At 34.3% G+C, this 144,179-nt stretch overlaps 1 protein-coding gene and 1 long non-coding RNA gene across 2 annotated transcripts; both read right to left on the minus strand.

The window, feature by feature from the left end:
- Nucleotides 1-30,392: 30,392 nt before the first annotated feature.
- LOC309652829 lies at nucleotides 30,393-93,455 on the minus strand. Its single transcript, XR_014258902.1, has 3 exons — nucleotides 88,827-93,455; nucleotides 58,338-58,377; nucleotides 30,393-32,729 (listed from the first exon to the last, which is right to left on the minus strand). It is a non-coding gene; the product is annotated as an uncharacterized lncRNA (long non-coding RNA).
- Nucleotides 93,456-97,715: 4,260 nt separating this feature from the next.
- Nucleotides 97,716-119,385, minus strand: ACTRT1 (actin related protein T1). The gene is given in 2 exon segments (XM_082446838.1): nucleotides 97,716-110,651; nucleotides 110,654-119,385. Coding segments are annotated over 2 exon segments (1,116 nt in total). The 5' UTR covers nucleotides 111,093-119,385; the 3' UTR covers nucleotides 97,716-109,974.
- Between the last annotated feature and the right edge of the window lie 24,794 nt (nucleotides 119,386-144,179).

A 144,179-nucleotide genomic window follows, 5' to 3' on the forward strand; every position in this document is an offset into this window, starting at 1 on the left:
GATTGGGTGGGAGTGGGAGGGGATATATGTATAAATATAGTTGATTAACTTTGTTGTACAGCAGAAACTAACATAACATTGTAAAACAGCTATACTCTAAAAAAATTTAAAAATTAGATACACTATAAAAGATATATGAATTAATTTATATTTTTCAGTACCTATTTGAGATATTTTTACAGAAAAAAAGTGAAAATAATAGGAAATTATAGTTTATTCCATAGCCATGGATATGAATAATAAAATGCATTAATAAATTTTTCTATGCTTAAAATATTTATTTTAAACTTACTGAGAACTTATTCTTCATAAAGCATGCACTAACCACAAAGTGTAAACTTTAAAAATAAATTTGTTAGAAATCTCTACTCAAATCTAAGTTTATTGAAAATACTCTTAATTTTTATGGTTTAGCCAACATGTGACATATTATTTCATTAAACAAAATCCAACCTTAGAGTCATGACCAAATATAGTTATGAAACTTATAAACTGAACATATATTTTCAAATAGTTCTCAACAAATGAAAAGAAGCTATAGTTCATAACAGAATTGCTCACACACAAGGACTGAAAGCCTAGATTCTTAATCAAGCAAAATTGCTGCCTTGAAGACTATTCTGAGAAATACTTGACATTTAACCACCTTCCTGTATTGAAAGTGCAATGCATTTTCTATATTAATCTTTAGTAATAAACATTGTATTTCAGAACATAGACAGAGATCATAGATAGAAAAAGAAAGCTTGAACAAATCAGTTTTGAATAGATATTATGGCAAAAGAATACTCAAAACAGACTATTCTTATCCTTTCTGGACAAATGTAAAGAATGAAATGGGGGCTCCCCTGGTGACACAGTGGTTAAGAATGCAGGGGACACGGGCTCGAGCCCTGGTCCAGGAAGATCCCACATGCCGCGGAGCAGCTAAGCCCATGCACCACAACTACTGAGCCTGTGCTCTAGAGCCCGTGAGCCACAACTACTGAAGCCCATGTGCCACAACTACTGAAGCCCACGCACCTAGAGCCTGTGCTCTGCAACAAGAGAAGCCACTACAATAAGAAGCCCACGAGCCGCAATGAAGAGTAGTCCCCGCTTGCTGCAACTAGAGAGAGCCTGCGCACAGCAATGAAGACCCAATGCAGCCAAAAATAAATAAATTAATTAATTTTTTAAAAAAACAATGAAATGGGAAAGCCTAGCTTTATTGTTAACTTGTTAGAATGAAAGAATGAATGATTAGAACAAAAGTTGCTCCTATGATGTTGAGCAAGATGACATACAGGAAATGAATAAAAGGAAATGTCCAGAAGAAAATTCCCAAATTCCACAGAGGCCCCTCCAGCTATGAAGAGGTGAACACGACTTTATTAGAGTTCTGAAAGAATAAAAAAGCAATTGCTTTAAGTAACGTATTTCCCTTTTCTTTTCTATAATCTATTTTGATATCTCTCTTGTGTTAGGGTTCTTTGGAATGATTTGGATATGGGATACAGGTGCAGAATAGGGAGAACCAGAGTTACTGCATGCAGGATTTGTTCTAACTTAAAATTGTAGGATGCTTCAGAATAATTGAGCTATAAATCAACACAGTTTTTAGTGTATTTGGAGAGGGAAAATACCCAATTTCCCTGAGCTGTATTTTAAATATATTTGTTTCACAGTACTATGCATGGGAAGTATGTTGAGTGGATGAGGATTAGTTAACATCAAAATCAAACTCCAAGAGAAGTTTGGTTTCCTTTTTTTGCTATTGCTCAGGAATTAGTATTACCCATCCACACCTACACCCACCCGCCATGCTCCTAACATTGACTTCTTTGAGATTTTGACTATTTTTACAAAGTACCAACTAGGGGACTGTTGATTAAATTAGTTCCTTTTCAATCAGTCACTCTCTGAGATTCACTACACACAATTAATTTTAAAGTATCCTTCAGAAAGTCCCCCAAGAAAGAAATTACATATTATTTCCTATCTAAATACAGAATGGCCTTTGGTGTACTTAACCTCAAAGTAAATTTAGAAAGAGAATCACAGATATGAGCCAGTTCTCTAAATGCACTTTCTAATGTCAGAGGGCTAATAAAATTCTGGAGTTCTGAATTTACACTAGACAAGAAACAGTCTTTCATCATACACTTAAGGGGTAACTAATTGTCTTGGTTTTCCTAGAACTGCCCCAGTTTTAGAACAGAAAGTTCTGCATCCCATGAAACTTCTAAGTTTTGAGCAAACCAGGATAGTTGATCAGCCTTTTGGTGCGGCCAAAATGGAGAGATAAGGGCTAAATGACAATATAGATGCATGGATTCATAGTTGGTTAAGCAACACACTCAATGATGATCAACCTTGGATATTTTTTAACAGCATGCTGCAGCACTTTATTCTTTACTTTATATCAGTTACTTGGATGCAGTTACTGTACCCATGCTGTGCTAATCAGAGATGCATGCCATATATATTTTGATGGGAAAATGAGGTAAAGATAAAAACAACAGGTAAAATGTTAGATCAAGATTCCAGTAGAATAACCCTACTGATGATACTTTGTAATGGAACTTCAGTATAAAATTTAAAAAGGAAAAAAAAACCCCTAAAGTTCCACAATTAAATTTTTAATGTGTGTCACAGATTAAGAATGAGCAGAGTTCACCACCTACATTCAGAAATGATTTCTGATCTTTTGCTGCTAGTGTACAGAAAGGCAACAGATTTCTGTGTATTAATTTTGTATGCTGCAATGTTACTGAATTCACTGATGAGCTCTAGTAGTTTTCTGGTAGCATCTTTAGGATTCTCTATGTATAGTATCATGTCATCTGCAAACAGTGACAGTTTTACTTCTTTTCCCACTTTTATTTATTTTTCTTCACTGATTGCCATGTCTAGGACTTCTAAAACTATGTTGCATAAAAATGGTGAGAGTGGGCATCCTTGTCTTTTTCCTGATCTTAGAGGAAATGGTTTCAGCTCTTCCCCATTGAGTATGATGCTAGTTGTAGGTTTGTCATATATGGTCTCTATTATGTTGAGGTATGTTCCCTCTCTGCCCACTTTTGGAGAGTTTTTATCATCAATGGGTGTTGAATTTTGTCAAAAGCTTTCTCTGCATCTATTGAGATGATGATATGGATTTTATTCTTCAATTTGTTGATGTGGTGTATCACACTGATTAATTTGTGGATATTTAAAAATCCTTGGATCCCTGGGATAAATCCCACTTGATCACGGTGTATGATCCTTTTAATGTATTGTTGGATTCGGCTTGCTAGTATTTTGTTGAGGATTTTTGCGTCTATGTTCATCAGTGATACTGGCATGTAATTTTCTTTTTTTGTGGTATCTTTTTCTGGTTTTGGTATCCGAGTGATGGTGACCTCATTGAGAATGAATCTGGGAGCGTTCCTTCTTCTGCAATTTTTTGGAAGAGTTTCAGAAGGACAGATGTTAACTCTTTTCTAAATGTTTGATAGAATCCGCCCATGAAGCCGTCTGGTCCTGGACTTTTGTTTGTTGGAAGATTTTTAATCAGTTTCAACTTCAGTACTTGTGATTGGTCTGTTCATATTTTCTATCTTCCTGGTTCAGTCTTGGGAGATAGTACCTTTCTAAGAATTTGTCCATTTCTTCTAGGTTGTCTGTCTATTTCATTGCCATATAATTGCTTGTAGTAGTCTTTACGATCCTTTGTATTCCTGTGGTGTCCTTTGTAACTTCTTTTTTCATTTCTAATTTTATTGATTTGAGCCCTATCTCTTATTTTCTTGATGAGTCTGGCTAAAGGTTTATCAATTTTGTTTATCTTTTCAAATAACCAGCTTTTAGTATCATTGATCTTTTCTATTGTTTTCTTCATCTCTGTTTCATTTATTTCTGCTCTGATCTTTATGATTTCTTTCCTTCTACTAACTTTGGGTTTTGTTTGTTCTTCCTTCTCTAGTTGTTTTAGGTATAAGCTTAGGTTGTTTTAGGTATAAGCTTCGGTTGTTTGTTGAGATTTTTCTTGTTTCCTGAGGTAGGACTGTATTGCTATAAACTTCCCTCTTAGAACTGCTTTTGCTGTATCTCATAGGTTTGGATCATCATGCATGTTTTCATTTGTCTCTAGGTATTTTTTTGATTTTCTCTTTGATTTCTTCAGTGATCCATTGGTTGTTTAGTAGCATATTGTTTAGCCTCCACGTGTTTGTGTTTTTTGCAGTTTTTCTCTTGTAGTTGATTTCTAATTTCATAGCATTGTGGTCAGAAAAGATGTTTGATATGGTTATGGGGGGGAGGGTAGAGGAGAGGGATAGATTGGAAGGTTGGGATTAACATGTACACACTACTATATTTAAAATATATAACCAACAAGGACCTACTGTATAGCACAGGGAACTCTGCTCAATACTCAGTAATAACCTAAATGGGAAAAGAACTTGAAAAACAATAAATACATGTATATGTATAACTGAATCACTTTGCTGTACACGTGAAACTAACACAACACTGTTAATCAACTATACTCCAATATAAAATAAAAATTTTTTAAAAAAGCAATCCTAAAAAAAAAGAATAAAATACCTAGGAATAAATCTACCTAAGGAGCCAAAAGACTTGTACTCAGAAAACTATAAGACACTGATGAAATAAATCAAAGATGACACAGAGAAATGGAAAGTGTATCTTGTTCTTGGATTGGAATAATCAATATTGTCAAAATGATGATATTACCCAAGGCAATCTACAGACTCAATGAAATCCCTATCAAATTACCAATGGTATTTTTCACAAAACTAGACCAAAAAAATTTTTTTTTAATTTTTTAAATTTTTATTAGGAGTGTTAATTTCTCTTCATTTTTGAAAGAGTTTAGTTGGGTATAGAATTCTTGACTAACAATCTTTTCCTTCAAACACTTTGAATGTCATCCCACTGCCTTCTGGCCTCCATGTTTTCTCATGAGAATTCACCTGCTAATCTTAATAAAGAATCACTTTTATATGATAATTCTTTTCTCTTGCTACTTTCAAGATTTTCTTTGTCTATGACTTTCACTAATTTGTGATGTGTCTAGATGTGGATCTATGTGTTTTTCTTCCTTGGAGATCTTTAAGCTTCTGAAATGTGTAACTTAATATTTTACTTAAAATTTATGAAGTTTTCATACATTATTTCTTCAAGTATTTTTTTTTGTCCTGTTCAATTTATCTTTTCCTTCTGTGACTCACCTGTACTTTAATATGCTTGATGATATCCCACAGCTTTCTGAGGCTCCCTTCTTTCTTGTAATTCTTTTATTATATATTTTTCTCTTTGCTCTTCAGACTGCATAATCTCTATTAGCAAATTTTCAAGTTTGATGATTCTTTATCTGCCAGCTCATATCTGTTTTTAAACCCCTCTAGTATATTTTTATTTCAATTCCAGAATTTATCTTTTATTCTTTTATTTATAATATCTATCCTTTTATTGATATTCTTTATTTGGTAACACTTTGTTCCTATTCTTTTCTTACATTCTTTAGACATGGTTTCCTTTAGTTCTTTGTAAATATTTATAATAGCCAATATAGTCTTATTTACTCAGTCCAAAATCTGGGTCCCTCAGGGACTTTTTCTGTTGATTACTTTTTTCCTTTTGTATGTGACATACTTTCCTGTTTCTTTAAGTGTTTTTTACTTATTGACTGAAAACTAGATATTTTAGATAATATATTGTTACAAGCCTGCTATCAGGTTCTTCCACCCCCAAAGAATTTGTTGCTGTTGCTGGTTTGTTCTTGTTTTTTACTTTCTTTTTGCTGCTTATTAGCGTAGCAACAATATTGGGCTAATAAAATAGATTATGTATTCCTGGAAGTGTATAGCCAGTGAATGTTCTGCCAGTTTTTTTCTGTTAAATTCTTGTTTTATTTTTAAGTGTGGGCTTCTTAAGGACCACACTAGTGTCAGTTTAATTTAGCAGTCAGGCAAGAATTAATCATATTTCCTTAAATGCCTTTCCTTTTTATCTTCTACTTTTTTTTCCAAGGGGACATATGTGAGAAAGAGCATTCTTAAACTTCAAGAAGTTTACAAGGCCGCCTTAGATTTCACTTCCTGCTTGCACAGATTCTCAAGATCACCTAGAGGTGAGTGACTGGGAAATTTTTCCTTCATGGATTTTTACTAGGTATGTGCAGAGCTTTCTGCATAAGTGAATTCTTTAGCTTGCCAGAAATGGGTCAGAGCTTTCCAACGTTCTCTATTATTATCTAATTTTCCAGTATATCCTTTTAAACTCTTGGCCAGGCTCTACTTTGCCCCATTAGAAATCACAGTCAGGCAGTTGAGGTGTTCCCAGATTTTGCTATTGTTTAGATAACTGAATCAAATCAAATAGTAACCAGAATTTGAGAATGTTGACTTTCCAGGGACCAATAATTTTGTATAAAATATTTATTGTGCTCTAGGGATGGTGCTTTTAAGAGAAATCCAAAAGAGGTCCAATCTCTCCATTTGTCTGCAGCTTTTGGCTACTGCACCAGTTAGCCTGGGAAGGATGGGTGAAAGAAATAGACATAAATTAAAATGCCAGATGTTGCTGTCTTACTCAGATTCAATAATTTATATTGGACAGACCATGTTCTGTTTGTTCTGTGCTTTGTAATCATCAGAGTTAAGAAATAGTCTGTTTCATTTGTTTTACCCATATTTTCATTTTTTAGAGGGAGAGCAAGTACATCAAGGTTTTTACTCAACTATTTTGAAAGTTGATCCATAAAGGGAATTTTTTAACTGGGTAAAATATTTGAGTAGAGAACCACTCTGCTGTCTTTGAACTCTGAGATTCCATGCTTCTGTGACTTTAAATATGCTCCTGTGAAAATAAATTTTGTAATCTACAGAAAACCTCCTTCCACATACATAAGGCTGGGGAATTATTAGTATTAACTTATAAAAGAATGAATATAAATGTTTTCCATTTTTGGGCAAAGTTATTTTGGGGATTTGAAGCAAAATAATCTTCATTTCAATAAATTTACCTTTTTTATTACCATTATGATTGTGCCAATGTGATGCTTAAGACTTTGAAGAGAATAATCATTGCTGCATATGATACTAGATTTAGAATCATATAAATAAAACAATTGTACCATATCAGTGTGTGTAGACAGATAGAAGAGAAACTAACATACAGTAGCCTACTTAGGGATTAACAGGAGGCCACATCCAGTGAAATTTCCTCAGTTTCAGTATGGAGAAGATATTTAGTTCCACATACAATATGGAGAAAAGCATATTTTCCACCTAGTGATAAGATATGGTTTGAATTTAATGGAAGTATACTAGGTTTATCTGACCAAAAACAGAAAAGTAAAAGTAAAAAAAAGGTTGTAAAGTTAGTCTTTTTTTGATGTCTTTTTTGATTATTATTTTTTATTGGAGTTGTTATACAATATTATATAAGTTACAGGTGTACAATACAGTGATTCACAATTTTTAAAGGTTATACTCCATTTATAGTTATTATAAAATATTGGCTAATATTCCGCATGTTGTACAAAATATCCCTGTAGCTTACTTTATACCTAATAGTTTATACCCCTACCCCTATACTGCCCTTCCTCCTTTCCCTCTCCCCATTGGTAACCACTAGTTTGTTCTCTGTATATATGAATCTGCTTCTTTTTTGTTATATTCACTAGTTTGTTGTATTTTTTAGAGTCCACATGTAAGTGATATCATACAGTATTTGTCTTTCTCAGTTTGACTTATTTCACTTAGCGTGATGCTCTCTGAGTCTATCCATGTTGCTATAAATGGCAGGATTTTGTTCTTTTTTATGGCTTAGTAGTATTCCATGGTGTATGTATATAAGTATATATACATACCACATCTTTTTTAATCCATTCATCTGTTTATGACACTTAGGTTGCTTCCATATCTTGGAAGTCATAAATATTGCTGCTATAAATATAGCATGGAGTGCGTGAATGTTTTCAAATTCATGTTATTGTTTTTTTTGGATGTATACCCAGGAGTGGAATTGCTGGGTCATATGGTAGTTCTCTTTTTAGTTTTTTGAAAAACCTCCATACTATTTTCCACAGTGGCTGCACTGATTTACATTTAGTGAAGGAGGGTTCCTGTTTCTCCACATCCTTGCCAACATTTGTTATTTTTATTCTTTTTGATGAGAGTCATTCTGACAGGTGTGAAGTGATACCTCATTGTGGTTTTGATTTGCATTTCCCTGATGATTAGCAATTCTGAACATCTTTTCATGTGCCTATTGGCCATCTGCATTTCCTCTTTGGAAAAATGCCTATTCAGTTTTTCTGCCTATTTTTTTAATCGGGTTGTTTGCTTTTTTGATATTGAGTTATATGGGCTGTTTATATATTTTGTAAATTAACTCCTTGCTGGTCACATTATTTGAAAATATTTTCTCACATTCCGTAGGTTGTCTTCTCATTTTATTTATATCTCTATTCTTTATAAAGCCAAAAGAACCCTGTATAAAGTTAAAAGCCAGAGTAATGAGGCATATGATTTAGCTGAATGGAATTCTTGCATGTGTTGATCAAAAGAACCCCAAAAAGCCAAAACATAGATCAATCAAATTACCATAAGAATATCGTCATGAACAGACAGCCTTCTGAATATTGAACAAATTCAGTACACAGAGTGAAATTTTTACATTGATGAAGTTGATAACCTATTCTCCAAAAAGGATTAAATATGTTCAAGTCCGCTACAATCAACCTCCCTCAACACAATTTCAAACATCATACAGTCTATTCAGAGTCTTGATGCCTCATGTACATTTTGTTGGAAAAGTAGTGTGTGCATTTATGCATATACATGTGAGTATGTATAATGGTCCTTGTAATATAGTGACTTTACTCCAGTCATCTAATAATCCACTCAGGAGTTTATGTGATTCCACTCCACTGAACTATATTACCCACTTTAGAGCTTGACTAGCAACTCAGCTTTTCTAGAGATACAGAGAATTTATACAGCACTGCATTCAATCAAGAAAGCTTCTTTCCCTTCGGATCTTTATAAAGTAAATCTTTAGTAGTTCTATACCTACCTTTTCCCCCACTAATGAATCCAAAATGGAAGAGAAAAGAGTACTCTATAGCTTCTCATAGTCCAAAACCAGATGTTATGTAGAGTTATAGAATTATGACCACGTGTCATCACCAGAACAAATTATGTTTTTCTCCATTTAACCTTTTACATTACAGAGATAGTTATTTGGTTCACATGTTGAATATGTTTTATCTTTTCAATTCACCTATATTATTAGCATATCCAATATCAAATTATCAGTATAATAAGCCACATTTGTAATAGGTGGGACAGAAAAGAAATGGCTTTCTTTGGCAAATCAGTAGTTTATTTCTGCAAAATTATGTAAGAATGATCTCACTTAACCAGTGTAACTTATAATCAAACAAATTTTAAAAAGGACCTCACAACAGTCCAGGGTTTATTAAATTAAAACCATTGCCTATATCCTCTGGCACAAAGAGAGGCCCTTCATGTATCTTAGGAAGTAAATGAAAAGATATCCTATGCTCATGAATTGGAAAACTTAATATTGTTAAGATATTAGCACCACCCAAAGCTATCTATATATTCAATATAATCCTTATTAAAATCCCAGAAACATTTTTGCAGAAATAAAAAATTCATCCTCAAATTTACATGGGATTGCAAGGGACCCAAAATAGCCAAAACCATCTTGAAAAAAATAACCAACTCAGAGGTCTCACGTTCCTGACTTCAAATCTTATTGCAAAGCTACAATAATCAAAATATTGTAGTACTGGCATAAACAGAGACATAGACCAATAAAATAGAATAGAGAGTCCCCAAATAAACTCTTGCAAATATGGTCAAATGATTTTTGACAGGGGTTCCAAGAACATTCCATGGGGATAGGACAGTCTTTTCAACAAAGGATGTTGGGAAAACTGGATACCCACATGAAAAAGAATAAAGTTAGACCCTTTCCTTGCATGATATACAAAAATGTAATCAAAATAGATCACAGGACTTAAGGTAAGAACTAAAACTATAAACCTCTTAGAAGAAAACATAGGGGAAAGCTTCAGAACTTTGGATTTGGCAATGATTTCTTGGATACGACAGCTAAAGCACAGACAGCAAAAGAAAAATTAGATAAATTATAATTCATCACAATGAAAAACTTTTCTTCATCAAAGAACACTTATCAATAGAGTGAAAAGGCCACCTACAGAATGGGAAAAAACGTTTACCAGTAATATCTGATAAGTAATATCCAGACTATGTAAAGAACTCCTACAATTTAACACAAAGAAAAAATAATCTTATTTTAAAATGGGCAAAGGACTTAAATAGACATTTCTCCAAAGAAGATACACAGATGCAAAATACGCATATGAAAAGATGTTCAACATCAGTTATCATTAGGAACATGCAAGTCAAAACCTTAATGAGATGCCACTTTACACCCATTAGGATTTCTATTATCAAAAGGAAACAAAGAGACAAATAAACAAACAAATTTTAAAAACCCCAGAAAATAACAGGTTTTGGCAAGGATGTAGAGAAATTGGAATCCTCATGTTTTGCTTGTGGGAATATAAAATGGTGCAAACACTGTGGAGAACCGTGTGATGTTCCCAAATCAGTAAACATAAATTTATCATATGATCTAGCTATTCCATTTCTGGGTATGTACTCAAAAGAACTGAAAGCAAGGACTCAACATATATCTGTACATCAATGTTAATAGCAGCATTATTTAGCCAAAAAGTGAAAATGATGTACATGTCCTTTGACAGATGAATAGATAAACTAAATGTGATACACATACAATGGAATATTATTCAGTCTTAAATAAAGGAATGAAATTCTGACATAACGCTACAACTTAGATAAACCTTGAAAGTAAAATAAGCCAGGCGCAACAGGATAGGTGTCATACAATTCCTCTTATATAAGGTACCTAGAGTAGTCAAATTCATAAAGACAGTTAGTAGAATGGTTTACCAGTGCCTGGGTAGAGGAAGTTATGAGGAGTTAATGCTTAATGGGCACAGAGTTTCAGTGTGGAAAGATGATAAAGTTTGAGAATGATGGTGAAATGAAAGCACTTAATGCCACTGAACCATACACTTAAAATGGTTAAAATGGTAAATTCTGTTATATATCTTTTTATCAGAATAAAAAGCGAGTAAAAATGTGTTTGTCATTATTATATTAATATCAAACAGTTTGAAGTCCATAATAAGAATGTTTTTTAAATTATCGTTGTCAGTACTGCTGTTGCTACTACTATTACCACTGCTACTACTCTGTACTATTAGAACAATTTTTGGATATTTCTTTGTTTAGCACATAATTCAGCTTCTCTAGAATCTCTTCTCCCATCCACACAGTTTGAGAGTCTGACTCCCTGTAACCATGTGTCTCCCCAGGCCCTCAACCATGATTGATTGGACTGGGAGTAAACAGATGATCCAGTTTGGGCCAATTACATTCTCAGTCCCAGGAATGAACAAGAGTATTAGACAGAAAATCAGCCGGAGTTACAAGATGACCAGAATCAAACCATGGGAACTGTGAAACATCTATATTCTTTGTTGCAGACGAGAAGCAGAGAAAACTGACCTACAGCAAGAATTTTTTTCTTGAAATATTATTATATCCCTAATCTTAGGTGTATAAGACAGCTTCATATTTACATCTCTATAGATATAAAGATATATCTATATCTTTAGATTTAGAACCCTCCCCCTGTCTGGCACCTAAAAACTAAACCTCCAAGTTAATATGAAAAAAGAAAACCTTTTAGAGTAATAGTGTGACTGCGTGTAAATGTAATATCCTATGAGCATACCCCTGCTGATGATATTTGACTAATTCTTCATACAATTTCTTTATCACTATTTTGCCAACACCATACATGCAGAGCTACAGAGAATTCAAAACATTAGTTAATCTGAAGTGCTATATGGTCAAACTTTCACCAGTACGAAGAGGTAAGACAGAAAATATGCTCCATGAGGACAGGGTTTATGTCTATCGTGTTCAACCAGCAGTACTCGGCATGAGAGGCAGTTGAGTAAATATTCAGTAAACAAATGAATGACCAAAATTATACTTTTTCTGAGTGCCCTGGAGGTTTTGGTGCCTAGCTTCAGTCTCCTATTGTCTGACTTCCTTGTTAAATTCTAAGGTTATTAGAGAGCAGGAACTGTATGTGTCTTGCACAGTGCTGTATTCTCAGCACAGTATATAACTGGTGCTCAGTACATATTTGTTGAGTCAGTGAATGTGTGACTTTTAAAGAACAAAGTGCACAGTGTAAATGTCATAGTGCAACCTACCAATGGATTCAAACTTTTCAGGTTATCAGAATTTGAACTGAAAATGTTGCTAATTTAGAAAAAAATAACAACAAAAAACAAGCTGGGGATGAAAGGCTTTAGTACTTTATGGGTGCAGAGATAGTTATTCTTTCCAGAAAGTTGAATCAACAGCATTTTGTGATCAATACAATTTGGAATGACACAGCAGAGAGGTGATTCAAACACCAAGTCCAAGATTATTCAATTAGATGTTTCTTTTAATTCCTCCTGCCTTAAATCAGGTTTGGTCTAGAAAATAGCAAAATAAGTTAAATTTACAAGTGACTTAGAGTTAGTTCCACCTGACAGGAGGATGGGACCTGACATTTATGCAAGGTCCACCCTGTGAACCCTGGTGAATTTATTAGTTCCTGGACTAGGTTAGAACACAGCTAGAGAAGAAGTCAAGAAAGGAAAAAGGAAAATATAGTAAAACAGTGGTTATAGAAAATTATGAAAAAGAAAGAAAATAGTATGTAATAGAGTTATATATTTTTTACTTCTGAATGAAAATTATTTAAATTTGATTAGATATGAATTGTTGATGTGTTATATGGGTGTTTAAAACACATTTATTATATAGAGAAAAGAGGTCTGCTTTGCTGAAGCATGAATAAATCCAAAACAAAAGGCTTTTGGCTGATTGGAAAACTGAAGGGTCTTCAAAAATAACAACCAAATTAAATGTTCAAAAAATAACTACAGAACTCAAAAATGGAAACATATCTTAGAAATATATATAAAGTATTCAACTGCCACTTTACTATGCATTCTTAAGCTCTTGTTTTTCCAGATCTTCCCATTGATATTAGGTAGCTGAGTGTATAAAAGTTTACTAGTTTTGTAAACACTGAAGCCAAATAAAAAAGATAGACTTTCATACTCACCTTAAGGAACTTCTCAAAAGATATCAGCTCCAAAATAAATAAAAGTTCAACTTCAACAAAATATTTACAAACAATGAAGATCTTGAGCCTAGTTTTGTTGTTTTTTTGAGGGGGTAGCAAAATAATTAACATTAATTATCATCATAGGATGATAGTTATTAATATTACAGTGTATCCATTTCTTCCCCGAAGTCCCACATTTAAGGCAAGTCCCCCTCAAGGCAGCTGCGTTTTCCTATATTCTTTCTCTCTCTCCCTTTCTCCCACCTCCCTTCCCCTTTCCCCTACTTCTCTCTTCTTCTTCTACCCCATCTCCATCAATTATGGAAACAAAATTTGACACATCTCAACTACCTTCATTCTCTGTCATTCTCTTTTCCACTCATCATCCCTTTGAACCTAACAGTGGATCTTGGTAATTATCAGAGCAAGTAAAGTTTCATTTCTTTAGAAGACAAGGGGGGGAGAACAACTCTAAAAACTTATAATGCATTCTTTTCTTTCATTCACATCTTGATGAGGTACTACTGAATATTTTATCGAAGTTCCAATGCTTAGAATTAACAGAATGTATATATCTACATGGGTGATGCCTATGGAGAACATAGGGTCTAATATAGCCACTGTAAACAAAGATAAGTTTTGTAACACTACTAAAATTGGAAAATAAAGTTAAACTTTGAATTCTTATTTGTAACTCTTTAGCATGGGAAAGAGGTCTATGAATCTATGCAGAAGTGGTCATGGCACAAATATTTAAAAATGAATAAATATACAAAAGGAAATGGCTCTGACTCTCCTCGTACTCTATTAGTTGCTGCTAAGAAAGATATATGGATCTCTGAAATTCTACCACAGGGAAGGCCAAACTAAGCAAAAATGAAGATAATAACATGATAATAAACTGTATTTTTCCCATTAAGAGTTAAAGATAAGTGCTCTCATTTTAATATCACTGATTCCATCTTTGCATATACAAAGTGGAATATCAACTGGGAATTTAAGTCACTATTTTATATAATTTTCTTAAAATGGAATTTTGTCATCTAAAGTATGTAATTAACTGTAATGAGAGAGAATTCACTCCAAAGGACACAATCGTTTTCTCCAAAGGTAAAGTGGAGAGGACAAAATCAAGTGATTCTTTTAAGGTTTGTTTTATCTGATTTCTGCATATGAAAATAAATCATTCTATTCCACTCACTTTACTAATGACCTAATTTTCAGGCACTTTTAAAGATGAAATCACAAATACTTATTAATGAGTTAAACACTGGCAAGAAAAGCAGATTAAAATCCCTTAATTATCTGCTTTTTCAGAGTATAAATGCATTAATTCTTTGGGAAGAAAGGTATTTTGCTAATGTGGAAACTATCCAAATCACATATATTCAAAATTCTAATATAAATATTTGACTCTTGACTATAATTTAATGAATATCATATGGCAAATTGACCAAATGTGAAACCCACAACATCAGAAGTATCTGAGAGAGAAAATAGCATTGACAGAAAGCATGAGTAAGTAACAATCAAAACGACATAGAAATATATATTCTAATGTGTATAATAAAATATAATATAAATTTCCTAGAATAGTTTTAGGGAAAAGGAGCTCATATTTTCCACACATCATATTCAATTTTACCTCCACAGCTTTGACCATGTTATTTTCCTCCATGAGACTGGGATTTCTATTCCTCTGTCTGATGCAAAGCATATTTATCCTTCTTGAAGCAACTCATGGTCAATCTTGTTCTTTACTATTTCCTTTTATTGTGCACTCATAGCACATAAAAGAATAAAAAGTCAATGAAATAGCAGTTATTTTGGATAATAAATTTATGACAGTCCTTTAAATCATTTTTTGTGCATATTTTAAAGTTATTTTAAATGTATCACTTTTTTTTTAAATCCTTTAATAGCAGCTCTATGAGGTAGATTGGGTAGATATAATTACCCCAACTTTACAAATGGAGAAAGTGAGACCCAGGCTAAAGGACTTGCCGAAAGTAAGGGAGTTGGGTCAAATGTATCACTTTAAATGCTGGATAATCTTAATGAAGAAATAGGTGTTAATAGAACGAGTTGTAACCATTATACAAAATTTAAAGATGTTATTTTTGTTTTCTAACAGAGTTTTCTAGCCTAAATGGGATTGCCCATTAAAATTTACATAGTTTTTAAACAGAATTGCCAAGTGGTGTTTAAAAATTATAAGTGAAGAAAGAGAAGGGAAATATTGGTAACTGGTATTGATAATAAACCTTTGCATTTAGAGGAAGTTTGAGAGCAGAGTAAGCCTCAGGAGTTAGAATAACTTGACCAACTTCTTTCTGCTAGTATATGTCTCCCTAGAAATAATTCCGCAGTTTTAAAGTAAAATAAGTCAATATGCTAGGAAATTGTTTAATAAAATTAAAGGAGGCATTAGTTGATACTCCTTAGAGCATAATACCTAGGGAATCAGTTGTATCTATTAGAAAAATATATGTAGCAAAAACTTGAAACCTAAATGCTACTGATATTCCAAGTCTGGCTCTGTCCATATGTACTAGGGCTCTTTCAACTTTGACTAATAAACTTGGAATGAACTGGGGCATAATAGGATGCATTAATTAATTAATTTTAAAATAAATTTATTTATTTTATTAATTTTGGCTGCATTGGGTCTTCGTTGTTGCACGCAGGCTTTTCTCTAGTTGTGGGGAATGGGGGCTACTCTGTTGCGGTGAGCGGGCTTCTCATTGCGGTGGCTTCTCTTGTTGCAGAGCACAGGCTCTAGGCATGCGGGCTTCAGTAGTTGTGGCTCGTGGGCTCTAGAGCCCAGGCTCAGTAGTTGTGGCGCACGGGCTTAGTTGCTCTGCGGCATGTGGGATCCGGACCAGGGCTCGAACCTGCGTCCCCTGCATTGGCAGGCAGATTCTTAACCAGAGAAGCCCAGATGCGTTAATTTAAATCTTAAATAAACCTAAATGGAAAGGTAGTCATTTATAAGGACAGCAGGTAACAATCATTTGGTTACTTTAAAATAAAATATATTTACTCTCTCCAGTTAAGACCCCCACACAAGTTTTAAAGAAATAAGATACATTTCAGATATCCAAATTATCAAATTATTACTATTATAAAATAGCTACTTATATAATTATGTACTGTTTTAAGAGTAAGTAATTTTTTAAGGTAATATTAAGTTCAATTTATTTCTGAGACTCAGAGGATACAAGTCCTTGATGGGAAAATCAATGTGAGGTTACTTCCATGAAAAGCTGAAGAATGAAGAACAAGACACAAAAATTTTTAAAAACAACTATTGCTTCAAATTCACATACAACACTCTTGAGAGCAGGGAAAAATCTTTATATAACCCAACAACCAGGCTACTGCAAATGAGTTATTTGAATTCTTTGAAAATGCAAAAGAGAAATTTGCAAATAATTCTTTTAAAAAATTTTTTATTTTTATTTATTTATTTTTTAACATCTTTATTGGAGTATAATTGCTTTACAATGGTGTGCTAGTTCTGCTGTATAACAAAGTGAATCAGCTATATGTATACATATATCCCCATATCCTCTCCCTCTTGCGTCTCCCTCCCACCCTTCTTTCCCACCCCTCTATGTGGTCACAAAGCAACGAGGTGATCTCCCTGTGGTATGCGGCTGCTTCCCACTAGCTATCTATTTTACATTTGGTAGCATATATAAGTCAATGCTAGTCTCTCACTTTGTCCCAGCTTACCCTTCCCCCTCCCCGTGTCCTCAAGTCCATTCTCTACGTCTGTGTCTTTATTCCTACCCTGCCCATAGGTTCATCAGAACATTTTTTTTTTAGATTCCATGTGTATGTGTTAGAATACACTATTTGTTTTTCACTTTCTGACTTACTTCACTCTGTATGACAGACTCTAGGTCCATCCACCTCACCACAAATAACTCAATTTCATTTCTTTTTATGGCTGAGTAATATTCTATTGTATATATGTGCCACATCTTCTTTATCCCTTCATCTGTTGGTGTACACTTGGGTTGCTTCCATGTCCTGGCTATTGTAAACAGTGCTGCAATCAACATTGTGGTACATGACTATTTTTGAATTATGGTTTTCTCAGGGTATATGCCCAGTAGCGGGATTGCTGGGTCGTATGGTAGTTCTATTTTTAGGTTTTTGAGGAACCTCCATACTATTCTCCATAGTGGCTGCATCAATTTACATTCCCAGCAACAGTGTAAGAGGGTTCCCTTTTCTCCACACCCTCTCCAGCATTTATCATTTGTAGACTTTTTCTTAATGGCCATTCTGACCCGTGTGAAGTGATACCTCATTGTAGTTTTGATTTGCATTTCTCTAATGATTAGTGATATTGAACATCCTTTCATGTGTTTGTTGGAAACCTGTATATCTTCCTTGGAGAAATGTCTATTTAGGTCTTCTGCCCATTTTTGGATTGGGTTCTTTGTTTTTTTTGATATTGAGCTGCATGAGCTGCTTGTATATTTTGGAGATTAATCACTTGTCACTTGCTTCGTTTGCAAATATTTTCTCCCATTATGAGGGTTGTCTTTTCATCTTGTTTATGGTTTCCTTTGCTGTGCAAAAGATTTTAAGTTTCATTAGGTCCCAATTGTTTATTTTTGTTTTTATTTCCATTTCTCTAGGAGGTGGGTCAAAAAGGATCTTGCTGTGACTTATGTCATAGAGTGTTCTGCCTATGTTTTCCTCTAAGAGTTTTACAGTGTCTGACATTATATTTAGGTCTTTAATCCATTTTGAGTTTATTTTTGTGTATAGTGTTAGGGAGTGTTCTAATTTCATTCTTTTACATGTAGCTGCCCAGTTTTCCCAGCACCACTTACTGAAGAGACTGTCTTTTCTCCATTGTATATTCTTGCCCCCTTTATCAAAGATAAGGTGACCATATGTATGTGGGTTTATATCTGGGCTTTCTATCCTGTTCCATTGATCTATATTTCTGTTTTCATCCCCATACCATATTGTTTTGATTACTGTAACTTTGTAGTATAGTCTGAAGTCAGGGAGGCTGAATCCTCCAGCTCCGTTTTTCCTTCTCAAGATTGCTTTGGCTTTTGGGGTCTTTTGTGTTTCCATACAAATTGTGAAATTTTTTGTTCTAGTTCTGTGAAAAATGCCATTGGTAGTTTGATTGGGATTGCATCAACTCTGTAGATTGCTTTGGGTAGTAGAGTCATTTTCACAATGTTGATTCTTCCAATCCAAGAACATGGTATATCTCTCCATCTGTTAGTATCATCTTTAATTTCTTTCATCAGTGTTATAGTTTTCTGCATACAGGTCTTTTGTCTCCTTAGGTAGGTTTATTCCTAGGTATTCTATTCTTTTTGTTGCAGTGGTAAATGGGACTGTTTCCTTTCATTTCTCTTTCAGATTTTTCATCATTAGTGTATAGGAATGCTAGAGATTTTTGTGCATTAATTTTGTATCCTGCTACCTTACCAAATTCGTTGATTAGCTCTAGTAGTTTTCTGGTAGCATTTTTAGGATTCTCTATGTATAGTATCATGTCATCTGCAAACAGTGACAGTTTTATTCTTCTTTTCTGATTTGGATTCCTTTTATTTCTTTTCCTTCACTGATTGCTGTAGCTAAAACTTCCAAAACTATGTTGAATGATAGTGGTGAGAGTGGGCAACCTTGTCTTTTTCCTGATCTTAGTGGAAATGGTTTCCATTTTTCACCATTGAGAATGATGTTGGCTGTGGGTTTGTCATATATGGCCTTTATTATGTTGAGGAAAGTTCCCTCTATGCCTACTTTCTGGAGGGTTTTCATCATAAGTGGGTATTGAATTTTGTCAAAAGCTTTTTCTGCATCCATTGAGATGATTATATGGTTTTTATCCTTCAATTTGTTAAGATGGTTTATCACCTTGATTGATTTGCATATATTGAAGAATCCTTGAATTCCTGGGATAAACCCCACTTGATCATGGTGTATGATCCTTTTAATGTGCTCTTGGGTTCTGTTTGCTAGTATTTTGTTGAGGATTTCTGCATCTATGTTCATCAGTGATATTAGCCGGTAGTTTTCTTTCTTTGTGACATCTTTGTCTGGTTTGGTATCGGGGTGATGGTGGCCTCGTAGAATGAGTTTGGGAGTGTTCTTCCCTCTGCTATATTTTGGAAGAGTTTGAGAAGGATAGGTGTTAGCTCTTCTCTACATGTTTGATAGAATTCGCCTGTGAAGCCATCTGGTCCTGGGCTTTTGTTTGTTGGAAGATTTTTAATCACAGTCTCAATTTCTGTGCTTGTGATTGGTCTATTTATATTTTCTATTTCTTCCTGGTTCAGTCTCGGACGGTTGTGCTTTCCTAAGGATTTGTCCATTTCTTCCAGGTTGCCCATTTTATTGGCATGTAGTTGCTTGTAGTAATCTCTCATGATCCTTTGTATTTCTGCACTGTCAGCTTTTATTTCTCCTTTTTCATTTCTAATTCTATTGATTTGAGTCGTCTTCTTTTTTTTCTTGATGAGTCTGGCTAACGGGTTATCAATATTGTTTATCTTCTCAAAGAACCATCTTTTAGTTTTATTGATCTTTGCTATTGTTTCCTTCATTTATTTCTCATTTATTTCTGACCTGATCTTTATGATTTCTTTCCTTCTGCCAAGTTTTGGGTTTTTTGTTCTTCTTTCTCTAATTGCTTTAGGTGTAAATTTAGGTTGTTTATTTGAGATGTTTCTTGTTTCTTGCGGAAGGATTGTAGTGCTATAAACTTCCCTCTTAGAACCTCTTTTGCTGCATTCCATAGGTTTTGGGTCATCGTGTTTTCATTGTCATTTGTTTCTAGGTATTTTTTGATTTCCTCTTTGATTTCTTCAGTGATCTCTTGGTTATTTAGTAGTGTATTGTTTAGCCTCCATGTGTTTGTATTTTTTATATTTTTTTTTCTGTAATTGATATCTAGTCTTACAGCATTGTTGTCGGAAAAGATACTTGATACAATTTCAATTTTCTTAAATTTAACAAGGCTTGATTTGTGACCCAAGATATGATATATCCTGGAGAATGTTCCATGAGCACTTGAGAAGAAACTGTATTCCGTTGTTTTTGGATGGAATGTCCTATAAATATCAATTAGGTCCATCTTGTTTAATGTGTCATTTAAAGCTTGTGTTTCCTTATTTATTTTCATTTTGGATGATCTATCCATTGGTGAAAGTGGGGTGTTAAAGCCCCCTACTATGATTGTGTTACTGTCGATTTCCCCTTTTATGGCTGTTAGCATTTGCCTTATGTATTGAGGTGCTCCTATGTTGGGTGCATAAATATTTACAATTGTTATATCTTCTTCTTGGATTGATCCCTTGATCATTATGTAGTGTCCTTCTTTGTCTCTTCTAATACTGTTTATTTTAAAGTCTATTTTGTCTGATACGAGAATTGCTACTCCAGCTTTCTTTTGATTTCCATTTGCATGGAATATCTTTTTCCATCCCCTCCCTTTCAGTCTGTATGTGTCCCTAGGTCTGAAGTGGGTCTCTTGTAGAGAGCATATATATGGGTGTTGTTTTTGTATCCATTCAGCCAGTCTATGACTTTTGGTTGGAGAATTTAATCCATTTACATTTAAGGTAATTATCAATATGTGTGTTCCTATTACCATTGTCTTAATTGTTTTGGGTTTGTTATTGTAGCTCTTTTCCTTCTCTCGTGTCTCCTGCCTAGAGAAGTTCCTTTAGCATTTGTTGTAAAGCTGGTTCAGTGGTGTTGAATTCTTTTAGCTTTTGCTTGTCTGTAAAGGTTTTAATTTCTCTGTCAAGTCTGAATTAGATCCTTGCTGGGTAGAGTAATCTTGGTTGTAGGTTTTTCCCTTTCATCCCTTTAAATATGTCCTGCCACTCCCTTCTGGCTTGCAGAGCTTCTGCTGAAAGATCAGCTGTTAACCTTATGGGGATTCCCTTGTATGTTATTTGTTGCTTTTCCCTTGCTGCTTTTAATATTTTTTTTTGTATCTAATTTTTGATAGTTTGATTAATATGTGTCTTGGCGTGCTTCTCCTTGGATTTATCCTATATGGCACTTTCTGCGCTTTCTGGACTTGATTGACTATTCCCTTTCCCATATTAGGGAAGTTTTCAACTCTAATCTCTTCCAATATTTTCTCAGTCCCTTTCTTTTTCTCTTCTTCTGGGACCCCTATAATTCGAATGTTGGTGCATTTAATGTTGTCCCAGAGGTCTCTGAGACTGTCCTCAATTCTTTTCATTCTTTTTTCTTTATTCTGCTCTGCTGTTGTTATTTCCACTATTTTATCTTTCAGGTCACTTATCCGTTCTTCTGCCTCAGTTATTCTGCCATTGATTCCTTCTAGAGAAGTTTTAATTTCATTTATTGTGTTGTTCATCATTGTTTGTTTGCTCTTTAGTTCTTCTAGGTCCTTGTTAAACGTTTCTTGCGTTTTCTCCATTTTGTTTCTAAGATTTTGGATCATCTTTGCTATCACTACTCTGAATTCTTTTTCAGGTAGACTGCCTATTTCCTCTTCATTTGTTTGGTTTGGTGGGTTTTTACCTTGCTCCTTCATCTGCTGCATATTTCCCTGTCTTCCAATTTTGCTTAACTTACTGTGTTTGGGGTCTCCTTTTCACTGGCTGAAGGTTTGTAGTTCCCGTTGTTTTTCGTGTCTGCACCCAGTGGCTAAGGTTGGTTCAGTGGGTTTGTAGGCTACCTGGTGGAGGGGACTGGTGCCTGTGTTCTGGTGGATGAGGCTGGATCTTGTCTTTCTGGTGGGCAGGACCATGTCCGGTGGTGTGTTTTGGGGTGTCTGTGACCTTATTATGATTTTAGGCAGCCTCTCTGCTAATGGGTGGGGTTGTGTTCCTTTCTTGCTAGTTGTTTGGCACAGGGTGTCCAGCACTGTAGCTTGCTGGTCATTGAGTGGAGCTGGGTCTTAGCGTTGAGATGGAGATCTCTGAGAGAGCTTTCGTTGTTTGATATTATGTGGGGCCTGGAGGTGTCTGGTGGACCAATGTCCTGAACTCGGCTCTTCCACCTCAGAGGCACAGGCCTGACACTTGGCTGTAGCACCAAGACCCTGTCAGCCACATGGCATGAAACTGATATGAAATCATGGTACTGCAAAACTGGCAAACGTTCTTTCCTGCTCTTGACTGAAAGACTCTCCACTGAGGATCCTGGGTATCTTTTCTTTTAGACTTCACTGGATTCATCCACAGTAAATAATAATAACCATGATGATGATGACGATGATGATGATGATGATGTAATGTGTGGTATCTCTTGAAAATCCAAAGATTTTCTCATATGAAATCCCTGTACTTCTTCCCAGTTCTCAGTTTTGCCTCCAATGGTGCTAACTGGCAGAAGCACCTCTGCGCTGCCATCTCCAAGGACTGCTGCCCACCTTGGCCCAAGCCCAGCAGCCCCTTGGCACCAAGGAAGTGGATCACGAAGTCCCAGTGGTAGCCCAGGTCTGCTCCAGCCACTCACGGGTGCCTCAGAGGTCCCAGCGCTGAGCTGCAAATAATTCTTGACTGAATATTTCAGGCAGTTGTTTTGATAATATGTAATTCAATTATTTTTCTCTGAATAGTTTACAGTGGAATTCTTTAAAGTAGTAAGAAAAGTTACCCACTATTGCAGAGGATTATACCAAAAGTTTATCCATAATCATGTTTTCCCTGAGTGGTTTAAAATGGGTGAAACTCTTTTTTATTACTGTATCAGTAGCTCACATATAATGTGTAAATTATAATTGGCATTTATTTCTCATTTAGCTTCCAAAAGCACTTTCCAATGATCACCTCACTAATCCAACTGTGAGGTAAATAGATGGCAAATATGATTAACCTTATCCCTAGTGGGATATTGGCAGTGGAGAGGGGTAAATTACTTGCTTAACATCATCTAGGGGGTCAGCAACAGAGCCAAAATTTTTTTAAACTCCTACTCTAAATTTGATAGTGACATGCAGATGAGCTTTCATGAAACCAATTTAATTGTTGTAATGATTCTGGAAAATTAAAAATGATTACATTCCATAAGAAATAAATACAATAAATGAAATGTACCATAAGCATAATTTTTTCTTATTTTCTCTTTAGCCAAACTGTTTCAAAGAATGCAAAATTACCTTGAACTCGATATTACATTAAAAGATGTTTTCTTGTATGCTCCTTGTCTCCTGAACTGTGTCATTAAATGTAAAATTGTCAACTATATAATGCACACATATACAACACACAAAAGTATAAAAGTGACATTTAATAAAATAGTCACTAATACAGAAAAATAATAATTAGTGAAAATTTAGAATTATAGATTTCTATAAAATTCATTTTATTTCTTCCCAATACATATAATCTATAATAAATCTATCTATTTTAATATTATAAACTCTAGGATAGAGTCTCAATTTCAGTAAAAATATAAGCAGTTTATATTTATCATAATTAGTTCAAATTTTGATGAACTTCTGTCCAAATTATATTAAATTATCAAGTATGAAAGTTCCTACTAATGAGTTTTTGGTGTATTAAATGCCAAGAGAAAATGTTTCTAAAAGAAGTCAAAATCTATAAACTTAATCACTTTGGGGTCTGTTTTTTATTTTTAGTCTTGATGTTTAGTGATTTTTCCCTAGAGTTATTAAACTGGACTAGAAAGTAATCTGTTGAAATGTGGTGTTAACTCTATTGTGCAATATTCAGGCTTTTCAAGTAGAAAAATGGCTTTCCCTCTGTATGTTCAACATTCAGGTATGCATTCAACCAGAAAATGTCTCAGATCAACGGAATGGATGATAGAATATTAGGGAATATTTAAGCCTCTCTAATTAGCAAGGCATTCTTCCATGCTTGTCACAGAAATTCAAAGCTTGGCAGAAACACATGCTCATCTCACATAGGAGGAATGAGGCTTAAAAAAGCAAATGTAAATGGTGACCTTTAAAAAGTAATTCAAGTTGTTCTATAAAGTGTTTTAAAACCTGAAAAATAGGCATTAGTTCAGGGAAATAGATGTGACAGAAGCAAGACTCCCTGTATTAGCTTATATTACTATTATTCACAGAAATTTCCCATTGATTTGGTTAAAAGAATCAGTTTCCTATCCTGTATTGGTTTACTTGTCAGAAAGGTAATGCATGCTTTCTAATAGTATCACGTTAAAAATTAGTCCACATTCTCTTCTGTTTTATCTTGTGGAATTACTGATGTTTTGATTACATTATATCACAAATCATGATTGCACAGAAAGAGAGGAAGAAAAATCCAACATTGATTAATAGACAAACATTTTATATTCAGTACAATGAGGGCACAATCAGAGAACTGGAGTAAATAAAATGTCAGCATGGGGTGGGAGGGAGGCTCATCAATGAATATGCGGTCCTTTAGGAGGAACACCAAAAAACTTTACAGAGCGGAATAAAAAAATTTTTAAAAGGCTTTAATAGTCAGAGAAATATACTATGGACAAATTGGTCATTTAAAAATTGCATATATATTTGCCCCATAATTATATATCTATTCCAAGAAAAATAATAAAATACTAAAGAATATTGAGAAAGACATAATATGACTTCCGTTTGAACATGGCGGTATAAAGTAAGAAGTTTCTACTTCTCTCAGAATGATTTCTAAGAAATAGCAAAAAGAACAAGGAAACATATGAGAACACAAAAGCAAAAGGTCTAAAAATGCTGCTGAGAGCAGTGGAGATCCAGCAGAGGTACAGGAAAAGTCAGGTAGAAAAACTTCTGATATATTTTATAAATTATATACAAATTAAATAATGTATTATATAGGCTATATTATATATGTGTGTATATATTATATATATGTATGGTACATTATAGTTTGTATATAATATATGATATTATATATCAAATACATGATAAATAGTATATATTCCTAAAAATATTGAACTTTAAGTAATAAAGAAAAATTCTTTGTGCCACCAGACAAAGAAAAACCAAGTCTTATATAATGATTTTTTTAAAAAATCAGACCTGACTTCATAATTCTTCATGTACTGGTCAATAACCAGAAGAAAGCATACACACACACACACACAACCCCCAAACTAGAAAATCCTTTAGGTAATGTTTCACACATTTATGATATTTATTTACATAAACTTTCAATTAAGTATAAAATCAAGATGGTAAAAAAGCATAAGAGATAGCCATCTTATTGAGTCAAACTACAGAACTAAACTTTGTAATGGGGTGAAAATTGCCCGGCTGGAGAGAGGAAGGAACTGGGAATGACTGCTAATGGGTATGGGGTTCTTTTCTGCTGTGATAAAAATGTTCTCAAATTGATTGTGGTGATGGTTGTATAACTCTGTTAATATACTAAACATCACTGAACATTTTAAAAGGATGAATTTTTTTAAAATATTTATTTATTTGGCTGCGCCAGTCTTAGTTGTGGCACATGGGATCTTAGTTGCGGCATGCGGGATCTAGTTCCCTGACCAGGGAGCGAACCCAGGCCCACTGTACTGGGAGTCGTACCCACTGCACCACCAAGGAAGTCCTAAATAGATGAATTTTATTGTATATGAATTAGGTATCACTAAAGCAGTATAAACATATTCTATGTCTCACAAATTTTTATATGTATTTTTTTTGATATGTAGTATTTTTTTTGATATGTAGTATTTTAATTTACATTCAAAGTATTTTCTAGATGGGAGGGTGATGTGAGCAAGATGTCCAGCCCTCGTACCCATCCCCACAGAAACACCAATTTAACGACCATCTATGGGCAAAAATACATTTATGTGCATTTCAGAGTTCAGTTAAGAAGTCCTAGCACACTGGTGGAGCACAAAACCTGACGTCAGCTGCACGGAAAAGGGTAAGAACAGTTCCATTTTATCCATGTCATTTCTCCTCCAAGCTAGCACGGTTCAATACTAAAAGAGAGTTCCCAACCTGAGACTTTTCCCACAGGGGAAAGAGAGAGTGAAGTGAGAGTCTGGCTTCCCCAGCCTTTGGGGGAACTTCCTGAAAGTTCCACTTCTATCTCTCTATACCAAAGGTGTTTAAAATATTGACACAGATGGATCATCTGGGGAATTGAGCGCAAAGAAAAGGAGCAAGGGCTCATAGCAGATGACATGTAGATCTTGACAACTTCCCAGTGCATCCTTGCAAATGGCACCCCATACACTCCGACAGCCAGTGACTTATGCACCCCTGAAGCTGGTGCTCCCTATACCCTGCAGACAACATGTAGGTCTCAGCAGCAAGTACAGATCTCAGCAGCCAGTTCTACTCTACAGGATGAGGTGAAGGTGAACAATACTCAGACTGCCTCTTTAGGAGAGAGGAAGAAAAGTAGAGCTTGCACTTATCATCCTGGCATCTCAATACACTACCCTAGGGAAAAAGGATGGGTGACTTACAGCACATGGCATGGCATTGTGGGGTAGGGAGAGGTGCACAATCCTAAGACATTTCCTTCAGGAGTGAGGGAGAGAAGTGGTGCTTGTGCCCAATAACTTGACATATCAGTCCAAGGGGTGGGAAAAGGAGCGGATGGCTCTCGGCACCCAGCTTGGCTCTGTGGGGTTAAGAGAAGACACACAATCTTAAGACTTCCCCCCAGCCCAGAAAGAAGTGAGAGAAAAGGAGCAGGCATATCTATAAAAAAAGTTGGAGAGATCACCAAAATCTCTAGCCTGGCTATCTGGTGGACGTCTTTCCTTCCTAAAACCAGCCCCAAAAGACTGGAAGAGGTGATTGCTTCTTCAAATGTACAGACACCAAAACAAGGTTACAAGGGTGACAAAAAGATAGGGAGATACGACACTACTTAAAGAGTAAAACAAGCTCCAGTAACCAATTCCAAAGAACTGAAGATCTATGAGTTATCTGATGAAAAATTTTTAAAAATCTTCTTTTCATTTGCCTGTTAGCCATCTGTATGTCTGCTTTGGAAAAATGTCTATTCAGGTCTTCTGCCCATTTTTTGACTAACTTGTTTGTTTTTTGATATTGAGTTGTACAATCTGTTTATATATTTTGAATATTAACCCCTTGTCATTCATACCACTTGCAAATATTTTCTTCCATTCCATAGGCTGTCTTTTTATGTCATTTTATTTTTTTTGCTAATTATTGGAGAAATGCAAATCAAAACAACAATGAGCTATCACTTCACACCTGTCAGAATGGCTATCATCAAAAAGTCTTCTAATAACAAATGTTGGCGAGGATGTGGAGAAAAGGGAACCCCTCTACACTGTTGGTGGGAATGTAAATTGGCCCAACTACTATGGAAAACAGTATGGAGGGTCCTAAGAAAACTAAAAATAAAACTACCATTTGATCCAGCAATTGTACTCCTGAGTATATATCCAGAAAAAAAATGAAAATACTAATTTGAAAAGATAAATGCACCCTAATGTTCACAGCAGCACTATTTTCAATAGCCAAGATATGGAAGCAACCCAAGTGCCCATTAACAGACGATTGGTTTAAGAAAATGCAGTGTATATATATATATATAATGGAATATTACTCAGTCAGAAAAAGAATGAAATTCTTTCATTTGCAGCAATGTGGATGTACTTAAAGAATATTATGCTTAGTTAAATGTCAGACAGAGAAAGACAAATACTGTATGATATCACTTATATGTAGAATCTTTAAAATAATACAAATGAATGTATATAACAAAACAGAAACAGACTCACAGATATAGAAACAAAACTAGTGGTTACCAGTGGAGAGAAGGAAGGGGGGAAGGTAACTTTAGGTGTATGGGATTAAGAGATACAAACTACTATGTATAAAAGAGATAAGCAACAAGGATATATTGTATAGCATAGGGAATTATAACTATTATCTTGTAAACTTTTCATGGAATATAATCTGTAAAAATACTTCACCACTATGCTAACACCTGAAACTAATGTAATATTGTAAATCAACTATACTTCAAGAAATTTTTTTAATTAAAAAAATTAAATTATTAAGAGGGAAGTTTATAGCAATATAGGCCTACCTCAAGAAACAAGAAAAATCTCAAATTAACAATGTAACCTTACATTTAAAGGAACTAGAAAAAGTACAAACGAAGCTCAAAGTCAGTAGAAGGAAGAAAATAATAAAGATGAGAGAAGAAATAAATTAAACAGAGACTAAAAAGACAAGAGAAAAGAGCAATCAAACTAAGAGCTGGTTCTTTGAAAGATAAACAAATTTGACAAACCTTTAGCTAGATTCACTAAGAAAAAAAGAGAGAAGGATCTGCTAAATAAAATCAGAAACAAAAGAGGAGAAATTAAAACATACCATAGAAATACAAATAATTATAAGAGAATATTATAAATAGATATATACCAACAACTTGGACAAACTAGAAGAAATGGACAAATTTGTAGAATCATACAACATTACAAGACTGAATCAGGAAGAAATAGAAAACCTGAATAGACTGATCACTAATAAGGAGATTGAAACAGCAATCAAAAATCTCCCCAAAAAACAAAAGTCCAGGACCAGACAGCTTCACTGGTAAATTATACCAAATATTCAGAGAATATTTAATACCTATCCACCTCAAACTCTTCCAAAAAAAATGAAGAGGAAGGAACTCTTCCTAACTCATTTTACAAGGACAAAATTACCCTAATACCAAAACCAAAGACAACACACACAAAAATAAAATTACAAGCCAATATCTGATAAACATAGATGCAAAAGTTCTCAATAAAATATTAGCAAACCAAATTCAAGAACACATTAAAAGGATCATACACCATGATCAAGTAGGATTTATTCCAGGGATGTAAGGATGGTTCAACATGCACAAATCAATCAAAGTGATATACCATATGAACAAAATTAAGGATAAAAAACCATATGGGGGGAGGGATAAATTAGGAGTTTAGGATTAACACATACACACTACTGTATATAAAATAGATAACCAACAAGGACCTATTCTATAGCACAGCAAACTATACTCAATATTTTGTAATAACCTATAAGAGAAAAGAATCTGAAAAAGAATATATATATATATATATATAACTGAATCACTTTGCTGTACACCTGAAACTAACACATTGTAAATCAACTATACTTCAATTAAAAATAAAATAAAAATAAAGTTAAACTAAAAAAACAAAAATATAAAAACCATATGATCATCTCAGTAGATGCAGAAAAAGCATTTGACTGTATTAAACACCCATTTATGATAAAAACGTACCAATAAAGTGGGTATAGAAGGTATATACTTCAACATAATAAAGGCCATACATGACAAACCCACAGCTAACATCATACTCAATGGTGAAAAGCTGAAAGCCTTCCCACTAAATTCAGGAACAAGACAAGGATGCCCACTCTTGCCACTCTTATTCAACATTGTATTGGAAGTCCTACCAGAGCAATTATGCAAGTAAAAGAAATAAAAGTTATCCAAATTGGAAAGGAAGAAGTAAAACTGTCTATTGGAGGATCACATAATTTTATATATAAAAAGTCCTAAAGACTCCACCAAAAAAACTATTAGAAATAATAAATGAATACAGTAAATTTGCAAGATAAAAACCAATACACAAAAATCTGTTGCTTTTCTATATGCTAACAATGAGCTATCAGAAAAAGCAATTAAGAAAACAATCCCATTTACAATTTCAGTAAGAATAAAATACCTAGGAATGAATTTAATCAAGGGGGTGAAATACCAGTCACTAAAACTATAAGACACTGTTGAAAGAAACTGAAGGAGACACAAAAAAATGGAAGCATATTCTGTGGTCATGGATTGGAAGAATTAACATTGTTAAAATGTCTATATACTGAATCTACAGATTCAATGCAATCTCTATCAAAATCCCAAGGACATTTTTCACAGAAATAGAACAAAAAATCCTAAAATTTATATGGAACCATGGAAGAACCCAAATATCCAAAGCAATCTAGAGAAAGAAGAACAAAGCTGGAGCTATCACACTGTTTCCAAACTATGTTACAAAGTCATAGTAATCAATAGAGCAGGGTATTAGAAGAAAAAAAAGATATACAGATCAATGGAACAGAAATGAGACCTCAGAAGAAAACCCATTTATATATGGACAATTAATTTAAAACAAAGGGTCAAAGAACATAAAATGGAGAAGCATAGTCTCTTCAATAAATGGTGTTAGAAAAACTGGACAGCCACACGCAAAAAAATGAAACTAGACCAGTATCTCACACCATACACAAAAATCAACTCAACATGGATTAAAGACTTGAGTGTAATATATAAAACCATAAAACTCCTAGAAGATAGGCAGTACACTCTTTGACATCGGTCTTAGCAATATCTTTCTGGACATGTCTCCTCAGGCAAGAGAAACAAAAACAAAAATAAACAAATGGAAATAAACTAAAAGCTTTTGCACAGCAAAGGAAACAATCTACAAAGTAAACAACCTACAGAATGGGAGAATATATTTGCAAATCATATATACAATAAGGGGTTAATATACAAAATATATAAAGAACGCATACAACTCAACAACAAAAAAGCAAACAACCCAGTTAAAAAATGAGCAGAGGGGCTGAATAGACATTTTTCCAAAGAAGACATAGAGATGGCCAACAGGCAGATGAAGAGATTTTCTATATCAGTAATTATTAGGGAAATGCAAATCAAAACCACAATGAGATATCACCTCACACCTGTTAGAATGGCTATTATCAAAAAGGCTAGAAATAACAAGTGTTGGCAAGAATGTGGAGAAATGGAACCATCATACACTGTCGAGGGGAATGGAAATTGGTATAGTCATTATAGAAAACAGTATGGAGATTCCTCAAAAAATTAAGAATAAAACTACCATATGATTCAGCTATCCCACTTCTGTATATGTACAACATTATATTTCTACTTCTGTATTCACTGTAGCATGCTTACCACAAAAAATTTAATTTCTATCCATCACAATACAGTTGATCCCCTTTACCCATTTCACCCTCCTTCCAACCTTTCCCCTTTGGCTGATAATGCTCATGAGACCTTCTATGTATCCTTGCTAGTTTTCTGTTTCCTTGTTTTATGTATTAAGGACAGTGTAATGTTTAATGGACAATTTTGAATTGGTCTATCTCTCCTTTCAATCCTACAAATTTGTTCTTAATGATTCCTGAAGCACTATTGTTTGGTTCAAACATACTTAGAATTCTTATGTCTTTTTAATGTATTCCCCATTTTATTATTACATAATGGCCCTCTTTATCCCTAGAAATTTTCCTTGCGTTAAGTGCACTTAGTATGATATTAGTATAGTTACTGTAGCTTTCTTTTAATTATGATTTGTATCTTATATTTCCATCCTTTTATATTTTATTGTGGTGTAATATACCTAACATGAAATTTACCATTTTAACCATTTTTTAAGTGTATAATTTGATGACCTTAAGGACATTAACAATGTTGTATAAACATAGCCAGTAGACATTTCCAGGACTTTTCATCATTCCAAATAAAAGATCCATATCAAATAAACAATAATTCCCCATTCCCCTATCCCCAAGTCCCAAGACCCTGGTAAACTCTATTCTACTTTCTGTCTGTATGAATTTGCTCATTTCAGATCCTCACATAAGTGGAATCATAAAGTATTTTGCATTAAATGAATATTTTGTACTGTAATATTTTAATTCCTTTACTAATTTTGCTATATTTATTTTAGTTATTTTCTTAGTATTCTGCTTTAGGACTTAGCATATGCACCTTAACAGGATCAAGTTCAGGTTTATAAAACTTACTTCCAATGAGATAGAGAAACATTACACCTATGTTGCTTTATTCCATCAGCACATTTTTGTGCTATTATTTGATACATATCACACTTATATATGTTACAAGCTAAACAATACTTTTTTATAATTACTAATATATATAATTTTATGTCTCTTAAAGAGCTGCAAAAATAAACTACAGTAAGTAAATGTCACAATCTGAATGTACATTACAATAAATATAGACCAATATCTTTCAAGAGTATAAACACAAATATACATGACAACATATATGCAACTTGAATATATGTATATGTATATATTTATATGCATCATTATCACATATGATTCATCTCAAGTATGCAAGAATGATTTAGCGCTTGAGACTCATTCAGAGTAATTCAATTCACCTTATTAACAGAACACAGTAGAAAAGTGATATGATAAATTTTTAAAATCTGCATTTGAAAAAAAATCAAAACCCATGTACTATAAATAAAACAGACAAGACAAACAAATTTATCAAACAAGAAATAGAATGGAACTTCCTTAATCTGATAAAGAATCTTTATAAAAATCTACAGTGTTCATCATACTCAACATGATATAATGAAAGTTTTCCCTGATATAGAAAACAAAACAAGGCTACTCACCTGCTATCATATCTTCCACTCTACATTTTATTGGATGTTTCATTCCCCTGAAATAAGGCAATACAAATAGTAAAAGGCAGGTGGATTAGAGAGGAAGAATGAAAACTCTCAGAATTTCAAAAAACATGACTATGTATATAAAATTCCAAATTAATCTATGAAAATTTAGCAAGGATACTGGATATACGGTCAACATATAAACTTTTATACATAGCACAAACTTCTCTGTATAAAATAAGCTGCAAGGATATATTATACAGCACAGAGAATACAGCCAATAATTTATAACAACTTTAAATGGAGTATAATGTATAAAAATATTTAATATGTTGTACACCTGAAACTAATATAATATTGTAAATAACCATACTTCAATAAAAAGAATTTGTTTTATAAATATCAACAGGAAATTATAATAGCAACAAAATTAATCTATTAAGTGATGTATAAGGAAGCTAAATAGAAAAGTATAAATATAAGAGAAATTTAGAAATCTCAAAATGAATGGAGGAATCTAATATGTTTGAGTATTGAGAGTTAATATTATTAAGCTGTCAAATTTCCATAAAATAATCAATAGATTCATTGCAATACAATCAAAATCCAAGAGTAGTGGGTCAATTGGTTATTCTCATGGAATAAAAAAGAAACTTGGTTTCTATATTTCATCACATATACAAATACAGTCCCAATTTATTTCATCTAAAGGTTAAATGTACCACAATAAAAATGTTAGAGAAAATAATAGGGAAACATTTTTGTGACTTAGAGTAAGCAAATATTTCTTAAACAGAGCAAAAACGTGGTAATCATAAAGGAAAATAAACATAAATTTAAATATATTTAAGTGAAGACCTTCTGTTTATCAAAAGACATGACTCAGAAAGAAAAAGAGTTTCAGGATGGGAAAAGTTAGTTTCAATACAACATCCAACAAAGAATGACTATCCAAAATATAACCTAAAAAATGAATCAAAAAGGAAGAACCTGAAAGAACGGAACAGAAAATAGGGCAAAATAATTAAACAGACACTTCCCAAGAAGATATGCAAATAGGTATTAAACATGTGAAAAAGTGTTCAAGTTCATTAATTATCAGGGAATTGCAAATTGAAATCACAAGAAGATACCACTAACCACCCATCTGAATTGCTAAAATGCAAAAAAAAAAGAGGATTAAACACATGTTCCAGGGGATGTAGGACAAGGGGTGGTATAGCCTTTTTAAAAATATTTGAGAGAACCTACCAATGCTGAACATGTTTATAACAAATTTTCTGTCAATTCCACTGCACAAAAGATACGTAGGTTTCAAAAGACATGTACTAGAACAACTGTGGCAGTACTACCCATAATTGTCAAAAACTAGAAATAATCAATAAGAGTGGGTAAATACATTTTTTTCATACAATCAAAATACATTACAGCAAAGATAATGGATCACTGAAGGGTATTCTATAATCTGAATGAATTTAATAAACGTAACATTGAGTAACATAAACCATACCTGTCTTAGCCTGCTTGGGATATCCTAACAAAATACCATAGACTGAGTGGCTTAAACAGGAGACTTTAATTTCTCATAGTTCTGGATGCTGGAAAGTCTAAGATCAAGGCACCAGCCAATTTGATTCCTGGTGAGAGCTGTCTTCCGGGCTTACCTTCTCATTATGTCACCATATAGAAAAGAAAGAGTGATCTCTTGCTCTGTTCTTTTTCTTACAAAGCCACCATAAGCTACCAACCATCTCACTGTAAGGTCCCCACTCTCATGATCTCATCTAACTTTAATTACCTCCCAAAGGCACCATCTCTAAATACCATCACATCAAAGGTTAGCACTTCAACATATAAATTTTGGGGAGACACAATTCAATCTATAGCAATACTAAAATCAGTTCATGTTTTAGAGGAAGAAAGACTTTTACCTCTACCCTCATAGGCTTGATAGCTGGGTCTATGAAATAAACTGATAACAGGCAGATTAATAGGAGAAAAGATATACAAATTTATTATTTTTTATATTACATTCACAGGGGCATCACAGGAAAAAAAGTGAATACCCAAAAAAAAGCGGTGAGATTTGAAAGCTTATGTATTGTATTAAAAAGGGGAAGTGGGAGGCGAAGGAGGATATGAGCCACTTAAAGGGAGAGTAAGTTATTTTTATGAAAGATGAATAGGCCCTTAGAAGAATGATAGTTTGTCTGGGTGTGGTGTCAATGTCTGGTCTCCTCTCTTGTGATAAGAGTCAATCTTCCCTGGTTAGTGAAACTCCTAGGGAGGGGATTTATGAAAATTTAGTTCCTTTAGGATCTGTCTTTAGGCATATAAAGGGAGTTGAGAGAAATCCTCTCCCTACATTTGCTATTTTTCAAGGGACTTCAACTCAAAATAATCAATATACAAAAGCTGCATATTTTGCAGTACCATGTGCCTAACTCCTTCAATGTCATATGACCACATTTGTATAAAGTACAAAACAGCTAAAATTCATCAACACTGTTACAAGTCAGGATGGTGGTTACCTTTGTGGGAGGTTAGTGATTTGTAGGGAGCATAAGGCTTCTGGACTACTGCTGATGTTTGTTGATCTGGGATTTGGTTACACAGGTATGTTCCATTTTTGAAAATTCTGCATGGTATACTTATAACATGCACTTTTCTATATGTATGTATCAATATATTGTATTTAAATAAAAGTATTAACCCATACACAATCATGATATTTTTAAAAATTATTTTTTATTTATTATTTTTGGCTGTGTTGGGTCTTCGTTGCTGCACATGGGCTTTCTCCAGTTGCAGTGTGCAGGCTTCTCATTGCGGTGGCTTCTCTTCTTGCGGAGCACGGGTTCTAGGCGTGCGGGCTTCAGTAGTTGTGGTGCGCGGGCTCAGTAATTGTGGCTCACGGGCTATAGAGTGTAGGCTCAGTAGTTGTGGCGCACCAGCTTAGTTGCTCCGCGGCATGTGGGATCTTCCCAGACCAGGGCTCGAACCCATGTCCCCTGCATTGGCAGGTGGATTCTTAACTACTGCACCACCAGGGAAGCCCAGCATGATATTTATTAGATGTGCTACCAGCAAGTTCCTGTACTATGAAGTTTTCTTAAGTTGTTGATGCCCTGTCTCATTTCCAATACAGTGTGTTCTATCTATTCAGTGATACTTTTTAAAAAAATTATTGCTTTGAGCTTATATAAATAGTAAAATTAATTTATTCATTTCCATTCATGTCTTTGCTAATGGTTTTCATCAATACAATCAGTAGACTTTTCTGTACACACAAAGTAAGTCCAATATCACTGAAAGAGTCTCTTTGGATTGAAAAATAAAGATTACTTTATACATTTTCAACACCCATCTTGAATTATTTTCTACTAATAAAACACAGACAGGTGAAATTCATTCTATTGTCAGTTATAATGTCATTTATCTGTATCAATGCCACTCCTTTGAGTTGAAAACTCCTTTGTTTTCATGTGTTAATTCACTTTTAAGATGCTTGAAACATGGTTTTGAACTTATATGAAGCATCATTTTTCTAGAACTGTTCAAGACATTTCCATGTTTGTCTTTATATTTGTGTCTTTCGAATAATTTTATTTATCTCAAGTTAGAGATGCAAACAATGCAAACACCATCGTTCATTTCCAATTTGACTGAAATTTGTACAAACCCTTGAAAGCACTCGCTTTCATTAGTTGTTCCATAGTTGCAAGAACCTAATTTCTTGATCTTATTATTTGTTTAATGACTACTCAATTTGCCAGTAACTACATTTTTGCCACAGAATAAGAAATCAATCTTATAACATCTATTTTCTAGTAAAAATTGTCATCTTGCTATCAGACTCTGGAAGATTCAAGTTGGTCACATTCATAACTGTTATAATTGTTTCTTCTGGCTGTTTTCAATATAGGAAATACTTATTAATTCCTCTAAATATCAATTTCATTGCCTGTAACATCTCTATTTTAACAAAACTTCCATATGGCAAGTTGACAGCATGGCCTATGCTGATTTGCTTGGAAAGTTTTATAATATATTTTGCTTTCATTTTTATACATAATAAGCACGGCAATCTGAAAAACCGGTAGAAGCAGATTCTGCTCCATGGAGAAATTTTTCTCCTTGTTACCCTAGTAGAAGTATAAGATGATGGACTGGAAATTGGGATGGCTTTTTTGTTGCCACTGCCCCAGCAATTTGGAGAGGTGGTCATGATTCTTATTCAGCTTCTGTAGCCGGTGCAGGCAGACAAATAAATAAATAAATAAATAAATAAATAAATAAATAAATAAATAAATAAATAAATAAATTTTAAAAATAGAAAGTGAAGCTAATTTTCTGCATCATTTTGTCTCTATTTCATCATGCTCCTACTTGCCTGATGCCTCTGCCAATTTCACCCTGTGTCCATTTATCTTGCCAAGTTCTTCCCATGATGGAACTTCACTTAATCTGCCAAGACCAACCAAATCAAAATATACCGACCTCTTCTTTTTTCATTTCTGAGTCATTGTTCCTCAAATCATCATCATCATAATCATCATGATCATCATTGTCATGGTCGTCATCATCATTATCACCCAAGAAAAGGTTTAAAAGACATAACTTTTTTAGAGCCCTCCAAGGTAATATTTTAGTCTGCTTTTGGAAGCTCTATCTGGTATACTTGAATCTATTCTCTGTTGGAGATCACTCACTTTACTTAACATAATCCTATCCTTGCACATAGCACTAAGTCCTGGTTGGATAAATGAAATATAGCAGTTTAGCATAAGCTAGCATTTATAATATGAAATAGACAGAGATTTGTGTAATTTCTCCTTCCATAGTTAAGAGTTAATGGTCTATTGGTAATTTATACATTATATTCTTTGTACATATCTATTTTACTAGTTGAAACTGATAAAAATTATACAGCGAAACAAGTTTTTTGTTTTATCATGATGAAAGTCTAAAGCTAAATCTGGGTAGTTTTCAGTATTTTTAAATCCCCAAACATGTTTTTAAATAGCAATATGATTATTCATAGAACAGTATTTAAGTAATTAGAATTAAATATGGGTGGACTAATTATCACATCAAGTGAACACACCAATATTTATCAAAACATTTGAATGCTTCTGTTTTTAATGATTCAAAGAATTATCCCACTAGTGATTATACAATGTTAGAATAGCTTCATTTGCCAACAATAATACCTTGATCAGAGCATAGTCCTACATACAAAGAGAAAAGAAATTTTGAAAAATTAAAACTTCTCACATAAATAAATCCATCATGCTAATTCTCTTTAGAAACACACCCCTCAGTCCTATCGAAGGCTATTCTTCAAAAGGGAATGTCTCAGTTGTATATTATTGCATAACAAAGTCTTTTAAAACTTAATGGTTTAAAGAAACACTATTTTTTCTCACAGCTTTCTGGGTTGGCTAGAATCAACTAGGCTGTTATATGCTGTATGTTTTCAGCTGGAGTTGCATTTATCTGTGAGTTGAGTTGGGTTTGGGATGCCGAAGATAATTTTACTCACCTATCTGGCAAGTCAGCTAGGGTAGCTGGAATGGATATTAGCCAGTTGTCCTCTTTCTCTTTGTGTTCTCTCACCATCCAGTTGTTTTACTTGAGCTCTGTGACATGGCGCTGGATCTCAATGGGCAGAAAATGGAAGCTACTTTCTAGGGTCTGGGTTTGGAAATCTCAGAGCTTAATTTTCATCTCATTTTATTGGTCAAAGCAAGTCACAAGAGCAGCCCACATTTTAAGGAAAAGCAAAGAGAACCTACCTCTTGAGAGAGGGGGAGCAGAAACGTCAAAGTCTGGTAAAAATTGTTGGTGGCATCTTTGCAAACAATCTATCACAATACACCCTCTGGCCACAATAATCCACATACCTCCCAGATGCAAAATACATTAATTCCCATTCCCCACCCCCTCCAAAGTTGTTCTTCACTATGGTATCAGTACAAAATCAAGGATCTCATTATCTGCATTACGTTCAGAAGTGGATAAGACTCTTCAAGTATGGATAGTCTTGTTCTGAAAGCCTATGAACTAAAAGAAGTATCTGCCCCCAGACACCCAACATACCATGGTAACACACAGCTAAAATAATAATCATCACAGTTTACGTCATTAGAAAAAAGGCACACTAGTACACTGGTCTGTTAAAAAGATATGAAGTTGTGCCAGGGACTTTTTTTTTTAATGATTGATTGATTGATTGATTGATTGAGTTATGGCTGCGTTGGGTCTTCGTTGCTGTGCGTGGGCTTTCTCTAGTTGCTGCAAGTGGGGGCTACTCTTCCTTGTGGTGTGTGGGCTTCTCATTGCGGTGGCTTCTCTTTGTTGCAGAGCATGGGCTCTAGGTGCACAGGCTTCAATAGTTGTGGCACACAGGCTCAGTAGTTGTGGCTCGTGGGCTCTAGAGCGCAGGCTCAGTAGTTGTGGCGCATGGGTTTAGTTGCTCCGCGGCATGTGGGATCTTCCCGGACCAGGGATCAAACCCGTGTCTCCTGCATTGGCAGGCGGATTCTTAACCACTGCACCACCAGGGAAGTCCTGTGCCAGGGACTTTTAATGAGTTTCCCCTTCTCGTTAAGAAGAAGATGTTCCTTAATTAAGGTCCAATTGCACTTTTATGGAAATAGTTCCCTAAACCATTGTTCTTGGTGGTTCTTGGCTTTACCCTTTAAGTCTTCCATATTTTTCCATAAAATATGACCTATGTTTGCAATTGAATGATTCCCTCAGTCTTTTTATGGTCAATAGAAAATTGGTAGGCAGGGTCTTCTTTTTATTTTGAACTATTTCTATAACTTTTAGTCCAGGATGCTGTTGCAAGTGTAATTCTCTTAAAACTTCTGTGGGCTTTCTGTGAAACTTATTTGGAATCATCTTATGCCACATTCATAATTCTTTTTTAGATTTACCTCTCTCTACTGTGAAAGTGGCAGGCTGCTGTGGGACAATATTTAGAAAATTAATAGTTATTTTATCTAGTGAAGGGGAACAAACAAATATTGTCGAGGTCTTTACAAAGATTTTTTACAGCTATACAATTTGATTTTATTTTAATTCTTAGGCTACGTTTTACTGTGATCTGTGCCAGTTGGCATTTCTTACTTCAAAAAAATTTTACCAGCTGGAGAGACTGTCCTGGGTCCAAATTAACTTTCCTTATTTAGTTTACCTTTCTCTTGCAAGACTTTATCATATTCTACTAAAGTAAGCTATTTGACACTTCCAACTTTATGATCAGAAATCTAGTCAGCCAGATCCACAAATTCATTAGGTTCGTTTTCTTTCTTCCATATTACCTCAGGTGAGTGTTAATGAACTTTTTGCCAATATGTAATATGTATTACTTCTTTTTCAGCTTTCAACGATAATGATTTCCTGTTCTTCTAGTCTCTATTAACAGTCTCCTCATCACTCTTCTTCCTCTAACCCACATTTGGGCTCAAAGCCAGTGCACATGTTTTAGCTTTTTGTTCAAGCAGCATTTTACCTTCAGATATTAATTTCTGTATCAGGAATCTATTGCAGCATAACAAAACACTTAACACATGATGGCTTAAAAATTTATTGAATATTATTTCCAATGATTCTGTAAGTTGTCTTGGCTTTGTTGTGCACTTCTTAACAACATGTGTGCTGATGTCATTCTGGAAATTGCATTGATCTAGGGTCTTGGATGAGGCTGAAACAACCAAGATGAATTCACTCAAAGTTTCGGCAAATTTGCTGGGATGGCTGGAACAGCTAAAGACTGGATAGGCCTCTTTCTCCCATATGTTTCCACTGGTAGGTTATCTAGACTTCTTTACATGGTGACTAGTTTTTAACAGAGCAAATGCGAATGTCTATCATCTCTTAAGGCCTAGGCCCAGACATAGCACAGCATAGATTCTATCATACTCAATTCTTCACAGCAAGTCACAAGGCCATTCCAGATCCATGTGAAAAGGAAACAGACTACCTTTTCATGAGAGAAGTGGCATGCATTCAGAGGAGTGGGAAGAATTAGGCCACTTTTGCATATGATCCACCAGAGGTATTGCATTATTCTATGTAACACAAAAGAACAACTGATGGGTCAGGATTTTGATACTGTGATTAGGGCTACCCTTCATATATCTTGGATATGTTTAGCTGTAAAATATAAATTAACTAGAATCCAATTCACTATAACTCTCAGATAATCAACATTTGTGACATTGCAACCTATCTGGGAGATACAAATGATAAATAACACATTAATGCAAGAAAAATACAATTCATAGGCAACTTTCAAGAGATGCTCCAGATTTTGTATACTGATAGCTTAGCCTCCTGCAGCTTTAACATATAAACTCATGTACACTATGAATTGCTATACTGACAGATGACCCTGAAGCACTGTAGGGTTTTAAAAGAGGAATTCCATTAAAATCACTTTAATACAGTAGGTACAAACAAAGTAGACACAGGCAATTAAGAAAACGTTTAAATAAGAAAATGTAAAACAATGGGCTTTTTGCTTAATTGTCACTTAAGCAGAGCATTTAAACAATAAGACTACCTATTTCTTAGGCATCTTGCTAATCAGGGTTTTAATATATTTTGTGAACTCAGTTTTAAAATTAGTTCTATTCAAAGTGCTTTATGTATTCTGGAATCTCAAATATGAATTAGAGATACAATAAACTGAAGGATTTCAAAAGCATATTTTTAAAACTTAGAAGGACGAGTTAGATACAATCATAATTGAATCCAATTAAAGGCAAATTAAATTGATCAGAGTAGATGAACAATTCTCATACACTGAAAAGAAGTCTTTATTCAGGATAGAGAGTTAAATGAAAAAATTCTATTCAAAATCCTTGAAATAAGCAATATTTCTTCATCAAATTTAAACTAATTTATAATAACTTCTATCTTTCTCTTGATACTTATTCAAAGATTTAAAAAATGTTATAAAATGGGAGATGGATTTCTTCATTTCACCTTCAGAGTTTTAAAGAAGTTAATCTCTTGTAATTCTTCGTCCTGATATTTAAACATTGATAGAAGAAATAGGTAAATCATGGGATTCATATTTTTATTTTAGAACAGCACAAAGTAATGGTTGAAATGAGGAAACATACATGGCATCACAACAAAGAATGTCTTTATATTTGGTATTCCATTTACAAATTATAGTTGTTACAATACTGTGGGTGAAAGTGTGATTAGGAAACAAAAGAATACTAACAGAAATAATAAATGAATGTACAGATACAGCAAGTATGTGTCATGACTTAAAATAAGATTTTATGTTCCAAAATTTCAATGCATTTCAGCTATTCGTAACTTGGAATACGTTTCTCCCATAGAACCAATGCTATAATTAAAGGCACTTTCCTCAGATAATGCAATGCTAAAAACAAATCCTCTACCAAATTTGCTGTCCTACTCCTAGACTCTGAGGAAGTTTTCACTTTCTCCACGATATTAGGATCAGACTAAAAATACTGAGATTGAGAAAGGAATCTGTGTCTTACTTCTCAGAAGTCACTCAATACTATATCCTAACATCTCATATTTTCCAGGTATAATTTCTCTGTTCTACTTTTTATTAAATAACTTCAAATCTTTCAGTCTATTAATTTTTCTTCTGCTTTGTCTACTCTATTATTTAATCCATGCATTATATTTTGTTGTGAGATAGATAGATATTGATTTATAGATATTTATATATTTTCATATCATTTTTATATATATATATATTTAATTACTTATAGAAGTTCTATTTGCCTTTTTTTAATTTTAGTTTTTGATGGTCACATCCACCTGTCTTTTTTATAGAAGTTCTGGTTGGGGAACTAGTCAGGAGGGGTGATGGAAAAATTCTGTATCATGGTTGTGGCAATGGTTACAGTGGTTACACACTGCATTGTACACTTATAATCAGTGAATTTTATTATATGCAAAATATTCCTTAATAAATTTGAATCTAAATTATAACTAGAATTAATTTCACCATTCAAAGTTTTATTTTGAAAATTATATCTAACATTGATAGTCTTTATTAACTGAACAGAAATCTAATAATAGTTATTTCTTTGGTACTACTAAGAGAGTCGTGAATATTTTCCATCAGATAATCCAGGATTGTTCTCTTATAATGTTAATCCAATTATTCTGTATACTTGTTATTATTTTCTGCACCATATTTTAGTTATTCACAGCATTGGTGAGAAGGAATTCAAACAGTTGGTTTCAAAAAAGGTGAAAATGCTTCCTTAATTTAGCTGATATTTTCAACCATTCAAGCATTTTTCAGATATTTCCTCTGTGTCTCTAAAATATATACAAATCTTCTCTGGTTCCACTACATTGAATAAGGAATAGTTGGTTAAATAGTTATAAGAAACTAAGGCATACTTTCTTTACTGAAAGAATATACTAACAACCATGGTTAAAAGAGGAAACATCAGGATATGTTGAGTTTCTTGTAATTAGGGTACTCAAGTACAGATTGGTTGAATAACAATGTAGAGATCTATCAAGCTGAACTGAATAGTATTGTAGGGGAGGCAAACTTCTACCTTTACTTTCTTAGGGTTCTGTTTGTCTGGGTCTGAGAATTAAATTGATGTAAGACAGATCAATAGGAGAAAAGCATACAAATTTATTTAATACAAATTCTATATGATATGGGAGCCTTCATAAAGGATGAAGACCCAAAGAAATAGTGAAATCTGCTTGCTTTTATATTAGGTTGAACAAAGAAAGGCAGTTGTGCAAAAGTGACTAAACCATGTGTGAAGGCTAAAGGAAGATAAGAATTATTTTAACAAGATCTGTAAAGAATTCTCCCAGGTTCAACTCCTCATCCTTGATGATAATAATGTTACTTTCCTTCTGGTATAGGGAGAACATCTTTTTTTAATGGAATGTTACCACCTACTTTTAAGAAAAAGAAGCAAAGTCAGAGTATTTTTCTTGTATTTGCTGATTTTCAAGTGCCTTTAACTCAAAATATGTCAATATGCCAGAGTGGCATATTTTGGGGTGGCATGTTCTCAATTCCTTCAGTATTTAAAATCCCTGTTTCAAACATTGATATTCTATTAATATAATTGGCCTAGATTTGTGCCATCTGCCAATTTGATTAGCATGCTCTATAACTGGATTTGCATCATCAATAAAATATAGAACAGAATAAAGCATCCAGTTGTCTCACTAACTACTTCCTTTATTCAAGGCTTAAATCGATATATTCATCATTACAATTTGGAAAAATTTAAGTATTTCTTCATCTGTCAGTATGATGTTATTGTGTTATTATTAGTGGTTCTAATGACCACTATTCTCATACATAATTATACATTCAATAATCCAGTCTAGAATTTTGGCTGGATATTTATCACAAACTGTATGTAGCAATAGTTAATTGTGAAAGCTCTGGAATCAGACAGGCATGTGCTGAATCCTGTCTGCCATTTATAAGCTCTGTAATGTAGGGAAAGGTACTTAACTTTTTTGAATCTTTTACCTGAAAAAAGCTGGAACCTATTTTTGTCATCTCTGGTAACCTGAATGAATTTCCTATCTGTGGTTAGTGTTTTTTGGTTGGAGTTAAGTGAGAGCTTTGCTATTATATTCTTAGCAATTTATAATTGTAGGAATGACCTCATTTTTAATTTAAAAATTCAAGTTCTTTTTCTGATCTGATTTTTTATAGAATCACTCGCCTTATCTATTGACTCTTCAAATATTGTCAACAGTGTTTCTCTCTGATTTCTGAAATATCAATATCCTGGCATATAATATCTGTTAACAAGGAGATGAATTCATTTGGAACACACAATTTCTCACTTAGAGTCTCTTATATAAATAGTCTCCTACTCTAATTTTTTACTCAATGTATATTCCATCTTCACCATAGTTAAGTTGATCCTCCTTGATAGAGAAAATAGATGCAAAGTAAGAGGTGAGTAAATTTGCTTTATTTTTGTTTTCAGTTACCAATAAATGTGTCCCAAACAGTGGACTTATATTTTCTTGGATATACTAGCTTCTTAGTATATTTTATTTTACTGCCCCCAAACAAAACATTGCTTACATTTTCCTTGGCACAGGTATATCACCAGTAGAACTATTTTACTTGTCAACCATGCTATGTGTCTTTTTTGATGTTTTCAAGATAGGGAGCAGGAGGTAAAATCTTGGCGGGTAAGTGGAAGTTACTTGTAGTGGTTAAGCAATATATGTAAGTGACATTAAATATTTAAGATTAATATGACATTTTCTCAAGTAGAATGGCTTTTAAAAAGGAACCAGAATACGTCACCACAAAATATGCCTTTTTGTCATAAAAATTATTTTGGCTGAAGGCAATTAAGAAGCAGTAAGTGCAGAAAAAGCTCCTCATTTTACACCTAAAGGCAGGAAATAAATTCACCCTTTACTGGTGATGGACTCTTAGCCCAGAGATGGCATCAAAGGAATCTGGAAACAAATATTTTTAATCTCTCCCTTATCGTCCTAGTTATTTCTTTACCATTTACTAACCCTAGCCCAAATCACAAAGGCTGAGAGTTGAGGAAAACACACACATTTTTATTCTATTATTGTCACAAAAGTGGAAAATCAATACAGAAACCCCTGTGTCTTCTGAGAAAGCTTTAATCCCAGCAAACACTGCATGATCAAAGAATTTGAATAAATGAAAAATGTCTGGTACATTAGTAATATAAATTGTTATCATAAAGAGGAAGGAAAAAAATTAAGCATCTATTTTACAGCCTGAAACAGAAGGTGGGCTATGTTGCAGGCATGCCAAATAAGTCTGAAATCCAGTTACAAGACAATGTCACTTGATGACAGCTTTCAGCAGATGGATGCCAGCATATGTGCACTGTTAAGTCTGATTAATTGAATGACCACAGATTAGGTTTCTTAGAATTTCTTTTTAAAGGGGGAGAAAGAAAGAGATCTGTGAAGCCACATCCTACCAAATTTAAGGCTTGTAAACTTTCTTTAAACACTATTCATTGTATACAGATCATGCTTCAAAAAAAAGAGTCATTATGATTAGTTTTAAAGAGTACAGTAAATATTTAAATTCATTTCTTTGGCAAATTAAAGTTTTTATTCTTTTTAATTTAAAAATTGTGTCTATATTTTTCTAATTAATATACGTGCTAAAGAATGTCACATCAAGAACCAATAATATGGGCAAAATTATCATTGACCGCTCAGAGGAACTATGCTATAACTATCAGAGTTATCTTTACATCTGCTTGTAAAGAAGAGGATCACTAGTCTCCTTTCCATCCTCAGATTCACATCAGTGTCATATGATAATGTATAACCATGTTAATGGATAATGAAAATCCTGATAAGAATGGCTAAGAGAAGTAACTGGTAGATTTTTGATTGAACCATAGGTGCCCAGGGAAACTGTTCTGCTGACTATGAAAATGGGAAGAAAATCATTCACATTTCCAATTTTTTCTTTAAATAGAGTGAAAATCATTAATCAGAAGAAAAGCTCATTTGTACTCATTTTCTAAACCTAAATAAATGTCATTGCTTATGTAATGCTATTTTTGCCTAGTTCTAAGCAAAAATACTGGAAATATCAAATATACAATCATAACATTATGTGTACATATTATGCATTTACTTTTTTACATATAACACAATATTTATACATTTCCTAAATTATACCTTTACACAAAAACTTAATAGTTATGAAAATTTACTGTTAAAGTCTACAGTAGTGGGAGACAACAATACCACTGTATCTGTTTTTATACCGTTATCATACAAAGCACAGTATCAAAAGCTTCACTAGCATCACTAGCAGTCTCTGCATCAAAGGAGGCAAAATACATATTTATCGGATGTGTCAAAGTAAACACAAGTACTGCTATGGAAATTAAGTTTTTTTTATTGCTCTATGTGTCTTTAGACATTAATATATGATCAAGAGAAGTTTACAAGCTCATTTTTAACAATGGTTACAGAAGTGTTGGTATAACTTTATTCAAAGACAGATTTGGAATATCTGAAATGTAACCTAGGCAGATGTAAATAAAGAATAGAGTATTATGCTCTGTTTGCTGCCCCTCTTCCATAAAATACCCAAGTGTGGTAGGAAACTATCAAACACCAACTGTAGGCTAAACACTCTATGGGATACCTTTACTAGATGCTTATCATAGTAGTTTGAAAAGGAGTTTTTCAACTTAGCAACAAAACACTTATTTTTCAGGTTCGTCTCAGGTGCACCTATTTAGCACACATTCATGTCATAGAATAGTCAATTGCATGATGACAGCTGACAGTAATAAAGTATTTTAATTAGTTTTAGTGTTTGAGGACAATGGGTACTTTTATTGAGCACAGCATATGTGCTGCACAAATGTAGTTGCTTGTACAATTTTGCATGGGTGGACATGAAAATTTTTGAATGATAAAAATTCATGCGTAATTTTAAGTGTCTATTGACAAGAACTTAAAGTCTATACAGAGATATTAGGGAAAGTTTTTGTGTTCTTAAATCTGCACAAAAATAAGCCAATGTTTATACATTTAAGTATGTGAATTTTTGTGAAGGATTTTCAATAAATACATATTTTTAAAAGTTTAAAGTTAAACTTTGTCAAATCCCCTAAAGTTCTTCTAAAGAACACAGTTTGAAAACCAGAGTCCTTGAAGAAGACAGATTGGAGTAAGCAATTCACTCTAAGGTGAAATGTGACCTCTGAGATCACAACTTGATAGCCTGAATAATGTAAACAGCATATTCTATTATATCATCTCTAAAATGGTTCCATGGAACTTACAAATATCTGTAATACTTCATCTATCATCCTAACTACTGCAATTACTGTAAGTGAGGTCAGGAAAGTACAAAGTAAGGAATATAGATGTTCTGATGTTGGTGGCATAGTGAGGAGATAAATAAACAAAGGAATAGCGGGGATATGACTTTGAACAGCCATCCTGCTGTAATACTATAATGATTAATCTGTGATTGTATATATGTCATATACTTTAAGAACAGATACTATTATATCAGAGGAAAATTAGCTCATTTGATAAGAGATTGCAGCCACCAACAAAGGTCATGAATTTGATTTTCCACATAGCCCACTGATTGTCAGTATGAGAGAATATGTTCTGAACAGCAGTAATGTAATCTTACCACATCACAAAAATTCAAAAGTTATTTCAATATAGTGAGGTTAGTTGAGTACCTATTAGGTTTAGGACATTGGTGTTAAGTGATAATACTATTGAAGTAAAAACAGATCATTTCAATGAATCTGATAAATGCTTTCATAAAGGCATATACAGAATGACAAGTGAGTATATAAAGGAAATATCTAACCCAGCACTGTGGTTCCAGGGAAGAGAAATACAGAATATGACATACTAAGTTTATTCATGAAGTAGGTTCAGCTGGGTTGTAAAGATGGAGGATGGATTGCTATGACTGTAATTTCAGTATGTGAAGATAGTGGATATAGGAGGTAAGAGCTTTATATGTAAAAATGGTTTAGAGACTGGTTATAAGTTTTTACCATCACACATTTTACATTACAAATATTTGTGCATGAGTCTTGATTACAGCCCTAGACAAATATCAGAAATTGGTAGGATCATTTAACCAGCTTAAAAAGTAAACTTGAATTTTTAATCTATCCCTAGTTTCACAAATGTTTATATATGTACTCCTGATAATTGTTCTACTTAGAGCAGGGGCAAATAAAATGAGAGAAGAAATATTATTTTCATTGTTGTAGGCATGGTGATCATAACTCTAGTGATATAGTTTTAAAATAAAGTGTGAAGAGTCACCATGACCTTGATGAAAATAAAAAGATGGGGTTATAAAAATTGTCTACATGAAAAGAGCTCTCTTTAAGAATCTTTGCCAATAAAGTATATATATTTTATAAATTCATCAAACATTTAAGTGACACCCAAATCAATCTACAATAGAATTGTCTCTAAGTAATATTGTCTAGAAGTTGCCCACATTTGTCAAATGACCTTGTTTCTTTAAAATATTTTATTTGCCCTGATACTTATGTAAACATTGAGGTATTATTTGTCTTCTCTAAAAAAAGAGTAAGTCCGTTGAAAAAATAATTATATGGACCTATTATGTGCCAGACAATGTTATAGATGTTTTGGATACATAAAGGTACTAGAAAGATATAACACTCACCCTAAAGGATCTTACATCCTAGTAGGCAGAGATCATAATACAAAGAAACGAATAGGATAGTATATAGTACTGGTAACTTTTATGCTGTCAATAAAACAGAGCAGTGCAATAGAAGGTAACCATCGTTCTGAAGGAGGATCATTTTAGTTTGAGTGATTGAGTAAGCACATATCTGGATGATCCAACCTTTGATCTTAGATAGGAATTACAAGGAGAGGCATACATGAAAAGATCTGAAGAAATGGTGCTACAAGCAGGAGGAACAGCACTAGTAAGTCCTTGAGACAGAAATAAGCTAGAGCAATTGAGTAACAATGACAACGACAACGACAAAAAAGAGACCAGCATCCTAGAGTTCAATTAGGCAGATGTTAAATTGGAGATACCTATCAGACATCCATGGGGAGATGTCCATTAGGCAACTGTATATACAACGATGAAGACCCTTAGTATGCCTAGCTTTCAGCCTATCTCAGTTTTCAACGTGCCTTCCTCACTAAGCTTAATCATTTCTAGCTTTTGATTTAAAGTGAGAGATGTGCGACTCTTCCTTTCACTTGGTTACTTAGAAGCCATTGTGGTGTTATTAATTGGCTTAATTGTAATATTATTGTGTCTCAAGGAATAAGGAGGAGAGGGACAGAGATGGGGAAATGGCCAGTCGGTGGGGCAGTCAGAACACACACAATGTTTATCAATTAGGTTCCCGGTCTTATACGGGTGTGGTTTGCGGCGCCCCAAAACAATTACAATAGTAACATTAAAGATCACTGATTACAGATTACATAACAAATATAATAATAATGGAAACATTTGAAATATTGTAAAAATTCCCAAAATGTGACACAGAGACACAAAGTGAACAAATGATGTTGGAACAATGGCGCTGATAGACTTGCTCAACGCACATGTTAAACTATCCTTGGGATAAATATCACTTGGCTGTGGTGTATAATCCTTTTAATGATTTCTTAAATTTGGTTTGATAATATTTTTTAAGAATGTTTGCATCTATATTCATCAGGAATATTGGTCTATTGTTTCCTTTTCTTATAGTATCCTTGTATGGATTTGGTATCAGGGTAATACTGGCTTCATAAAATAAATCTGGGAGTATTCCCTCCTCCTCGAAATTTTTTGAAGTGTTTGGGAAGAATTGTAGTTAATTCTTTTATGTTTGGTAGAATTCACCAGTGAAACCATGCAGTCCTAGAATTTTCCTTGTTGGGAGATTTTTAGTAGTGATTCAATCTCCTTACTTAATATTGGTCTGTTCAGATTATCTATTTCTTCATTATTCAGCCTTGGTTGCTTATACATTTCTAGGAATTTATTCATTTTTTTCTAGGTTGTCCAATTTATTGGTGTATTATTCATATTAGTCTCTTATAATCCTTTGTATCTTTTGTATCAGCTGTAATGAAACAATATTGAGAGCTCAGAAATACATATATGTATGCATATATGGTCAACTAATATTTGACAAGGGCATGAACAATACTCAGTGGAGAAGTGTTAGTCTCTTTAATAAATTGTGCTGAGGAAACTGGATATTCACATGCAAAAAAATGAACTAGACCCCTATCTTGCATCACTCACAAATATCAACTTGAAATGGAGTAATAACTTAAACATAAGACTTGAACCATAAAACTCCTCGAAGAAAACATAGGGAAAACACTCCTTGACGTGGGTCCTGGCCATAATTTTCTAGATATGACACCCAAAGCACGAGCACCAAGAGCAAAAATAAACAAGCGGGACTACATCAAGCTAAAAAGCTTCTACATAGCAAAAGAAACAGTCAACAAAATCAAAAGGCAATCTATGGAATGGGAGAAAATATTTGCAAACTACATATCTGATAAGAGGTTAATATCCAAAATATATGAGGAACTCATACAACTCAGTAACAAAAAACCCCACAAATAATCCAGTTTAAAAATGGGCAAAACATTTGAATAGATATTTTCCCAAAGAATATATTTAAATGGCGAACAGGTACATGAAAATATACTCAATCACTAATCATCAGGGAAATGCAAATAAAAATGATAAGATCACCTTATATCTGTTAGAATGGCTATTATCAAAAAGATAAGACATAACAAGTGCTGGCTAGGATACGGAGAAAAGGGACTCCTTGTACACTGCTGATGGAAATGCAAATTGATAAAGCCACTCTGGAAAACAGTATGGAGGTTCCTCAACTAATTACAAGTAGAACTGCCATATGATCCAGCAATTCCACATCTGGGTATATATATCTGAAGGAAATGAAATCACTATCCTGAAGAGATATATGCACCCTCATATTCACTGCAGCATTATTTACAATAGCCAAGACATGAAAATAACCTAAGTGTCCATTCACATATAATGGATAAAGAAAATGTAGACTAATGGATATTAATTATTAATAATGAAATATTCATGCATAAAAAAGAACAAAATCCACTGCAAGCCATCTGCAACAACATGCATGAACATTGAGGGCATTATGCTAAGTGAAACAAGTCAGAAAGAGAATGACAAATACTGTATTATCTCACTTATATGTAGAACCTAAAAGGTTGAACTCATAGAAACAGGGGACAGATTGTTGGTTGTCCAGGGAGGGGGTTGGGTAGTGGGAGAAATGGGTACATTTTGTCAATGGGTTGAAACTTCCTAGTCATAAGATGAATAAGTTCTGGGTATGTAATGTGACTATAGTTAACAATACTGTATTGTATATTTGAAAATTGCTAAGAGTAGATTATGAAAGTTCTCACCACAAAAATAATTCTAAGAATGTGAGGTGATGTAGGTGTTAACTAACCTTTTCATGGTAACTGTTCTGCAACATATACATGTATAAAATTACTACATTATACACCTTAAACTTATAGAATGTTTAATGTCAATTATATCTCAATAAGGCTGGAAAAAAAAAACTAATGTGCAGGCATTCACCAATATGGTATTAAGACTCTTCTAATGGATCACAGCATCAGAACTTCTTTCTCTCTATCTTTCTGCTTGTCTCCCTAAACTCATTCCCATTTCCCAGTCTATGTCCCTCTTTTTTTCTCTCCTTTCTGACATAGCTATTTTGAATCTCCCGGCACAGAGCCTTCCACATGTAAACAACCAAGGCATCCTTGGTGCTAGGTTCTCTGGATATATACACTCCTTCTTTTCATAATAATAAAAAAAAAACCCCACAAAAAAACCTTGTATATTTCTTGCCAGTCAAATCATACATGATGTCTTTGCTGACCACATTTTCACAATGGATAAAGATCAAAATCACCACTGTTATCATAATCACACACCAGGTAAATTAGACATTTATTCACATGCATGGAGAGAAATTTTAATGGACTGCACTGAACAGTACAACAGCATAGACTGTTTTCAACACTAAAAGTGAATACACCAGATGGTGGAAGAAAATTAGTTCTTAATCCACCTCAGCCCACATGGCTTTCCAACTATTATACAATCCATCCAAACCTATCTATCTAAATATTATGCCCAATAGCTCAAAAGATGATACATTTTCTAACTTAAACTCTTGGTGGATTAATGTTCAAAAGCTCCTTATTTGGACTCTATTATCCACTAATCTTTCTAAGCCTTACACATGCATGAGAATGAATTTTAACTGTGCATTTTATTGCTCTGGTGAGAATGGAGAAGAAAAGTAAGAAGGGCTAATTTAGCCTACTTTACTTAAAATATTGCCTTTTAGAAAAGATAAAGAGTAATTGAAAAATGAAAGTTTTGAAAAGCTTCACTAAATTCAAAGGATATTTCCAATGGAAAAAGTTTGTACTGTCAATATCATACTGAATAGATTAGCCATCTGGGGTGAGAAGCAGAGGGGTATATATTATTTATAGCTCAGAGGTACATTAATTGATATCGGACCCTTATAGTGGTAAGTACCCCTGAGTTTGTGCCACTACTGGAATTAGTTTGAGAGTCAATAACGTAGACACGGTTATGCTACTTCAACAACTTCTACATCTCAGTAGGTTAACGCAATGAAGGCTTATTTCTCACTTACAAAAATCAGCTATAGATCCCGGCACCTCTCTCAGGCACCTGTCCTCTATCTAGGGATTCATTAATTTAGGATGTTGAGAGCCTTTAACACCTTGTAGTTGCACTATATGAAATATATAGCCTCCTTGGCTGGAGAGGTATTTAAAAAAAGGTAACCAGGGAGTAGAGCACTAGATTTCAAATTCTTCCAGGAAAAAGTGATGTACATCAACCCTGCTCATGTTTATTGAACCAAGCAAGATGCATGGTCATGCCTAAATTTAAAGGGGAGGATGGTGGGCACAATTCCTCTTATGTGCCTGGATGGAGAGGAGAACTAAAAATGAAGTTTATGATAATATTCTTGGAGGGTATTGCATTACAAAATGTGGCAGTTACTAGGCAGATTTTTATGGGAAGTGAGTGTCATGTTGCATACTTGTCAAATGTGCAGGGTAGACAGTCAAGATAGCTCTACCTTTATTCAGAGTTGGTGGCAACTTACATATATGATACAAAAACTACTGAAGAACTCTCTTACTACCAATATCTCATCTTCTTACTCAATGGAAGAATATTCTGTACAGAAACTTCTTTGGTTATTCATTTTTCCTATTATTATCTCTATTATTACTAAAATTTTATTGATCATGTTTTACCTTACAGAAAATATGTCACAACTTTACATATATGCATCCTCATAGTAACCATACTAGTCATATATTATCCCCATTTGTAAATAAGAAATTGAAGTTTAGAGAAGTTAACTTGTTCAAGTTCTCTCAGCTAGCAAGTGGTTGAGCTATAATTTGAGGAGAATTCCCTCTGGCTCCAAACAGAGCATCAAACTTAATCACAGATAAAATTCAAATGACTTTCTTGGGTAAAGCAAAATAGTAAATCATTAGCACACAAACAAAAGAACTGAATTCTGGTGTTGTTCCTTAATAAAACTGCCATTATTATTAGCCTGCCAATGTAATCCAAATGCTAAAATTTCTATGTCTTTTAAAATTGTTTAAGTTAGCAGTTCTTAAACATTTTGGTTCCAGTACTTACTAAAATTATTGGGGATGCAAAACCCTCTTGCTTATATGAGTCATATTAGTGATATTTGTAATACACATTAAACAAATCACATTAAATGTTTATTTAATGAATTTATTATATGTAGGCATAAAAAACATTTTATGAAAAATAGTTATATTTACAGAAAATGGTATAGTGTGGAATTCTTTTTTTTACATTTTTATAAATATTCTTAATGTGTTGTTTAATAGAAGACAATTGGATCCTCTTATCTGTATCTGCATTTAGTCTTTCATGATATGCTGATTTTGTTGAGTTATATAAAGGTAATTTGGCCTCTCAAAGATATGTAGTTGGAGAAAAGAAGACCTCATGAACCTCCTGAAGGGAGTCAGACCACATATTAAGAGCTATCAGTCTTGGGAACTCGCTGAAGGAAGCATATCAGTTAATGAAACAAACACTGAATTAAACATCAAGATACTGGTGTTTATAGAATAATTCCATATAATTTTTTCCCATGGAAGGACCATAAGATTTACCTTGGCTAATAAAATATGAGTAGAAAAATTGTGTACCAGTACTGGGCAAAAATTTAAAGTCATTGCTTGCTTTGCCTTATTCTCTTTTTCTTATATTACAGTGAACAACACTATTCCACATGGTTGCTGATTCATCCTACTAGATTCGCTAACGTGCATGATGGTGATGTGAAACAGAGCCCTCAACTGTCTCATGATGGAAGAATGTTTTAAGCTTTAAGGCCACTGGGATTGATCATTGTTTGTTACTGCAGCCTATAGTATCCTACCTTAAAATGAAACAGAGATATAGGGTTTCCACTCCTGATTCTGATGCTAACTTGTGTTGTGAACTTGGGTAAAGCACTATGGTGTTCAATGTTTCACCCATTAATAGCAAAATAAGGTTAAACACACCTATTACACATGATTACTATCAAAGTAATGTAAGATTGAAAACAAGGTTACTTTGAAGAACATAAACACAAGACCGAAGCAACTGAATACCACAAAATTATCATTTAATAATAAACAAGATCTTCAATAAAAATTAGAAATTTTAATTTTTTGAGCTCATATTTTCATTCTAAACCCTTCATAATATTTTATACTATTATATTATATTTCTGCTTGAAAATATTTTGACTGTTCTATCATATTTCTCCATAAAAATGAAATATATATGTGTATATATATATATATACACATATATCAATGGAAATTATTATTAATTAGTTATTCTTTTACTTTTAACACATTTTAATGGCCAATTGCCAGTTTTTTCAGCATGAATGTTTCTGAAACTGTTTGAATGTCAAATGTTTGGAAAGAGGCAGGATCAATATCTACCTCAATATCACTTAGACATCAAAGTAGTCTTAGGTGGTAAAAAATATATATTTTTTTGTTAATCATCAAGAAGTTTTAAAAACTAATTATGAAAATAAAATTGTAAAATTGAGGGTTACTAGTGGAGCCATAATAATTCAAGATTCACCTGTACTTTCATTTACCTTCCTCATCTGTACAGTTTTGAAAAATGTGTATGTGATTATCATTATACATCATCTAACATGATTGATTTATGTTATAGAATATAACCAAAGGTCTGAAATATATAACGTAAATTTCTTAAAGTTATACTTTGTGTCTGTCTTTAATGCAGAAAATATTTGGGCTTGTGACAAAGAGAATATTAGAGAAAGTTTATGCATTACATAAAGTGAAGATCTCATCAGTAGGCCCATTTTATCCCAGGATAGAAAGAAAACTGTCTGGTTCATTCTTATCATCCTGAGCAATTAAAATCATGTGTTATTTTATGTAGATGATCTGTCTTCAAGACTTCTCTTCTGTGCTGTCATAAAGCCCCTGCTTGCCTCTGTCAATATGTTTAGCTAGTTGTGTTACAATCATCTCTGTTTATAAATATATCTCCTCCTAAGAAATTATACACCTCTTTGAAAAGAGGGATGATATCTTTTCCCATATCAGATCAAAGAAGAAATCACAAGGTAATTATAAAATACTTTGAGACAAATGAAAACAAAACTTAACATAATAAAACTTAAGGGATGCAATGAAAGCACGGCTAAGGGTTATATTTATAGCTATAAACTCTCAAATCAATAACTTAACACTTTCATGAACTAGAAAAAGAACAAACTAAACCCAAAGATAGTAGAAGAAAAAAATAATAAAGATTAGAGCAGAGATAAATAAAAATGAGAATAGAAAAAACAATAGAGAAAATCAATAAAACCAAAAGTTGGCTCTTCAAAAAGATCAACAAAATTGGCAAACCTTCATCTATATAAACTAAGAAAAAAAAGATTCAAATTACTAAAATAAAAAATGAAAGAAGGGATATTACTACTGATTTTACAGAAAAAAAAATATGAGAGACTATTATGAACAAAAGTATGCCAAAAAGTGGATAACCTGATAGAAATGGGTAAATTAAAACTTTTATTCAATTTTTGACATACAAAAACTTAAAACTTATTCATGATCAAATAGAGAATCTGAATAGACCTATAACTAGTAAGAAAATGAAATTAATAACCAAAACCTCCCACCAGAGATAAGCTCAGGACTAGATGCTTCACTGGTGAATTCTACCAAATATTAAAAGAGAATTAACCAATTCTCCTCAAACTCTTCCAAAAAAATTAAAGAGGAGGGAAAACTCCCAAACTCATTTTATGAGGCCAGCAATATCCTGATACCAAAGCTAGAAAAAGATATTATAAGAAAACTACAGTCCAGTATCCCTAATGAATATTGATACAAAGATCTTCAACAAAATATTAGCAAGCCGAAGTCAGCAGTGCATTAAAAGGATTATACACAATGATGATGTGAGATTTATTTCCAAATGCAAAAATGATTCAACATATGAAAATCAATCAATGTAATATATCACATTAGTAGAATGAGAAAAAACACAGGATTATCTTAATTTATAAAAAATATCATTAGACAAAATTCAACACACTTTCATGGTAAAAACACTCAATAAACTAAGAATAGAAGGAAACTTAATCTGCTAAAGGCCATGTATATAAAACTGGTAGCTAACAACATACTCAATGATGAAAGACTGAAAGCTTTTACCCTAAGATCGGGTAAAGACAAGGATGTTCACTTTTGCCACTCCCATTTAACATAGTATTAGAAGTTATAGTCAGAGTAATTAGGCAAGAGAAAGAAATAGAAAGCATCCAATTTGGAAATAAAGAGATAAAATTACCTCTCTGCACACTGACATGAACGTACATTTATAAAAGCCTAAAGATTCCACACACAAAAAAATATTAGAACTAATAAAAAATTTCAACAAAGTTGCAGGATACAAAATCAACACTCAAACATCAGCTGCATTTCTGTACATTAGCAATGAACAATTTAAAAAGGAAATTAAGAAAACAATTTCATTTATAAATTACAATAGCACCAAACAGAACAAAATACTTAGGATCAAATTACCCAAGGAGACAAAAGACGTGTGCACTGACAAACTACAAAACATTGTTGAAAGTTGAAGAATGCATAAATAAATGGCAAGACATTTGTATTGGATTGGAAGACTTAATATTGCAAAGATGACAACACTGCTCAAAGTGATTACTATAGACTGAATAGTGTCCTCACCCAAATTCATATGTTGAAGCCCAAACCGTCAATGTGACTGTATTTGGAGATAAGGCCTATAAGGAGGTAATTACGATTAAATGAGTTCATAATGGTGGGATTCTGAAACGATAGGATTAGTATCTTTATAAGAAGAGATGCAAGAGAGCTCCCTTACTTTCTCCCTTACTTTTTTCTCTCCCTTAATTTTCCCCTCTTACTTTCTCTCCCCTTGCCCCCTATAACTGAGAGAAGAGGTTATGTGAGCACACAGCAAGATAGCAATCACCTGAAGGCAAGAGAGAAGGCCTCAGAATAAAACCTACCTTGTGGGCTTCCCTGGTGGCACAGTGGTTAAGAATCCGCCTGCCAATGCAGGGGACACGGGTTCGAGCCCTGGTCTGGGAAGATCCCACATGACAGGGAGCAACTAAGCCCGTGTGCTACAACTACTGAGCCTGTGCTCTAGAGCCCATGAGCCACAACTATTGAGCCCACATGCCACAACTACTGAAGCCCACGCACCTAGAGCCCATGCTCTGCAACAAGAGAAACCATCGCAATGAGAAGCCTACACACCGCAACAAAGAGTAGCCCCCACTTGCCGCAATTAGAGAAAGCCCACACGCAGCAATGAAGACCCAACGCAGCCAAAAATAAATAAATTAACTAATTAAAATAAAACAAAACAAAACAAACAAACAAACAAAAAAACCTACCTTGCTGGCATCTTGATCTTGGACTTCACAGCATCCAGAACTGTGAGAAATAAATTTTTGTTGTTTAAGTCACCAGTCTGTGGTATTTTGTTATGGCTGCCTGAGCAGATTAAGATAGTGATTTACAGATTCAATACAATCCCTATCAAATTTCCAGTGCATTTTGGGAAGAAATAGAAAAGCCCATCATAAAACTCATATGAAATTACAATAGACACTGAATAGACAAAAAAATCTTTCAAAGGAAAATCAAAGTTAAAGGTCTCACACTTCCTGATTTCAATACTCAGTACAAAGGTATAGCAGTCAAAACAGTGGGATACCTGCATATGAATGGACATAGAGCAATGAAATAGAATAGATAACCCCCAAATCTACACTCACATATATGGTCAATGGATTTTTTTTAACATCTATATTGGAGTATAATTGCTTTACAATGGTGTGTTAGTTTCTGCTTTATAACAAAGTGAATCAGTTATACATATACATATGTTCCCATATCTCTTCCCTCTTGCATCTCCCTCCCTCCCACCCTCCCTATCCCACCCCTCTAGGTAATCACAAAGCACCGAGCTGATCTCCCTGTGCTATGCGGCTGCTTCCCAGTAGCTATCTATTTTACATTTGGTAGTGTATATATGTCCACGCCACTCTCTCACTTTGTCACAGCTTACCCTTCCCCCTCCCCATATCCTCAAGTCCATTCTCTAGTAGGTCTGTGTCTTTATTCCCGTCTTACCACTAGGTTCTTCATGACCTTTTTTTTTTCCCCTTAGATTCCATATATATGTGTTAGCATACTGTATTTGTTTTTCTCTTTCTGACTTACTTCACTCTGTATGACCATTATTTTATATGTGGATATCCAGTTTTCCTACCAGTATTTGTTGGAAAAACTTGGCATCTTTATCAAAAATCCATTGACCACACTACAAAATGGAGTTATTTGTAGTGTGGTCAATGGATTTTTGATAAAGATGCCAAGTTTTTCCAACAAATACTGGTGGGAAAACTGGATATCCACATATAAAATAATGAATTGAACCCTTACCTTACACCATATACAAAAATTAACTCAAAATTGATCAAAGACCTAAATTTAAGAGATAAAATTATAAAATCTTAGAAGAAAATATAGGAGAAAAACTTGATAACATTGGATTTTGCTGTGACACCAAAATAATAGGCATATAATAGATGAATTGGACTTCATTAAAATTAACAACTGTGCAACAAAGGATACTATCAAGAGAATGAAAAGAAAACCTACAGAATAGGAGAAAATATACGGCAAGCATATATCTGATACAGGATTAATATCCAGAATATATAAGTAACTACAACTCAGTAATAAAAAACTCAATTCAAAAATGGGCAAAGGAGTTAAACAGACATTTCTCAAAAGAAGATAAATAAATTGCCAATAAGCACATGAAAACATGCTCAACATTTGTAGCCATTAGGGAGATGCAAGTCAAAAGTACAATGAGATTGCATGTCACACCCACTAGGATGGGTATCAAAAAACTTAATAAATAAAACAGAAACTAAGTTTGGGCAAGTATGTGAAGAAACTGCAGCACCTGTGCTTTGTGAGTGAGAATGTAAAATGGTGCAGGTGTTGTGGAAAGCAGTTTAATGGTTCCTTAAAAACTTAAATACAGAATTACCATTTCTAGATATATACCCAAAATAATTGAAAGCAGGAACTTAACATATACTTGTATCTCAGTGTTCATAGAATAACAAGAGTGAAAATATGGAAACAATACAAATGTCCATCAACAGATGAATGGATAAACAAAATGTGGTATATACATACATACAATGGAATATTATCCAGCCTTAAAAACCTGTAAAACTCTGACATGTGTTGCAGCATGGAAAAACCTTGAAAACATTATGGTAAAGTGAAATAAGCCAGACACAAAATGACAAATATTTTATAATTCCACTTATATGAAGTACCTAGGACAGGCAAACTTGTAGAGACAGAAAACAGAATACAAGTTGCCAGGGACTGAGGGGAGGAGAATATGGCAGTTATTTAATGGATACAGAGTTGCTGTTTAGGATGATGAAAAATTTCTGGAAATAGATACTGTTAATGTTTGTATAGCATTGTGAATGTGCTTGAGGTTACTGAATAGCATATTTAAAAATGGTTAAAACAGTAAATTTTATGTTATGTCTATGTTCACCTGATAAAATAAAACAAGATTTATGCACATTCAGGTTTTTGAATTACTGACATTTAAAAGTAAAGCATAGGGAGACCTTCAAGATGGCAGAGGAGTAAGACGTGGAGATCACCTTCCTCCCCACAAATACATCAGAAATACATCTACATGTGGGACAACTCCTACAGAACACCTACTGAACGCTGGCAGAAGACCTCAGACTTCCCAAAAGATATATATATTTTTTCCTTTTTCTCTTTTTGTGAGTGTGTATGTGTGTGTTTCTTTGTGTGATTTTGTCTGTATAGCTTTGCTTTTACCATTTGTCCCAAGGTTCTGTCAGTCCTTTTCTTTTCTTTTTTCTTATTACTCTTTAATGTTTTTTTATTTTTAAAAATTTTTTTAATTTTAATAACTTTCTTTTCTTTTCTTTTCTTTCTTTCCTTCTTTTTTTTCTCCCTTTTATTCTGAGCCGTGTGGATGACAGGATCTTGGTGCTCTGGCTGGGTGTCAGGCCTGTGCCTCTGAGGTGGGAGAGCTGAGTTCAGGACACTGCGCCAGCAGAGACCTCCCAGCTCCATGTAATATCAAACAGTGAAAGCTCTCCCAGAGACCTCCATCTCAACACCAAGACCCAGCTTCACTCAACAACCAGCAAGCTACAGTGCTGGACACCCCATGACAAACAACTAGCAAGACAGGAACACAACCCCACCCATTAGCAGACAGGCTGCCTAAAATCATAATAAGCCACAGACACCCCAAAACACACCACCAGACATGAACCTGCCCACCAGAAAAACAAGATCCAGCCTCATCCACCAGAACACAGGCACCAGTCCCCTCCACCAGGAAGCCTACAAAACCCACTGAACCAACCTTAGCCACCAAAAACAATGGGAACTACGAACCTGCAGCCTGTGAAAAGGAGACCCCAAACACAGTAAGTTAAGCAAAATGAGAAGACAGAGAAACACACAGCAGATGAAGAAGCAAGGTAAAAACCCACCAGACCAAACAAATGAAGAGGAAATAGGCAGTCTACCTGAAAAAGAATTCAGAGTAATGATAGTAAAGATGATCCAAAATATTGGAAATAGAATGGAGAAAATACAAGAAACGTTTAACAAGGACCTAGAAGAACTAAAGAGCAAACAAACAATGATGAACAATACAATAAATGAAATTAAAAATTCTCTAGAAGGAATCAATAGCAGAATAACTGAGGCAGAAGAACGGATAAGTGACCTGGAAGATAAAATAGTGGAAATAACTACTGCAGAGCGGAATAAAGAAAAAAGAATGAAAAGAATTGAGGACAGTCTCAGAGACCTCTGGGACAACATTAAACGCACCAACATTCGAATTATAGGGGACCTAGAAGAAGAAGAGTAAAAGAAAGGGACTGAGAAAATATTTGAAGACATTATAGTTGAAAACTTCCCTCATATGGGAAAGGAAATAGTCAATCAAGTCCAGGAAGCACAGAGAGTCCCATACAGGAAAAATTCAAGGAGAAACACATCAAGACACATATTAATCAAACTATCAAAAATTAAATACAAAGAAAAAATATTAAAAGCAGCAAGGGAAAAGCAACAAATAACATACAAGGGAATCCCCATAAGGTTAACAGCTGATCTTTCAGCAGAAACTCTGCAAGCCAGAAGGGAGTGGCAGGACATATTTAAAGGGATGAAAGGGTAAAACCTACAACCAACATTACTCTATCCAGCAAGGATCTCGTTCAGATTCAACAGAGAAATTAAAACCTTTACAGAGACGCAAAAGCTAAGAGAATTCAGCACCACCAAACCAGCTTTACAACAAATGCTAAAGGAACTTCTCTAGGCAGGAAACACAAGAGAAGGAAAAGACCTACAATAACAAACCCAAAACAATTAAGAAAATGGGAATAAGAACATACATATTGATAATTACCTTAAATGTAAGTGGATTAAATGCTCCAACCAAAAGACATAGACTGGCTGAATGGATACAAAAACAAGACCCATATATATGCTGTCTACAAGAGACCCACTTCAGACCTAGGGAAACATATAGGCTGAAAGTGAGGGGATGGAAAAAGATATTCCATGCAAACGGAAATCAAAAGAAAGCTGGAGTAGCAATTCTCATATCAGACAAAATAGACTTTAAAATAAAGACTATTACAAGAGACAAAAAAGGACACTACATAATGATCAAGGGATCAATCCAAGAAGATATAACAATTGTAAATATATATGCACCCAACATAGGAGCACCTCAATATATAAGGTAAATACCAACAGCCATAAAAGGAGAAATCACCAGTAACACAGTAATAGTGGGGGACTTTAACACCCCATTTACATCAATGGACAGATCATCCATAGAGAAAAATCAATAAGGAAACACAGGCCTTAAATGATGCATTAGACCAGATAGACTTAATTGGTATTTATAGAGCATTCATTTGGAAAGCAGCAGAATACACATTCTTTTCAAGTGCTCATGGAAGACTCTCCAGGATAGATCACTTGCTGGGCCACAAAACAAACCTCAGTAAATTTAATGAAATTGTATTTGTTTTTCTCTTTCTGACTTACTTCACTCTGTATGACAGACTCTAGGTCCATCCACCTCACTACAAATAACTCAATTTCATTTCTTTTTATGGCTGAGTAATATTCCATTGTATATGTGTGCCACATCTTCTTTATCCATTCATCTGTTGATGGATACTATACTGTATGCTAACACATATATATGGAATGTAAAAATATATATATATATATGGTTCTGAAGAACCTAGGGGCAGGACAGGAATAAAGACGCAGACGTAGAGAATGGGCTTCAGGACATGGGGAGGGGGAAGGGTAAGCCGGGATGAAGTGAGAGAGTGGCATGCACTTATATATACTACTAAATGTAAAATAGAGAGCTAGTGGGAAGCAGCCACATAGCACGGGGAGATCAGCTTGGTGTTTTGTGACCACCTAGCGGGGTGGGATAGGGAGGGTGGGAGGGAGACACAAGAGGGAAGAGATATGGGGATATATGTATATGTATAGCTGATTCACTTTGTTATAAAGCAGAAACTAACGCACCATTGTAAGGCAATTATACTCCAATAAAGACATTTAAAAAAAAAGAGACCTATAGAATGTATAAGACAAAGAGTGAATACTAATATAAATTTTAGTTATTAATAATGTATCAGTATTGGCTTATCAATTGTAACTAATGTATCACACAAATGCATGATGTGAATGATAAGAGAAACTAGAAGAAGATGAGAGAGTGTATATGAAAAATCTGTACTTTCTGATCAATTTCACAATTGCCCTCTATAATTAATTCTATTAATGAAAATAATAAAAATAGTAGTGAAAAATGTGCTTTATCAAATATCAAAAATTACAGTAAAGCTACTCTAACCAGAAAAAAACACCTTATATATTCAGTACAATAATGAAAAAATAAAGGAGGAAAATGTAGAATCCAGAAACAGGTTCATTTATGGAAATATTATATATGGCAAATATATTTTAATTCATTAGGAAAAAATGATTTATTTAGTAAATTGTAATAGCCTAATTGATATTTCCCTTGAGGAAACCTCACAGCGTATAAAAATGAATGTCATCAAGATTAAATGTTGTAAAATAGAAAATAATGCATAATATTAAATTTAGTTATTGATAAATACTTTTCTTTCAGTCCTTTGTCATAATAAAAACTAACAGTGCAACACAAAATTTAAATGGATTGTATGAACATATTTTGTAACTGAAGGATCATGCAACCTTGTTGATATCAGAAAACAAACAAAAACAAATGAAAAGGACATATTTGAATATTTTTTTAAAAATCCACTTTAAAAATAATAACATAGAGAACAAGGGAACATGAAAACAGTTGTAAAATTCTGATAGACTGGAAAAAAATTTGTAATGTATACGACAGTCATAGTGTTATTATCATCATTAAACACAAAGCTAGTACAATTGACACATGAAAAAATAGTAAGTTAACAGAAAAGAAAAGGCTAATTGCCATAACATATGAAAAGGTATTTAAACTAATTAGAAGCCAGGAAATTTGAAGTAATTTCAGTTCCACATTTTAGATTTGCAAAATTACAGTTACATCATCCAATGCTGGCAAGGATATGGGACAAGAGGGCATTTTTCTTGATAGCTTTATTGAGATATAATTCACATGGCATACAATTCACCCATCAAAATATTTTTCTGCATTTACTGAGGTGATCATGTGATTTTTATTCTTCAATTTGTTAACATGGTGTATCACATTGATGGATTTGTGGATACTGAAAAATCCTTGCATCCCTGGGATAAATCCCACTTGATCACGGTCTATGATCCTTTTACTGTATTGCTGGATTTAGTTTGCTAATATTTTGCTGATGATTTTTGCATCTATGTTCATCATGGATATTGACCTATAATTTTTTTTGTGATATCTTTGTCTGGTTTTGGTATCAGGGTGATGCTGGCCTCATAGAATGAGTTCAGAAGTGTTCCTTTCTCTGCAATATTTTTGGAATAGTTTGAGAAGGATAGGTGTTAACTATTCTCTGTTTGGTAGAATTCACTTGTGAAGCCACCAGAAAACTACCAGATCTCATTGATAAATATGGTAAAGTTGCAGGATACAAAATTAATATAGAGAAATCTGTTGTATTTCTATACACTAACAATGAACTATCAGAAAGAGAAATTAAGTAACAATCCCATTTACCATCACATCAAAAAGAATAAAATACTTAGGAATAAACCTACCTAAGGAGGTAAAAGACCTGTAGTCAGATAACTATAAGACACTGATGAAAAAAATCAAAATCAACACAAACAGATGGAAAGATATACTGTGTTCTTGAATTGGAAAAATTAATATTGTTAAAATGACCATACTACCCAAGGCAATCTACAGATTCAATGCAATCCCTATCAAAATACCAACAGCATTTTTCACAGAACTAGAACAAATAATTTTAAAATTTGAATGGGAACATAAAAGACCCTGAATAGCCAAAAATATCATGAGAAAGAACAGAGCTGGAGAAATCAGGCTCCATGACCTCAGACTTTACCACAAAGCTATAGTAATCAAAATAGTGTGGTACTGGCACAAAAACAGACATACGGATCAATGGAACAGAACAGAAAGCCCAGAAATAAACCCACACACTTATGGTCAATTAATCAATAACAAAGGAGGCAAGAATATACAATGGAGAAAAGACAGTCTCTTCAACAAGTGGTGCTGGGAAAACTGGACAGCCACATGTAAAAGAATGAAATTAGAAATATTCTCTAACACCATATACAAAAATAAACTCAAAATGGATTAAAGACCTAAATTTAAGACCAGACAGTACTATAAAACTCCTAGAGGAGAATGTAGGCAAAACACTTTTTGACATAAATCACAGCAATATTTTAAAAATCCTTCTCTTAAAGCAAGGGAAGCAAAAGCAAAAATAAACAAATGGGACCTAATTAAACTTAAAAGCTTTTGCACAGCAAAGGAAAGCATCAACAAAATGAAAAGTCAACCAACTGAATGAGAGAAAATATTTGCAAATGATATGACTGATGAGGGGTAATATCCAACATATATAAAACAGCTCATACAGCTCAACATCAAAAAGAACAGGCAACCCAATTTAAAAATGAGCAGAAGAACTGAACAGACATTCTTCCAAAGAGGAAGTGCAGATGGTCAACAAGCACTTGAAAAGATGCTCAACATCACTAATTATCAGAGAAATGCAAATCAAAACTACAATGAGGTATCACCTCACACCAGACAGAGTGGACATCAGTAAAACGTCTACAAACAATAAATGCTGGAGAGGAAGTGGAGAAAAAGGAACCCTCATACACCGTTGGTGGGAGTGTAAATTGATGCAGCCACTGTGGAAAACAGTATGGAGGTTTCTCAAAAAACTAAAAATAGAACTACATATGACCCAGAAATTCCACTCCTAGATATATATCCCCCACAAAATCCAAAAACCCTAATTCAAAAAGATACGTGCAGCATTATTTACAATTGCTAAGACATGGAAGGAACACCAGTGTCCATCAGCAGATGACTGGAATACGTAGAAGTCATACACACACACACACACAAACACACACACACACACACACACAGGAATATTACTAAGCCATAAAAAGGATGAAATACTGCCATTTGCAGCATTGTGGATGAATTTAGAGGTTATTAATGCTTACTGATGTCCGTCAGACAAAGAAAAATACTGTATAATATTACTTATATGTGGAATCCAAAAATAATACAAATGAATGTATATGCAAAACAGAAACAGATTCACAGATATAGAAAACAATTTTGTGGTTACCAAAGGGGTGGGGGGAAGGGATAAATTAGAGGTACGGGATTAGGAGAAACAAACTACTATGCATAAAATAGATAAGTAACAAGGATATACTGTCTAGCCCAGGGAATTACACCTGTTATCTTGTAATAACTGCATTATATGGAGTATAATCTGCAAAAATATGGAATCTCTATGCTGTACACCTGAAACTAACACAATATTGTAAATCAACTATACTTCAATTTAAAAAAAAGAAGATCCTGCAAAGCTATAAAAAAATTCAAGAAATATATGCAGGCAATTAAGAAATAAGTCAGTATAATAAGTGACATAGCTAGACTAGGAATTTTTGGTAATTATTGATCTATGCAGAACTGAAACTATAGCTGCATTTCAAATGCTGATTTAGTTCTCATGAACTTTACCTTTGAATTTACAGGTGTATTAAGGGTGTGTGGGAAGGTTTGCACTGCAGAAAAAAGCTATGACAAACTAAATGTTTAACAGTCAATGAATGTTTAAGTAAACTATGGTGTATCAATGTAATGGAAAACAGTATGACCATTAAATATGAAAGGAAATTATGTTGTGCAGGTTCATGAAAAATCTATAATGGTTTAAGATCAAACAAAGGAAACAGCAATGTAATTGTACCTCTTACAATATGTAATTTTTATTTCTAAGGGAAAATCACTCACAAATGATTGTTAGAATAGCATGGCTGTGAGAGATAAGAGAATAGGCTTAATACTATGATTAGATAAGAACGCTGTATAAAATTTTATTAGAAATACAGTTTTAGGTTGTAGATAAACATAGCTGATACAGATACAGATAGAAAAACAAACAAAAAAACCTCACTCATTTTATGTATATATATATTTCGTGTGTATATATATATATATATATACACACACACGAAATATATATATATATGTATGAAATTATTCTATGTTTGGAACATACAAATATGATGAAAGGGCTTATTGAGAAAAACTAAACTCACAGTTTGTAAAGACATATATAGTTTACTGGACCTATTTTATGCCAGACCCACCAAAAGATATAAATTAGATTCTAATATCAGTACACAACTTCTCCTTCCTAATGCATCAGTTATCTTTGGTACAATAATCCATATAAAAACAAATTTACAAAACCTTAGTGACAAAAAACAATAAATATTTATTTTTACTCTTAAATCTATGAGCCATCTGGGCGATTCTGCTGATTTAGAATGAACTCAACTGGTACCATTCATGCCCCCTCCATGTGTCTCTCACATACTACCAGCAGGCTAGCCAGGTCCTGTTACTATGATGGTGACAGATTTTTGAAAGAGAATGGCAGTTTGTAAGGCATCATGAAATCCAGGATTGGAATTGGCACACGTTTATTTCTGCTGATTTTGGTCAAATCACATGTAAAAGAAACGTTAGTTATGGCACTGTAAAATGCTAAGGCTGACTTTATTCAGGATCATCTTGACAGGTATAACTAATGCAGTGTGGTTTTACAGCAGGGGAGAGATATTGAGCTCAACTTTAAATACAGCAAGCAAAAATGGAGATTTATAGCCAAGGAGCATATCTGTGGGAGGGGAGTTCGTGGCTGGAAAATTACTAAGAGGGTAGGGCAGTTCTTACTAAACTGACCTAATAGGATTCTTGCTAAAGTTAGGCCAAGGTGATTGCATATCTCATGGGGGAGGATGTAGGATGAAGACAGTGATTAAACATTGAGGTTGGGGGATTCTGGCTAAATCAGCTTGACAGGATTCTTGCTAAAACTGGGCTCTTGTGGACATGCACAATGATTGGGCCTAGAGTTTGGTCAAGAGAGAGTTGAGTCCTTGTCACAAGTAACAAGGATGGCTTGGATTCAAAGGGTGGGAAAACAGACATCACACTGTAAAAGGAGCAATTTAAAAGTCACAATGGAGGGGGAATTCCTTGGCTGTCCAGTGATTAGGACTCTGGGCTTCCACTGCAGGACTTCAGGGGACATGGGTTTGATCCCGTGTTAGGGAACTAAGATATTGCATGCCACGTAGCAGGAACAAAAAAAAAGAGTCACAATGGAAAGGGTCTGAATACAGAGATGGTTGAAGAATTGGGGGAATTTTTACAATTAGTCTACATTTTTTTACAATTAGTTTACTACACTGAAGAAGAGTAGTCACTTCTAACCAGTGTTGTCCAAGAAACTAATTTTGCAAGTCCAACTTGGATTATCTTCTGGGTCTATCACACCACCATGTGATGGTGCTTTGTAAAGGCATGGGTTCTGGACTTTGTTTCAAGCATTTTGTTTTAAAATTGTTGGATTTTTTCTTACAAAAGTCAAGTGAACCTGAATACTCAGGCCTTTGAAGTCAATAAGAGTTAATAAGAGTTAACCCCCTGGAAGCAGAATGCCTAGCTTTGAGTTTGTTAAGTGTCATTAACAAACTGCATGGCCATAGACAAGCACTGTCATCTAGAAAATAAAAATAATAAAAACAACTAACTTGTAGTATTGCTTAATTAAATGTCATATTGCAAGAAAAGAATTTAGCAAAATGCAATGTGAGCACTAAATGAAGGTTATCTAATATCTAACATCACAATAGTTTAGAAGACTTCACTGTCACTAAAGGTCTAGACTTTTAACAATTTCCCCCTCCCACTTATTTCTGGGAATGCTTATATATCCACAAATCTGTCTAGGTGTTTCTCACCCTCTGAAATAGCATCATTTTCAAGGCCTGTGTTCATTCCTTTGCAAGTCATCTTTTGACATCTTCGGACCAGCTACTTTCGACTGATGAATCCCCCTTGAGAATCTCTAAATCCCCTTGGGAATTCATCCCTAAATTCCCCACAGTGATAGCTGACAGCAAGCTGTAAAAATTAAGTTCCAGTGATAGATCAGAGATAATACAACAGAATATCAATATAAGACCTTAAAAATTCAATACCCATCAGATACTGTATTATAAAGGTTTAATTTGCATTTTTACATTTTGTTTAGCATTTTGTCTTTTTAATTTTATTGTTAAACTTGAAAAATATTAAAAATAAATTTGGAGTAAATAGCCACCATTACTGAGCTTTCTTTTGCATAAGTAAGTTAATATTCCTGTTTTGCAAATAACAACAAATAATATTTTATCTCTACTTATATATTCTTCCTTTTTTCTACTCTTTCAATTTACCCTTGTCCCCATGCTTTATATTATATTTGCTTCTCTTATTTTCCTTTGTTTTTCTTTTTCTTTCATATGACACAGATTTTTTGTGTTTTTAACTTATTTCAATCAGTCTTCCAGTCTTCTCTTTATTTTTTTAATTTTTCAGATATTATCCTGTTTTAAATTGTTCTCCTTTACTTCAAATGTTTGATTTTAGGAGCTTGAACAAGACCTGCCAATTCTTACAAGGAAAGAGGTAACAGGCAAGATTTTGATTGTGGGGAAAGGCTGCCAGAACTAAGAGTGCTTCCAATGAAGAAAAAATGAGAAAAAAACAGTATTTTTCATATAATTATAATGTATGCACTCAAGAATGACAACATCTTTCTCTCTGTGGACAAATTTAAGTAAAAAATTGAAGCAATTATTCACATAATTCTGACAAGTATAACAACAGTCTTGCTTATGAAAAGTTTTCTAATTTTCTGGCTCAAACAAAGATGCACAATACTTTGAAAGAAAGTAAGTTTAGAATTTTTTTTCTATTTAATTGTTGAAATCTTTAGTAGGCCAAATAACCTGTTTCTCTTTCCTTATCAACACACAGATAAAGGAAATTATTTGTATGAAAGTAAACTACCTATATCATAGTTCAAACTTTTAAAAATAGCTTTTATAGAAAGCTTACTAAATGTCAGGTGCTATGATAAATATTTAAATGGCTTAAATATTTTAATTCTCATGATAACTCGTTGAGACAACTGCTATCACTACAGCCATTGTGCAAATGAGGATCCTGAGGCATTACCTTAGGCTGTTCAGCCTGCTATCACAAAATTAACATAGAATGGGTGGCTTAAGCAACAGAAATTTCTCACAGTACTGGAGGCTGGGAAGTCCAAGTTCAAGGCACCAGCAGATTTGATGCCTGGTGGGGGCCCATTTCTTAGTTGATAGATGGATGTGTTCTTGCTGTGTCCTCACATAGTGGAAGGGTTCTCTGGGATGTCTTTTTCATGAGCACTCCACCCTCATGACCTAATTACTTCCCAAAGGCCACATATTCAAATACCATCACATTGGAGGTTATGTTTAAACATATGAGTTTAGGGAGGACATAAAGCTTGAGTTAATAGCAGGCACTGAAGGTTAAGTAATTTTGTCAAGTTTGCATAGACTGGGACCCAGAGACCTGATCTCTTTGGCACCAATACTCATGCTATTATTTTCATTAAGTGCATATATATACTAACTATGGTGAACCCTGTCAATGCCAAAGAGCAGAACATAATTATGCCAGTGATAAACTTCCAGAGCTAGCATGTGGTCTTTGCCTTTGTTCAGTTTTCAGCTTTACCATTTTCTAGCTATGTGATCTTTGGAAAATCATGGAAACTAACCTAATATCTAGACTCTTTTCTGTAAAATAGGAAAAATTAGAGCACCTGCCAGATATAATCATTAAAATGAATTAAATAATTTAACATATATAAAACACCTTTAATAATATGTGGCACATAGTGAAGCACTGTATAAGTATTTCTCTTCGTTTTCCTAGTTGCAAAATTTGTATTTACCCCTCTTCAAGTTCACTGATTCTTTTCTGGATTATCTCAAGTCTACTAATGAGTCTGTTGAAGACAATCTTTATCTCCTTTACTTTGTTCTTTATTTATAGCTATTCCATGATTTTTTATTACAAATTTCATCTCTCAATGACTTTAGTTATATTGGATCTTGCATGTTTTCTGTTTTCCATTAGAATATTAATCACATTAATCATAATTATTTTCAATTCTCTGTCAGATAGTTTCAACATTCTGTGTTGTATCTCAGACTGGTTCTGACGATTGCTTCTGATGATTGCTTTGTCTTTGGGGAGTGTGCTTTTCTTACTTTTTCATATACTTTAAAATTTTTTGTTATTGCAGAAAGTTGTACACCTTGTTTAGGAGAATAGAGACTGAGGTAAATAGTTTTTAATGCCTGAATGTAAACAGGTATTTCCTTCTCCTAGGCCTATAATCTATGTGGATGAGTTAATCTAGTTGGGAGTTCGGCTGTAATTGAGGTTTGCTGTTTCTATGATTGCCCTCAGTGCATAACAAGTTTCAAAGTATTGCTGAGATACCTTGTGTTAGGGTGTAGAGTACTTCGCAAGACTATGAAGAATGCCTTCAACAGGCTCATCAGTTCACTTGAAACAACCAAGGAAAGAATATACTATGTTTATTTTATATCTTTACATATAATAATATATTTTTTTATATAACAATATATCTATGGGTATTTTTAGTAATTATATTTTTTCATGTTTTTATTGTGGTAGGAACAGATAACATGAGACCTACCCTCTTAAATTTGTAAGTGTATGATACAGTATTGTTAACTATAAGCACAATGTGTACAGACTATTATATCATTTTAATATATGTGTAATATATAAAATTTCTTTCGAAGTTTTTTGACAAACTAAAGCAAAGATAACCATAATTGATTGTAACCTTTACAGCATACATACAATAAAATATATGAAAACAAGAGCACAAAAAGTGTGAGGGTGAGTAAAAGAAATTACACAGTTCTAATAATATTTTGTTGGTCATCTAATATTGTAACATTTTTGAACGTCCACCTTAGTGAGTTAAGATTCCAATGCAATCTCTAGAGAAACTACTATAAAGTTTTAATTTAAAAAAAAAGACTCGGGTTGATTAAAACAGTGGAAAAATCCTACCATGTAAGCATGAGCCATAAGAAAGCTATTATGGCTATATTAATATCACACAAAGTAGAAGTCAACAGGGAGTATGTCCAGGGACATAGAAGGAAATTTTATGATACTAGAAAGAGTCAATTATGACAACATAAAAAAATGTCAATTGTTTTTTATATTCATCTTTCACATTCTTTTAAGAGGCACACACAACATATGTCAGATAGAATATATGTTGCTATAGTAGAAATTAATAAACAGAAACCTCAATTAAATGGAGTCAGGAGGCTAGAAGGGGAAGGTCTCATGCCCTGCGATGATAACAGAGCCCAACAGGAAGAAGACAGCCTCCTCTTCTTTCCTGGCAAGGACTCAGTCAATGAAAAGCCATGGACTCTACTCCTCCCAACTTCCTTGTCATCTCTATAAAAGAGTTCACCTTCCCTTGCTGTTCAGGGGGACTTGTACTTGGCTCACCGTGTTTGCAGACCCTGAATTGCAATTTTTCACTGATCCCGAATAAACCCATTTTTTTTGCTGGAGAAATAACTGGCAGTCTATTTATTTTAGATCAACAGTATATATCAATACTACGTCTCAATCAGTTTAAAGACAGAAATCATACAGATAATATTATTTAACCAAAATGAGATTAAATTAGAAATTCATTGCAATAAAATACTTAGAAACCTTGAAATTATTTTGAGTGAGGGAGTATATGGGCACTTTGTATTTTTCTCTCAATTTTTTGATAAACCTAAAACTACTGTAAAAATTAAATGCTGCTAATTAAAAATAATTGAAAAAGTCATAGTCATTCTTGTCACAAACATCAATAATTTTCTTCATAATGAAATCAATTCTCCTTTAAACCAACATTCAAAACCAATAGCATTTCAGTAGAATTATGTGGTTTATTTGTTTTATACATTGGTTTGAGGAAGCATGCATAAGAAATAAAAATAAATTAAACTTATAGGGATTTTATCATCTACTCACATTTATAATCTTTTTTCCAAAAAATTACCAGAAAGTTCCAATATGTTTTGCTTGAAAAAATTTCAATATTCATTATTGTAAACCTCACATTTATGCCATAAAACTTTGTAAATAGTCATTATTTTTACAAATATATTCATAAACAGATGTTTTAAGGAATGAAGTGACTCTTCAATTCAGGAAATATGCAATTTGACTGTCACAGGGCATGGACTCTTAAGAATAAAAAAAATACATTAGATTCTGCCTGCAGGACAGCAAAAAATACAACTGCTGGCTCTATCTAATTTCTTCCCATTAATTTGTTAAATATGTTAATTGAGAGGAGATACACTATTTATTTTAAAAGTTCCATATCTGTATAGTCAGATAATAATTTTTATAAGAAATCAGGTCATGTGTGTCTTATAAATTTAATTATGCTGTTAGAGTCTGGAAACAAATTGTAAGTGGAAACAGTGTTTTTGGTAGCAGGGAACCGCGGCAAAAACAGATGCAGTGGGACTTCCCTGGTGGCACAGTGGTTAAGAATCCGCCTGCCAACGCAGGGGACATGGGTTCAAGCCCTGGTCCGGGAAGATCCGACATGCCGCAGAGCAACTAAGCCTGTGCACCACAATTACTGAGCCTGCACTCTAGAGCCCGCGAGCCACAACTACTGAGCCCATGTGCCACAGCTACTGAAGCCCGCCTGCCTAGAGCACATGCTCCACAATAAGAGAAGCCACTGCAATGAAAAGCCTGTGCACCTCAACGAAGAATAGCCCCCACTCGCTGCAACTAGAGAAAGCCCATGTACAGCACCAAAGACCCAACACAGACCAAAAAAAAAAAAAAAAACAACAAACTGATGCAGTAACAAATCAGAGTAGCAAAAGAATGTTTATTTCCCAACTTTTATGAGTGTTATTTAAAAAGAAAAGCACATATTCGTGGCAAGAGCTTCTCTAGATGCTAATTGTAGTGGGATATTAGAAATTAATGATGAAACACATACACATTCATCAACATTGCAGAAAGCAGTCTGTCAATGGTGCATTATGGGGAACTGAGACTCTCAGTCTGGGGAGCCAGAAAGCTACCATTGTTCAAAGTTAAAGAGAAATTAAGGCTAAAACAACTCAAAAATCAACCATTACAAAATCCTATAGTGTATTTTTTTTTCTGTAAATAAGGTAGAATTCCAGTTAGTTAGGAACACATTTGTTACACCTCCCAAAACTACACCAAAGGCCCACAAATAGCTACCAGAGAAATAACACACTTCATATAAAGTAGCAATAGCAATGAAAAGAGATATTCTGCCTTGCAATAATTTTAGAGTAGGCAATTTGAATAACACTCCTGATGGAAACAGATACAAGATTTGGATAAACTATTGCTATATGTTTATATATTTATCTATATCTACTTACACATACATTTATATATCACTGTATCCACTGATTTGAAGGCATTTAAAAACTAACAAGGCAGAAAAATATTTTGACACCAAGATCGAGGGAAAAAATTCTGAGATGTCAGACTGGAATTTGGTTCACATTTCCCTAGGGACATCTCTACATCCATCTGAATGGCCATAAGAATGGACAGCAGTTTGGAAAGACTTAGAGCAATGAGAGACAAATGGAAGTGAAGGTATAGAGGAAAGATGAATAATAAAAAATAGCCCTTCTAGGGTCTAGAAACCTTATTAAAATAATCTCAAATTCTAATTCCGTTAAAGTGTTTTTTTAAAAATTTATTTGCCTGGCATAGCAAACATAATTCCTTCTTAGATAATTATAACATCATCTAGAGTATCAAAGTATTTCTGAAATTTTTATATACAACACCCAATTCACAATAAAAAAATTTCAAGCATTTGAGAAAAGAAGATGATGTGATTAAAAAAACTAAGAGATTATAGAAGAAAATGAAAACAGATCCACAGGTTATTATAAATGTATTAAGACTTTGCAGGATAATAGGGACAGAATTAGTACAAAGATAGGAGAATTAAAGAGATAAATTGAACCTTCTTAAAAGAACCAGTTAGAAATTATAGAACTAAAAATAAAATATATGCAATAAACTAGCATTGCATAGTCTTAACAGCAGACAGAATACCACAGAAGAAGGGATTCTTGATCTTAATTGCTCTAGTGTCTACTGGACTGCACTTTATTCTTCAAGAAGTTAACTGCAATTCTTGTGTTTATTCTTCTGTATATAATATGACTTTTTCCCCTCTATTTGCTTTTGAGATTTTTCTCTTTATTATTACCTATTTTGGTGTGGCCCAGCAATTGTTTTTTTTTTTTTTAATTTCAGCTCTCTTTGCTTCTGCCTTAGTGACAAGAATCATATGAGCAAATGGCTGGTCCATCAGTCAGAGCCCTAGAGCATGTGTTATACAAAACAGTGCCCTCCATAACCAATGACAGTGTTTTAAGCTACTGGTATTTGGGGAGATTATTTGTTACCACAATATAATCGATCCCATTCTGACTGATATACCAAGAGAGAGAATTCAAATGTCCTATGTAATTACTACATACAATACAAAGGGTAAGATACAGTGATGATGTGTAGTCCTCTGATGACACCTAGACATGGCTCATCATTATGCAGTAACCTATGTACTAAAAAACAAATTATCTTTTCCTCAATAAATGATGGTGGATTATAAATAAATTAAAGCTAAAAAAAATCACATTTAGAAAGTGGAAGTAGAGGAAAGACACAAAATTCACTCTTCTTTATTTGCTATTAAATTCTCTTGGAGACAAAGTGTAAAGATCATCAGGCTTAGAAAGGATTTATTTTCTAAGTTTTATTTATTTTATTTTTTTCAATTGAAGTAAAGTTGATTTACAATGTTGTGTTAGTTTCTGGTGTACAGGAAAGTGATTCAGTTATACATATATATACATATTCTTTTTCATTGTCTTTTCCATTATGGTTTATTACAGGATATTGAATATAGTTCCCTGTGCTATACAGTAGGACCTTGTTGGTTATCTATTTTATATATAGTAGTTTGTATCTGCTAATCCCAAACTCCTAATTTATCCCACCCCCACCCCCTGCCCCCTTTGGTAACCATAAGTTTGTTTTCTACGTCTGTGAGTCCATTTCTGTTTCATAAATAAGTTCATTTGTGTCATATTTTCGATTCCACATATGAGTGATATCATATAATATTTGTCTTTCTCTTTCTGCCTTACCTCACTTAGTGCGATAATCTCTAGGTCCATCCATGTTGCTGCAAATGGCATTATTTCATTCTTTTTTATGGCTGAGTAGTATGCTATTGTGTATGTATACGGCATCTTAATCCATTCATCTGTTGATGGACATCTAGGTTGCTTCCATGTCTTAGCTATTGTAAATAGTGCTGCTATGAACATTGGTGTGCATGTATGTTTTTTAATTATAGTTTTCTCTGGATATATGCCCAGGAGTAGGATTTCTGGATCATACGGCAACTCTATTTTTAGTTTTTTAAGGAATCTCCATACTGTTCTCCATAGTGGCTGCACCAATTTACATTCCCACCAACAGTATAGGAAGGTTCCCTTTTCTCCACACCCTCTCCACCATTTGTAATTTGTAGACTTTTTAATGATGTACATCCTGACTGGTGTGAGGGGGTACCTCACTGTAGTTTTGATTTGCACTTCTCTAATAATTAGTGATGTTGAGCATCTTTTCATGTGCCTATTGGCCATCTGTATGTCCTAGAAAGGATTTAAACGTTTTGTTATTCCACCTTGAAATTTATGGTTCCTCTTTCTAGAGATATTTCCTTTGTTCCATGTTTTTCTTGGCCTTGGTTTTGCCTTCTGGGAGATAAGTGCTCATCCACTATCCTCCAAGACCAAATCTGAAGTAGGCATAATACAGGATGTTATCTTTGAAAGCTGTGAAGATTTCTTTATCAATTTTGTATTTATATGGTTTAGGAAACCTGGGAAATTTTAGGGCTCATTTTTCACAGGCTCTTCTAGGCTAGGTTTAGGGTTATTTTAAAGAAGATGTATGTTCTGTTTGTTTCTAGTAAGTTCCATGTGCAAATAACCACCAACAAAGATGTTTAGATATTGTTTTCAATCCTGAAAGCATTTACTGGCCAATTCATTTCATTATTTTCTCTGTTCTCTATATCTCCTTATTTCTCAAATTAATGGCAGCCTTCTAAAGGCCATATGAAACTGTCGGTTTGCATGGGAAGGAAACTCTATTAATCCCATCTCTGATAACAGGTTCTAGGCCTACACGTGGCATGCCACAAGTTTACCCGCTTCTAAGGATTTTGCTTTAGAACCTCTGCTTATAATTCAGTCTGGAGTTCAGTGTCCAGTTGGCTTTTTCATTCCTGCAAGTCTCCATATTATAGTAACGTCACATTATAGGAATGTTACATTTCCTTCCTTGTAGGAATTTTGTTTTTCCTTGTGTTTATAGCTGCCAAAGATTTTATTTAAATAACTTTCTATATACTTATTATTAATTTATCAGCAAAATTTTCAAAATAAGTATGACTATAATCTCAATAGCTTCAAAGCAGTCAGGTAGAATTTTAATTTTTCCTTTGAAGTAATTCATCACGTAATAGTGTTGCTTCCTGTTCTTATTTAGATGTTTTACTTACTCTATATACAAATATATCATTTTCCTTCATCACTGTTCTGAAATTTCCCTTCAACTCTATTCTGTGTTGGATTATATTCCTTCTCTATTCAATACTGTCATCCATCTTGGTTTATACCTTAGTTTTTATGGAGCAGTTTTTCCAGGAAAAGATGGTGAATAGAAGGCAATTTTTGAGACACAACATTTACAAATGACTTTATTTTTCTTCCACACTTGATTACTTGAATATGGAATTATACATTGTTAAATCATTTTTCTTCAGAATTGTGAAGGCACTGCTCCATTTTCCTTTTTGTTGTAAAGCTGCTGTAAAATAGTCTGCTTCTTTTATCATCACCAATAATTGTATGTAGACTATTATTTTTTACTCTCTCTAGTTCTTATGATCTTTGGTCTCAGTTATTTAAATTTTTTTAATTATGTATCTCAGTCTGGTTTTCTTTTTTATTGCTTATTCTAGCACTCGAAGGACCTGTGTGACATGAAATTCATGTCCTTCAATTATCAGAATTGAAGATTAACATGGTTTCTTTATTATTTACCTTCTCTCATTGTCTTTTTTCTCTCTTTCTTGAACCTCTTTTAATCCGACATTGAATCTCCTTGTGCTATAAACTGACTTGTGTCCCTCCAAAATTTATGTTAAAACCCTAAGCCCCATGTGACTGTATTTGGAGATAGGGCCTTTGGGAGGTAATTGACATAAATAGGTCACAAGGGTGTGTCCTTATCCAATAGGATTGGTGGCCTCAGAAGAGGAGAAAGAGAGAGAGAGAGAGAGATCTGTGCATGCACGAAGAAGAGGTCATGTGAACATGAAGCAAGAAGGTAGATGCATACAAGTCAGGAGAAAAGGCCTAAGAATGAAACCTACCTTGCCAACACCTTTATCTTGGTTTCTCAGACTCTAGAACTGTGAGAAAGACATTTCTGTGATTTAAGACACCTACTCTATGGTATTTTGTTATGGCAGCCCAAGCAGACTAATACACCTTGACCATTAATTTTTATTTTCTCTTCCAATGGCCATTTATTTATTTTTTGTTTGTCTTTCCAAGTGTTTTAGTCAGGAATCTCCAGAGAAACAGAATCAACAGGCTGAGAAGTCTCAAGATGTTCAGTTGTCAAGCTGAATACCCAGGAGATCCAATAGTGTAAGTTCCAGGCTGAAATCTGGCAGGCTTGAGACCCAAGAAGAGCCAATTTTTCAGTTTGAGACCAAATGTAGAAAAAGACTAATGTAGCAGTTCAAACAGTCAGGTAAGAGGACTAACTTGTTACTCATCTTTTTTTTCTACTCACATCTTTAAATGACTGAATGAGATGCACCCACATTAAGGAGGGCTATCTGCTTAATTCAATCTATTGATTCAAATGCTAATCTCATCCAGAAGCACCCTCACAGATACTTCCAAAATAATATTTCACCAAATGTCTGGGCCTCTTGTGGCCTAGTTAAGTTAACACATAAAATTAAACATCACACCAAGTTATTGTCTCAACTTCATCTTCTACACTTTGTATTTATTTCTTTTTGCAATCACTTTTTTCTTCTGAGTGTCCTTTATAGAGATAGAATCATGCCATTCTTTCATCAATGCAGTGTATTCTCTTAACTCTGCGAGAATATTTATGTTATTTTAAATTTTTTATCTGTTCTCTGTGTTATTTTTATTTCCACTGAGGGCTTCTGTTCTGATTTTAAGTCTATTTTTTATTATGTCATACATTTTTATCAAATGACTGCTAATTCATGCTTCCTATTAAATATTTTGACAGAGGAACTAAGAAACTGAAAGAAAGCTCTCTGTGAATATGTGGTAATTTCAATGGACAGAATCCACTCAAGGGATGGTAATGTTTCATTGGAAAATCTAAATCTGCCAGACATTGTAGGGCTTTCTTTTCCTTTTGCAAGACATTCTGCATTGTATGTTGTAAGATATAAACACAGTTTTCAAGGTTATTGGAGTTGACTGTAGGATCTAGGGGTACTGGGTTCATATTCAGTTATTCTGCTAGTTTTTGCATGGCAGCCCTTACCTGTGACTCGGTGTGATGTTTCTTTTTTCTTCCTCCCTCCCTTCCTCCTGCCTTTCCTTTCTTCATTCTTTCTTTAGTAATTTTCAAGTATACAATACAGTATTCTTAATTATACTGACCATGCTGTATCAGCCTGATGGTTCTGAGTCCAGAGAATAAACCTCTTGTCTTCTGGTGTGTAAAAAGAGTAGTTATGTGGTTGCATAGTGAGGAGAATGAAATCCAGTTTGACACCTAGCTGTTTCTTTTACAGACTGATAAAAAATCATTCTTTCTTCAATGCCATTTTACTCTTATCCTGGTTTATTTTTATCCACAGCAAACCTAAGTATATGAATTTATATTATATTTATCTATTTTCTATTTTTTTATTGTTTCATTTGTCTGTCTTCTTCTGTTAAATAATGTCAGTAGTCCTCACTTCTATATCTCCAGCATTTATAATAGTGGCTAGAATCTAGTAGGTATTTAATAAATTGTTGTTAAATAAATAAATGTTCTAGATATACTGTTTTATATTTTCCAGGTGACAGTTTTCAGATGTTGGATGTATTTCTGATAATTTTTTATTCATAACTAGCTTGGGTTTTTTGGGGGGGTGGTGGAAATGTGTATGGTTATCTCCTTTTTCTCAAAATTGAGGAATTTCACCACAATATGTTTACTTGTGTATTTTTTCAATTAATGCTACTTGGGACTTAGTGAGTTTGTATGTTTGCCTACTTCAACTCAGTGAAGCTGTTTATTCTTCCATACTCACGCTCCATTTGTCCCCATTCTTCTTAGTGCCCTAGAAAACTAACCTCCACTGACTGTATCTGCCCTTGCCCACTGGCTTTTGGTTGAGTTCAGGCTATAGAAGTCACAAGAGAGAAGAGAAAGAATTTGGAGTATTTATTCTTCTGGCTCCCTAATGGTCTACAATTTTGCAGTGGCTACATTCCATTTTGGAAGACCGTATTTCCAACTAGACAGCATACAGGTTTAAGCTAATGTATGCAATATGCATACAATATGCAATCTGTAATATACAATGTACAACATATAGTAAAAATAAATTTACAACAAAATGGAAATACATAGCCTTTATGGGCACAGATGATTCACCAAATAATTGTCATATGTTAGGTTAAAAAAAAAAAGCCTCAATATCACACAGATTATACATCTGGACATAATACAGTAGAACTACACCTGAATAATAAATGAAAGCTTTTCAAAGTTTTTATTGCTAAACACTAAAATAATTATCACTAAATAATAGTTTTATTAAAGAATAGACTATACTTAAAATTATAAAATACCTAAAACCGAACAATGATTTAAGAATTTTATAACAAAATCTGTTGGATACAAAGTAGTGCTCACAGGAAATTCAGAGCTGTATATACACTTACCAACAAACAAGAAATAATAGAAACAAATGAGATAAGTAGTTTAATGAATAAGAGACACCCAAAGAAACAAGAAAGAAAGGAATACTAAATATAAGGCAGACATAAATAAAAGAGAGAGCCACAAAAATGACAACAAAACAACAGAGAAGATTTCTAAATCTGGTTCTTTAAATTCTTTAGAAGAGAGTAAAACCTCTGATAATACTGATCAAGAATCAAAAAATAAGTTGCCAGTGAATATAAAAGAAAATGAAAAATACAGTACCACAGTATTTTAGCTATATATCATAAACAACACAAAGCTAATAATTTTGAAAAAGAAAATGAAACTAATACACTTTTGTAAAAATATAAATTGTCATAATTGGTTAAAAAAAGTAAATATAAAACTGGAATGGTCCCCAAACTACCTTTTTAAATGCATGGCAATAAAAAGCTGCCCCACCAAATGATAAATAAAAGCAAAAACAACACAAGTCTCAGCCCATATGGTTTTACAGGCGGGTTAACAAGCTGCTCAGAAAGAGCAAGGTAATATGAAGATTCCCAACTCATGCCATGAGGCATATTTAAACTGATTTTATAAATATAAAATGATATTTTTTTAAAAAAAGAGAAACAAAAACAAAGACCAAAAAAAAACCCCAACAAAACCATTATAGGCTCATTATACTGATGGACACAAATGTGAATATAATAAATAACACATGACTGAATTTAACATTGAACTATAACATGTATCTTGATCAAGTAGGAGTTACACCAAATAAGTTAACCTGACTTAAAATCATAAAAACGAATCAATTCACGTATTATTGAACCAAACAGCTCGTGCTCCCCTCTCCACACACACACACACACACACACACACACACACACACACACACATTTTCTAGAAGAAATCTTAACAAAGAATACACAATATTTTAGTGAGTTAATATTAAAACACTATTAAGGAAAATAAAAAGCTGAATAAAATAAAGTACAATCAATGCCCATGGATGGGGTAATTTAACATTATATAGATAATATTTTCCCTATAATCTATAAATTTCACTTATCTATAAATTTCATTTGATTTCAATTGAACTTTTAGGAAGAAATTTTAGGAACTTGACAATTTCATCATAAAATGGAATGAAAAAGCAATAGTCCATAAATAGCTAAGGGAATTTTGGAAAGGGGAGCAAATAATGCTATCTTACCCAACTATCTATTAAGGTATACGTCAATGCCACAGAGTTTAAAAACTGTATGAAACTGGCAGAGAAATACACAAATGAACAGAACAGAGAATTTTATGTACACATGTACATAAGGGAACTTGATATATGCAAAAAGTGGTGGCACAAATCAACTTGTATTGCAGAAATTGACTTATTCAATAGTGAAAAATTTAGCTGGATCCTTACTTTCCCTCTGTTTCTATATCTCCTTCTCTCTATTATTGCTGTCTCTTTGTCTCACTCTTTCTGAAGTTGAGCCAGACCACCTAATAAGGTTGTAATTCACAGATTCATGACTCAAACTATTTGAGATGAAAAATATTATTTTAAGCCACTAAATTTTAGAGTAGTGTCTTACATGCTACAGCCTTTTCTACATGAACCAAAGATAATACTGTGCAATGAAATGAATATGACTAACTCAACTCTGCACCTGTTGTTCAAAGAAATAAAAAGGAACACATGAAGTAAAATCATTCCCCCTCCTCCTCATTTCTCACAGGATAGATGGGAAGCAGGGGAACAAAATTGTTAAGAGTGAGGCTTTCTTCCCCATCTATATTGTGGTGTAGTTGTTACATAAAAACCTGTACAGAATTAACGTATACAATTGGTGAGTGTGGACACATACGTCCACATGTGTTACCATCACTATAATCCAGGTAGTAAATATACCCATCACCTCCAAAAGTTGCCCTGTATCCTATTTTGTTTGCTTGTTTCTTTGTTTATGGTAAGAAAGAACACTTAAGATTTACCTTCTTAAAAAACTTTTAAGTACTCAATTCCTATTAACTATAGGCACTAAGTTGTACAGCAGTTCTCTGGAACATACTCCTTTTGTATAATTAACTTTATATTTGAACAACATATTCCCATATTCCTCCCCCCATTTCCTGGTAACCACCATTTTATTGTCTACTTCTATACGTTTGACTATTTTAGATGCCTTATATAAAAGGAATCTTGGTATTTGTCCTGTTAATGACTTATTTCACTTTGAATAATGTTTTCTAGATCCATCCATTTTGTTGCAGATGGTAGGATTCCCATCTTTATGAAGACTGAATAGTATTTTATTTTGTGTATATACCACATTTTCTTTATCTATTCATCTGTTGATGAACAGTTGGATTGTCTGCATATGTTGGCTATTGTGAATAATCTTCCCATGAACATGGGAGTGCAGATACCCCTTCAATTGGAATGATTAATATTGTTAAAATGTCCATATTATCCAAAGTGATCTACAGATTCAATGCAATTCACATCAAAATTCCAGACATTTTACAGAAATAGAAAAACAAATTTTTAAATTCATACAGAATCACAAACAACCCTGAATAGCCCAAGCAATAATAAACAAGAAGAACAAAGTTGAAGGCATTATACCTTCTTATTTCAAATCATATTTCCAAGCTACAGTAATCAAAACAGTATGGTACTGGCATAAAAGCAGACATATAGACCAACGTAACAGAATAGAGAGCACATAAATAAACTCAGGCGTGTATAATCAATTGATCTTTGACAAGGGTGCCAAGAATACACAATGATGGAAAGAATAGTCTCTCCAATAAATGGTGTTGGGGAAACTGGATATCCACATGCAAAAGAATGAAATTGTACCCTTATCTTTCACCAAATGAAAACAAACTCAAAATTGATTAAAGATTTCAGTGTAAGATCTGAAACTTCTAGAAATAAACAGGAGAAAACCTTCCTGACATTTGTCTCAGCAATGATTTCTTGAATATGAGACCAAAAGCACAGGCAATAAAAGCAAAAATAGGTAAGTGGAATTACACGAAATTTAAGCCTCTGTAAAGCAAAGGAAACAATCAACACAGTGAAAAGGCAACCTAGGGAATGGGAGAAAATATTTACAAACCATGTATATGACAAAAGGTTAATTTCAAAAATACATAAGGAACTCCTACAACTCAGTAGCAAAAAAAAAAAAAAAAACCACACACACACAAACCAATTTTAAAAAAGAGCAAAGGACTTAAATAGACATTTCTCCAAAGGAGACATACAAGTGGTCAACAGGTATATGAGAAGATGCTCAACATGTCTAACCATAAGGGAAATGCAAATAAAAACCACAATGAGATATATTCTCACATCTGTTAGAATGGCTATAATTTAAAAAATTAAAAACGAGTGTTGTTAAGGTTGTGGAGAAATCGGAACCCTTATACATTATTAGCGGGAATATAAAACGGTGCACCTGCCATGGAAAACAGCATAAAGTTTCCACAAAAATTAAAAATAGAACTACCAGATGATCCAGAAATCCCACTTCTGGGTATATATTCAAAATAGTTGAAATCAAGAGTGAGGCTCTTAGAGTTCATTTTTGAATCCTGTCCCCACCCATGACTAGCTGTGTAATATTGGGCAAGTAACAGCCTCTCTGTCTCAGTAAAATGAGGATACTAATAGTACCTAACGTTTTAAAAACATTTAGAAGAAAAATAGCACATGGTAAGTACAATATAGTTGTTTGTTATCTAAAATTAAGTTGGTAACTGAGATCAAAATGTGTTTCTTTTAACATCAGATATCAGGTTTCAAAGAATGATAAAGCATTAACAGCTTAAATCAATTAAAGATGTGGGTTTTCTATGATTTTTAATTTAAAAAAATGTAAAAATTTAATGTTTAAATTTTTAATTTCCATATTAAGTTATAGTCTATTTAACTGATACGTTTGATATAAATATATACCTTAAATATTGGTGGCTATAAATCAGAATGAATTTGAGCCCAAAGCTGAATTTCAGGGAAAGAAACCTGCGATTACTAACTGAATCAAAAGGGTAATTACTATACACGATTTAGCCATGAAAAGCTAAAATAGTAGTCATAAAAATGATAGGTTTGTGACATTTTGCACTTGATTATTTCCATTTCTGTTTGTAGACGTGAGAGATAAATTTTATAAAATCAAAGAACAAATCCATTAATTAATGAGGCATACCACCATTAGGTAAAGGTGAGAATTAAAGATGAAGTGTTCTCTTTCTTTGAAAATAGAAATAATATTGATTTTATCTGATACTAAAAGTAATATATACTCTTCCTTTAAAAAAAAAACAACAGATAACTCAGGAAAATATAAAAGATGGTAAAATCACCAATCATCTTACAGCACAGTGCTAGCCACAATGGACATCCTCATGTATATTCATCCACAGAGTCATCTACATAAATAGATGTTTTATGTTACTTTTCAAGAATAGATCTTATATTGCATGGCCTCTTTTCCAATACTATAGCTCAGATACTTTCTATATCAGTACATATAGCTCTACAGTATAATTTTAGTGATGCTAATGTATTACTTAATTATATAATGATGGGTATTTAGCATTTTATTTCTAATCATTTTATATTATAAAATTTTAAGAAAGAAAGTCTGTATGCACATTATTTGTGAAACTGTATTATCATTTTCCTAGGAACATTCATAGGATTGAAATTGTTAGTGTCTATGTACATTTTTAAAGCTTTAATGCACAGAGAAAAATTCCCAGAAAAATACTTTGCAGTATTACAATTAATGTTTGTATCCATTTTCTTGTAACTTACCCTTTAAAATATCAACCATTTGTCATCTTTATGAACGTGATAGGGAAAGTACATAACATCATTGCTTTAATTTCTATCTCATTAACTAATAAAGTTAAATAGTTATGTCTATTGGTATTTTGGTTTCTTTATTTTAAAATTACTTTTCAAGCACTTTACATATATTTTCTAGTGAATTATTTTTAAATTACTTTACAAGCACTTTGCATATATTTTCTAATGAACTATTTTAAAATTTTGATGGTATTGTATTTATTGATTTTATAATATAAATATATTCATTAAAAATCCCAGTGACAGAAAAACAGAAAGATAAAAGTATGGTAAAATACACCAATTTCAGCATGTAGAAATAGTTATTTCTATCATTTACTGAACATCAATTATGATATATTTCTTCATACATACAGATGAGTGACTAACTAGTATTTAGTTAGAAGTAATGAGAAATTGTTGCACACATGCTAAATTTAAATATAATTATTCCATTTAATTTTATTTGAGGTAACCTAGCACACAAAATTGCTGCAGAAGTAAATCTGAAGTTATTGCTAAACTTCAAATAAATGTTCCCTTACAATAAGAGATACTCATTTCTAAAGAATCCATCTGAATTATTTTTAAAAACTATGAAAAAATTTTTAAAACTGTAGTTTCTTTTTGCTCATTTATAGAAATATAATTATTTTTTACATTGATCTGTATCCAACAATCTGTCTAAACCCTCTAGTTAATTATAAATTTGCTTACAGTTCTTCTGAGTTTTCTATATTAACTGATGAACCTAGGGACTGGACAGGAATAAAGACAAAGACGTAGAGAATGGACTTGAGGACACAGGGAGCAGGAAGGGTAAGCTGGGATGAAGTGAGAGAGTGGCATGGACATATATACACTACCAAATGTAAACTAGATAGCTAGTGGGAAGCAGCCGCATAGCACAGGGAGATCAGCTCGGTGCTTTGTGACCATCTAGAGGGATGGGATGGGGAGGGTGGGAGGGAGGGAGATGCAAGAGGGAAGAGAAATGGGAACATATTGTATATGTATAACTGATTCACTTTGTTATAAAGCAGAAGCTAACACACCATTGTAAGGCAATTATACTTCAATAAAGATGTTAAAAAAAAAAAAAAAAACAAACATGAATTCCTTAAATAGTTGTTAGAATTTACTGGATGAACAACTGGGTCTTAATGTTTTCTTTATGAAAAAAATTTAACTTATTTATTCAGTCTAATTGTCAAAGAGTATTCAAATTTCCAGGGGAAGGGCAAGATAGCAGCATAGGAAAAACCCTGTGCTCACCTTCTCCCACAGATACACCAAATCTACATCTACATATAGAGTAATTCCTCCTGAAGAAGATCTGAGGGCTTATTGAAGAGCTACTGCACATAGAAGGAACAGGTAGGAAAGATGGAGACAAGGTAGCCACAGGAACCCCACCCCCATTATGGCGATTTGTAATAGGGAGGGACATAGCTGAGGGGCCCAAGCACATAGTTGCCCATCCAGGGACACAGCAAAAAACCCCAGCAGTTTAAAGGGCACCTAGACTATATGGGAACAAAATCCATTTACTAAACCTAGAACTTCTGCCAAATGAGCACGGAACTGCTGAAGCCCTCCCTGAGGTTGGAGGTGCTGGAGAGCACAACTGTTTGAGTCTCCCCAGGATTCCCCCCAACCCTCGCCAACTCCAGCTTCAGCCCCAGCCATCCCTCCAAGAAAGCCTTGGGTGCAGCACTACCCAGGGACTGCCACCAGTCCAGACCCAATCCAGCTTCAGCCACTGTGCCAAGGGGCCATGGGCACAGTGCTCCCCAGGGATTGCCCCTGGCCTGGGCCTGATCCAGCCCCAGTCACCCTACCAATGCAACCTCAGGCACAGTGCCCCCCCTAGGGACTGCCTCCAGCCCAGAACATTCCAGCTCTAGCAGGCCTGCCAAAGCCACCAGGCACAAGCAATCTACACAGGGGACACTCCCACACAAAGCTAATCCTTCAAGACCAGGGGAAGATGTTTTGCCTAATTCATAGAATCAAAAACTGAATGTCAAACAGAATGAGAGGACAGAAGAATAGGTTCCAAATGAAAGAACAAAATAAAATCCCAGAAAAAAAAAAACCCTAATGAAATGGAGATAATTAACTTACATGATAAAATGTTCAGGGAAAGGGTCATAAGCATGTTCACCGAACTTGAGACAAGAATGGAGAACTCAGTGACAGCATCAACAAAAACCTAGAAAATATAAGAAAGAATAAATCAGAACTGAAGAATACAATAACTGAAATTTTTTTTTAAAAAAATACACTAGGGGGATCAGTAGCAGATTATATGACATAGAATGGACAAGCAACCTGGAAGATAGAATAGTGGCAATCACTCAATCAGAACAGCAGAAGAATTTTAAAAAATGAGGAGAGTTTAAGGGACAGCTCGGACAATAGCAAGTGTTATAGCATTTGCATTATAGGGGCACCAGAAGGAGAAGAGAGAGAGAAAGGGATAGAAAATTTATTTGAAGAAAACTTCAAATAAATTAGGCTTAAAATTTCCCTAACCTGGGGAAGGAAACAGACATCAAGGCAAAGGAAAAACAGTGAGTCCCAAACAAGATGAACTCAAAGAGATACACACCAAGACACATTATAATTAAAATGGCAAAAGTTAAAGATAAAGAGAGAATCTTAAAGGCAGCAAAAGAAAAACAACTAATCGCATACAAGGGAAACCTCATAAGACTATCAGCCGATTTTTCAGCAGAGAATTTACAGGCAAGAGGGGAGTGGCAGGATATAGTTAAAGTGTTGAAAGGAAAAAAATTAAAACCCAGATTATTCTGTCTAGGAAGGCTTTCATTCAGTATTGAGGGAAAGATACTTTCCCAGACAAACAAAACTAAAGGAGTTCATCAGCACTAAACTAGCCTTACAAGAAATTTTAAAGGATCTTCTTCAAGTGGAAAAGAAAAGGTCACATCTGAGACTAAGAAAATATATGAAAAGAAAAATCTCAGTAGTAAAAGCAAATATATAGTAAAGGCAGTGGATCAGCCACTTAAAAAGTTAGTATGAAGGTTAAAAGACAAAAGTAGCACAATCAACTATGAATACCGTAAGTAGTTAAAAGATACACAAAATAAAAGATGTAAAATATGACATCAAAAACATAAAACATGGGGGGACTAAAAATGTAGTGCTTTTAGAATGCCTTAGAAGTTAAGCGACTATCAGAATAAAAGATGGCTATAAAACCAGATCGGTATATATGAACCTCAAGGTAAGCACAAACCAAAAACCTACAATGGATACATGAAAAATTGAGAGGAATCCAAGCATAACGCTAAGGGAATCCATCAAACCACAAAGGAAGAAACCAAGAGAAGAAGACATAAAGAAAAGAAGAACTACGAAAACAACCAGAAAACAACTAATAAAATGGCAATAATGTATCAATAATTATTTTATCCACTTATCTGTTGATGGGCACTTAGGTCGTTTACACATCTTGGCTATTATAAATAATGCTGTGATGAACACAGGGGTGCATGTCTTTTTGTATTAGTGCTTTCATATTCTTCAAATAAATATCCTGAAGTGCAAGAGTTAGATCATATGGTAGATCTATTCATAATTTTTTGAAAAATCTCCATTTTGTCTACCCCAATTTACATTCCCACCAACAGTGAAGGAGGATTCCCTTTTATCCAACATGTTATTTCTTGGCTTTTTGATACTAGCCATTCTAACAAGCATAAGGTGATATCCCATTGTGATTTTGACTTGCATTTTCCTAGTGACTAATGATGTTGAGCACCTTTTCACTTATCTTTTGGACATTTAAATATTTTCTTTGGAAAAATGTCTATTCAGGTCCTTTGCCCATTTTTAATTAGATTGTTATTTTTTTTTCTATTGAGTTGTATGAGTTATGTATATAACCCTTATTGGATATTAGCCCCTATTGATACCATTTGCAAATATCTCCTCCCATATGGTAGGTTGTCTTTTTGTATTTTGCTAAGTGAAATTAGACAGAGAATGACAAATTCTGTATGATTTCATTCATATGACAAATATAAAAACAAAAAAACAAAAAAAAGTGAACAAACCAAACAAAACTAACTTATAGATACAGAGAACAGAGCAGTGGTTGCCAGAGGGAAGAGGTGGGGGAAAGGGTGAAATGGGTAAGGGGAATCAACTATACTGTGATGAATGGAAACTAAATTTTTGGTGGTGAGGATGCTATAGGGTATACAGAAGTAGAAATATAATGTACACATGAAACTTAAACCCGTGTTACCTCAATAAAAATAAACCTAAAAGAAAGAGAAGACAAGCCCCAAAATTTACTTTAAATATAAATGAACTGAATGCTCCTTTCAAAAGACATAGGGCAGCTGAAAAGATTAAAAAATAATAATGAGAAGAAAACAAGACCCATCTATATTCTGTCCCCAAGAGACTGATCTTAGATCTAAAAACATATATAGAATGAAAGTGAAGGCATAGAAAAAGATATTTTTTCCAGAAAACTGGAAAAAACACAAGCACATTGAGACTAATGCTAATAAACAATCAATGGGTCAATAAAGAAGTCAAAGTAGAAATTAAAATAAAAGAAACAAGCCTTGAGAAAATGAAAATGGAAACACAAATTTCCAAAACCCATGGGACATAGAAAAAGCTGTTCTAAAAGGGAAGTCCATAGCAATACAGACCTACCTCAAGAAATAAGAAAAATCTCAAATAACCTAAATGTATGTTTAAATAAGCTAAAAAATGAAAAGCAAGTAAAGCTCAAAGTTAGTAGAAGGAAGGAAATAATAAAGATCAGAGAAGAAATAATGAAATAAAGACAAAAAAATGGAAAAGAACAATAAAACTAGAGTTGGTTCTTTAAAAGATACATAAAAGTGACAAGCCTTTAGCCAGATTCAAAAAGAAAAAAGGTAGAGGGCCTATATAAATAAAATCAGAAATGAAAGAGGAGAAATTACAACTGACACCACAGAAATACAAAGGATCATAGTATGCCAACAAATCAGAAAACATAGAAGAAATGGATAAATCCTAGAAACATACAATCCTCCAAGACTAAATCATGAAGAAATATAAAAACTGAAGAATAATTAAGTAGTGAAACTGAATCAGTAATCAAAAAACCCTTCCCCTCAAAAAAGTCCAGGTCCTGGAGGCTTCACTGGTGAATTCTATGAAACATTTAAAGAAGAGTTAATACTTATCCTTATCAAATTATTCCGAAAATTGAAGAGGAAAGAACACTTCCAAAATCCTTTTATGAGGTCAGCATTACCCTGATACTAAATCCAGCCAAAGACACCATAAATAAACAAACAAACAAACAGGCCAATTTCCCTGATGAACAAAATGTAAAAATACTCAACAAAATATTAGCAAACTGAATTCAACAATAGATTGAAAGGATCATACACCATGATCAAGTGGAATTCATTCCAGTGATACAAGAATGGCTTAACTTCCATTAATCAATCACTGTGATACACCATATGAACAAAACAAAGGATACAAATTGTGTGATCATATCAATAGATGCAGAAAAACATTTGACGAAACATTCATTTATGATTAAAACTCTCAAAGAGTGTGTATAGAGAAAACATATTTCAACATAATAAAGGCCATATATGACAAACCCACAGGCAACATCATATTCAATGGTGAAAAGCTAAAAGCATTCCCTCTAAGATCAGGAATAATACAAGGATGCTCACTTTGCCACTTTTATTCAATATTATCTTGGAAATTCTAGGCACAGCAATTAGGCAAGAAAAAGAAATAAAAGGCATCCAAATTGGAAAGGAAAAAGTAAAACTGTCACTATTTGCAGATGATATTGTGTATAGAAAACCCCCAAGACTCTATCAAAACAACTATTACAACTAATAAATGAATTTAGTAATGTTGCAGGATACAAAATTAATATACATCAACCTGTCACATTTCTATACACTAATAACAAACTCTCAGAAAGGGAAATAAAGAAAACAATCCCATTTACAATTGCCTCAAAAAGAATAATATAGCCAGAAATAAATTTAACCAAGGAGGTGAAAGGCCTATACTCCGAAAAACTACAGGATGTTGAGGGAAGAAATTGAAGGTGACACAAAACAATGGAAAGATATACCAAGCTCATGTATTGGCAGAATCAATATAATTAAAATGTTCGTACTGCCCAAAGCAATCTACATATTCAAGCAATCCTTATCAAAATACCAATGGAATTTTTTACAGAATTAGAACTAATCATTCTAAAATATGTATGGAACCACAAAAGACCCCAAATAGCCCAAGCAATCTTGAGAAAGGACAAAGCTGAAAGCATCATACTCCCAGACTTGAAATAATACTACAAAGCAATAGTAACAAAAAATGTATGGGGCTTCCCTGGTGGCGCAGTGGTTGAGAATCTGCCTGCTAATGCAGGGGACACGGGTTCGAGCCCTGGTCTGGGAAGATCCCACATGCTGCGGAGCAACTAGGCCCGTGAGCCACAACTACTGAACCTGCGCGTCTGGAGCCTGTGCTCCGCAACAAGAGAGGCCGCGATAGTGAAGAGGTCCGCGCACCGCGATGAAGAGTGGCCCCCGCTTGCCGCAACTAGAGGAAGCCCTCGCACAGAAACGAAGACCCAACACAGCCAAAAAGAAATATAAAAATAAATAAATAAATAAAAGAGCCTTCCCTAAATTAAAAAAAAAAGAAAGAAAGAAAAGCAGCTTCATTATAAAAAAAAAATGTATGGTACTGTCACAAAAACAGACACATAGATCAAAGGATCAAAATAGAGAACCTAGAAAGAAGCCCATGAACTTATGGTCAATTAATCTATGACAAAGAAGGAAAGAATATACAATGGAGAAGAGACAGTCTTTTCAATAAGGGGTGCTGGGAAAACTGGATAGCTACATGTAAAAGAATGAAACTAGAAAATTTTCTCACACCATATACAAAAATAAACTCAAAATGCATTAAAGACTGGAAACCATAAAACTCCTAGAAGGAAACACAGGCAGACACTCTGACATAAATTGTAGCAGTATTTTTTTGGATCTTTCTCCTCAGGCAAAGGAAACAAAAGAAAACATAAAAAAGCTTGGCCTAATTAAACTTCAAACCTTTTGCACAGCAAAGGAAACCATCGACAAAATGAAAAGACAACCTACTGAATGGGAGAAAATATTTGCAAATAGTATATCTGATAAGGAGGTGATAAACAAAGTGTATAAAGAACTCATACATTCAATATTAAAAAAAGAAAAAGAAAAGCAACCCAATTAAAAAATGGGCGGAAGACCCTGAATAGACATTTTTCCAAAGAAGACATACAGATGGTCATGAAGCACACGAAAAGGTGTTCAACATCACTAATCATCAGGGAAATGCAAATCAAAACCACAATGAAATATCACCTCACTCCTGTCAGAATGTCTATTATCAAAAAGACAAGAAATAACAAGTATCAGAGAGGATGTGGAGAAAAAAGAACCCTCAACGCATTGTTGGTGGAAATGTGAGTTGGTGCATCCACTATGGAAAACAATATGGAGGTTCCTCAAAAAACTAAAAAGGAACTACCATATGATCCAGTAAGTTCACTTCTGGGTATTTATCCAAAGAAAAATAAAATACTAATTTGAAAAGATATATGTACTTTTATGTTCTTTGCAGCACAATTCATAACAACCAAGATATGGAAGCTCCTAAGTATCCTTCAATAGATTAAGAATATATATATATATATATATATATATATATATATATATATATATATAGCCATAAAAATTACTACTCAGCCATAAAAAAAGAATTAAATCTTGCCATTTGCGACAACATGGATGGACCTGAAGGGTATTATACTAAGTGAAATAAGTCAACAGAGAAAAGCAAATATCATATAATTTTACTCATAAGTAGGATCTAAAAATCAAAACAAATGAACAAACAAAAGAAGGAAAGAGACCCATAGATACAAAAACAAATTGGTAGTTGCCATAGGGAAGGGGATGGTGGGATGGACAAACAGGTGAAGAGGATTAAGAGGTACAAACTTCCAGCTATAAAATAAATGTCAGGGGATTCCCTGGTGGCGCAGTGGTTGAGAATCTGCCTGCCAATGCAGGGGACACGGGTTCGAGCCCTGGTCTTGGAAGATCCCACATGCCGCGGAGCAGCTGGGCCCGTGAGCCACAATTACTGAGCCTGCGCGTCTGGAGCCTGTGCTCTGCAACAAGAGAGGCCACGATAGTGAGAGGCCCGCACACCGCGATGAAGAGTGGCCCCCGCTTGCCACAACTAGAGAAAAGCCCTTGCACAGAAACGAAGACCCAACACAGCCATAAATTAAAATAAAATAAATAAATTAAAAATAAATAAATAAATAAATAAATAAATGTCAGTGTATGTAATGTACACATAGGGAATACAGTCAATAATATTTTAACAAGCTTGCCTTTTGAGTAATGGTAAGTGGACTTCTTGTGGTGATTATTTTATAATGTATAAAAATATTGAATCACTATGTTTTATACCTGAAACTAATATAATATTTTATGTCAAGTATAACTTAATAAAAACAAAAAAAGGAATATTTAAATTTCCTGTTTTAGTCATTTCTGAGTTGATTTTCTAAGAATCTGTCAATTTCATTATTCTTATTTTTAAAATTCATATTATTATCTCTCTCTCATTTAAATCATTTCTAGAAAAATAATTGGCACTTTTCATGCAGAATATGTTTTTTTGTCATTATCTCCTTTTTCCTTAATATTTCAAAAGTTTTTCAGTTTTATTAATTTTTCTAAAGAAATTTCAACGTTGCTACTCCTTTCTAACTAATCTTTGTTTTTTGCTTATGTTTTTATTATTTGTATCCTATTTTTTCCAATTTTATTCTATTTTTCTAATTTATTTAAATGGATGCTTAGTTAATTTTATGCCTCTTCATTCCACAATATAATATTTGAAGGTTATACATACCACTGTGATCAATTTTAGCTGAAATTTACAGGTTCTGTAAATGCTGTAAGTATAGCATTTAAGGATTTGTGGCTTTAGGCAAAAGTGCCCAATCTTAACTTCATGATATGTGCTAGACATTATACCATGTCACTCAAGAAGTCATCAAAACAGTAAAATACATACATGAGGATTTTCAGATGTCTTTAAGAAAACTCTGTAATTATGCTCTTGCTTCTCTTCATGTTACCATTCTTATTTAATTCGTCCTATGAGGATTTCCTCTATCTATTTGACAATTCAATTATATATATATATATTTATACACTTTATGCAGAATTTTTGAAGCCCTATAGCCAATGGGTATGTTAAGCTAATCTGTTTAATATTTTGCAGTGTATCACTTTATCAATATTTTATTTAAAAATAATGCATGTATGCATAATCTAGTTCCACCATGTCAGGGTAACTGGTACCTGAAATAGATTCCCACCATAAAACCTAGGAAATTAGAAAAAATATACAGGAAAAGAAACGGTCTCAGATATTGGAAATAGGCAACTAAAGACTGTGATCACTGAGTGAAGGGGAACAAAAAAGGTGATTCCCCCTTGCTTTCTGCCTTGAGGCATTTTACACACTTTGAGGCAGTGAGAGGGAATCCAAGTAGAACATGACAGGCTCACTGATTGAGGAGAAATTTATTGCTGTACAAGGAGCCTGATGCAGCTGGGATTTCTGTAACAAGGTATTGGAGAGGAGGGAAATAGGCATATTTTGAGCTCTAGAAATCTGTGTTAAATTCCCCTTGAGTTTTCGTAAACAAATACCTAGTTCTGCAAACATAAGATAAAATTCCATGATGTTTGGAAAAAAGATAACAGGGAGCCATAAACTCAACAAAGAACATAGAAAAATAATTGGCACTTATCTCAAGCAGCATTAGGAGATGTTCGATTTTGGTGATCTATAGAAAAGATCTATTGTTGAATATCTAGCACATGCAGTAGAAATATCAGAAGAGTTATGGCTTAATAGTAGAAGAAAACTACCCCTAGGATAACTTTAACTTGATATCCATTTGACAAAAGCTTTAAAAGAAGCCTTGAGAGGATCAAGCTTATTTGTAAGTAACAACGGCTAGCCAAAACAAATGCCAATCCTCCTTAAATAAATTCAGAATCACAAACATTCAACAATATGTCATTTAAAATATTCATGATCCAATAATAAGTTACTAGACACAAGAATAAGCAGAAAAATATAACTCATACCAAGGAGAAAATACAGTCAATACAGACATACTCGGAAATGACAGATAAAGACATTCACAGGAAAAAAGATTTTTAAACATTTATTATGAATACACTCAAGGATTTAAAGGATAATATGAACATAATGAGGAAAAAGGAAGATATAAAAATAACCAAGTAGAATTTCAGGGTTGAAGAATGCAATATTTGTAATATTTCAAAGGAAAGAACCACTGGAAGTTGTTTATGAGCTTATTAGACACGATAGAGGAAATTATTAGTGAATTTGGGGAAAAAATAGCATTAGAAACAATCAAGTTGGAGACCAGAGGAGGGAAAAAGATTGTGAAAAAATGAACAGAAACTCAAGGAACTGTGGGATAATATCAAACATTCTGATATATGTGTAACTAGATTTTGAGAAGAGAAGAAGGAAATATCAGTGCCAAAATATTACATAAAGAACCAGTGGCCGGGTTTCCCTGGTGGCGCAGTGGTTGGGAGTCCGCCTGCCAGTGCAGGGGACGCGGGTTCGAGCCCTGGTCTGGGAGGATCCCACATGCCGCGGAGCAACTGGGCCCGTGAGCCACAACTACTGAGCCTGCGCGTCTGGAGCCTGTGCTCCGCAACAAGAGAGGCCGCGATAGTGAGAGGCCCGCGCACCGCGATGAAGAGTGGCCCCCGCTTGCCGCAACTAGAGAAAGCCCTTGCACAGAAACGAAGACCCAACACAGCTAAAAAAAATAATAAAATAAATAAATAAAAAAATTAAAAAAAAAAAAAAAAAAAAGAACCAGTGGCCAAAGTATTTCATATTTTATGAAAACTAATAAGCCAACAAACTGAATTACAGTAAACACAAAGAAAAATATACCAATACATCATAAAAATTTTTACAAAATCAATATCAAAAGGAAACCTTAAAAAAATCTGGATTGAGGAGGAACATATATACAGTGGAACAAAGATATAAATAACTGCAAATTTCCATCAGAAACGCTGAAATTCAGTAAACAATGGAGTAACAACTTCAAAGTACTTAATATAGAGGGATTATCTATTTTAGCTGTATTCAAACTGTTTATGTTCAGAATGTGTGTTCTGCTTCAGACTTAAGGTTGTGGTTCAAATGTCAATTTAGTTTATAAAATCTATGCAGTGGTATTCTATTCTATCCCACAAGTGTATTGCCCAGAACTAGAACTCCACCCCATAGTTTCCTCAGCACAAGCTTGGGAGTAAGATGGTCACCATCTCATAACTTCAAGTGAGGGATGGAATTCAGCATTTCACCCCTGGGCTTCTAGGATGAGGAGCAACAACTGATTACTTCATGGTAGGGATGAATGTCAGAGTTCAACCTACAGGCTCTATGTGGCAAGGGTGTCTCCTCATTACTGCAGAGAGGAGGTTGGAAATTAAAGTTCTGTTCACAGGCTCCAAGGAGGAAGGACACCATATTGTAACTGCATAAGAGGAGTTGGAAGACATGGACCTGCCCACTGACTCCAATTGATGCAGTGTTTTCTGTGGTGTCAGGGGTACAAAATTTTTGTGTTATTTGTCTCAAGAACAAGCAGGTTTGTTAAAAGCTTTTTTTTTTCTTGCTGTGCTACTCTTTTCTTGTCATTCAGCTAAAGATATCAAGCTTTACTTGGAGCTAGATTTTTAAAAATCTGTATCCACTGACATTTCCAAGCTACAGGTTTCTCGAGCACCAAAGCTGGGATATGTAGAAGGTGAGAAAAATTTAATTCACTCTCAAGGAATGTTTAGGTTTTTTTGGTAAGCAACTATATTTATAGCCACAATTCCACAGATGTGGTGAGGCATGTCATGGATTATAATTGAGCATGTTGGAGGGGGTAGGGAGGTATATAAATAACTTGTCTTTTAGTCTGTATAAGGCCAAGACCATGAAAAGTTACACAGGGATTTGATGGAGAATTGAGTATATAACTTATCTTTTAGTTGATATTTCTATACAATGAGAAGACATAGTGAGATCTGATGTAGAAGTCTTTGCATCACCAAGAGATGCTGGAATTTGAGATAGAAGCAGTAATTGGATGAAAATCTGGAGCTGCTTCCCTTAGAAAACATATTTTTTCTATGTTATATGAGTAAAAAAAAAAAGTGAAGGTGTTTCAGTGGCCATATTGGTGAACCATGGAAGATTGCTAGTTGTCCTCACTATCCTCTCTCTTATTCTTCCATAGGTATAGAATTCTCACTGGTAATATGGTCTCACACACACACACAAATTCTCCAGCTTCCCTTGCTGCTAACTGTAGCCATGTGACCAAATTCTGGACAGAATGAGCAAAATAGATGTGTTGAACCTATCACTCGAATCTTTAAAAGAAAGAAGAAAATATTATATTCCTTCTATTATGTTTTCTCACTTTCAGGAATGGGGATGATATATTGGGCACAAAAGCAGCCATTTTGATTCACAAGGTTCCAGGAAACCAATCTACAGCTTTGGTACCAGAGTGGTTTGGTTATAAGAATCCAATAGTAAAAACTGGATTCTGTAGTTGTATAACTCACTGACTGGAAAGCAATGGAAAAGGAAGGGACTACTGATTCCTACACCAACATGGATGGATTGCAAAAACATTATGCTGAGTCAATATCAGCCACTAAATAGTGCATAAAGTATGATTCCACTATTATGAAATTCGAGAATAGACAAATTATTCTACAGTGACAGAAACATATCAGTGCCTGGGACTAGGGATGTGGGAAAATAACTGTAACAGTCATGAAGGAATGCTCGGGGTAGGGGGGTGGAAATGCTCTACATCTTGATTGTGTTGGTGGCTACATGGATATATACATTTGTTATGTCATGGCAAACATTCGGTAAAACTGTGGTAGTACATTAAAAGCACACTGAGTATCAACCAAGTCTGTAGCTCTTGAACAAGGGTCAGCAAAATCTTTCTTGAAGGGCACACAGTAAATATTTTGGATTTATGGGACATACAGTCTTTCTCACAACTGCCCAACTTTGGCCATTTTAGAGCAAAATCGGTCATAGAAAATGTATAACTAATGGGCAAGGCAGTATTCCAATACAACTTTATTTATAAAAAGAGGCAGCTGGACTGCGTGCAGTAGTTGTCAACTCTTGCTTCAAAGGAAAATACTGAAAAAATACAGAATTCTGTTATATCTTGACTGCTGCTTATTTTTAGTGAATTTCTACAAAAGAGAAATCAATTCAATCTGGATTTTGTCTGCAAGCAGATATAAAAAATGAATACAGCTTTCCTAAGAAGACCCTCTGAGCCTACTGCCTATAATCTATATTTACTGAGACTCTCATACTTTGGGGCTTTGCACACTGAAAAATTTCAATGACTTATGTATCCTAATTTGAAGTGCTTGTAAAATGTGACTTCAAAGTGGCAGCTCTATTAGGAGTCAAGACTGTTGACACTTTCTCAAGTACCTCCCACTAAGTACTCTCCCAGTCAGTAAGAGCCAGAGCCTGCCAGTAACAGAACCAATGTTGAGCCACCAGTATGACATCATCCCTTAAGGAGTCCAAAAATCCACTTGATTACTAATTATTTTGAGTTCCACCCACCCGAGAAAATACAACATTTCATGGTGGCTGAGACTGACATGCATTCTGGAAATAGGTTTGCTTTTCTTACCAATAGTGTCTCATCTAGTACTACCATTTGAGGACACAGATATTAAGTGGTAACTAGCATGAGATTCTGTACAATATAACCATAGACCAAGGGAACCTTACAGAAAAGGAGATGTGATGGTGAGTACACACCCTTGGGATACACTAATCATATTGGGTTGGCCAAAACGTTCGTTCGGTTTTTTCTGTAAGATGCCTCTAGTAGCACTTAGTTGTCTTTAACTTCATTCGAGACAATTTTGTTAGATTATATTGTGACAGCTGTTATATCAGCGTGCATTTAAAAAAAATTATCAAAATTGATGAATTTTTGTGTAGCCATTTTAATATTGAAGATGGAAGGAAAAAAAGCAACATTTTTGGCACATTATGCTTTATTATTTCAAGAAAGGTAAAAACACAACTGAAACGCAAAAAAAGATTTGTGCAGTGTATGAAGAAGTTGCTGTGATTGATCAAATGTGTCAAAAGTGGTTTGTGAAGTTTCATGCTGGAGATTTCTCGCTGGACAATGCTCCACGGATGGGTAGACCAGTTGAAGTTGGTAGCGATCAAACCGAGACATTAATTGACAACAATCAATATTATACGATGTGGGAGATAGCCAACATACTCAAAATATCCAAATCAAGTGTTGAAAATCATGTGCACCAGCTTGGTTATGTTAATTGTTTTGATATTTGGGTTCCACATAAGTTAAGCAAAAAAAAAAACCTTCTTGACTGTATTTCTGCGTGTGATTCTCTGCCAAAACGTAATGAAAAAGTTTCGTTTTTAAAACAAATTGTGGGAACTTCCCTGGTGGCGCAGTGGTTAAGAGTCCACCTGCCAGTGCAGGGGACACGGTTTCGAGCCCTGGTCCGGGAATGTCCCACATGCCACAGAGCAACTAAGCCCGTGTGCCACAATTACTGAGCCCATGCACCACAACTACAGAAGCTCGTGTGCCTAGACCCCATGCTCCGCAACAAGAGAAGCCACCACAATGAGAAGCCTGCACACCACAACGAAGAGTAGCTCCCGCTCGCCACAACTAGAGAAAGCCCACGCTCAGCAACGAAGACCCAATGCAGCCAAAAAATAAATAATTAAAAAAAATTGTGACAGGAGATGAAAAGTGGATACTGTACAATAATGTGGAATAGAAGAGATCGTGGGGCAAGTGAAATGAACCACCACCAACCACACCAAAGGCCGGTCTTCATCCAAAGAAGGTGATGTTGTGTATATGGTGGGATTGGAAGGGAGTCCTCTATTATGAGCTCCTTCCAGAAAACCAAACAATTAATTCCAACAAGTCCTACTCCCAATTAGACCAACTGAAAGCAGCACTCGACGAAAAGCATCCAGAATTAGTCAACAGAAAATGCATAATCTTCCATCAGGATAACGCAAGACCACATGTTTCTTTGGTGACCAGGCAAAAACCGTTACAGCTTGGCTGGGAAGTTCTGACTCTTCTGCCGTATTCACCAGACATTGCACCTTCGGATTTCCACTGATTTCAGTCTTCACAAAATTCTTTTAATGGAAAAAATGTCAATTCCCTGGAAGACTGTAAAAGGAACCTTGAACAGTTCTCTGCTCAAAAAGATAAAAAGTTTTGGGAAGATGGAATTATGAAGTTGTCTGAAAAATGGCAGAAGGTAGTAAAACAAAAGGGTGAATACGTTGTTCAATAAAGTTCTTGGTGAAAATGAAAAATGTTGTCTTTTATTTTTACTTGAAAACCTAAGGCACATTTTGGCCAACCCAATATTACATACCATACCATGTAGAAGCAACCACCTTAATGGAGCATCAGAAAAACCTGTAGATGGCACAAATGAATTGCTGGTATGAAGATAATATCTAGTTAGGACAGGGCACTATCCTTTATTCGTCTTAATCCAATGGCCATTTTATAGGGCTGTATCACCAAGAGCTAGACCACTTGGTCCAGGGACCAAGGAGTGAAAGTAGGAGTGACCCCACTCATAAACATTCCCAGTAACTCACTTAGGGAATTTGAGCTTTCGGCAACATGCATACCCTATTGTGTCTAGAGATCTTGGTCCCCAGAATGGGGACACTTACACTAGGGTACAAATTAAGAAGGCCATTAAACTTAAATCTATGGCTTCTACCAGGTCACTTTGGAGTTCTAGTGCCAGATGGGCAAATACAAAACAGAGTTATTATGCTGGCAAGGGTAAATGGCCTTGATCATTATGAGTAGGTAGTGCTGCTGCTACAAAAATGTTTAACACTCAGGTCTTTTTTTTTAAACTCACATACCATGTTTTTTTCTCTAAATGAGCAAGAAACAGCAACCATGACCTGATAAGTACTGAGAGTCTGAGTCAAATCACCAAGCAAGTAAGGTAGACCAACAGAAATGCTAGCAAAAAGGGAAGGGAAAAACTAAATTGGGGGTGGAGGAGAGAGATGATGAACATCAATTATGGCCCTGCAACCAACTGAAGTGCTGAGTACTATAGTTTGTACTATGAGTCCCCTTTTTGAAAATTTTCCCAGAAATAATAACCAACCTATACATCCTGGAGATGTGCCTGGATGGAGTAAAGTTATTTTGAGAAATAAATGGTTCTGAGTGGTACAAGGAGTGAAACGTAGTGGATGCAATTGGTACCCCTAGAATTTCCCTTTATTGGGTAGTGCGCCCCTCCCCCATCCTCTGTGAGCATTGGTTGATAACAACTCATATTTCCTACAAACAAGAAATGGGGTACACGGAAATTACTTGTACCAGAGACAGCCCCACAGGGGCCGGCTCGGTTTCGCTAGTACCTACGGTGCAATGCTAAATTAAATTGGTCATATCAGGAATCCTTGATTTTTTCACGTTTTAACATAAATATTTTAATGTTTCACACGTTTGCAACATGTTTGATGTAGGCTTGTGGGTAATATTAATAACTTTATGGTAATACCTCTTTTGTTTTAGATAATTTTTATCATGAATGAAGTTTATTACACTCAAATGCTCTAATTTTGCCATCTATTGAAATGTAGTGAATTGCATCCATATGTTTACAAATGGTATAACAAACTTGCATTTCAGGAGTAAACCAAAACTGAACTTGAAAAATTAACCTTTTCACACACTGAAGAATTTGGTATGTTCATATTTTGCTAATGAAATTTGCATCTATGTTTATGAGTGTGATATGAATTTTTCTTTAATATATGGCCTATGATTGGTTATTATTTAAAAGTTATATTGTATTCATATAATGGGTTAGCATTTGTTCTTTATTCAATATTATTAAAGAATTTGCATAAAAAATGAAAATTTGAAATTGTGAATAAATGATAGAAAGTAACCTAGACAAATATGTAGACATAATACTTTATGTCAAGATTTTTAAATAATTTTGTAATTTTTACACTAGGTAGGAATTTCTATTTTTATGATATAGTTTAGATAAATTTATATTTGTGGGATTAAGTGTAAAGTTATTTGTAATATTGAAACTGAGCAGGACCCTGTGGGGCCCTTCTGGGCACAAAAGCCTTTCTGTGTCCCTTATTTTTCATTTGTAGGGAATAGGCTTCCTTCATCCTCCTTGAACTTCCCTGAGTTCCAAAGTGCAGATTCAAGCTGTTGCTAGTCAGGGAAGGGAGGGAATGCAGAAACAAATGAGGAGCAGTCAAGAGAAACTAGTGCATATTTACAATAGCCAGGACATGGAAGCAACCTAAGTGTCCATTGACAGATGAATGGATAAAGAAGATGTGGCACATATATACAATGGAATACTACTTTCCATAAAAAGAAATGAAATTGAGTTATTTGTAGTGAGATGGATGGACCTAGAATCTGTCATACAGAGTGAAGTAAGCAAGAAAAACAAATACCGTATGCTAACACATATATATATGGAATCTAAAAAAAAATGGTTCTGAAGAACCTAGGGGCAGGACAGGAATAAAGATGCAGATGTAGAGAATGGACTTAAGGACACGGGGAGGGGGAGGGGTAAGCTGGGACGAAGTGAGAGAGTGGCATGGACATATATACACTACCAAATGTAAAATAGATAGCTAGTGGGAAGCAGCCGCATAGCACAGGGAGATCAGCTTGGTGCTTTGTGACTACCTAGAGGGGTGGGATAGAGAGGGTGGGAGGGAGATGCAAGAGGGAGGGGATATGGGGATATATGTATACATATAGCTGATTCACTCTGTTATACAGCAGAAACTAACACAACTTTGTAAAGCAATTATACTCCAATAAAGATGTTTAAAAATATAAATAAATAAAAAAGAGAGAGAGACAATAGTGCAGGCTTGGGGCAAGGTCCTGGTTCCTCCTCAACAGATATACATAACACTATCTTTGAGGTTTTCTGCAGGAACTAAGGCCCCCACCCAGGTGAAGGATGGTAACTTCATGCTGAGCACAAGATTCCTGGAACATCACCCTGTTACCTCACCATCAACCAATCAAAGGTCAAACCCCCTGCAGTCTTCACCCCAAATGTTGCCTCATCAGCATTTACAAAGAATTTTTATTCTTCATAATTTTAAACTTGTTTATTGTTAATTTCAATTAATAATTCCATAGGTATGTCTATTTATTTTGACCTTATAAAGAATCAAGTCCTTGTTTATTCTCTTTATTTTATCCTTGTTTTATATCTCAATAATTTCTGATTTCCTATTTTTTAAATTTACTGTTCTAAATTTTTGGGTTTATTCTACTTGCTTTTGAAACCGAGCAGGACCCTGTGGGGTTCTCCTGGGCATAAAAGCCTTTCTGTGTCCCCTGTTTCTTGTTTGTAGGAAATGGTTTCTTTCAGCTTCCTTGACCTTCCCTGAGTCCCAAAGGGCAGATTCAAACAGTTGTTAATCAGGGAAGGGGGGAAATGCAGAAACAATGGAGGAGCAGTCAAAAAACAATAGTGCAGCCTTGGGGAGGGGTCCTGGTTCTTCCTCAAGAAATATAAATAACAATATTTTTGAGCTCTTCTACACAACTAAGGCCCCCACCCAGGTGGAGGATGGCAACTTCAGGCTAAACACAAGATTCCTGGAGCACCACCCTGCTACCTCCCCACCAACCAATCAGACAAAAGTCACACACCCTGCAGCCCTCACCCCAAATTCTGCCTATAAAAACTTTTCCCCCAAAACCATCAAGGAGTTCAGGGTTTTTGACCACGAGCCACCCATTCTCCTTGCTTGCCCTGCAATAAACCTTTCTCTGCTCCAAATTCTGACGTTTCAGTTTATTTGGCTTCACCGTGCATCAGTTTATTTGGCCTCACTAGTTGTGGCGCACGGGTGCACGGTCACTTAATCCCAAATGACCTCAGTTTGGCAACACTTTTTCTAACTTCAAAACTGGATATTTAGCTCTCTGATATTCAACCTTCTTTTTTACTTATATAAGCATTTAATACTCTACATTTCTTACTAATTAATTCCAGCATTAGCAGCATTCCATCTCTTAATATCTAATATTTTATCATTCACTTTTAATTACCTTATAATTTTTATTACAATTTCTTCTTTGACACATTGGTATTTTAGAAATGCCTTTTAATATTTCCAATTGCAGTTGTTATTTATGTTTTTCATTATTTTTTTACAGATTTATAGGAGTTCCTTCCGTTTCTATATCTATATATATATATTCTAAATTTAATTAATATTTCTTTCTGAGAAATGCAAGTATATTCAGATTTTTAGCTCCAACCTGTTTCCATGATTTATGTCCTTTTGTACTACAGAATTTTCATTCTTTTTATTATGTTGATATTGATACTATGAATTTGTACAGTCAGTATTTTTAAATTTACCTCTGAGTTCACCATTATTTAATGTTCATTATTTCTTAGTACACCATATGTATCTTTTTCTGGGATTATTTATTTATTTATTTTTATTAATTTATTTAATTTATTTATTTTATTTGTGGCTGCGTTAGGCCTTCGTTGCTGCCCATGGGCTTTCTCTAGTTGCGGTGAGTGGGGGCTGCTCTTCATTGTGGTGTGTGGGCTTCTCATTGTGGTGGCTTCTCTTGTTGTAGAGCACAGGCTCTAGGCATGCAGGATTCAGTAGTTGTGGCACACGGGCTCAGTAGTTGTGGCTCGCAGGCTCTAGAGTTCAGGCTCAGTAGTTGTGGTGCACGGGCTTAGTTGCTCTGCGGCATGTGGGATCTTCCCAGACCAGGGCTTGAACCCGAGTCCCCTGCATTGGCAGGCAGATTCTTTTTTTAAAACTTATTTATTTATTTATTTATTTTTGGCTGTGTTGGGTCTTCATTGTTGCACTTGGGCTTTTTCTAGTTGCAGCGAGTGGGGGCTACTCTTCATTGTGGTGCACGTGCTTCTCATTGCGGTGGCTTCTCTTGTTGCAGAGCATGGGCTCGTGGCACATGGGCTCAGTAGTTGTGGCTCATGGGCTCTAGAGCACAGGCTCAGTAGTTGTGGCACATGGGCTTAGTTGCTCCATGGCATGTGGGATCTTCCCGGACCAGGGCTTGAACCCGTGTCCCCTGCATTGGCAGGCAGATTCTTAACCACTGCGCCTCCAGGGAAGTCCTGGCAGGCTGATTCTTAACCACTGAGCCACCAGGGATGTCCCATTGGGATTATTTTTATATGCCCTCAAATAATCATATAAAATTTCCTTTAGTGATGGACTATTGAGAGTAAACACATTCAGTTATTTTCAGAAAGTATTTTTACCATCTTTCTTGGAATGGTTTTCCTGGGTATATAATTCTAGTTTGACAGTATATTTTCCTAGCTCTTTGAAGGTATAATTCTACTGTCTTCTGGTTCCATTGTGGTTTTGCTAAGTTATCTGTAAGCAGAAGTATGATATTCAACCAGATATCTCAAATAAATATAAAAATATAATACCTGATTTAGAGTGATTTTTATTGAATATTAGATAATTTTCATTTTCATGGCTGTGTTGTAAAACAAGCTATCAATATGACACCCCGAATATGTAGCTGGAAAGATATGTGGAAAATAGAATTCCTTGTTTTTTTTAGACAAATGGTTTCATTTCATTCAGGATGACTTTTTTTTAGTATAGTTCTTTCTTTTTGATTTGCTCCCACTCCCACTCTTCTTTCCACCAGTACTACGTTTTATTCCATTCTTCTCCACCAACCTGTGTAACCCAGAAACTGATTCCCTCTAAAACCAAGTTCCTCTGCAGAGTTCCTGATTAACCTCTCTATCCAAAACATTATTCCCTTACTTGTCCGTACCTGCCCTGCTCAAGATAGAGGATTATTAAGGAAAAGGGGGGATTGAAACAAAGCAGGACCCTGTGTGCCCTCCCAGGTACAAATCCTTTCTGTGTCCCCCCTTTTCTTGTTTGTAGGGAAAAGGCTTTAGCCTCTTAGACCTTCCCTGAGTTTCAAAGGGCAGATTCAAGCAGTTGATAATTAGGGAAGGGAGGGAATGGAGAAACAAAGGAGGAGCAGTCAGGAAACAATAGTGCAGCCTTGGGGCAGGGTCCTGGCTCCTCCTCAAAGGATATGCATAGCAGTATCTTTGAGTTCTTCTGTAAGAACTAAGGCCCGCAGCCAGGTGGAGGATGATAACTTTGGCTGAGCACAAGATTCCTGGAACATCACCCTGCTACCTCACCACCAACCAATCAGAAGAAAGTCACACACCCTGAAGCCCTTACACTAAATTCTGCCTATAAAAACTTCTCCCCAAAAGCCATCAGGGAGTTCGGTTTTTGTGAGCATGAGCCACCAGTTCTCCTGGCTCGGCCCTGAAATAAACCTTTCTCTGCTCCAAACTCTGATGTTTCAGTTTGCTTGGCCTCACTGCCTCGGGCACATGAACTGGTGTTCCACAACAACCCACATGGTATGTAACCTTCTGTACTTTTTTCCAAGTGCTTATAATCATGTAAAAAAGCATATTCATTTATATATGTACATAAAAATGTGCATAGACATACATATGTATGGGAAAGTGCCACTGTTTTGTTTACCATAAAAATAGATTGTACTACAAAGACTTCTCTGAATTTTCCATTTCTATCTTGATAATATTTTGGGAAAATAAAACTAAGCTAATGAAGAAAAAATGTATGCATAATTTATTCAACAATTTCTTTACTGATGATCATTACATATTTTCAGTCTTTTTCCCCTAACAAAATGAGGCTATAAATATCCTTGAAAGTAAAACAAAGCAAACAAAAAATAAAATAAGAATGATCACTCCTGGGTATATATCTGAAAAAACCAAAACACTAATTCGAAAAGATACATGCACTCCAATGTTCATAGCAGCATTATTTACAATTGCCAAGATACGGAAGCAAACTAAGTGTCCATCAACAGATGAACGGATGAAGAAGATGTGGTATATATACATAGTGAGATACTACTCAGCCATAAAAAAAGAACAAAATTTTGCCATTTGCAGCAAACTACTGAATATAACAAAAGAGAAGCAGACTCACAGATATAGAGAACTAGTGGTTACCAGTGGGGAGAGGGAATGAGGAAGGGGCAAGGTAGGGGTAAGGGAACAAGAGGTACAAACTATTAGGTGGAGAATAAACTACAAGGATATTTTGTACAATGCAAAGAATATAGCCAATATTTTATAATAAGTATAAATGGAGTATAAACTTTAAAAATTGTGAATCACTATATTGTACACCTGTAACATATAATATTGCAAAGCAACCATACTTCAGTTAAAAATTAGAGATGTTGATTCTTAATACTCCAACTGGGAATAGGGGCCCTCAGCTTAGAGATCCTTAAACAAATAGTGATTTCTCTCCTGATCTCTCTCTACATCTCTCCTCTTTGACAAGGAAGGACAACGGCTCTTATTTAGCTGCCTAACAGTAGAGAGCCCTATTGTGCTAATTAAGAACCACTTGACTGAAAGGGTCAGTTGAGCCCTAAGAGCTGGGTCGCATTCCTTCTTCTACTTAATTCTCCTCCCTCCCCACATTTTCCCTGGTAATTCTGTCTCTCCTTCACACTAGATCTATCAAAAAAATCTAAGACACTTGATTGAAATGAAGGTTCTAGGGACCTTCTAGGCATGAGGCTCAAGTACCTGTTTTTACTACAAACCCTGCAAGTGGACACAGCTGTAATACATAACCCAAGGATTTATTAGGAGAAAACAACTGAATAGGTCCCTGAGACAGGAAGGTTGGACTAGAATCACTTAAAAAGATTCACTACCTGGATGAAAAATTACTCTGGTGCTACCAAAAATGAACTGAAACCCAAAATGCCATATCACTTTTACTGAATACATGCTGAAGCCCAAGGGAAAATGTCACCTTCCACCAGGGCTCCTATGATCTGACAATTCAAGCTGTCCCCTGTGCTCTGAATCCTTTAAAAGCATCTTCTCTAGGCAACATATGTCCCAAACTCCATGAAATCCGCAGAAGTGATCCACATCTGCTTGAAACTGCTCAGAGAGGTCACGATGGATGCACCTATCCATTTAGAGAAACATCCATCAGGAGAAGCGGTGATCTTGATGGGAGTTCCTCTGAAGGCCAGCTGTTCCAGTTCTTTCATAAGTCTTTTCTCAAGCCCAGGGAAGAGAGTGGTGCCCCCAGACAGCACAATTTCTGCAAAAAGATTTTTCTGGATGTCGGTGTCACACTTCATAATGCTGCTGGAGACCATTTTTGATAGTCCTGGGTTGTGGACACCCAGCTGGTCAGGTGCAAAAAGAATCTCAGGTACCTGGTACAGCTGATCCCCAAGGTGGATGACATTTCCATCTGGTAGTTTGTATTCTCTCAGGACCTCCTCTGGCTTCTTACAAAGTTCTTTCTCTGGCTCTAAGGCCACATAGCACAGCGCCTCTTTTATGTCATCCACTAAGACCTTGTTGAGTATGCAAGGGTAATTACACCCACTAGCCAGGAGGAGTCGGGTGAGGTGCTCTGTGATGTCTCTCCCTGCCACATAGAGTTTGGTGATGGCATGAGGAAGCGAGTAACCCTCAAAAATGGGGACAGTGCAAGTGATCCCATTACCACTGTCCACCACTAAGCCCGTGACAGAAGCAGAGTACAGAGTGCTACGACCACGTGGTTGGACAGGTAGAAGGCAGGCACACTGAAGGTCTCAAACATCACTTTTGCTGTCTTCTCTCGAGTCTCCCTTGGGTTCAAGGAGGGCTCAGTCATGAGCACAGGTTGTCGACAGGGTTTTACTCCCAGCTCCCACTCAAAAAGATACTTCCAGAGTTTTTCCATGTCATCCCATCTTGTTACCAGTCCACGTTCAATGGGATAGTGCAAATGCAAGGCTCCATACTTGAACAGGGCTTTTCCCCCCACAGTGTAATTTTTCCGATTGGCTTCTGGTAAGGCCATGTTGAATTTAGGATGCCCCGTGACAGAACTGATGACATGACGGGGCCCAGTCTCTCCAGACATGCCTACTTTGCAGAGTCCTGATCCACTGTCAAAAATTACAGCTGGAGTATCTAATGCATATGGGTTAAACATGTCTGCAGCATGCTCTTCTGACCTTCACCAAAATAAAGAAAGAACATGGCCACTTTGTGAGATAATAGGTACCTCTGGAAGTTTAACAGCCACAGGATTCCAAAGTTCTTAGGTTGTCACTAAAGCAGAGCTAGCAGGCTGTCCCCTAACCCCATCCTCAACCCATGAATACTATCCCTTTTCAAGCAGCACAGGGCCTGCTGAGGCAATTTCAGTGACGACTGCTCACTATGTAATAAAGTAGCCTAGGCAACAATTGTTCTCAGAGAGCATCAGAGGATGTTTAAGGGGTGGGGTCTCTGAGCCACCAGTACCCCTAGCTTGGTGAGACTTGAAACAGAGGAAGGCAAACCATACGTCTGAACAGCTTTTGGTAAGTCTGTGAACATGAAGCAAAGGCCTAGGCTTAGAATCTAATGAAGCGGCCCAGCTGTGAGGTTGTCCCAGAAAGCTGACTTCTATACTCAGCTGAGCTGCTGTTTGTGGGATGACAATTATACCCTTTCCTTTGCTAAGGGAAGGAACTAATCACCAGACACAGGTTCAGATTGGAGTAAAGATGCCAATAATCCACTTCCAGAGGTGGTCAGAACACCCTTTCTTTTATTCCCCCTTATATTTGTTTTGTTTTAAAACAGCTTTGTTGAGATAAATTTCATATACAATACATTCACCCATTTATATAGTACATTTCCATGAATTTCAATATATTCAACTATGTACAAACATTACAAAAGTCAAGTTTAGAACATTTTCTTTACTTCAAAAAGAAACCCTGCACCCTTTAGCAATCACCCTCTTCGGGCCATCCTCATGAGCCCTAAACTCCACTAATAATATTTTTTTTTGTCTCTATAGACTTACCACTTCTGCATTTTTCATTTAAATAGAATTATATATGTGACCTTTCATGTCTGGCTTCCTTCATTTAGCATACTTTATTCAAAGTTCTTCCATTTGAATATAACTCTTTTTTTTTTTTACCTATTCTACAAGATAACGTTTTTCGCAGTATTTATTTATAATCCTTATTTATTTCTGTAAGGTTGGTAGTAATATCCCCTTTACTTTTTTGAACTTTTAAGAGAACTGTCTTTTGGTTTCATTGATTTCTCTATTGTTTTTCTATTCTCTATTTCAATAATTCCTGCATATTTTTTAATCATCTTATTCCTTTTTTAAAAAATGTATTTTATTTATTTATTTTTGGCTGTGTTGGCTCTTTGTTGCTGCACGCAGGCTTTCTCTAGTTGCAGCAAGTGGGGGCTATTTTTCGTTGTGGTGCACGGGCTTCTCACTGCAGTGAGTTTGGGAGTGTTCCTTCCTCTGCATTTTTTTGGAATAATTACAGAAGGAAAGGTGTTAACTCTTCTCTATATATTTGGTAGAATTCACCTGTGAAGCCATCTGGTCCTGGACTTTTGTTTGTTGGAAATTTTTAAATCACAGTTTCAAGTTCAGTACTTGTGATTGGTCTATTCATATTTTCTGTTTCTTCCTGGTTCAGTCTTTGGAGATTGTACCTCTCTAAGAATTTGTCCAATTCTTCTAGGTTGTCCATTTTATTGGCAGATAGTTGCTTACAGTAGTCTCTTAAGAGCTTTTGTATTTCTGTGGTGTTGTTTGTAACTTCTCCTTTTCCATTTCTCATTTTATTGATTGGGGCTCTCTCCCTTTTTTTCTGAGTCTGGCTAAAGGTTTATCAATTTGGTTTATCTTTTCAAAGAACAAGCTTTTGGTTTCATTGATCTTTTCTATTGTTTTCTTAGTCTCTATTTCATTTATTTCTGCTGTGATCTTTATTATTTCTTTCCTTCTAGTAACTTTGGGTCTTGTTTGTTGAATAAATATTTTTTTCTGCTTTATATTTATTTTTTTCATTAGTCAATTGATGTCTTTCATAAATTCAAGAAGGTTCTTAGGTAATTTTTCTCAATATTGTTTTTTCCCATTTTCTCTCTATAGTATTCATATTAACCATACTTGAACTTCAATTTAATTCTCAATTTAATTTTATCTATTGCAGTTGCAGCCTCTTTCTATGTTACTTTCTGTGTAACTTCTGTTTTCACTTCATTAATGTCTGTGTAGCAGTGTAAATTTACAATGATCACATCAACTGTATGTCTAATATTATTTTACTTCCAATATCAATAATCATTTATCATTTCTATCTAAAAGTTTTTTCTTTCCTTTCCAAAACTGCTTCATCATTTTCAGTGGTCACTTATTCATTTGTCACACATTTAAATATTGACTTAATTTACTTAAACATATCATGTTTTTATTTCATATACTGTAGCATACAATTGAAAATTATGCAGTGTTTTAGGCCGAATGCTGGGATTTATCTTCTGATTCTAACTGACTCTTGCTTATTTAGACATGAGTCTTAACATTCTAGTGATATTTTTATTATAAAATAATGTTCTTGGCCTTTCATCTGTAAAAATTCTTTGAGGTCTATATTTAATGTGAATTACACTAGAGAGAATGTGCTACTATAAAGGATCAGTTTAAACTAAAATTTTGACTCTGGGATTTATAAGCCATGTAGGTGCACTGAATCCTGTTCCTACCTCTATAAGTGTAGAATATGTTTAGGACTTCTTAGGATAAGTTGTTCTACTCCAAAACCAGTATTCCCATCAATTTTCATAAGCCTTTCAGTGTTCAGTACCTACTCATGATAGTAATTTACTTCACTTTATTCTTTTCACTCTAAATATGGAAGATTACAGTTATTAGTTTTACCCAACTAAAGGAATCTTTTCCCAATAATTATCTGTCTGCTACGTTAACTGAATAGATACATCAGTGGCCACACATGAAAAGAATGTAGACTTTACAGAACTTTTGTAATAAAAATCACTAAACAACCAGTAACAACAACACAATCAGCAAAGAGTGACCAAAAAAAAACACCTTAAAGTGGAGAAAGAATCTGATTTCCATAGCTGCCACGTTGTAATATTAAATATGAAGAGATAAAAAGGCAAGCCACAGACGTGGAGAGAATGTTTGTAAAACACGTGGCTGATAAAGGACTGTTATCCAAGATATTCAAAGAACTCTGAAAACTCAACAGTAAGAAAACCACCTGATTAAGAAAAGCAACAAAGACCTTAACAGACATCTCACCAAAGATATACAGATGGCAAATAGTGTATAAAAAATGCCCACATCATGTCATCATGGAAATGCAAATTAAAGCAACATGAGATACCACTACACACCTGTTAGAATGGCCACAATCCAGAACACTGGCAACACAAAATGATCGTGAGAATATGGAGCAACAGGAACTCTCATTTACTGCTGGTGGGAATGAAAAATGATACAGAAAGTTTGACAGTTTGGTAGTTATTTTTACAAAACTAAACACACTCTTATGAAATCCAGCAATCTTGCTCCTTGGTATTTATCAAAGAGAAATGAAAACTTGTGTTCACACAAAAACCTGCACATAGATATTTAGAGCAGCTTTATTTATAACTGCCAAAATGTGGAAAGAACCAAGATGTTCTTCAGTAGGTGACTGGATAAATACATTATGTTACATCCAATCAATGGAATAGTTTTCAAGGCTAAAAATAAATGAGCTGTCAAGTCATGAAAAGACATGGAGAAAACTTATGTGCATATTACTAAGTGAAAGAAGCTGATCTGAAAAGGCTACATATTGTATGATTCCAACTATATGACATTCTGGAAAAGGCAAAACTATGGAGGCAATAAAAAATAAAAAGATCAGTGGTTTCCAGGGGTGTGGGGGAGAGGTGGGGGAGGTATGTCTAGGCAGAGCACAGAGGATTTTTAGGCCAGTGAAAATCCTGAAACTTTAAATCTGTTGAAGAGTAAATTTCAATTTGTCCCTTCCTTCAGTCCTTGGCAACCACCATTCTACTTTCTGCTCCTCTGAGTGTGACTATTTTAGATACCTCATGTAGGTGGAATCATGCAATAATGGTCCTTCTGCAAATGGCTTATTTCACTGAGCATAATGTCCCCAAGGTTCATCCATGCTGTAACATATGGCAATATTTCTTTCATTTTAAGGCTGAAGAACATTTATTGTGTTGGTATACAATATTTTCTTTATCCACTCATCTGCTTATAGATATTTAGGTTGTTTCCAACTCTTGAAAATTGTGAATAGTGCGGCAATAAACATGGGAGCATAAATATCTCTTCAAGATTCTACTTTAAATTATTTCGGGTAAATACCAAGAAGTGGGAAAATGTATCATACGGTAGCTATAGTTTTAAGTTCATAAGGAAACTCCATACTGCTTTCCATCACAGCTGCACCATTTTATATTCCCATCAAAAATGTAGCAAGGTTCCAATTTTCCCACATTTTTATTCCCACTTATTAAATTTTGGTTTTTGCTGCCTGTGTTTTTAGTGTCATATCCAAAAAATCATTGCCCAGACCAATAACATGAAGCTTTCCCCTATATTTTCTTCTAGGAGTTTTACCGTTTCAGGTCTTTTAAGAATTTAATCCATATTGAGTTTGATTTTTTGTGTACGGGTAAGATAAGTGTTCAGTTTCATTCTTTTACATGTGGATATCCAGTTGTTGCAGCACCATTTTCTGAAGAGACAATCCTTTCTACATTGTGTGATCTTGGCACCTTTGTCAAAGATCAGTTGTCCATATATATGTGGGTTTATTTATGGCCTCTCTATTCTGTTCCATTTTGTCTGTCTTCATGCCAGTATCATGCTGTTTTATTACTGTAGCTTTTTAATAAATTTTGAAATCAGAAAGTGTGATACCTCCAACTTTGTTTTTCTTGCTCAAGATTGCTTTGGCTATTTGGAGTCCTTTGTAGTTCCATATGAACATTAGAATTGCCTTTTATATTTCTGTAAAAAACACCAGTGGAATCTTAATACCTATTTTACTGAAGCTATAGATCACTTTGGGTAGAATGGACATTTTTAACAATATAAAGTCTTCTAGTCCAGGAAACAAGCTGTCTTTCCATTTACTTGTGTCTTCTTTATTTTCTTTTTCAATATTTCCTAGTTTTCAGTGTATAAGTCTTTTACCTCTTTAGTTAATTCCTAAGTATTTCATTATTTTTGATGCTAATATAAATGAGTTGTTTTCTTAATTTCTTTACTGGATAGTTTACAATGAGAATATAGAATTGCAATTGATTTTGGTATGTTGATTTTGTATTCTCAAATTCTCTGTATTTGTTTATTAGTCTAACAGTTATTTTGTGGAGTCTTTAAGGTTTTCAACATATAAGAGCATGTCATCAGAACAGAGATAATTTTATTTTTTCCTTTTCAATTTGGATGCCTTTTATTTCTTTTTCTTGCCTAATTGTTATGTGTAGGACTTCCAGTACTATGCTGAAGAGGAATGGTGTGAATGAACATCTTTGTCTTGTTCCTCATCTTAGAGGGAAAGCTTTCAATCTTTCACCACTGAGTATGATGTTAGATCTGGGTATGTTACATATGGCCTTTATTATGTTAAGGCATGTTTCTTCTTTTCCCAATTTACTGAGAGTTTTTACAATGAAAGATGTTGTATTTTTTCAGATGCTTTTTCTGCATCTATTGTGATGATCACATAATTTTTGTCTTTCATTCTATTAATGTGGTGTATCACATTTATTGATTTTGATATGTTGAGCCACGCTTGTATCACAGGGATAAATCCCACTTGATCATGGTGTATGATCCTTTTAATGTGATATTGAATTCTTTTTGGTAGTATTTTGTTGAGAATTTTGGCATCTATATTCATCAGGAATATTGGCCTGTAATTTTCTTTTCTTGTAGTGTTCTTAGCCATCCTATTTTATTTGGTATTAGGGTAATGCTGGCCTCATAAAATGCATTTGAGAGTTTATCCTCCTCTTCAGTTTTTTGGAAGAGATTGAGGAAAAATGGCATTCATTCTTTTTTTTTTAATGTTTGGTAAAACTCACCCATGAAGCCATGTAATCCTGGGCTTTTCTTTCTTCGGAGGTTTTTGATTACTGATTCAATTTCCTTACTTGTAATTGTTCTGTTCAGATTCTCTATTTATTCATGACTCGGACTTGGTAGGTAATATGTTTCTAGGAATCTATCCTTTTTTTTTAGGTTGTCCAATTCATTGGCATATAAGTGTTCATAGTATTACCTTATGAACCTTTGTATTTGTATTATATTAGTTGCAATGTCTCCTCTTTCATTTATAGTTCTATTTATTTGAGTTCCTCTTTTTTCTTGGTAACTATAGCTAAAAGTTTGCCAATTTTGTTTATACTCTCAAAAAACCAACTCAGTTTTTTGGATCATTTCCATTGTTTTTATATTCTCTATTTCATTAATTTTTGCCCTGAGCTTTGTTATATCTTTCTTCTAATTTTGAGCTTAGTTTGTTTTCGTTTTTCTGGCTTCTTAAGGTCTAAACTTAGGTTATTTATTTGAGGTATTTTTTTTGAATAGGCATTTATTGCTACAAATTTTCCTATTGGTACTTCTTTTGTTGCATACCATAATTTTTGACACGTGTTTCCATTTTGGTTTGTTTCAAGATTTTGTTTTATTTCCCTTTTGATTGCTTTCTTTGACTCATTGGCTGTTCTGGAGTGTGTTGCTTAATTTCCACATATTTGTGAGTTTTCCAGTTTCCCCCCTGTTATCGATTTCTAGTTTTGTACCACTGTGGTCAGAAAAAAATAATTGGTATGATTTAAATGTTTTCAAACTTGCTAAGACTTGTTTTGTGACCTAATATATGGTATATTCTAGAGAATGTTCCCTGTGTACTTGAGAAGAACGTACATTCTGCTGCTGTTGGATGGAATGTTCTATATGTCTATTAGGTCCTTTTGGTCTAAACTATAGTCCAAGTCCAATGTTTCCTTATTGATTTTCTGTCTATATGATCTATCCATTGTTGAAAGTGGGGTATTGATGTCCACTAATATTAATATATTATTGTTGATTATTATTTTCTTCAGCTCTGTTAGTATTTCCTTAATATATTTAGGTGCTCTGACATTGGTTCTGTATATATTTACAGTTGTTTTATACTCTTGAGGAAATGATCACTTTATCACTATATAATGACTCTCTTTGTCTCTTGTTACATTCTTTTGACTTAAACTATATTTTGTCAGGAAAGTATAGTTACCCCTGCTTTCTTTTACTTTCCTTTTGTGTGGAATATCTTTTTCTATCCCTTCACTTTAAGCTTATATGTGCCCTTAAACTGAAGTGAGTCTTGTAGGTATCATATAGTTGGGTCTTATTTTATTGTTATTCATTCAGCCACCCTATGCCTTTTGATTGGATAATTTAGTTTATTTACGTTTAAAGTAATTGTTGGTAGTTAAGGACTTACTATTGCCACCTTGTTACTTGGTTTCTGGATGTTTTAAAATTCCTTTGTTTAAATTATCCCCTCTTACTCTGTTCCTTTGTGAATTGATGATTTTCCATAATGGTATACTTTTATTCCCTTCTCTTTATCTTGAATTCATCTACTATAGGTTTATGTTTTTTGGTTACCCTGAGGTTTGCTTGAAACATCTTATTGATATAACATGCTATTTTAAGCTAATAAAAACTTAGTTTCATTTGCATATAAAAACTCTACCCTTTTGCTCCCTCCTCATATGTTATGTTTTTGATTTCACATTTTACATCTTTTATACTGTGTATTTTATGGTTATTTTGAATTCTCTGCCTGGTAAATCCTGTATCTACATATGATTAGGCTCAGTTTCTGGAGATTAATCTTATTTCTTTTGGGGGGATACATTTCCCCATTCTTAATTTTCCTTCACTCTTTGTATTGATATCTGCCCACTGAAGAAAACATCCAATTCTCCCAGTGTTCACGGACTGGCCTTGTACAGGAGGAGACTCTCACCAATCAGTCTGGTCAGAGATTCTGGGGGCCTCTTAAAACTTTGTACTAGTTCAAACTGCCATCATTGTCCTTAGTGACCCCCTGCCATGTAAAGTATTTTGATCCCATCAGTGGTCTGAGATGGGTGAGACAAAATCCAGTTCCCTAGGTAGCCTCTAGACTGTCAGAGTATTGGATGTGTGATCCAACTCTTTACCTCACCAGAGAGAAGCAGAATCTGATGTTTTTACCCACTCACTCTGTGCTGAGCTGGAAGAAGTGACTATGATAAGTACTTGTGTGCTAACCCAAACAACTGCCTTTGTTCTCAGTGGTTCTCAGGTGTCTAGAGTATGCCAGATCCTGTCAGTGCTCTGAGACAGGTAAGACAGAAGCCAGTACCTTTGGAAGCCTTAGAAAAATCTGGGCTTCATTTTTTGAAAAATTTTTCATTTTGCCCCTTTTTCCCGGAGGGGGAAAAGGGGCAAACTTTTCCCCCTCCGGGAAAAAGCCAAAGCTGAGGGTTTCCTTCCAATAATATGGCACTATGCCAAAGGAAAGGATTCTGGTGAGAGGGTATCTTGCATTTTCCTACCAGCTTCAATGTGGCTGGTTTCATGTTTACCCCAAATGCAGGAGCCTTTCAACTAGTTTCTGGATTTCTCACAAAATGAATTTGTCCATGTATTCTTGTTGAATTAGTATATCCACATGGGGAATAAGGGTCCAAGGCTTTCTATTCTACCACCTTTCTGATGTCACCCTCTCAGCTGTATTTCTATGCAATAGCAATGAACAATATAAAAATAAAATTTTAAATATTTCATTTATAATAGCATCAAAGAGAATACATACTTAGGAATAAGTGTAACAAAATATTTATGACTTCTACACTGAAAAACACACAAAAAATGAAAAAAATTGGATAAAAGCTAAGAAAAATTGAATTCATCCCCAAATCATGAAATATAAGACTTAATATTGTCAAAATGGCAATACTTCCTAAATTGATTTACAGATTCAACACTTATTAACAAAATCTCAGCTTACTTGTTACAGAAATTGACAGACTAATCCTAAAACTGTTATTTGAATACAAGGAACTGACAATACCCAAAACGAGCTTGAAAAAGAAGAACAAATTTGGACTACTCAAACTCCCTGGTTTAAACATTACTAAAAAGCTGCTATAATCAGGACAGTGTAGTACTGGCCTATGTCTATATACATGAGTAGAACAGAATTAGAATTTAGAAGTAAATGTACATATTTATGATCAAATGAGTTTTGACAATAGTAAAGAATGCAGTCACTATGGAAAACAGCATGGAAGTTGCTCAAAAAATTAAAAATATAACTACTATATGATCTACCAATTTCACTTCTGAGTATTTATCCCAAGAAAAGAAAAACAAGAACATTAACTTGGAAAGATATATGCACCTCCTTCTTCATTGCAGCATTGATTACAATAGCCAAGATATGTAAACAACCATGGTCATCATTAAATGAAAGGCTAAAGAAAATGTGGTACACACACACACAATGGAATACTATTCAGTCATAAAAAAGAGGGAAATCTTGCCATTTGCTACATCATGTATGAACCTTTAGGGCATTAAGCTAAGTGAAATAAGTTGGCCAGAGAAAGACAAATACTGCATAATCTCACTTATATGTGGAACCTTAAAAAGAAAAAAAAAAAGCTTATAGATAGAGAACAAGTTTGTAGTTGCCGGGGGGGGGGGTCAAATGGGTGAAGGGGGTCAAAAGGTACAAACTTCAAATTACAAAATAAATAAGTCATGGAAATGTAATGTGCAGCATGGTGACTCTAATAATATTGTATTGCATATTTGAGAGTTGATAATAGGATAGATCTTAAAGGTTCTTTTCATAAGAAAAAAATGTATAACTATGTATGGTGATGGATGTTAACTGGACTTATTGAGGTGATCATTTTTCCAATATATACAAATATTGAATCATCACATTATAAACCTAAAACTAATAAAATGTTATGCTCATTATACCTCAATAAAAAATAAATACATGAATAGGAATTTTACAAAAGAGGATATACAGATGGCAGATGAGCACACGAAAAGACAATTAACATTATTATTCATTAGAGAAATGTTAATTAAAACCCCAATGAGATATCAATACACACCTATCAAAATGACTAAAATAAAAAAGACTGACAATGCCAAATGCTGACATAGATACAGAAAATCTAGATAACTCACACATTTCTGTTGGGAATATAAAATGGTACAGCCACACTGGGAAAAAGCCATTACTTAAAAACCTAAACTTGACATTACTATACAACCATTGCACTCCTGGGCATTTATCCTAGGGAAATGAAAACTAATGTTGATGCAAAAAGCCTGTATATAAATGTTTAAAAGAACTTTATTCCTAATAGTCAAAACTAGAAAGAACCCAGATGTCCTTCAATGGATGAATGGTTAAATAAACTGTGTTACATCCACGTTATTAAAAATTACTTAGCAATTAAAAGGAATGAACTACGGATACAACCTGGAAATCTCCAGGGAATCACGATAAGTTAAAATATATATATATCAGAATGTTACATACAATATAATTGCATTAACAAAACACTCTTTAATGACAAAATTATAGAAATGGAGAACAGATTAGTGGTTGCCAAGGGATCAGGAGGGGATAACGTGACAGTGAAGTGTGTAGGGTGATAAAATGGCAATATAAAGTATCCTTATGGTGGTGGAAACATTCTGTGTCTTGACTGTACTGATGTTAATATCCTGGTTGTAATATTGCACTATAGTGTTGCAAGATGTTACCATTGGATAAGACTAGGTAAAGAGTACATAGGATCTCTTTGTATTATTTTTCACAACTGCATATGAATATATATCTATCTTAAAATAAAAATTTAATTAAAAAAAGAATAGTATTTTCAACAGATGCAGCTGGGATAACTGCATAGACACATGCAAGTGAATGAAATTCAACCACCTACCTCCAACCGTACAAAAAGTTAACTCAAAACACATCAAAACCCAAATAAAAGAGCTAAAATTATAACATTCTTAGAAGAAAACATAGGTATAATTCCTATAACCTTCAATGAAACAGTTTATTTGAATATGGAAAGTGATTTAAATAGGCATTTGTCCAAAGTATATGAATGACCAACAAGCATGTGAAAAGATGCTCAGCATCACTAATCATTAAGGAAATGCAAGTCAAAACCACAGTGATGTTCCATTTCCTGTCTACTATGATGTCTATAGTCAAAAAGACAGAAAATAACAAATGTTGGCAAGAATGTGGAGAAATCAGAGCTATCATACTTTGCTATTTGGAATATAAAATGTCACAACCACTTTGTAAAACAGTCTCGTGATTCCTCACAACGTTAAACATAGTTACCAGACGACTCAGCATTTCAACTACTAAGTATAGATCCAGGAGAAATGAAGATATATATTACATAAATGCTGCACATAAATGTTCCCAGAAACATTATTTATTATTTATAGTATCTGAAAAGCGAAAATAACTCAAATGTCTGTCAATTGAAAAAATGGACAAATAAAATGTGGATATTCAGCCACAATAATGAATGAACTACGGATCATGTTACTAAAAGTAGGAGACATCAAAGGCCACATATTATATGGTTCGATTAATATGACATGAGTTAAATGGAGAAGGGAATGGGGGGGTGACTACTAATTGCTAATTTATTTATTTGGAGAATGAAGAAATAACCTGGAATTAGTGGTTATGGCTGAGCAATTTTGTAAATATACTCAAAAAATAGAAATGTGTAATTAAAATTGTGTATTTTATTTCTGGTGATTTTTTTTGCTCTGGTAATATTTAACAGATATAATTCTTCATTGTATTGTCTAACTTCTGCTTGGTGATACACAAATACACACATATGTATTTACATATACATAGATATGAACATACATAAAAATTATCTTTATGACTCAATTCATTATTTTGTCATATATTGACTTAAATACTTCTTTTATCATAGGCTGTATCTTGATCACGCTCTATAATAGAGCAAGCCCCATGATTTATCTTCCATGGCACTTATTACCACATAGAGTGGCCAACTCCATAATTTGCCTGAAACTTTCTGTGTTTTGTTCTGCAAGCCTCGTGTCCAGGGAATCCCCTCAGCCCCAGGAACTCCAGGACAATTGATCACCCTACAGTCTACATTTTTGTTTATTAGTCTTTCTTTCCTCTATAACATAACCTCCAAGAGGATAGGGACTTTATCTGTTTTGTTAACCTCTATATCCCACATGCTTCAAAATACTTGCACATTATTAGGTTATATTCATCCCGTGAAAGTAATTTATATTTGTATATTTATCTAAGTCACACCATATTCAAATCTTATTTTTATGTTTTATTTAATCTTGATTTTTAAGATGATAATAAAATAATATATATCAAATAAATATATTAACTCTTCCTCTCCAATAATGCTATGTTGTGTTATCTTGCCATACGTATTGATTTCCACTAGCTGGTCATTGTTAAATTACAGAAGTAGTAGCATGGTTATATAACACCTGCAGGTCAAGTTTTATTAGCTCTTCATTATATATTGAAATGAGACTTTTGTCTGTATTGCATTTATTCATGCAAAAATATGCATTGGTTTCTAACTAGGTACCAGGCATTTGTCTAGATGTTGTGAGTACAATGATCATCTTATAACCTAATAAGAGATAAATATTCACAGGGAAGACTTTCTCAGAATAATGGTAATAGATACTGCAAGTGGCCTTCCCATATCCACTTAGTTGTTAATTTCCCAGCTTGAGGCAAATGAAGTAAATGAAGGAAAATAGTGGAATCAGGTGAGGTATAAAAGGTACAAAAGAACAGCTCTTACATGGTCTTGTGGAACATGATAAGTATTATAGATTTTATCCTAAGTGTAATAGGAAATTATTGAAGGATTTTAGAAAGGTGGAAATATATAATCCAACTTATATTTTAAGTGTCAGTTTGTACTATGTGAGTAGAGGCATTAATGGGGGGTAAAGAAACCAGAGAAATCTGACAGAAGCCTAGTACAATCTAGTCTAGAAATAGGGAGGAGGAGTTAATAGAGTTGTTGATAAGTTGGATGTAAAGGGGGAGGTGATGAGAATAATTTGCTAATTTGATGCTTAAGCAACTGGAGAGATGGCTAAACCATTTACTGATATAGGAAATATTAGGGGAGAATTAAAACTAAGCTAGAATTCAAGAATCTGGGCACATGATATTTGATATTTTGAGACTTTCATATTAAGTAGTGTATTAAGTAGACAGTTGTATATGCAAATCAGGAACTTGGAGGATTTCTTGGCTTGATGCAAAATTCCATAGTCTGTAGCATATAAATTGCATTTAAAGCCAGATGAATGGATAAGATCAAACAAGCAGAGAATGCAGATAGAAAAGAGGACATCACGCACTCCTACACTTGGATTTTCTGTAGAATAGAGAAAGGAGAGGTAGGAAAAAGTTTAATGTAAAAGAAGGTAGAAAAAAGATGTTATTTCAACAAAGAAAATGTGTTCCATTCATGATGGGCAAATGGGTCCAAACTTGACCTCCTCCCACATTCACTGTGAATAACTATGAAAATGGACAAAATATATGAGACAACTATTTTCAGGAACTGGGAAATATGTATCTCTGAACTGACATCCCTGAGATTAAATAATTAACATAACCACATTGACTTGCAGTAAAATATCAAGTGGTCTAACAAATGTGATATTATAGCTCTAAAAAAAAACAGAAAGGAAAAACAGAGTAGAAAAAAAAAAAAACCTAAGTGCAATTTTCAGTTTCACCTCTGCTATGTAAAGAGTTTTAAAATTATCACTCCAGTCCTTAAAACAAGAAAAAGTAAAACAAACTGAAAATAAGTGAGTTTCCTTGACCACATCAAAGAACTGAGTTTGCAAGGCAGACCACCACTACAAATCTGGAGAAACAGAAATATCCAGAGAGTTGTAACTGAGATCTGCTTACCTGAGGCAGAAGCTACTGGAGCTATAAACTTTTGGAACACCCAAGTGGTCATTTTGACAGATTGTTGAGAACTCGCTGTAAACTATTATGAAAATTTTTAAAATTTGTTGTCAGAGCCTTACGGGACTCTCAAGTTTTTGCGTGTTTTACCTCAAGGAATACCACCAGGTTCTCAAAGTGAAGATTTAACAAAAATCCCCCCTCTTGCATCTAGCAGAGGGATGGAAAGAACAATCCTTGTAAAATATTCCAAAAGACATTCTTAAAAGCAAACAACAACTCTACAGGGAAAAAAAAAAAACTTTACCAGAACTTTATTCCAACTGAGGGAAGGGCATTATTCCTCATTTTTCCCTAGATTCTTGTCTCACCAAAGTGGGGAGAGCTATACCTCTGAAGAAACACTTGTGAGGTTCACAGTCCAGAGACACAGGCCCACGAAAACCTGAGATTTAACATAAGATAATGGAAAGCTTCCCCAGTCCGCATCTTCCCACCACACCAACAGGCTGCAGTATAATAATAGTGGGTTAGAGATCAAAGATCTGCAAGATGCAGATGCTCTTAAGAGGAGACGTACTCAGGGAAGCTAACAATCATGAGAGGAGATAAAAACAGGGACCAAGAGGAATTTAAATTCTCTGGCATCTACAGATAGAGCAAGCATCAAACACAATTCAACTCCTAGCCATATTAACATAAATCTTTGCGCTACTAGTCTATTCACCTCAGCTGGTACTATTGACATGTATGGCTTTCAACAAGAACAGTACAAGGCATAACAAAAGAAAGAAAAAGCACAGCACGTCTAAGTCTAAAGAGACAAAGCAAGCATGAGAACCAACTCAGATATAACATAGACCTGGTGATTATTAGAAAGGGATTTTAAAATAATTATGATTACTATGTTAAGAACTCTAATGGAAAATAGGCAACATGCAAGAACAGATGATGAAAGCAGAGAGAAGGAAACTCTAAAAAATAACCAAAAACTAATGCTATAAATGAAAGTATTGTACAGTAATGTAAGCAAAAATGGCAGGTAACAGATTCCAAGGACCTATCTCGCCACAGAAACACTGAAAACAAAAGAGCAAAAACTGTCAGAATCAATATTGTTGAAACACTGAAATAGTCAAAGGATTACATCTTTCAAATAAACATTGAATCAAGTTAAAGGTCACTCAAAGTGAGCAGTAGAGCTTTTTGCTATTTTAATTTAGCCTTGCTCAATCCTATTCCTGGTGTGGCAGTAGTCTTGAAGGTGGCAGTTTGTATTCCCATTAAAGGTACCTGTTTTATGTGGTACCAGAGAGGACCTTGTTTTCAAGTAATCATGTTTTCTGTTTGACCTATTTGTGGGTTTTCGCAAGGACTGATACAAGGTGCTTCCTTTTGTTTCACCTAAATCAGAACTTCTCATGGCAGAAAAGCAGCTAAGCAGAGTATGTTCATTAAAAACAGTGAAAAGGAAATGAAAAAGCCAATTTTGCCTGGAGCATGATATTAGAGTTGAGGCAAGCAACAGATACACCAAAACTCTTGGTGGAAAAGCTGGGGAGAGTGTTACTTTGGGTAATAAGGGCTTTGAAAACACCTGAATATAAGAGTATCTAGAAAGCCACACACATGCTCATGGCTAGACATGTGATCCAAAAAGGACTGGGAAGACCCTAAACTTTTACCTCCAGCTTTTTTTGAGGATCACCATGAGTCAGAAGTGCATGCTAAGGCAGAATTGTATTGGACCTGACTATGTATTGGAGCTGTGCTCCAACAGAGAGCCAACCTTCAGAGACTGGAAAAGCATTTTTAAGATTTTTTTTAAGATATTCATTTTTAAAGAATTCTTTATCATACCACTAACTGACTATAGTTAAAGGAACAGAGACTTCAAAGATCATACACGACAAACAAAACTGTTTTTAAAAAGTAGTTGAGCAAAGCCACTATAAAATTAAGTACCACCCACAGCAAGGAACAACAATAAAACCCAGAGGAGGAGGGAGTATCTGATTTTCAGGATTACTACATTCTATTTTTCAAATGTCCTGCTTTAGAACAAAAAATTATAAGGCATGCAAATAAATAATGTATGACTCATTCACAGAAGAAATTAACAGAAACTGTGCATAACGAAGCACAGACACTGGAATTACTAGACAAAAACTTTTAATAAACATTTTTTAAACTCAGAGAGCTACAGAAAATCATGGATGAAGAAGTAAATGAAATTAGCAAAATAATGTGTCAGCAAATAGAGAATGTCAATAAAGAGAAAAATCATGAAAAGAAAGTTAAAGAAATTCTGGAGATGAAAGGTATAATACTTGAAATTTAAAAAAAATCAATAGGGCTTCCCTGGTGGTGCAGTGCTTAAGAATCCACCTGCCAGTGCAGGGGACATGGGTTCGAGCCCTGGTCTGGGAAGATCCCACATGCCGTAGAGCAACTAAGCTTATGCGCCACAACTACTGAGTCCACACACCACAACTACTGAAGCCTGTGCACCTATAGCCCTTACTCTGCAACAAAACAAGACACCACAATGAGAAGCCTGTGCATCACAGCAAAGAGTAGCCCCCACTTGCTGCAACTAGAGAAAGCCCACGTGCAGAAATGAAGACCCAATGCAGCTAAAAATAAATAAATAAAATAAATTCATTTAAAAAATCAATAAATGGTTTAACAGCAGATTTGATAATGAAGAGAAAACAGAATCAGTGACCTTGAAGATAGGTTAAGTGAAATTGCCAAGTTAGAGAAGCAGAAAGAATAAAACAGGAGCAGAGGATAGGAGAGAGGGTCAAAAAAGCTTTTTGAGGAAATAATGACCAAAATCTTCCAAATATGAAAAAATACATAAATCTATACATTCAAGAAGTTCGGTGAACTCTAAGTAAGATAAACACAGAGATTCACATCAAGATATATTATAATCAAACTGCTGAGAGCCAAAATCAAAGAGACGATTTTGAAAACTGCAGAAAACAATTTGTTACATACAAGGGATCCTCAATAAGATTCACAACCACTTTCTCAACAGAAACTGTAAAAGCCAGAATGCAGTGAGATAACATATTTAATGTGATGAAATAAACTATCAACCCAGAATTCTAATCCGAAAAAAATCATACTTCAAAAATTAAGGAGAAATTGAGAAATTCCCAGAAAAACAAAAGCTGAGTCAGTTCATGCTAGTAAACCTGCCCTAAAAGAAATGCTAAAGGAATTCTTTAATGCTGAAATTAAAGATCACTAGACATTAACACAAAAATCAGAGGAAGAAATTTTAAAAATCACTGGTAAAGTCCTTCATTGATAAATATAAAATCTAGGTTTATTAAACTTCTGGTTGTAACTTTTTCCCTCCAATATTATTTAAAACTCAAATGTATAAAATAATAATTATAAAATGATGCTAATGGGTACACAATGTATAAAGATGCTACTTTTTACAATAACAACATAAAGGGAAAGGGATGGAACTATATAAGAACAGAGATTTTCCATATGATCATCTCAATAGATGCAGAGAAAGCTTTTGACAAAATTCAACACCCATTTATGATAAAAACCCTCCAGAAAGTAGGCATAGAGGAAACTTTCCTCAACATAATAAAGGCCATATATGACAAACCCACAGCCAACATCATCCTCAATGGTGAAAAACTGAAACCATTTCCACTAAGATCAGGAACAAGACAAGGTTGCCCACTCTCACCACTATTATTCAACATAGTTTTCTACGTTTTAGCCACAGCAATCAGAGAAGAAAAAGAAATAAAAGGAATACAAATTGGAAAAGAAGAAGTAAAGCTGTCACTGTTTGCGGATGACACGATACTATACATAGAGAATCCTAACGATGCTACCAGAAAACTACTAGAGCTAATCAATGAATTTGGTAAAGTAACAGGATACAAAATTAATGCACAGAAATCTCTTGCATTTCTATACACTAATGATGAAAAATCTGAAAGTGAAATTAAGAAAACACTCCCGTTTACCATTGCAACAAAAAGAATAAAATATCTAGGAATAAACCTACCTAAAGAGACAAAAGACCTGTATGCAGAAAATTATAAGACACCGATGAAAGAAATTAAAGATGATACAAATAGATGGAGAGATATACCATGTTCTTGGATTGGAAGAATCAACATTGTGAAAATGACTCTGCTATCCAAAGCAATGTACAGATTCAATGCAATCCCTACCAAACTACCACTGGCATTTTTCACAGAACTAGAACAAAAAATTTCACAGTTTGTATGGAAACACAAAAGACCCCGAATAGCCAAAGCAATCTTGAGAAAGAAAAACGGAGCTGGAGGAATCAGGCTCCCTGACTTCAGACTATACTACAAAGCTACAGTAATCAAGGCAGTATGGTACTGGCACAAAAACAGAAATATAGATCAATGGAACAGGATAGAAAGCTCAGAGATAAACCCACGCACATATGGTCACCTTATCTTTGAGGAAGGAGGCAAGAATATACAGTGGAGAAAAGACAGCCTCTTCAATAAGTGGTGCTGGGAAAACTGGACAGCTACATGTAAAAGAATGAAATTAGAACACTCCCTAACACCATACACAAAAATAAACTCAAAATGGGTTAAAGACCTAAATGTAAGGCCAGACACTATCAAACTCTTAGAGGAAAACATAGGCAGAACACTCTATGACATAAATTACAGCAAGATCCTTTTGGACCCACCTCATAGAGAAATGGAAATAAAAACAAAAAAACCAAATGGGACCTAATGAAACTTCAAAGCTTTTGCACAGCAAAGGAAACCATAAACAAGACGAAAAGACAACCCTCAGAATGGGAGAAAATATTTGCAAATGAAGCAACTGACAAGGATTAATCTCCAAAACATACAAGCAACTCATGCAACTCAATATCAAAAAACAAAGAACCCAATCCAAAAATGGGCAGAAGACCTAAATAGACATTTCTCCAAAGAAGATATACAGACTGTCAACAAACACATGAAAGGATGTTCAACATCACTAATCATTAGAGGAATGAAAATCAAAACTACAATGAGATATCATCTCACACCGGTCAGAATGGCCATCATCAAAAAAATCTACAAACAATAAATGCTGGAGAGGGGGTGGAGAAAAGGGAACCCTCGTGCACTGTTGGTGGGAATGTAGTAAATTGATACAGCCACTATGGAGAACAGTATGGAGGTTCCTTAAAAAACGAAAAATATAACTACCATATGACCCAGCAATCCCACTACTGGGCATATACCCTGAGAAAACCATAATTCAAAAAGAGTCATGTACCACAATGTTCATTGCAGCTCTGTTTACAATAGCCAGGACATGGAAGCAACCTAAGTGTCCATCAACAGATGAATGGATAAAGAAGATGTGGCACATATATACAATGGAATATTACTCAGCCATAAAAAGGAACGAAACTGAGTTATTTGTAGTGAGGTGGATGGACCTAGAGACTGTCATACAGAGTGAAGTAAGTCAGAAAGAGAAAAACAAATACCATATGCTAACACATATATATGGAATCTAAAAAAAAATAAAAGAAAATAAAGAAAATGGTCAGAAGAACCTAGGGGCAAGATGGGAATAAAGATGCAGACCTACTAGAGAATGGACTTGAGGATAAGGGGAGGGCGAAGGGTAAGGTGGGACAAAGTGAGAGAGTGGCATGGACATATATACACTACCAAACGTAAAATAGATAGCTAGTGGGAAGCAGCCGCATAGCACAGGGAGATCAGCTCGGTGCTTTGTGACCACCTAGAGGGGTGGGATAGGGAGGGTGGGAGGGAGGGAGATGCAAGAGGGAAGAGATATAGGGACATATGTATATGTATAACTGATTCACTTTGTTATAAAGCAGAAACTGACACACCATTGTAAAGCAATTATACTCTAATAAAGATGTTTAAATAAAAAAAAACAATTAATGACCATAACAAAAAAAGAAAAAAGAATAGAGTTTTTGTATATTATTGAAGTTCAGTTTGTATTAATTCAAACAACATTGTTACAAGTTTAAGATGTTAATTGTAACTCCTAGGGTAACCATCAAGAAAATAACAATATATACAGAGAGGGAAATCAGAAGGGAATCAAGAGACTACACAAAAAATCAATAAAGCATAAATCGAGAGACAAAAAAAAGGATTTACGATATTAAAAAAACCCAAAACAAAATGGTTGATGTAAGTCCTTTCATATCAATAATTACTCTACATGAAAACGGATTAAACTCTCCAATTAAAAGACAGAGATTGGCAGAAGAGATATAAAATATCACCCAATTCTATGCAGTCTACAACAGATTTTAGATACAAAGATACAAATAGATTATAATGAAAAGACATAAAAATGATTTAAGTCAAAAACTGTTATAAGAGAAAAAGAAGGATATTATATACCAATACACTGGTATGTACATGAAAAAGATATAAAAATTATAAACATATTCATACCTAACAACAGAGCCTCCAGATACATAAAGTAAAAACTGCCATAAGTAAACAGAGAAATAGACAGTTCTACAATAGAGACTTAAATCCTCCACTTTTAATAATGCATAGAAAAACCAGAAAGATCAATAAAAGAAATAGAAGACAAAGAACACTAGAAACAAAATATACTTAACTTACTTTACCAAACACTATACCCCCAAAAAGCAGAACAAATGTGGTTCTGTAACTCACATGGGATGTTCTCCTGGACCACATATTAGGCCAAAAAACAAGTATAATTAAATTTTAAAAGTTTGAAATCATATAAAGCATTCTTTCCAACCACAATGGAATGAAACAAACAAAAAAAATCAATAACAGAATGAAAGCTTGAAAATTCAAAAATCCGTGTTTTGGCAATGACTTTTTAGAAACAACACCAAAGACATGATCCACAAACGGAATAATTGAAGCTGAACTTCATTAATATTAAAAACTTCTGCTCTGTGAAAGACAATGTCAAGAGAATGAGAAGACAAGCCACAGACTGGGAGAAAATATTTGTAAAACATGTATCTGATAAATGACTGCTATCCAAAATATACAAAGAACTCTTAAAACTCAACAATAAGAAAACAAACAACTAAATTTAAAAATGGGCAAAAGACCCGAAGAGACACCTGATCATAGATATGCAGATGGCAAGTAACCATATGAAAAGATGCTTCCATATAAGTCATCCAGAAAATACAAATTAAAGCAACAATGAGAAATTCCTACATGACTATAAGAATGGCCAAAATCAAAACACTGACAACACCAAATGCTGTCAAGAATATGGAGCAATAGAATTCTCATTTATTACTGATAGAAATGCAGAATGGTAGTTTCTTACAAAATTAATATATTTGCAGCATAATGTCCAGCAATCTCACTCCTTGATATTTATGTAAAGAAGTTGAAAACTTATGGCCACACAAAAGCTGCACATGGATATTTATAAAGGCCTTATTCATAATAGCCCAAACATGTGAGCAATCAAGATATCTTTCAGTAGGTGAATGAATAAATAAACTGTGGTACACCCAGGAAATAGAATAGTATTTAGTGCTAAAAAGAAATGAGCTCTGAACCCATGAAAAGACATGGAGAAAACAAATGCGTATTTCTAACTGAAAGAAGCCAATTTGAAAAGGTTTCATCATGTATGATTCCAAGTGTATGACATTCTGAAAAAGGCAAACTATGTAGACAGTAAAAAGACTAGTACTTGCCAGGAGTTAGTGGGGATAGAGGAATGAATAGGCAGAGCATAGAGGATTTTTAGGGCACTGAAACTATGCTGTATGATATTCCAATGGTTGATGCCTGTCATTATACATCTGTCAAAACTCATAGAATGTACAACACCAAGAGTGAAACTTTATGCAAACTATGGACTTTGAGTGATAATAATGTTTCAATGTAAGTTCATTGATTATAACAAATATACCACTATGGTATAGGATATCAATAGTGGGAGAGATTGTGTGTGGGTGTGGGTGTGGGTTGGGGGACAAGGAATGTATGGGAAGTCTCTTTATTTTCCACTCATTTTTGCTGTGAACATAAAATTGCTCTAAAAAATTGTTTACTAATAAACAAAAAGAAATTCCATGAAACATACTGTTTCATTGTTGAATTTATATTAAACATTTTTAAAAAATTAACACCAAGTTTACTCAAACACTTCCAAAAACAAATGAGTATGGAACACTTGATAATTTATTTTTTGAAGCCAGCATTTTCATAAAGGTTGAAGAACTTACATTTTACAGACTTTTACATAGGTACAGTAATCAAAGCAGTATGGTACTGGCAAAAAAAAAAATAGACATATAGATCAATGGAATGGAACAGGAAGTCTAGAAATAAAACCGTATACCTACAGTTAATTGATTTCCAACAGTGGCTCAAAGGCCATTAAATAGGGAAAAAATGTTCTGTTCAAAAATTGTACTGGGGGGGCTTCCCTGGTGGCGCAGTGGTTGAGAATCTGCCTGCCAATGCAGGAGACACGGGTTCGAGCCCTGGTCTGGGAAGATCCTGCATGCCGCGGAGCAACTAGGCCCGTGAGCCACAATTACTGAGCCTGCGCGTCTGGGGCCTGTGCTCCGAAACAAGAAAGGCCGCGATAGTGAGAGGTCTGCGTACCGCGATGAAGAGTGGCCCCCACTTGCCACAACTAGAGAAAGCCCTCGCACAGAAACGAAGACCCGACCCAGCTCCCAGAGAAATGGAAATAAGAACACAAATAAACAAATGGGACCTAATGAAACTTAAAAGCTTTTGCACAGCAAAGGAAACCATAAACAAGACCAAAAGACAACCATCAGAATGGGAGAAAATATTTGCAAATGAAGCAACTGACAAAGGATTAATCTCCAAGATTTACAAGCAGCTCATGCAGCTCAATAACAAAAAAACGAATAACCCAATCCAAAAATGGGCCGAAGACCTAAATAGACATTTCTCCAAAGAAGATATACAGATGGCCTACAGACACATGAAAGAATGCTCAACATCATTAATCATTAGAGAAATGCAAATCAAAACTACAATGAGATATCATCTCACACCGGTCAGAATGGCCATCATCAAAAAATCTAGAAACAATAAATGCTGGAGAGGGTGTGGAGGAAAGGGAACACTCTTGCACTGTTGGTGGGAATGTAAATTGATACAGCCACTATGGAGAACAGTATGGAGGTTCCTTAAAAAACTACAAATAGAACTACCATACGACCCAGCAATCCCACTACTGGGCATATACCCTGAGAAAACCATAGGTCAAAAAGAGTCATGTACCAAAATGTTCATTGCAGCTCTATTTACAATAGCCAGGACATGGAAGCAATCTAAATGTCCATCGACAGATGAATGGATAAAGAAGATGTGGCACATATATACAATGGAATATTACTCAGCCATAAAAAGAAATGAAATGGAGGTATTTGTAATGAGGTGGATGGAGTTAGAGTCTGTCATACAGAGTGAAGTAAGTCAGAAAGAGAAAAACAAATACAGTATGCTAACACATATATACGGAATCTAAGGGGAAAAAAAAAAAAAAAAAAAAAAGAGGCCATGAAGAACCTAGTGGCAAGACGGGAATAAAGACACAGACCTACTAGAGAATGGACTTGAGGATATGGGGAGGGGGTGGGGTGAGATGTGACAGGGTGAGAGAGTGTCATGGACATATATACACTACCAAATGTAAAATAGATAACTAGTGGGAAGCAGCCGCATAGCACAGGGAGATCAGCTCGGTGCTTTGTGACCATCTAGAGGGATGGGATGGGGAGGGTGGGAGGGAGGGAGATGCAAGAGGGAAGAGAAATGGGAACATATTGTATATGTATAACTGATTCACTTTGTTATAAAGCAGAAGCTAACACACCATTGTAAGGCAATTATACTTCAATAAAGATGTTAAAAAAAAAAAAAAAAAGAAACGAAGACCCAACACAGCCATAAATAAATAAATAAATAAATAATCACTATTAATTGACCTAAAGAGTACTTACACATTAATCCAAAAAAAAAAAATTGTACTGGGATAACTGGATATTCACATGCAAAAGAATGATTTTTAGACCCCTAACTCTCACCACACAAAAATACAAAACTTAACCCAATTAAATACTATAAGCATGAAATATATACTATGCTAACAATAATCAAAATACAGTTGTAGTCATGTTAATTTCAGACAAAGCAGACTTTAGAGCAAAGAAATCATCATGGATAAAGAGGGGAATCACATAATGATAAAGGGGTCAATTCTCCAAGAAGACATAACAACTCTTCATAATTATGTGCCTAAGAGCAGAGTGACAAAATATGAGAGGCAAAAACTGATTAAAGCAAAAGGGAAAAGAGATAAATACATTTTTATAGTTGGAGACGTCAATACTTATCTTTCAATAACTGATAGATCAAGCAGACAGAAAATTAGTAAGAATGTATTTGACCTAAAGAGCATTGTCAATCAACTCAATCTAACTGACATTTATAGAATACTCTCTTCAACAACAGCATACTATACATATTCACAAGCTCACATGGAACATTCCTAGATTTAAAACCAATCTGTGTGATAAAGCATAATTAACAAATTTAAAGGATAGAAATCATACAAAATATGTTATCAGGACACAGTAGCATAAAATAAGAAATTAATAATAGAAAGATGTTGGAAAATTACAAAAGAGCTAGAAATTTAAAAACACACTCCTAAATAATATAAAAGGAACAAGTCTCAAAAGAAACTTTAAAAATTAAAGTATATTTAAAATTAAAATATGTTTTCAAAATTTGGGGAGAATATAGCAAAAGTATAACTTATGGGGAACACGAAATTTGTATAGAATATGAAAATTTGTATATTAAAAGAGAATATCTAAAATCAATAATCTAAGCCTCTGTCTTTAGAAATAAACTAGAGAAACAACAGCATTAATCCAAAAGTAATGACTAGAAAAGAAACAATAAATATTACACCAGAAATCAATGAAAATAAAACCAGGAAAACACTAGAGGCAAATTAATGAAACCAAAATCTGGTTCTTTCAAATGATCAAAAATATTGATAAGCTTCTAACCAGGAAAACCAATAAAAAAGAGAAGAAAGAGAGTTCATCACTGCTATGACTATGGACTATAAAATGATAATAGTGGAATACTATGAACAATTCTATGCCCACACTTTTCACAACTTAGATAAAATGGACCAACTCCTTGGAAGACAAATACTACTAAAACCTCACAAAAAGAAAAATGGATAATCTGATGTGGACTGTATCTATTAAAGGAATTGAATAAATAATTAATAAATTTCTAAAAATTAAGCACCAGGACAAGATGACTTTACTAGTGAATTGTACCAAATAATTAAGGAAGAAATGATACTAATTTGCCACATTTTTTTTCTAGAAAATAGGAGGAGAGGAAACATTTCCTAACCCATTCTATGAGTCCAGCACTACACTAATATTAAAACCAGATAAATACATTACAAGGAAAAAAATACAGTTCAATATCTCTCATGAACGTAGATGCAAAAATCATTAAGAAAATATTAGCAAATAAAACCCAACATGTAATAAAAGAATTATATAGCACAAATAATTGGGATTTTTCCAAGGTTTGCAAAGCTGGTTCAGCATTTGAACATCAATCAAAGGAATCCACCACTTCAGTAGGTTAAAGAAGAAAAACTATATAATCATATTAGTTGATGTATAAAAAGCATTTGACAAAATCTAACATCCATTCATGAGAAAAATGCTTATAAAACTAGGAATCTAGGAATACAGAGAAACTACCTCAATTTGATAAACAATATCTACAAAAAAACTACCGCTAGCATGCTAATTAATTGTGAGAAAATAAATGCTTTCCTTTAAGAATGGTAACAAGGCAAGGACGTCTTCTCTCACCACTCCTACTCAACATTGTTCTGGAAGTAGTAGCTAGTGTAATAGGACAATAAAAGGAAACAGAAGTTACATAGATTGGGAGGGTAGAAAAAAAGACAACTTTGTCTTTGTTGCTGCCTCTGTTCACAGATGACAAAACTATTTATAAAATTCCTCAGGATCAATAATAATAAAAAAAAAAACTCCTGGAATTTATAAGTAAGTATAACAAAGTTGTAGGATAAAAGGCTAATATACAAAATCATTTGCTTTTCCATATACAAGAAATGAACAATTTGAATTTGAAATTTAAAAAAAGAAACAATACAATTTGTAATAACATCCCCAAAATAAAGTACTTAGGTATAAATCAAATAAAATATGTACAGGATCAAAATGTACAAAACTAGTATGTCTGATGAAAAATTTCAAAGAAGATCTAAATGAATTGGGAGATTTTTTTGTTTTCACAAACTGGAAGATGCTATCTTATTAAAATATCAAATATTCCTAACTAGATCATTAGACTGAACACAATTCCAATCAAAACCATGAGGCGGGCTTCCCTGGTGGTGCAGTGGTTGAGAGTCCGCCTGCCAATGCAGGGGACACGGGTTCGAGCCTGGTCTGGGAGGATCCCACATGCCGCGGGGCAACTGGGCCCATGAGCCACAACTACTGAGCCTGCGCATCTGGAGCCTGTGCTCCGCAACAAGAGAGGCCACGATAGTGAGAGGCCCGTGCACCGCGATGAAGAGTGGCCCCCGCCTGCCGCAGCTGGAGAAAGCCCTCACACAGAAATGAAGACCCAACACAGCCAAAAATAAATAAATAAATAAATTTTTAAAAAAACAAAAAAACAAAAAAACCATGAGGCTATTTTGTAGATGTCAACAAACTGATTCTAAAGATTATATGGAAAGGGAAATACCTAGAATAGCCAACATAATACTGAAGAAGAACAAAGTTGGAGGAATCTCTATCTGATTTCAAGACTCAATATAAACCTACAATAATAAGGACAATGTTGTATTAGTGAAATAACAGTCACATAGGTTAGTGGAAAAGAATAGAAATTCCAGGAATGGATGCACACACGTATAACCAATTGATCTTTACAGTGGAGCAAAGGTAATTCAACGAGAAAGGAGAGTCTTTCCAAAAAAGGTCACTGGAACAACTGAATGTTCATATGTAAAAACCAAACAAAATGAATCTTGACAAAGGCCTTACATATTTCAACATAATTAATTCAAAAGGAATCATAGACCTAAATTTAAAATGCAAAACTATAAAAAATGTAGAAGAAAACTTGGAGAAAATCTTAGTGACCTTGGATTTGGTGATAAGTTTTTAGTACAACATAAAAGCAAGATCATTGAAAGAAAAACAATTAAGTTGGATTTTATTAAAACAGAAAAGCAATTCTTCTCCTTTAAAACACAGTTCAGAGAGTGAAAAAAACAAGCCACAAACTGAGAGAAAATATTTGCAAAACACATATCTGATGAAGGGCTTCTATCCAATATATGCAAAGAATTTTTTAAAACAATGTGACAAAACAACCCACAAATGGACAAAATTATAAACAGATACTTCACCAAAGAACACATTCAGATGCAAAATAATCATATGAAAAGATGATCAGCATCATTTGTAATTAGGGTGTTGTGAATTTAAAAATGAGTTATCTCTACACATCTTTGGAAAAATCCAAATAACTAGCAAGACCAACTACTGGTGAGGAAACAGACCAACAAGAACTCTCATTCATTGCTGATGGAAATGCAAAATGGTACAGCTATGTTGGAATACAGTTGGCAGTTTCCTACAAAGATAAACATAGATAAGCATAGCTTCCCACACAAGTAAACACATTATAAACATACAATAATATGATCTAGCAATCATGCTTCTAGCAATTTACCCAAATGACTTGAAAACTTATATTCACATAGAAAGCTGCAAGCTGAATGTGAACGTTTACAGTAGTTTTATCCACAATTGCTAAAAGCTTGAAGAAACCAAAATACCATTCAACAGATGAATGGATAAACAACATTGGTACGTATATAAAATGGAATATTATTCCTTGGTAAAAATAAATGAGTTATCAAGTCATGAAAACCCATGGATGAATTTTAAATGTATATTGCGAAATGAAAGAAGCCATTCTGTATGGGCTGCATACTGTATGACTTATATGACATTGTAGAAAAGGAAAAAAATATAGCAACAGTAAAAGATCAATAATTGCCAGGGCTTCAGAGAAAAATGGGAAAGTTGACTAGGTGAAGCAAATAGAAATTTTCAGGGCAGTGAAATTATCTGTATAATACTATAAAGGTAGATAATAATAATGGTAGATACATAGCACTATGCATTGAGGAAAACCCATAGAATTTTATAGTACAATGAATGACCTTAAATTGACGTAAATTAAAAAAAATACTTAGGAGACTGTGGGACCTTGGAATGTAACAAAACAATCTCACTGTCTTGCAAATGTATGAAACAACCTCACTATAGGGGGTGGAGGAAAAGTTTTTGACCTGAGCAGCTTTGGAAATGAGTGGAGACTAAAGACAAAAGACACTGTACATAAGCACTGGACTATCATCAATTAGGTTATTTCCCTCAGAGGTACAGCTAAATAATTTTATCACTATACACATATACAGGGACTGAGCAATTAATAAATGTATAGTGGATAGTAGGAGCCAGATTCCTCACTGTTGTACTGGGAGGTTACAAGTAAGCAAAGGCAGGAAGCTAACATGATCCATTTGTTAATGAATTAGAGTTTTAAACATCAATATGAATACATATTTCACTTCATATAGATACAAATGATTTCATATAGAAATACTTACGATATGTATGTACATGGGTTAGTACATACACACATATTTCCATGCCCTGTCAGCTGACAGAACTAGAAGTAATGACACTCCAGTAGCAAAGTGCATACCTAGCTCACAGATTTTGATTTCTAATACCACTCTCCAATCAAAAAGAACTCAGGACATGTTGGGGAAATGCTTAATTTTAGGACAAGAGAAGAAAATATAAGTACAAAAACATGGTCATGTAGTGCTAAAAAGTAAAACAAAAAAAAAAAAGCTAAAAATATAACTCACAATGAATTATAAAATGAGACAAATGAAACTATGAGCTCCCAGTAGCCAAAACTGACTAGAAAATTTGAGCAACAAAATAAGTAAAGCTTTGGTGGGTAATAATCCAATATTTAAAGTAAATAACCTCAAATACACACTGATATCATCAAATGGTTAAAAAATAAAAATTAGGAAGACGAGACAAATATCCCACGCAAAAAAATTCTGAAGAGTTCATGTAGATACTCCACTTTCCATGAAGTGGAGCATGTAGCCTCACTCCTCAAATGTGTGCTGTGCATAATGGCTTCTTTTCAAAGACTGCAGTATGAAAAGGAGGAAAACAGAGTAACTTTACAGTGGATAAAACTAACAAGCATTTCCTCAGCTGAGTGATTATGTTTAGCATTATCAGTGAAATTTCATGTTGCTAGAATGTACCCTTGACATAATGTGATTAAAATGGCAATTTATCTCTGGGATATTACCCCAAAACATCATAGACCCCAATAAAACCATGCAAAAAATATTACACAACTCAATTTCTGCATTTTCTGTAAATGTAGACACTCTACAATATCTCAAACCTACCAATGCCATCAAAAACAAGGAAGGTCTAAGAAACTCTCACTACCAAGCGAAGCATGATGACTAAATGTAAAGTGCTATCTTAGGTGGGATATTGGAGCAGAAAAATGACATTAGGTAAAAACTAAATCTAAATAAATTATAGGATTTTAGTTATAATAATGCATTAATATTGGTTCATTAATTGTAACAAATGTACCACATAAGATTAAGTTGTTAATAATACGGGAAACTAGGTGTGTGGTATAGGGGAGATCTTTTTAGTAACTTCAAATTAGTTTGTAAATCTAAAACTGTTCTAAAATTAAAAGTTATAAAAATGTATCTAAAATAACCCCAAATTTAGTGAAAAATATCAGTATACAGCAAATTTAAAACAGACAAATAAAATAAAATAAAATCTAACAACATCATAGTAAAAACTAATGAAAACCAGAGGTACAGAGAAAGTCTTGAAAGCAGGAAAAGGCCATATTACATAGAGAGGGAAAATTATACAAAATTTTTGTGACTTCTCATCAGAAACAATGGAGGACACATTATTATGGAATGATAGAATTATTTATCAAATGAAAACATTTCTCATAAAAAAATAAAAAGTAAAGATATTTTGAGATATTTTCAGATAAACAAAAGGAGAGTGAATCAATTGCAAGAATACCCTCAATAAAATAATTGCTACAGGATGTTTCTTAGGCTGATGGACAATTACATAATTTGTAATCTCAGATTTACATGAAGGAATAAAAACACCAGAAATGTTGGATATGTGGTTAAATATAAAAGACTACTTTTTCTTCTCTTAATTTCCATAAAAAACTACTGACTTCTCAAATAAAGTTTTCTTTCATTACAAAGTATTGTATTTTATGTTTTAAGATATTCATGGAACTAAATGATATGAAAACAACCGAACAATCAATGGGGTAAATGGAACTATACTCCTATAAGGATCTTAAATTTTATGTGAAGGGGTAAAATATTATTTCTGAGGATGCTGTGGTAAGATAAGGACACACATTTTAATCCCTAGAGAAACCAATAAAAATGCTAAAAAGTAGAGGCATTAAGCCAATAGAAAAAGTAAAATGTAATACTAAAAATATTTTAAATCACCTAAAACTAAGTTGGAAAGAGTAAAAAGGTAGACAAATATGGGAAAAATACCAAATATAATATACATATATATTACATTTAAAGTTATAAATAAGTATAAATTTAATTACATATAGCTATATATATTATATATAAGATAATATATATTATATATAAGATAATACTGATAAGATAGTATTACTAAATTCTTATGTATCAATAATTATTTTAAATGTAAATTGTTCAAGTTCTCCACTCAAAAGGCATAGAATGGCTGACATAATTTAAAACAAGACCTAACTATATGCTGTCTTCAAGAGACTCACTTCAGTTTTAAGGATACACATAGGCTCAAAGTGAAGGGATGGAAAAAGACAATCAAAGTAAATGGAAACCAAAAGACAGCAAGGGTAGCTATATTTATATCAGACAAAAAAGACCTCATGTCAAAAACTGTAACAAGAGACAAAAAAGGTCATTATATTATGATAAAGGGGTAAATTCACAAAGAGGATATAACAGTTGTAAATATGTGTGCACCCAATGTTAATAAAGAAATTAAGCAATATATTTATTAAGTATATTAAGCAAATGCTAACAGGAATGGAGAAATAGAAAAAAACATACAATAATAATAGGGGACTTCAATACCCAAAGCCTTTCAACAATGGATAGATCATCCAGATATAAAATCAGTAAGGAGACACTGAACTTCAACTATATTTTAGAATATCCATGGACCTAACACACATATACAGAACAGTCCTTCCAATGGCGGTTGAATACACATTCTTTTCAAGCACTCATGGAACATTTTTCAGGACAGATCATATGTTAGGTCACAAAACAAACCTTGGAAAATTTAAAAAGATTGAAATCTTACCAAGTGTCATTTCTAACCACAATGATATAAAACTAGAAATCAATAAGAAGAGGAAAACTGGAAATTTTCACAAATATGTGGAAATTAAATAGAATATTCCTGAACAACCAATGGGTTGTTGAAAAAAAGGGAAATAAAAAAAATCTCGAAACAAATGAAAATAGAAACACAAGATTCCAAAATTTATGGGATGCAACAAAAGCAGTTCTAAGAGGAAAACTTATAGTGATAAATGCATATATTAAGAAAAAAGAAAAATATCAAATAAATAACCTAACTTTACACCTCAGAATAGAATTTATCTATTTTATCTTTTGCTGCTAGTGCTATCTGTGTCATATCTAAGAATCTATTGCTAAATCTGAATTCATGAAGATTCACCCCTGTTTTCTTGTAAGAGTTTTACAATTTTAAATCATACAGTTAGGTCTTAATTTATACTTTAATTTTTGTATATGGTGTGAGGTAAACATGCAACTTCATTATTTTGCATGTGGCTATCCTGAATACAATAACGTATAAATAGAATTATACATCACGACCAAGTGGGATTTATTCCAGTGATGCACGGTTGGTTCAAAGTGAGTAATTTAATCAACATAATACATCATATTAATAGAATAAAAGACAAAAATCGCCTAATCATCTCAATAGACAGCAAAAAAGCATTTGTCAAAATCCAATGTCCTTCACGATAGAAACACTCAAAAACGAGTAACAGAAATTAACTTCCTCAACCTCATAAAGGGCATGCATGAAAAATCCACAGCTAGCATTATACTTAATAGTAACAGACTGATTCTTTACCACATATCAGGAATAGAATGAGATGCCCATTCTCACTCTTCTCATTCAACATTGTACCGCGCATTGAACTAGAGCTATTAGTCAAGCAAATAAACTAAAAGATATCCAGATTGGAAAGGAAGAAGTGAAATTATATGTATTTGCAAATAACATTGTCCAGCTCCAGCATATAGAAAATCCAAAGGACTCCAACAACAACAACAAAAAATAATAATAAGGAATGTTGTAGAACAAAAAAATCAAAAATCATAGGGCCTAAACTCAGAAATCTCTTGCGCTGTATTTAAAAAGTGCTTTTCAGAGGATACGTCTTTGTTGTTTCACCAAAGGTATGTTTATACATCAATTAGAGATGTTTTGAGCAGATGGTTGCAAATCACACTGCATAGGTAGCAGCTTACTCCTTCTATATATAAAACTGGCTCACATTGATACTTTTTCTTATTGTCTTAAAAAGCATCATGTATACCACATCTTCTTAAGCTAATTATCTGTTGATGGGCTCTTGGGTTGTTTCCATGTCTTGGCTATTGTAAATAGTGCTGCTGTGAACACTGGGGTGCATCTATCCTTTCGAATTAGAGTTTTCATGTCTTTTCTGGGTATATATTCAGGAGTGTAATTGCTGGATCATATGGTAGTTCTGTTTTTAGTTTTTTAAGGAAACTAACACAATATTGTAAATCAACTATACTTCAATAGAAAAATAAAATTTACTGTCATAACTATTTTAAGTGTACAG

Source organism: Balaenoptera physalus, assembly GCF_965194825.1.
Source record: "Balaenoptera physalus genome assembly, chromosome: X".
Taxonomy (NCBI): Eukaryota; Metazoa; Chordata; class Mammalia; order Artiodactyla; family Balaenopteridae; genus Balaenoptera; species Balaenoptera physalus.